General features: G+C 36.2%; 5 protein-coding genes across 8 annotated transcripts in view; 3 read left to right on the forward strand and 2 right to left on the reverse strand.

Annotated features, from left to right (window-relative positions):
• Window positions 1–3,343, reverse strand: part of LOC129260095 (neuronal migration protein doublecortin-like) — a 5,696-nt gene extending 2,353 nt beyond the window's left edge. Inside the window, exons 1-2 of the mRNA XM_054898152.2 lie at window positions 3,233–3,343; window positions 1–2,064 (exon numbers count right to left, since the gene is read on the reverse strand). The exon at window positions 1–2,064 is cut by the window's left edge and continues 2,353 nt beyond it. Of these exons, the coding sequence (XP_054754127.1) occupies window positions 1,315–2,049 (735 nt within the window). The 5' untranslated portion in view covers window positions 2,050–2,064; window positions 3,233–3,343 and the 3' untranslated portion in view covers window positions 1–1,314. The remainder of the gene's footprint in view (window positions 2,065–3,232) is intronic.
• Window positions 3,344–8,613: 5,270 nt separating this feature from the next.
• On the reverse strand, window positions 8,614–53,149 carry LOC129261074 (uncharacterized). 3 transcript variants are annotated; one of them, XM_054899106.2, is made up of 7 exons: window positions 52,833–53,149; window positions 45,071–45,141; window positions 23,700–32,474; window positions 23,220–23,261; window positions 21,386–21,535; window positions 17,731–17,842; window positions 8,614–16,179 (listed from the first exon to the last, which is right to left on the reverse strand). In XM_054899106.2, the coding sequence occupies exons 3-7, from the start codon at window positions 32,424–32,426 to the stop codon at window positions 12,620–12,622; spliced, it is 12,591 nt and encodes a 4,196-aa protein (XP_054755081.2). In that variant the 5' UTR covers window positions 32,427–32,474; window positions 45,071–45,141; window positions 52,833–53,149; the 3' UTR covers window positions 8,614–12,619. The 3 variants fall into 3 exon arrangements, with proteins under 3 accessions (XP_054755081.2, XP_063955333.1, XP_063955334.1); XM_064099263.1 differs by lacking the exon at window positions 52,833–53,149 and adding an exon at window positions 52,492–52,817; XM_064099264.1 differs by lacking the exon at window positions 52,833–53,149 and adding an exon at window positions 50,511–51,135.
• A 3,553-nt stretch (window positions 53,150–56,702) lies between these two features.
• LOC129261073 (ganglioside GM2 activator-like) lies at window positions 56,703–81,078 on the forward strand. Its single transcript, XM_064099265.1, has 4 exons — window positions 56,703–57,080; window positions 63,936–64,130; window positions 66,727–66,882; window positions 75,725–81,078. Exons 1-4 carry the CDS (start codon window positions 56,919–56,921, stop codon window positions 75,875–75,877), a joined length of 666 nt encoding a protein of 221 aa, XP_063955335.1. The 5' UTR covers window positions 56,703–56,918; the 3' UTR covers window positions 75,878–81,078.
• An 11,763-nt stretch (window positions 81,079–92,841) lies between these two features.
• On the forward strand, window positions 92,842–124,457 carry LOC129261072 (coiled-coil domain-containing protein 22 homolog). 2 transcript variants are annotated; one of them, XM_064099266.1, is made up of 18 exons: window positions 92,985–93,136; window positions 97,025–97,196; window positions 99,235–99,367; window positions 100,436–100,563; window positions 105,489–105,573; window positions 107,158–107,327; window positions 107,759–107,962; window positions 109,021–109,086; window positions 109,943–110,062; window positions 111,720–111,839; window positions 114,374–114,490; window positions 115,103–115,204; window positions 117,033–117,140; window positions 118,499–118,594; window positions 119,117–119,176; window positions 119,655–119,729; window positions 120,362–120,494; window positions 123,536–124,457. In XM_064099266.1, exons 1-17 carry the CDS (start codon window positions 93,087–93,089, stop codon window positions 120,473–120,475), a joined length of 1,920 nt encoding a protein of 639 aa, XP_063955336.1. In that variant the 5' UTR covers window positions 92,985–93,086; the 3' UTR covers window positions 120,476–120,494; window positions 123,536–124,457. The 2 variants fall into 2 exon arrangements, with proteins under 2 accessions (XP_054755079.1, XP_063955336.1); XM_054899104.2 differs by lacking the exon at window positions 123,536–124,457 and having other exon boundaries at window positions 92,842–93,136; window positions 120,362–123,502.
• Window positions 124,458–138,698: 14,241 nt separating this feature from the next.
• LOC129260094 (putative defense protein 3) lies at window positions 138,699–143,941 on the forward strand. Its single transcript, XM_054898151.2, has 4 exons — window positions 138,699–138,902; window positions 140,635–140,857; window positions 141,761–141,825; window positions 142,470–143,941. The coding sequence occupies exons 1-4, from the start codon at window positions 138,701–138,703 to the stop codon at window positions 142,544–142,546; spliced, it is 567 nt and encodes a 188-aa protein (XP_054754126.2). The 5' UTR covers window positions 138,699–138,700; the 3' UTR covers window positions 142,547–143,941.
• The last annotated feature ends 238 nt before the right edge of the window (window positions 143,942–144,179 follow it).

Below are 144,179 nucleotides of genomic sequence, written 5' to 3' on the forward strand. Positions count from 1 at the left end.
TCATCTCCATCTATAAATATAGGCCCACATTTAGTTCAACAAGGAACCAGGACACAGATTGGACAATGGACATATTTCACGGGGTTATAAGTAAACATCTTATCACACATAACTGGGAAACAACTTTAACACAATGGTTAGACCTAACTTAATAAGTTAGAATATACACATAAAGGGGAAGCCCCCTGTAATTTGTAAGTTGGTTAGCTGGTATGTTTTTTTTCTCTCAATCAATGAAGTACAAGTTGACCAAGTTCTGTAAAATGCAATGTAAAAATAATTCTTTTTAAAATATATTCCAGTTTGAAACTCTGATCCCAGAAAAATTTGCAGTGTGTAATATCTCTGTGATAGGTTTGTATTATGTACAACCTTTTGAAATAAATGTTGTCAATGTCATCAATACCAAAGTAATTCATATCACATAGGTGATGTAGATTTAAATCAGTGATAGGTCAATACACCATCACGTAACCATAGCTCTGAGGATCGCATTTGTTATATTCTAGGTGTTGATGTCACCTCAACTGCGTTGTATTGTAAACTGCGGTGGGAAGGAGACAACGCTCGCTGCTTACAAGTTGTGTAATTAGGTAGTTGATGTACGCGCTAGTGTTTACGCATCAATTGCATGAAGCACGCTTGTTGTATTTTCACAAAAATTTTCTATTATGATGTAAATGGATCAGAGCTGCAGCAAGAATTTTTGGTTAATCATATACATGTACATGTAACCATATGACGAATGCAGTCTCTGATGGCGAATCTACATGGACTATATAATAACAGAAATTGCCTTGTCTATCTTTTTGATAAATAACATTTCAACTCCCCTACGAAGCTACATTTTTCCCTAGGGAGAATATTTTCCCTCAGCGCTGCACACGTAAAATATATCCCCTTGCTTGGGAAAAATATAACTCTATCGGGAATGAAATTTTATAAAGGTAGGCAATATCTGTATATTTTATGTCTGTACTTAAGCAAGTGGAAGAGTTTACCAAACACTGAAATTGTTTACAAATTTGATTATTCAAAATTTATGTTTAAGATCTGACACCAGTTGACCAGCCCCTTTTTGTTCCACTCTTATTAGAACAAGCTGAATAAGCATCCTCTTTTATTAAATACAGGTGAGTGTAAGGTAAATATATACTTAGCAGATAGTTAAATATAACAGATAATTGTCACTTGTCAGTAAAGCTACTGGAAGATTTTCACACACCATTTTCTCAAAACCATGTTGCAATGCAATAAATGAAATCACCATTATCATTTTCTTGCCCTCCCAAAGTAATTTGCACAGACTGTAAACTATAATCTTACCTGTCTTCCATCTAAGGTGTAAAGCTTGCGTACAGCACCAGAATCTAACTTGATAGCCTCAGTGATATCTGTTAGGACCTGCTCAAAGGAATGTGCCGTCTTCTTATTGAGCAAGATCCTGGCAGCTTTGCGGGGTTTTGCTCCACTCTTGATAACCGTAACAAGCCTTGGTTTAATAAAATCTCTCCCATCATCGATGAAACCGTCTGTTGTCCGTGGGAGAGGTGTATTACTGTCCCGCCCATCTTTCTCCTTCCTGGCTGATCCTACCTTCCATGCAGGATCATTGTTTCTTGAGTATTCCATACGCTTGAAGATATCCTGCGACGAACACACATAGCTTTCTTCTGGTCGAAGCATATCCAAGCTTGTGACTTTACGGGTGCCATCGATAGTAAAGACATGCCTTACTCCTTGCGGTAAGTGTGCCTTGTCAGAAAGAGTTCTTGTTAAATCCTCTAATAAAGCTTCAAATGTCCTGAAACGCTCTGGAGATACGGCATACACAATGCCTTTGAAAAATCTGTCCCCGTTTCTGTAGAAACGCACCTTTTTAGCTTTCTTGTCCGTTGTGCGTTTCTGGAGCGATGTCCTGATTAAAACACCATGTGCACTGTGAGCTGGACTTGGGATTCCATTGCGAGCTGAACGCAGACGTGATCTATCAGCAGAACTCCGGAAGTGTTCCTGGAATTCTGCTAAGGTAGGGGAACTATAAGCCATCTTATGATGCAATACCTGTATGGTGGAGAAAATAAATCAACTCAAATAAAAATTGGTTAACACAATAATCAGTGACATCGCATTTTGGACTGCAAAGCCCTATATACATGTACTTGCCAGATCTTACATGAATCTCAACAAAGTAGGCCAACATGAAATGATCTCTAAAAAAATGAGCTAATTCTGACACTGAACTATTGTTCTCTATTAAATCTCTCTTGATACATTATTCAATTTTCATAGATACCTAGATGTACATGATGTAGGCATGAATATAACAAAAATTCTTGGCAGAAATGTCAGAACCTACATACAATAACTGTAATAAAAAGATATATACTGACAGAGTAAAAATTAAAATCATTTAGGGTTGGTGGGATTAACGAAAAAAACATTGTATTCTACTAACAATTTAATACAAAAATCTGATATAGCAATCTGTCTTTTGAGAGTTATTTTATCTGCAAATGTTCCATATCTTTTAAGGAATATGTGCACATAGTTATGAGTTACGATAAAATCTCTGGGAGCGACCGAGATACTAATAGTACCTGGATTTCTTTGCAGAATCCAACTTTAAGTCTAACACTTAACTACATTATCAACTTTCTTTCTTAACTTATTTGTACAATTGTAGGTAACTATTAACTAATATTTATTCCAGTCATAAATTCGAGCATGAAGCGGCTAAATTACAATTGCCTTGTCTTCTCATTATAATACCCATAAAAGTGTTGATTATTAAGGCAAACCAGTTGAATTGTTCTTCTAGGAATACAATAATTGAATTAAAAGCTACACACTATCACAGATAAGACCAAAAACTTAGCTTTGACTTGATAGACAAATCAATGATTAACAAGCAATGAATGTGAAACAAGGTGAAGTAATATTGTCAGTTCATATCGAAAATCAATTAAACGTTCCATCCCCTTTCTAGATTACATGTGTAGTACAGATTGTACAGCTTCCCGGACAAAGGGCGTGCACCGTTCCCTAGCTACGCCCAACGCAGGGGTGTACCGGTGCACCCCATCGGCAGTGCCCATCGGTCACCGTTCGACAACTCGAGATGTTGCTTAAAAATCTAAATGTAAACACAAATTAATCGAGTTGCTTGTACCTCCAATATTACCTTCCTAGTCCAAAAATATCCCAGAGCACGCGAATAGGTTTCACTCACCTTTCCAGGCAGGAGAATCTAAAATATGGTTAAAATTGAGGAAAATATTTAACCCAGGTTTAGGTCCTTTTCCTGTCGTGTCTACAACTCAAGTACGCCACCGATGCTAATGACCCACCTGCTAGCTGCTCGATCCCGCGCGCGTGTGCGCTGCGATGCTGATAAGAAAGATGCAGTCCGGATGAGAAAAAGAGGTCAACAGTCAAAGGAAAAATCTATATTCAACTTGATAAGGATGGAATGATTGTCACACCCGACATCATGTAAAGAAAATAATGAACAAACAAAAACGATGATTACATCTTGACCGGACAGGCAGAAGTGGCCCCTGGGATGGGGGGGGGGGGGGGGGGTTAAAGCGATCGTCTCTTTGATTTTTTTTTTGGGGGGGGGGGGTGAATTGCACTAGTCAAGGGGGCCATGCCCCCACAAAATGTTTCACTAAGAAAAAAAAGAGAAAATGAAAGAAAATGAATGGGAAAAATAAATATAGGGCCTATAGGATATGATAGACCTATTATTCTTTGAATAGTATGTTAAAATCTATTTTAAAAAATCAATATTTTTTTGTCATAAAAGTCAACAGCTCTGCTCGCTCACATCTTTTTATATTCATGAATGCAAGATACATCTGTCATTAGCAGTTTGCGGCTACGGTCGGTTGAGGTCTCGGGGTAGAAGAATGGAGGGATTGTCAAAAGAATCGTGAAATTGAAACTTATGATACCATTGGACCTATAGTCGTTTTTTTTTTCATTTGAAAAACAATACGATCATCTTTGAGTAATCTTTCCCTGCTAGCGTCATCCGGCTGAACAGATCTGTGCTTCTTCTTGTCATCGATGATTAGAAACAAAATAGGTCCTAACTTGTTAGCAAAGGAAGTAAAAAGGAACAACATTACATAAGATCAGGGAACATTATTGAGGGAAATGAAGCATGTTTTGGGGAGGGAGGGAGGAGACAAGTTGAGGGGAGAAGGAAAGAGTTCTTAGCAATTATGCGTTAAAAATCTAAAAATTGACCGATTTTGAATAACAAAAAATATTCCACAGAAAATAAAAATAAAGGATTTCCAGGCCAAAATCGGGAGAATAACATTGATGTTAACTTTCCTTTCTTTCAAATTCGACGGATTCCGTTTATTCGGATATATCTTTGCTTTAATAATCCTGTTTCTTGAAACTTACGAAGTTTTCATTAGAATGAATGGTAGTTTCTTTTTAAATAATGAACAATGCCCTTCTTTTGCGAAGCGGTCATTCTATTTAGCAAAAATCGGTTTTCGGTTCTCGCGACGGCATGATTTTATCATTTAATTTCGTATATAGCAATCAAATTAGCACAATGTGCATTATAATTTACCTTTATAGGCGCAGTGCTCATGGGATTCCTTTATTTATTTATTTTTTAATTCTCTCTCTCCATTAGAGAATATTTTTTTCATTTTTCTGCAGCTTTCTTTTATTTTTGTTTCTTTTTTATTCGTATCATGCTCAGTTTTTGAATAATGGCCAACTTAAGAATTTATCTAATCTTATTTAATCCATCAGCATATAAAATGAAAGGAAAAAAATGATCTTCCATCTATTTATATAATGTGATTCATCTTACTTATATTCATCATAATTTCATTGTGGGTTAATTATTCTTGTTACATTCCAAATCTGTACAGCGAAGGGGGCAGTGAGGGTAACACAGATCTTTTCTTACTCAATAATTATATATATTTACACTTTTAATACATTCATCTCTTAGTTTGTATAATGCTTTATCATATATACTTATATGTCTTTTTGCACATTATCGGTTGTTCCCCATTCTTTCCCTTTATCCCCACTCTTATGCACCAGTTTATGCTTTCTTTGTATAAAACCTGTTTGACCCACCTCTCACTAATTCTCTTGTTATTCATCTCTTCCTCATACTCTCTATCACTGTTTTGTTCCAAATCCTGTTTGATGTTGCCTGACTCATTATCTCAATCCCTCTTAGCTTAAGGTCTTTCACTGGCCTTACTTACACTAACTTCCCTTTGCCAACTCCTTTTCTTTCATCCCCTTCTCTAACCTGATTGGTCATCACTACTCTCTAATGCCCTTTTTGTCTCCTTGTTTCTAGTGTTGCTGTTGAATGTCTATGGTCTATATTATGGTTGTTCCACTTTATTATGTTTGTCATTTTGCCTCCGACGAAGATTCTGCTAGGATCGAAAGCTTAGGCCCCTTTTGACTCTCAATAATTATGCTATAGACATGTCTGTGCAAACTCCCTTCTGAGCTAGAATTCTGAATAGACCCATAAACTTTGTTTTTGAAAACGAAAAGATAAAAAAACAGAGTAGATCACAATGTCAAAATTGCATTTTCGGCACATTCATAGATTTGTAAACACTTGTAACATTTTTTTTATATTCCCCTGCATTCTTAACTTGAATGACCCCTAGCTTCCAAAAAGAGAATTCCAATTGCTAGTTTAAAAGCTAGAAATGACGCTTCGATAGGCCTTATCACTGACTATTCAGAATGCTATAACTGGCTCATTTCGAAATTAAATGAAAAGAACTCACAAACCTTCGACATGCACCCTAAATCTTATATAAAAATAAAAATATTTAATGAAAATTTGCACGGCAAAACTGATCTACGCTAATTTAAATGCCAAACATATTGATTCAAATGAAAATTGCGTAAATTTCGGCGGGGAATCCTATATTTGCTCTAACTTGTATAGGCCTATTATTGTTTATTTGTCATATAATTACCTTCCAGAATTGCATAAGGGGCAGCCGAAAATAATTTATCTTTTGAACCCTGGTCCAAAACACAATTCTTTCTTATGGTTGAGTGAATGGCAATGTTATGTATATATTTATATATCAATTGAATCATATGAGTATTATAGACATTATACAGCTACACAGCCAAGAGATCTGTTTTATAGTTTTATAATTCCCTTTGCCTCACTCTTTTTTTTTATTATTTTTTTTTATAGATCAGTTCGAAAAATCATATAGGGAGTCACACCTGCCACCACAGGTGCCGCCCGTGATATTAATCATAAGGATACATGATTCACTCATTTGTCTATAGATTCGATTCAATAAAAGTGTTTTATTATTATACAAGACAAAGACAAAATGGCCCCACCATTTTTAAATCCGATTTGTTCAATCTAAAATGTTTGTAATATTGACGAAAAGTTGGATGCAAAGTTTGATTTCTAAAAAAAAATGTGATTAAACGAAAGTCCCCGGTTGGTCTCATCCCAGGGGGGGGGGGGGTTAATTCTAGTTCGACGACCGTTCATCTAACCATTTGGTCTAATTGCCTGTTGGTCCATTCACAATTTTGTCTAATTTCAAGTTTGGCTATACCCATTTGTCTAATATCCACGGTGTAAGAGGTGTAACAATTAATATTCTATAAGCTTTTCTTTGAAGCGTTTATAAACCAAACTTGATTTTGACAAACTGCCCCCATCCATCTGGGCATTAAGCTAAATGCCAGTTAGGCCAAATGAATATTAGACCAGGGAGTTGAAGGTTGAACCATGGAGGGTCCATGGTTGAAACAAATAGTTATTAGTTCATTTTCGTCGTACTGACCAAACAGGCAGCGGCTTCACAGGTCTTTAATCAATAGCGCCCTCAATGCTATTCTTGAGAAACATATGACAAGACTGCCAAAGTTCCCTTTTCAACTTTGTAATGTTGTGTTATCAACCAACATTCTACACGTCAGTTATCGCTTTTCCCACGTTTGATATTGTATGATAATATTAAGCCTCAGCGTTATGAACTTATTGCGTTCCATTACATTAAAAGATTCTTTGCTGCCATGGAGCTCACAAATGGGAAGGGGGCTGGGGTGACTTTTTTTTTTTTACTGAACATTATGTTCATATTTTGTTGGTGCACTTTCCTTTGACTTCAGTTTTCATCCATTTTACACCTCCCTTTAGGAATGAACTCGTTCATGAGGGAATGGGGTTGCTTGTTAAGACAGGCACTCACCCCGTCAATAAATGTATCACTTACCACCAAATATCTACATTCTACCACCACCTAGCATCCTCCTCCCCCTCATAATTATCTCAATCATCTTCATCACCACCAGCATAATTCAACACCATCATCATTCATTTTTATTACTATAATCATGTATTATCACCAATATCATTTTCACCCTTGTAATTAAAACAAAAGGGGAGGGGGTACTTCTGGCTGAAGAACAGAGTAGATAGAGTGAATTCAGACAAACAAAACAATGGAAATTTCATCACAATTGGATGAGTAAATCAGTATCAAAGTTATGGGGATTCAAAAATTTTCCATAATTTTAGTTGGGAAAAAGTTCTATTCATGAATATACAGAGCGAGCCGATACCTCCCCCATTTATTCTTTTGTATTTTAATGTGTGAAATGTAAAAATAGGGTTACCTGCTAGTTTACTGTGTAATATGATCACTGCTGAAAGTTATAATGTACAGGGAGACATGATTTTACATACGTCTATGAAAATATGATTTTATGTAATAAAATAAAATGAAAAGTAGAGACATGACATAAATCTAATCAGATCACCTGTTGCATTTTCAAGAGAGCATGCATCTGTTTTCACAACATATTGCAAAATTTTTAAATTTAACTCATTTCTTTTAAGATTTTGATGAAAATTTTCATCTTAATCTATTTATTTTAGATATCACTATTTTCAGCCTTTAACACCATCACACCCCAAACACATGTATTTTCTGGTTTCAGAACATGTTACTACATATCTCTGAACACTGAACAATTTACTGGACATTATAAGGTGGACACCATGCTCCTATAATAATAATATAAAAAAACATTAAAAAAATTGAAAAGGGTGTGTTTTTTTTTTACAGGCGATGCATATCATGAATAGGGTATCAAAAATTTGCAAAAAATAAGGAAAAAGGGTGGATAATCTAACAAGTATGTATTCAATGAGCATGAAAACAAACTAATTGAGGCAATATACCCTGCAAATCCTTTGGCAGCGTTTAAACTTTTGAAGACATAAACAAAGATTCTATTTTGTTTGCTCAGTTATTTGATATTAGTAAATTTGTTTTAAAGGGCAGTATACATGTATGCACATGTATTGCCAAAACATCTTTGGAAAAAGAAGGCTTAGTTGAAATGAAAAGGGTATATTTCCAAAATTTTATTTGAAAATACTTAATAAGGATAGGAAAACATGACAAAATACTTGTTTTTGCGTAAGGATGATTATTCATGTGGGTCCATTTTGAAAGTAAATAGTGTCCACCTCAAATGCCCCCCCCCCCTCCTTCTTGGCATGGACAGCGGGCAGCGCACTGATGAAGAAACAACCAAAAATCAAACAGATCATGTCGATCACCTTTTATTGTTGAAAACAACATTTACAATCTACTCCTTCATATAAATGTCTCTGTACAATATATTTACACTTGATGAGGAGCTAATACATAGATAAATATAGACAAAGGAAGGATGGCAGCTTCTGTTTCAGGATTGATTTACTTTTTACATGATGAATATGAAATGAAAATATGACAATTGTCTCAAATACATCAATACTCAATGATGGTTGCAAACACAAATGATCTGGTTATTTACTAAAAGACATTCATCCACCTTAAAACAACAAAAATCAGTAATTTCAACTTAATATTTGTAGAATTAGAAACAAATCCAATAAAGATTTATTTTACATGACACGATTTCTGGGAAGCACAGCGACTCAGTATCGACATACCATTAATAATATTAAGAGCTACTCACTGGCATACCTACTGGGGGGGGGGGGGAGAAGGGGAGGAAGAGAGAAGGACAGAGCACAGTCCCCCCTTCCCACATGGTCTTCCAGATAAACCAGTGGAACTACACATATGATACACAATTTATTATAAAAAAATAATTCAAAACTTCTCTCTATTGAACAGAACATGATGGTGTTTACAACAAACCAAATATCAAATTAATTATGTAGTACTGCTTGTTGACTAAGCAATGAACGAGAATACAATACATATATATACAGATTACAGAATTAATGTACAGATAGCATAAACCAAGTATCATTTACATGTATATCGTGTAACTTTGAAAGCATGATAAGCAATCTGATACAGCAGAAATTGAGTTTAAAGGCCCCATCACACTAAATCTGTTTCAGGTAAATGTGTACCTAACCATATCATATAACTCTCAGTACAATTGCATAGCAACAGCAGCAATGGTAATATTTTTATTAACCAGGGCCCAACAACATAAAAGTAAGCGATAATCGTACACTTGATTTTCATGATTGATTATAAATCGTAGTCAATGCAATCAATCGTAATAAAATATCCTATGATGATTTTAAGGCTTTGTGTTACGGGCACCAAGTACAGCTAATGATTGGCGTGATCTGTCTCTTTGGAATACAATAAGAAAAAAAAGAAGACTAATTTCCATCTGCTTGAATGATACATACACTGAACCAAGGTGTGGACCATATTGGGTGTACAAGGGGCCTTAACTAGAGGGTCCTGATACGTAACAAATACAATCAATCTTACAAATGACATTAAATAATTAATGTGTGGAAATGCTTTGTAATGAAACATGTAATGAGGATGGTAATTAATTGTAAGATTGATTGTAAGATTAATTGTATGGTTGATTGTATCTCAGGGTTCCTGTCTTTGATACTGTCAAAAATGTCCTTCAAAAAGCCCAAACACAACCATCAACACAATATAAACCTCTTCTTATATATGGCTTGAAAAAAAAAAATGCGGAACATAAAGATTTATGAGACAGGCCTCATGAATACTATTTCTAACGGACTATTCTATCAAACCTCTTCAACAAAATATGCATGTTATACAATAAAAGGTAAATAAACATTCTTCAATCGTACATCTTGAGGAACATAATCAAAACTAAAAGGAAATTTATGCCTCTGTAATTACACACCCATTTTCTGCAGGTTTTTTTCATTCTCAGATGGCCCATGTGACCTTTGAATCATCACTCCCATCTGGAATCAAATTTGAAGTTCACGACCCCTCAAAGGTCATTTGGTTATTGTGACAACAAGATGTATTTATTCATATGACCTCTGTGACCTTAGAGATTTTAATTTATGACCCCCCCTCCAATCTAGTCTGACCATCCCCGCTCCCATAAAGATTCCTGAACAAAGTCTGAAGTGAGAAATAGATGTCAATGTGCATACATCTCTGTGATCTTTGACCTTGATGCCCACCCCAAACAAACAAACAACTACTCGGATCCTTGTCACTCCTAAAAACATACTTGGACCAAGCTTGAAGTTGATCTTCAAAAGTTATTGTTAAAACGAAAATGGGAGGGATGGATGGCCCTAAAACAGAATTGCCTCTGGCAGCAATCTAGGCCTACTGGCAGTGGGCAGAAACCTGTCATCAAATAATAATTAGACCTCACTGCAAACAAAATGCACAAAATAATGATAATTTAAAACAATATTATTTCTCATACAAGTAAAATGAAAAATGCTCTCATTAGATATAGTCTGCAACTCTGTATTTGAATAGGTCAATATAAATATAGAAAATAAGACATTTTTTTAAATACAGATTTTTGGGGGTTTTACTTCATAGCTACAAAGGTAAATCAACACCTCTCAATTTGCTATTCTAATAGCTGTTAGAGCCATGTTAGAACTCCTACCAATGCAATGAATGGAGTTCTGAGAAAGCAACCACAAAGTAAATGAGAGCAGCATAATGCAATGTTACTTGGGTGAAAAAAAGTGGTTCACTTTTTTTTTAATATGAAAGATAAAATCAATTATAAATTTCAGCATAACTGTACCTCCACAGCAGAAGTACAAGTTGTGCCCTTATTGTGATATCGCTCCTTTGCATAATCATGAGAGAATAGGTCGACAATAGGAGTTTAGCTCATCCTTCATCCTTTAGTTGATATTTCTTTGATTTTGTAAATTCTAACTCATGGTGTGTACTATGTATTATGCAAGCCTATTGGGGAAAGGTAAGTGGTCTACCCACAGGAAAATTTAGGCCTCGCATAATAATAAACGATTGTGGCACATCCTGTATTATAACGCACACAAATTAGGATTGCAACTCTTGTACAAAGTAAATAAAAAGAATCGGATTGTCTGGCTGGGAGTACCATTGATGACATTCAATGTTTCTGTATTAGTCACAAGACCAGAATTGGTGTCCGTTTTCGACAACAGTTTGATACAAAAGATGTCACACAGGAACTCACAGAGATGTGAATTGAATCTTATAAATATGGGCTTGTATTTTAAAAATTGTACACTTTTCATCCTTACCATTCAAATATTGCAGCTAAAAATAGTTTTACTATAAAAATGGTGAGAATAACAACATGTGGTTTTTTATAAAGCTTGCAATCAGAGATGTTGGAACCAAATCTAGTCAACCATTCACAATGCACATCAGTAGCTTACAACAGAAGCCGCTAATACCTATCATCAATAAGACATTCTTCGAAACAAGACCAAGATGAGCAGACATCAATGAACTCAATGTTTCAGGCAATATGCCTTCATTAAAAAAAAGGTATTGCTGAATCATAATCGAGATGAAATAATCATGAAAAAGAAAATTACAAAAGGGAATTTCAAAGAAAGTTATGGTAAGTGTGTCCGTCAATTGACCCATTTGATTTATATCCTCACTTTGATGAAGCCATAATATAGATGTTATTTCACATATGGACAAAAATCTTTGAATAAGAATAAAGATGTAGAAAAGAACAAAAATAAGGGAATAAAAATAGATGATTAAAAAATGAAGATCACTATTCACAAATTGATATCATTCTCAATATACCAACAAGATGCCGTTTGGAAAAAAAGAAAAAAAGAAAAAAAATATGCCCTTTGGAGCTCAAACTTAATTATACGAAGAAGGTGAAAGGTGTGAATTTTAGCTCTGCGACAACCCCAAAATTAATCGATCATCTCATGGGGAATGCAGTTATGAACAACTCCTTTAATATGTAAACAAAGTGAAAGAAAATAGATTGGATGCAATTCAAAAGTGCAGATCATATACAAATTAGCATTCGACTAGTATGAAGACATTGTCAATTTGAGATCACCATGCAGGTTTTTCAGATTGGGATTAATTCAAACATGATCAATTAATTGCCATTTGTTGTTCAAAATTTCATTTCTCTTGACTTTAAAGTCTCATGCTTTTATTAAAGTGCAGTTTGCAGGTTTGAGTTAACTGCAAATGAAATAAGGGTTCAAGTTCCATGGGAATTTAAAAATTTTGGTTGGAAATGTTGCAGAGAAAACTAAACTAGATTCCATAATATTTTAAGATCACTTATCAATTCAGGGTTTCTTAGAAGCTTCTGTAATTATATACTCCATGACCCCAGGTTTTTCAAAGAGTTCATCTAGCTTCTCATCATCATAGTCACCCTTGAGAAGTACATTCAAGGTTCCATCTGAGTTCTTCTCAATGTCCAGGAATGAGATAGCTTCATCTAGGGTCAGATCATCTTTGAATGATGAAGATGGCTTTGGCTGTCCTCTGAGGGAAGATGGTTCAGCTCGAGAAGATATTTCCGGAGGTCTTGAGTTCGTTTCATCGGTGGAAGTTCCACCTTGGGACAGTGTCTTTGAGGGTAGAAGACCAGATTGAGTGGTGTCTTCATTCCGGTCACACATAGCGTCATCAATTTCATCATCAGAAGCAACGTCCATATCTAAGGAGAGGGGCGAGGATCGATCTCCTGCATCAAAAAGAGCCACATGGTCTTCATCATTCCCCATAGCAGCAAAGGATAAACAAGCTGCATCATCATCAGTCAGAGTATCCCCAACAGAGAAGCTTTCATAATTTTCTTCTCCATAAGGATTTGCATCATATAAGGGATTGGTGGAGTCCTCAGCACTAGAACTTTCCCCTTGCTTCTGGGTTGTTTGACCATTCTCAGTAATGGATAAACGTTTTGCCGATTCCTCAGCAGAGGTGATAGCTCTAGGATTTGCATCTTCTATGTTCCTCATGACATTGTTAGCAGATTGAAGAGCATTTTGGTCTGATGGACTGGCTTCAGGCTCCTCACTTCCTTGGCTTTCCTCCTGTGAAATACAAGTTCCATCTTTAACTATGTCAGCGAGATCTTGCTTTTTGTTCTCAGCCTCACTTTGTTGGCTTTCCTCCTGTGACATACCCGCTAAATCATCCTCAAGGTCAGCGAGATCTTTCTTGTTGCTTTCAGCCTCACTTTGTGGGTGTTTCTCCTGTGACATACCTGATCCACCTTTCACAATGTAAGTGAGTTCTTGCTCTTTGTTCTCAGCCTCATTTAGTTGCCTTTCTTCTTGTGATTTACCCGCTACATCTTTCTCCATGTCAGTGAGATCTTGCTTCTTGTTCTCAGAGCCATTGCTATGTTTGTCTTCCTCAGCAACATTATCATCTCCTTTCTCTGTTTTCATCTCATCCTTCTCGTCATCACTGCTCTCTTCATCATCCCCACTAGCTCCATCACTGACATCATCATCACTATCACTGTCCTCAGAATCAGAATCAATTGCGTCAATCAAATCTTCATTGTCTACGCGGGTTTTCACACTTGATATCAGATCAGCCAGGGCACCCGTTGTCCGTACTGAGCATGTTTTCTTCTGTGAGGTCATTGTTAAGTTCTTCTCTTCTGCTTGGAGCTGGTTGCTTGACACACCTTCTGAGCCTTTGGAGTATGAAGTGGAGGCTACATTTTCAAAGTCAACACAGTGTGAATTTACCTTTTCATGATGGCCTTCCTTCGAGGAAATGTCCCTTGATGCTGTTCTATGGTTTAGATTCCTAATTTCATCATCATCACTTTCTTCAGAAGATGATGAAGAGCTGGATATATCTACCATGACTTGGGTTTGTTGAGCATTGTTTTCCTTCTTTCCAGTTACTGTACACTTTCCTTCTTGAAATTGTGAACGTTTAACTGTCAAGGCTGCCACGGCAGAGGTACTTTCTTGATCATTTACTTCATCATCAGAACTAGATTCCTCACACAATAAGTCTTTTGTTTGTGGAGATTCTTGTTGCTTCAAAGATTGGCTTTCGTCATTCATTCCTGCAGGTTGAATGTTATTTGAGACAGCAGGTGTCAGGTTAAATGTAATTTTGGGGTTATTTTCTTTCTCATCGGCAATCAACTCATCACAGATCCTCTGTCGTGTAACTTCATTTTGCTTCTGTGATACATTTAAATAACTCCCTTCTTTAGGTTGTAAGCTCTTGGAAACTGCAGATGTAAGGACAGGTGTGCTTTCTTGATCTTCTTCATCATCAGAGGAATCAGAATCCAGTAAGTTCAAATGTTCATTAAGCTTCTCCAAAGACAGTTGTGCCTTTGCCTGATAGCTGCTTGAGGCAAGTCCAACAGATGAAGTGGGTTTTGTGTTGCTTTGATAGCTCATCTGATGGTTCGATGAGGAAACACCAATGGGTTTCATCATTTCAGCTGAACTCGGTATGCTATCTGTGGCACGAGCTGTAGAAGTCTGATCCCCTGGAGTCAGTGGTTTGCTGGAAAGTTTCTCTGGATCTCTCCTACCATCAGCTGAAGTAGAAGGTGAGACATCGGATTCAACTCTGGTGGGCCTCTGGGCTCCATTAGCCTTCTTTCCTTCAGAACCTATTGCACTGGTATCGCCTTTCAATCTGTTCATTATTTCATCTATAACATTCACTAGAGGAGCTTTGGGTGGTTTTTCACCCATTCCTCCTTCACTGCTGAAATTGGTTTTCTTGGAGGAGCTGTTCCCAGGTTTAGCGATTTGCGTGTACTGAGATTTTGTAGGAGTGGAAGAAAACTTCCCAGAATCTTTGCCTATTTTGGATAGCTCTTTGGTCTTAGCTGGGCCTTGACTTTCACCTTCTTTCAATAATTCTGAATTCTCCTGACTCTTTGATTTTTTCTTTGCAGTAGCCCCTTTTGACTGTTCAACAGTGATACCATTCTCTTCTGCTATGATTAGGAGATCATCATCATCAGAATCGTCACTTTCCACCAAACTGGGCTCTTTTCTGGGTGCCAATTCCTTGACATTTGGAGCTGATATTGGAACTGGAATCTTCTTACCAGTTAGTCCTGTATGTGACTCTGCTTCCATTCTATCTTCAAATTCGTCTTCTGAGGAAGAAGAATTATCCAGATCAACGACTGAGCAAACATTTGAGCTTTCCCTAGTTTCCAAAGATGAGCCCTTTTCCTTCCCCTTGTCATTAGTATCTTCTTCATCCTCACTAGCAGGGATGAAACCATCATCGCTATATTCCTCTTCCTCATCATAATCCATCAAATCCTCTTCAGGCTCAGCCTCATCGCTGCTTGACACGTAACACTCAATCGGTAAAGATTCTTCTTCACTGTCATCATCGTCCATGCCGTATAGTGAATATTTGTTTTGTATGCTCTGTAGGGAACCAGATGGCACAGAGCTGAGTGAACGTCCTTGATCCTTCTTTGCTTGTTCTTTGGTCTCGGAAGACTTCTTCAAATCTCCCACCGTAAGAGGAGAGTAACTCACACTCTTTTGCTTAGCTTTCAGGACCAGAGTCTCATCGGCTGGTACAGGTTTTTTCAAGGTTGATTTTTGTGTGCTACTGCTGGATTTCTTATCTGAGTGAAGTTTTTTCTTCTTGCTCTTTTTCCTCTTGGATACACTGACTTTGTTAGCACTACTATCAGTACTTGAATCCAATTTGGGGTATTTTACGGTTGGTGGTTTGGTCGTTTTCACTTTGCTTTCCTGTATTTTGCTTTCTGAAGACGTGGAAGTTTTGTGTTTGCTCAGATCAGACATAATTCGATCCATAGATTCTGCAAGCTTAGAGCCTTCAGGGAAAATAATCTGCCCACTACATCTTGCATGATCTGAACAAAAAAAAAACAGATAAAAAAAAAACCATGTTAATCAAATCTCATTTGTATCATAATGACATTATTAATGAAATAAAAATTTATATTTTAAACGTTATCTCCCACGAAGAAAGAATGCCACTCAATAATTCTATAATAATGGTAGCTTACAATATCTGCAACATGAATTCTAGCTTTCTCTGAAAATTCAATTCAACAGCCAAAACTTTGCTTGCTTATAGCTATGTACAATTCAGAAAAAAATTGTATTAACCCCATCTAGGCCAAGGTATTTTGGAAGATCATATGGGCGAAGGGGGGGGGGGGGACTTTCTACAAAATTCTGTATTAATTTATTTCATGCGAATAGCGATTACTTGATTATGCTAATTTATGCATAATTAGTATGCAACATCTTACTTTTTCCTCTAACTCCCTAAATAAACTCCAAATGTTCTAATTTCGGTGTAGAAACTCTCTGAGGTGTTCTTAGCAAAAAAAAATTTCGAAGGAAAATTATGCGTGCGTTGCACACGACACGAGCCTGAAACGCAAGCACAATGTCCCATCAGATGTGTCCCTTAAAAAGTGCAAGCCCTAGATACTCTATGTTGCAATCTGGGCATATCTGAGGGGTCTTTCCTCCTCAAATTTAATCATATCAAATGGGTAAATCTGATATAATTTGCAAGTAAAAAATCAATAAGAACAAGGCTCATAAAATTTAGTCATTTCAGATTCTAATTCAATTTTAAGCCATCAAATTTATTGTTCACACCAGTGACTCTTCCAATCTCCATTCTTATCGGTGATGTAGTCAAATAAAGATGACAAAAATTGGTAGTGTCAGAGTCATTTATACCATAAATGCGCTTGTCTAGCTCAGCTGAGCCTGCAAGTGGGTGCTAGTGAGCAGTGCTCGCCTGCCTGGCAGGCCATGCCCGTCAAGGATGAGAGTGGCGGCCAGCTCAACCCCAGTACATGCACCACCGATGATGCGGCATAAAAAAATAAATCCTTTTACACCACCAAAACCTAGATAGGGTTAAGCTAGAGGCACACATTTGCATATTGGATAGCCGAGTTAGCTCACTCATTTAATGCTCAAATACAGACATACATGTAGGTTTTCCCAGAAATTAAAATACACAGTCCCACAAGTGCTTGTCTGTGTTGTGATCTTAAATGCTATTATTTTTTTTCAGAGAACAATATTATGATTTCAAAGAGTTAGGCTTATGTTAATCTACCAGATCTAGATCTACGATGATACAGGGGCAATTAACCTTGATTTTAAAGACTTTTGCATGGAATAATTATCTGCTACGACTATATTCTTTTAGCTTTGGCTTCATAGCAGGAAGCTGGTACACAGAACTAGCTTGGAACAGCCTTATGGGCTGTTGACAAGCTACTTGTCTAAACACATCAGATAGATTCACAGTTTGGAAACTGTCTGCTTTCCATCCAACAGGTCTAGTTATGTGTGCACATTTCAACGTGTGTTGCACTACCTGACTGTTGGGGATGCAGAATTCAAAGATCAAATTATATAATTTTACTTACGCAGCAGACTGCTATGTACATAGACCAGACGTCTCTGATGTTTCTTGACAAGCTCTTTTTCCTTTAGTAGCGCTTTCTCCTGCTCCGTCAGCCTCCCCACCTCTTCAACAGCCTGTATTTTATTCAAGGAAAACAAAAATAGAAATATTAGGATAGGAATTCACATCCCCTGCAGTGACACCACAAATATTACCGTTGAGTAACACTTTTTTTTCATATCGAAAGAAAATTTAAAAAATTATCTCAACTGCCACACGAAATGTAAAATTCAATTTGAAACCAAGGTTACTATAATATACTGAGAGCTATTTTGTCGTAGTACATGTGTGGTGTTACAAATCTGAAGGTGAACTTTTGATTAGTTTAAACTATTTATTGTCGATGCTATGTTAAAGGGGAATACCATCTGGACAGCACATTCTTTTTTTAACAGCAGAAGAAAAAGAGAAAAATATGATCAAGGTTGGATGAATATCTGAAAAGGTTGAATGGGTAATCAGGTCACATGCACACTGATCTCCTGCATCATGAATCATAAACTCCATGAATTGCCTATTTTTACCAAACAAGTGGAACGCCTCTGGCAGTCTCACAGTCTGCATTATGTGATTCAATATAGCAGCAGTGCTGACTTTGAAAACTATTGAATAAAACATTCATATAATAATAAAATACTAAGTTCATTGACCCCAAATGACCTTTGATCTTGATCATGTGACCAAAGACACTGCAAAACAATCGGTGATATTTAATTACTCTTACATGTCTATGTTTCATGTACTAGATCCATAAACTTTTAAAGCTATGGTGGCAATTCAATAGGCCTACCCCCCAACATGGCCAATGTTCATTGATCTTAATAAATATTTGAGGCCTGTTCCAAAAAGAGTTACTTTGCTATTATGGTAACTTTGCTATTATGGCAACTACCTTGGTTCTGATTGGCTGCTGAGCCCTGTTACCATGGTAGTTACCATAATTAGAAAGTTACAACAGTTGTGAGTCCTTTATGAAACAGGCCCTAGATCTTGGTCATGCGACTGCTGACTGTTATTATGTCAAGTTTCATAAACTAGATCCATAAACCTTTCAAGTTATGATGACAATTCCACAAATGCCCCCAATAAAGCCAAAGTTTGTTGACTCTAAATGATCTTTGACCTAGGTCATGTGACCCGAGACTCAGGCAGGATCTTCAGTGATACACCATTACCCTTATGTCCAAGTTTCACTAGATCCATAAACTTTCTAAGTTATGATGACATTTAAATAATTTAACCTTATTGTTGGAGCGCCGCCGCCGTTGGAAAAGCGGCGCCTATAGTCTCTCTCTGCTATGCAGGCCAGACAAAGATTGTTATCATTTTAACTGTATAACATTATTTATACCATAAACATTTATTTCATAACACTTGTAAAAAAGTTAGCTAGTTCATTCATCAAGAATCACAATAACTTGCAATTTATGATTCACAACCAATGAGGGTGCAGCAAATACCTCGGTCACATTTGCTCCACGACTGCTGTACGGCGAGTCGAAAACAGGCGTTCTATTCATTTCAATTCCAAACCACCTTTATGTAGCTATTACAACAAGTGGAGTGCCTCTGGCAATCTCACCTGCATTATGCAATTCAATATAGCAACAGTGCTGACTTTGAAAACTACTATGAAATAATTATTCACAAAAAACACCAATCATATAAAGATACAATACTATGTTTATTGACCCTAATATGATATTTGACCTTGATCATGTGAGTGTGACCCAAGACTTGTCAGTGATACTTGATTACCCCTATGTCCACATTTCATAAACTATATCCAAAACTTTGAAAGTTATGACAGCAATTTAATAATTACCTCCAACATGGCCAAATTTCATTGACCTTAAATGACCTTTGACTTTGGTCATGTGACCTGAAACTTGCACGAGATGTTCAGTGATACTTGATTACTCTTATGTCCAAGTTTTATGAACAAGATCAATACGCTTACAGAAATATGATGGTAATTCAACAAATACCCCCAACTTGGTCAAAGTTCATTGACCCTAAATGACCTTTGACCTTGGTCATACACTTGGTTACCCTTATGGCCAAGTTTCATGAACTAGGTCCATATAATTTAGAAGTTATGACGAAATTTCATAAACTTAAAGGTAAATGCCAGTTGTGGTAACGATCTCAGAGTGACTTTTTACAGAATCCAATATAATGACCACCGAAGTGTCTGTTTGTATGAATAAAAAATATGTTCCAAAGGATTCTGGAAGAAATTGTGTAATTGCTGAGAAATAAGCAAAATAAGAGCGGAATTTGGGCACTTCCGTCGGGTCTTTATTCCAGCAATAATAATATACTGTCCCACGTGTGCCTATCTGTGTTGGCGATCTTCAGTGTGATCGTTTTTCAGCTTAGATTTTATGATTTCACAGAGTTCAATTTATGTAACTGTACCAGATCTAGATCCACGAAGATATAGTAATACTTAACCTAGGTTTTACAGACTTTCTCACGAAATCAGTGTTTACTGCTACTACTATCATTTAGCTTTAACCTTCGGTTAAGGTTTGATGTTGACGCCGCCGCCATCGTCGGAAAAGGGGCGCCTACAGTCTCACTCTGCTAGACAAAAATGTTAAAAAAGGCTGTTTTTGGCTCGCCATGCGGCTGCCGCAGAGCAAATGTGAACGAGGTATAACAATCTCTTTTTCATAGACCTTATGACATAACTATCTCAGAGGATGTAGGAATACACGTGAATAGACTTTTAAGTACAATCAAAACCATTTTCCATTTTTTTTAGACAAGGCAAAAGCGATTTTGTGTCTCGCCCAAATTTGTACTTATTCTGTTTTGTTTTCAGGATATTTGGAATGTTATTTGAACATCAATAGATATCCATTCAACAAATCTATTAGACAAGGCAAAAGCGATTTTGTGTCTCACCCACTTATGAAAATAACCAGAAATATCGTGATTTGCGAGGGCACGTAACAGAATTGTATCGAAACTTCATTGTGAAATGACTGGGATGGAATAACACTTGTCATAAGAGTCTTGCACGTAAACTTTAATGTTGACCTGAAAATGACCTTTGAACTTACCATGTGACCTCCGACTGCAGCATAACATGCAGGTCCCCCAAGTCCATCTACCATCCAAGTTTGGTTGAAAAGTGACTGACGGTTGCGGAGTTAGGTGTCATGAGAGTCTTGCATGTAAACTTTAACGTGGACCTGAAAATGACCTTTGACCTTACCATGTGACCTCCGACTGCAGCATAACATGCAGGTCCCCCAAGTCCATCTACCATCCAAGTTTGGTTGAAAAGTGACATATGGTTGTGGAGTTATGTGTCATAAGGTTTGTGACGGACGGACAACATTTGGATCCCTAAGTCGCGCCTTCACCTCTGGTGGGCGAGACAAAAATTACATTTCATTTTTTTCAACCATACAATGTGAGGAAGCTGCTGTCATATGATGTCACAAATAAATAAATAAGATTCTGATCACTTTTTAAATATTTGATGGATTTTCCTCAAACCTTCACCAATTTTTAAAATCATTTTTCCTGCTACATTTTTTGTCAGTGTAAACTTTCCCTTTCAGGGTTTTCAATGCTTGTTGAAATTAACGTACACTGTATACCTGATTCAAGATGTGTATCTTTGGAGGCATTTTGTTTACATCTGAAGAGGATCCATGCAAAGCAGTGTTGAGCTGTTGGAATGTCTTCCGGAGATCGTCCCTTCGTTTACGCTCCAAGCGATTGTGATGATATGTGCGATTACCATCCGTCTGTGGATTTAATGAAGATGAATACAATTAAACTGCTATTTTATCTTATTTATGACCTCATTAAAAGCACATCTTGATACAAACAGATTAGAAATACATGTAGTTGGGAAGGGGGTAAATTAAAAAGCACAAAAGGCTCATATGAATAGCCCAAGTTGATTTCACTTCAACTATTTAATATACATGATACACAATACTTACAAATATAAGATAGGGCAAGAAAAAAGGAGAGCTAGTGAATTAAAACAAATTCTTAAAAGAAAGGGGTTGGTATATACATGTGTAGTAAATATTTGCAACAGCGTACATGATTTAAAATTATAATCCGGGCTGAAAATATTTAAATTTGATCTAAATGCAGTAAAATTCACAGCGCAAAAAAGGGATGATAAATCTGATAAAAAAAGTTTATTGAATTTTAAAGTTAAGCATTATTTTGTGAAAACGTTTAAAATAAACACACGACATCATGAATATGCAATAAGTGAGCTAAGGAGGTCATGACCACATTGTTTTCTTATGTTATGTCATAAAGTAATATTTCTTATTTTCATTCATGTGTTTATATGTCTTCTTATAATACAGTAAGAAGCAGCAATATCTTTCACATTAAATAAGTTGTCATCCAATTTTGTTAAATTCTTGTGGAAAAATATTTGAATAGAAAAATTATAATAATAAAAACAAACAAACAAAAGAATAAGTGGGGATATGGCATCATCAGCTAGTTCATTGCATGTTCATGAAGCAATGCATAGAATTGTTAAACTGAAATAATGAAAAACTTTAAAATGTGACAACTTTGTTATTCTTTGTCAGATTCCGATAAATCTTCATTGCTTTGTTTGTTTGATTTTCTATATCTGTTCAAGTCAATTTATTTTCAGCCTGGAGTACCCCTTCAACACTGAGAATTCATAGATATTGATTTCAGTTCAGAGTCTTGATGCTTAAGTGTACATTCTTTTGTTATATCAAAATTGAATAAACAATCAATGTAAATTTACCCAATATAAAGGACTCCAACTAACTAGGAGTGAATGAATACTATTTCAGAAACTCACATATAAACTCACTATTAATACAATTCATATGTCATGATTTGAACACGATCTGAAAATGTTCAAATTTATGATTTATGTCTGCAGTAATTGCAGAAAGATCAAATTAATCATTCAAGTTCAATATTGGTCACAGACATTACTTATAAAAAGTTAATTATGTAGCCAAGATTAGTAGTTGGTGGAAGCATTTATAATTTTACGACTATAAGACAAACAAAGCGGTGCAAACTTTCCTCAAATTGGATAACATATCAAAGTTTCTGATTAACTTTGACTCCTAAATTGCAATTTTGACTGTTTTTTTTACTTACTGTGTGATTGCAAAAACATATCAAATGTAAACAAAGATGTTCAGAAGTGAATTCACTTGCTCTGGTGATGAAAAGAGGAATTAATACCCCCTTTTTCACATAAGTACAATATAGTACTTTACGTGCTTAACTGCAAATTTGTCTATACCAATCATCTGGCTTCATCAGAAATTGTACGGCACTAGAAAAAAATATCAAACCATAGTCATTTTATTTGATATCTGAATTCAGAATTATATATTATTGAAACAAAAATAATTCATTAAAAACAGGATACAAGTACAAATATGGCTATTACAGATAACTTACAAGTTCACTTGTTTTCTCTTCCTCCTTCGACGATTCCTTTTTCTGTATAGAAAAACAAAAAAACAAGTTGTGAGTGTGTCATGAAACAGTTATGATGCGAAGGATATACATGTAAACTATTAAAGGGATATGTTTTATTGAAGAAACATAACATCCAAAAAGTATACATGTGTGTGCATATGTTTTACTTGTTTACTTAAAAGCCCTTTTCAAGCATGGTACGAGCTGAAGATTTCAGGGTGTCTTTACCATTGTGATTTACAATATCTAAATTTGTAAAGTATGTGCTCATAGAGCTATTTATATAGAAATAACGGAATTATCGAGAGAGGATGCTACTGTACATGCCAAATTTGAGCTAAAACAATCCCAGTTTATAATTCTAAGAGCTGAAAAAAAAACCATGATATTGGAACGCTAGGAGATACTGCAGTACAATTCACAACAATGACCATTAACCAAAAGCTTTTAAAGACTCACCTTGTCGGTATTATCCCTGTAAGAAACCATGTACAACTCAGAAGGACGAACTGGAGTTTTTCTCTTGGACTTCTTCTTCTTCTTGCGATTTTCATTGGTACTTGATGAATGTTGCAGATTGGCTTTTGAAGGGCCATAAGTCCATGATTTTGATTGTACATGTCTTGGAGAGCCAAATCTATGTCCAATCGACAGTTTCAATGATAGTTTACTAGGTGAATGGGGTTTGATTTTCATGGGTGTTGTGTGTTTGACTTTCTTTGGTGGCGGGCATCTCTTCTGCTCCTCTTGCAATTTACTGGATAGTCTTGACGTTATTTCCCGAAGAGAGGAATATGGGTTTAAGTTTGGAATAGAGGGCTTGACACCAAGAACAGTTTCCACATCGATATCATCATCATCTGTATTGACCACATCTACTTCTGTCCCTGATAGAAAAGAATCTGTGTTATCGCTGTCCTTTACTGGGATTGGTGATGTATTTTGACTGTTTTCTGGAATGTCATCAGACACTGGAGACATGCATGGCGGTGATGGGCATACAGGGGATGAACACATTGGAGTAGTGCAGTTCTCATTACTGGTAGCTACAAATTTGATATTCAACATTGGTGACTTCTTTGGATGAACATCTGTGCTTTTAATTGGGGTAGTTACCGTTGGGACATTCTTAGACAATAATTGCTCAGGTTCAGAAGGGGCTGATACCTTGGAGTCCATTGGCACATCCGAATCTTGAACTTCCGGTGAAGCTGCAGTTAATTTCTGGTTGGGAATCGAGTCTACTGCAACTGAATTTTCTTGTTCATTTTCAATAACAGGAAGGATCACTGCATCAGAGTTTGTCCTTGTGCTTTGGGCATTCTTTTGTAGCGAGTCAGTACTGACAATATCTTTTGTATGTGAAAAGCTACTTGCACTTTTAATGTCACTTTCATGAGGAAGATCATCTAGGCTAGTAGTTGCTGATAAGTTTGCTGGATTATCTTCTCTAGATTCCTGCACATGTTTCTTGGGTGAAGGAACACCTGTTATCAAGTCATCATTTGGTGTATCCTCTAGAATGCTTTCATCTATTCTAAGGGATGCAACAGATGAACTATCATCATCATCTGCAGGTAACTCGTAGGGAGCCGAGACTTTCTCATCAATTTCCAAAGGTCCAAAATTATCCTCTTCACTAAACCTCGCAAAGTGCTCAATATCAAGTGTCCCTTCTGCATCCTCAGAATTCATCCTCCCTTCTACATCAGTTCCATCACTTCTTCTTGCGTCTTGTGAAGTAGCCCTTGGTGGCTCAGACAATCCAGAAGAAATGAATTCGCTTCCTTTTTTACTTGGACCGTCACATACTATCTTCTCATTCACCAAAATACTGTCAACATTCTTTGAAGCTTCTTTGCACAGATCATCTTGCATACTAGTACACGATGAAACCTGATTACTTGGACTGATGTTTCCCAGAAGACCTGTGGTTTCACACAAATAATTCTTATCCTCAGAGTTTGATGTTTCACCTTCTTTGATATTCTTCTCTGCAACAGAATGTACACCATCAGATGTTGCTTCTTGATTCAACCCTTTACCTCTTGAGGAGCCTGAATCCTCATGGTCATTTGGAAAGCTTGCCTTTTCACACTTAGGTGATTTCTTTGCAGGAACATCTGGTAAAGGTGATGTCAAGGGTCGTTTGAGAGTTCTCTGTGGCAATGAACTCCATGGGGATCTTTTAACCTTCTTTCTTTGAAGAACAACCTTCACACCTTCTTTCTCAGTAGTGAACCAAGGGCCCTTTATTCCTTTGTAACTTTGATATTCCAATGGTCTCGGCAACTTGGGATTATGCAACCAATCGGGAGCATTATTTTTTATCTTGACAGGACTCAAGCTCTCGTCAACCCCATCAACAGAAGTTCTTTTCACAATCTCTGACAACTTATCAAACTCTGGTAGTGATGAAGATAATTTCATAGAATTTTCTACTGTACTGTCAGGCATGGCAGATATTTTTCCTTGTGTAATGGAAGTAGCTGATTCTTCTACTGGGTTAGATTCATGTCCTCCAGGTGTAATTTTGCTCTTTTCTGGCATTACTCCTCTAAATTTGGAAATAGCATCTTTTCCATTTTGGGCTTCCTTGATATTCATCTTCTCTGTAGACAGAACCTTGTCATGTGGCTTTTCCAAATCTGGATCAATTGATCTCACTGGGCTAGGTCCAACAGTTTCAGGTGTTGAGTTATTTTGGGGTGACCTTAGTTTACACACATTGGAAGTGGCATCTTTCAGCTTTTTGCCTTCCTTTTCATTTGTCTCTGTTGTGACAGGAACATTTTCACATTTCTTTTTCAACTCTGGACCAGTCAATCTAATTGGGCTCGATTCATGGATTTTGGGTGTTATGTTACATTTGGAAGGCAGTATTTCAGCAATACTGGAAGTGACATCTGTCACATTTCGGGCATCCCCTACACTTGTCTTTGCTGTGACCAGAACAGTTTTGTGTGAATTTTTCAAGACTGGATGGGCAGATGTAATGGCCTTTGAATCACTTCCATCAGCATTGTTTGGACCATCTGTGCTCTTGACCAATGAATTTTTGCTTTCATTTACATCTCCAGTATGACGTCCAGACTCACATTTAACGAGGTGGAAACGAGCCCATTGATTTCCTTTTATCAAGAGTTTCAGCTCAAGGTCCCCTGACAATAGAACACGATTAGTTCGTGCTTGTGATTTAAAAATCTTGTTGATTCCTTGCTTTGCTTCATGCTCAATTTTATCTGTCCATTCAAACTCTGGGTCAGTCATCATCATGATATACATTGATTTATCCAACATGAAGAATGTCTTGCTTATCAACATCTGACTTTCTTTTGACATTGTCCCAATTGGCTTGCTGGTTGAGAAGACTTCTTTTTTCTCATTGCTTGCAGATTCAGAGGGTGAACATAGGGCTAAGTTCTTGTGAAGAGGAGCCTGTTTATCCACATTGAAAGCTGCATCCTGTTTAGTGGAAGAATTCTGCAATGGGACACAGGTCCTTGCTTTATCTTTTGCATTTACTGAACAATTTTTAGCTGGTACTGCTTGCTGGGCTGCATTAATATGAACAATAGACTCTGCCTTCTTAAATGAGCCTGAAACCTTATGCCCTTGAGATTGATCTGGAAGATTGGATATTCGGAAGATTCCAGGGTGAATTTCTGATATTGACGCTTGAGAAACATTTGAATTCCCATCTCGGACTGCTTTGGCTACATTTGAAGTTTTTTCCTCTATCCCTGATTTTAGCACTATCCCAGATGGTGTCCAATGGAGCTGTACAGGCAAAACGGGCTTCTGCTGTCCAGAAGTGATCTTGGTGGACGAATTGCTCAGAATATTTGGGACATGTTTTTCTTTAAATTGCATTGTGGCTTTCACCTGCGGTATAGGTAATTGATCAGAGGTTGTTGATGTACCACCTTGTGCATTTGTTAGCTTCGACTGTGGAGCACTAGATGTTGATGTTTCCTTCCAAACTTTAAATGGTACACAAGTGGCTGGTAATAGTATTCGATTTCCATTTGGCAGCGCCACCAGGTTCATTAGCTTTCCATTCAGCAAGTATTGTTGAGATAATTGTAAGTATGTTGCTGACCCTTTAGGAGTTGTCTCAGTAGCAGGGATGTATGACACGTTGCTCTTTGCTTCAACGGTTTTATTGGCTTTGTCTGCAACTTCCTTCAGTAGTGCGCTCTTGGAATTAAGCTGATTTGATTGATTCTGATTCACTTCAGAGATCTGCATCCTCTGATGTGGGTTCTGGTTACCCATATTTGAACTGTTCAAAGCCATTTGGGAAGCATCATCTAAGTCAGAAGATCTTTTCTTTATCGAGTTGGTGATTCCTAGTTGCCTCCTCTTCCATTTAACCCACTTTTCAGGCTTATCAGTGACAAAATATCTAGTCCTGGCACAAGTGCTCATCATGTTTCTTTTCTCAAACTCTGGTAGATGATCAAGAAGTTGTAGCTTTTTTGTTTCTACTGCTGCACTTTCAGTATCACCAACCCTCCAAAACTTGTAGGAATCATCATAAAACAGCATGTCACAAGATAATGATGGAGGCCGTCGTGTTCTTGTACCAGTCACACACATTGATGGGTTTTTTTTGCACATGCAATTGAACATGCAATCCACTTTGCGGCAATGATTACTCAATTCTCGCACAGTTCTGGAATTATTTAGACACTCACATATGCATCCAAGTCGACAGTATTCCCCACATTTTTTCACCACTTTTGTCCCAGACTGAACTTGAGCTTCTTCTCTTGTTAGTTCTTTGCATTCAGTGTTACTTTCATGTGGAAGAGGTTCATGTTGTGCACTACATGTAAATGATGGATTCATCTCCAAGATGGGCTGTTGAATTTCATTTGCTGAATTTTGACTTTCATCACTTTCTTCTGGCTCCTGTTTAATCTTTTTAGTGCTAGGCATGTCTTCCTCAGATTGCCGTTTGACAGCAACCTTTCCAGACACAGAAAGTACATTTCTGACTTCAAGGAACCCTTTAGATTTCTCGCCAACCATATTTGAATCTTGATACTTCTTTTCAAATAATGGTCTTGAAAATGATTTTCCATAGTTTTCAAAGGGAAGCTTGGGAAGTTTTCTTACTAGGTCATCTGGCCCAGTTCCAAACACAAATCCATCCTTTGATCTGTGCTTACTTTTATGTTTGTGTTTCTCCTTCTCCTTGTTTTTCTTCTTCTTCTTATCTTTGCGCTCATGGTGTGAATCTTTGCGAGTCAGGTTGGTGTAATTTTTAGAAGCAACATACAATGGTTTTTGTCTCTTCAGTGCCATGTCCAGTGTTTTCACAGAATGATTCTGCCTACATGGTACTTTGAAGACTACTTTGGCACTATTGACAGATATTGTAGAGGGGGAGATGAGAGGCTTTATCTTACTGTCAACTCCTTGCAGGAGATCTTCAAGAGCATCACTAACAAATGCAGATTTCTTTGAAGCATTAGGTTTCTCAAATGGTTTGAACGGGAGACTTTCCTCTTCAGGAAGCCTTGTTCTGGGTGGCGACTTGTCTCCAACCGGCTGAATGTGTTCCTCTATAGGATCAACAGCTGCAGGAACATCACTTTTTGTGGCAGCTAAGGATGACGGCAAATGTAGCTGCTGAACATTGACTGGAATGTGCGAAGTAGGACTCTTCAAAGGCACTGTGCTTTCTCTAGGTTTAGTGGACAAGGCTAGAGGACTCTGTTCAATCTTTGACGGTGATGTGCTGTTTGCTTTGGCTTTGGTAACAAGTTTCAATTTCAAAGATGGCTTCTCAGATGTTGCAGGTAATTCCTTTTGACAAATTGCCCACTCCTGATGCATAGGTTTACTTCTTTTTATCTGTGCCTCTCTGTGTGACCTCTCCGCACTCTGGACTTTGCTGATTGTTTTCTGGAGACCAGGAAAATGTCCATGCTTAAGTCCAACAACCTTCACTTTATCAGAGGGCTTTTCTTTATGCTCTGTCTCGGATTTGTCTCCTTTACTATTCCGTACATGCAGGTTTGAATAATATTGCGAGTGTCTTGATCCTGAGAGCTTGATGGAATTGGAATTACTACCTATTCCTCTAAAATTTGATGCCTGTTCCGACTCTGACTTTGATCTATGTCTTTTCTTATGCTTTACTCTTTTGTGTGTTCGATCAAGTTCTTCATTTCTCACTTCAACTACAAGGCCATTTTTCCTGACTTTTTCCAGAGCAACTCCTTTTCTGCTGAGAACAGGGTGGACTATTTCCGTAAGACCTTTGCGTTCCATGGACCACAATAAATCCTTTTCTAGTGCCTGGATCTTTGCTTCAATTGGGCTGAGTTTCTTCCTCTTTTTCATCTTAACATTTTTCACAACTGGATACACAAATTTCTTTGCAGGAACTTTGTTTGATTGAGTAGACTTCTTCTGCACTTTCAATTTCACTGCCTTGGAATATGTCACAAGGTCATCCCTAGATTTGAATGCTAAAAATGGTATATCATCCACGACATCTTCCTCTGGTGTAGGCAGGCTTGCAGACGGTAGTGATAACTCTATTTCACCAACTGATGATTGATTCACTTCTAGACAGAATTCTGGAGGTTGACTAACCCCACGGTCTTCATCATCTTGCTGTTTTCCTGTATCAGGTTCTGTGACTGCACTGAGCATGAGAGGACTAGGTAACTGTTCATTAGACAATGAAGGGTGACTGTGATCATTTGATTTCTCAACACAAGAAGTACTGACTGGTGAGTTGAGCAACACATTACTTATCAAACTTACAGGCTCCACATCAGTTGCTTTGTTATTATATTCAGTGCTGGCAGAATCATCTGCAGGATGATTGGTCCTTAATGACTGATTCTTTTCACCTGAACAACTGTCAGACTGCACTAGGGAGTTTTGAGAAATATCAGAATGAACAGAGGTGCTGTAGGGATTTCTATCAAATTGAAGCTTTACAATGTTTGTAGGTGGCATAGGCCTCTTTGCACTACTAAAGAGACTAAAGATATTCCTGGCCGATTCAGTTGAATTTTCGTGGTCAGATTCTTTACTTTGAATGAGGGAATCGGTACTACTTTCTTCTTCAAGTGCTTTGGGGTGTAAGTTTGATGGCTTCTTTTCTTCAGCTTGCACATTTGAATTGTTGCTTGCTTCATTCTGCAGGGTTGATGCTTCTTTCTCTTCAGCTTGTACATTTGACAGCTCTCTTTGGAAAGCTTGCCCATGTGTATTTGAATTGCTATTTGCTTCAAGTTGTACATTAGATGGATCTCTTTCTTCAGCTGGTACATTTGTTAGTTCACTTTTTTCAATCTGCAAGTTTGATGGTTCTTTTCCTTCAACTTGTGCATTTGTCAGCTCCTTTTCTTCCGCTTGCACATTTAATTCATTACTTTCTTCAATCAGCACACTTGATGGCTCTTCTCTTTCAGCTTGCACATTGGAATTGTTAGTTGCTTCAAGCTGCAAGTTTGGTTGTTCACTTTGCTCAATCTGTAAGTTTAAATCACTACTTGTTTCATGTTCTTTGTTTAAATCCTCAGTTGATTCCATCAGCACATTTGAATATGATTCACCATGAAAAGTACTGCATTCTAACAAGCTATCCAATTCCTGCAGAAGATGATGTGTGTTGGGTTGAGCTTGTAACTTTGGAGGGCCTTCCTCAAAACCCTCATTTCTGGAAATATAATTCTTATTTTTGTAAGTGTCTCTGGTTGCCTCTAAGGTTTTCTCACTTGCACTTTTTGATAAATCATTAGACTTTTCCCCATCATGAAATCCCTCTACAGATCTTGCACCATTCTCAATAAAAGACAGAGCCGAACTGTTCAGTGAAGTACTTGTTGATAGTAAACTATCGTCAAGACCAGTTGAACAGCTATCACTGAATGAACTGCTTAGGTCAACATTATGAAAGTCACTACTTGTTTCTGCGTCTGATTGTAAACTCCAAACACGTAGGACATGACTTTCCTCTTCATCTCCTACCCCACTACTCCTCTCATTTTGTGGTGAATTACGTTGCACTTGCTCATCAATAAATAAACAATCACTTTCATCACGTTCACTTGACACATTACTTGTAGTATTCCTGTGTTCGATTTCAGGAGGTAATGTAAGAGTGGGCATAGGCAACTCCTCGCTTGATCCATCCTTATCTTTGGTGGCACTATATACATATGCATCCTTCTCTACTAATGAACAGTCCTTATCTTGATTTGGTATCAGAGAGACCAGCTCACTATCATTAGAATGTGCACTTTCTCTTCTGTTGTCGGCTTTACTGATATCACTCTCCTCAACACTAGAATGTTTTACTGTCACAGCGTTTTCGATTCTATCTCTAGTTCTTGTTCTTTCTGTCAGGCGAATTATGTTTGTATTTTGTTCATGATTCCGTCTGCTCTCTGGCCTTTGGATTCTGATATCTGGAGGTTCATTTCCTGGCAAGTCTGCAGTTCTATGACCTATCCTACTGTTAGGTTGCTTTGTTGCTTCCTTACTAGGATCATGTTGAGTGTTTTCACTATAAAGATCCTGGCAAGAAGAATCACTAGGCCTTCTAGCTAGTTGAGCAAAGAGATTCCTTGAGGCATGTTTAAGTGGTTTCATTTTGGACAAGAGATTGAAAGAAGGTGGACTGGTCTTCTTGGTTGTGTCTCCTTCAGATGACTCTCTCTTTGTGATCCTTCCATCTTGTGACAAAACTTTTTTAGCACCACGCACTTTTTTGTCATCTCTGTGACAACCATTGGTGACAGAACCAATTTGACATTGATCATCACTATCCACATTCTCTTTAACTTTCGGAGCTGAGAAGAGTGACCACAGGCTTCTCTGGTCTGGATTTTTCTTATCACTGCCTGCAACATTTCTTGAATGCCCGGATCTGCTGTTGATGTCACAGTTCGAAGCTGCATCTGGGATTCTCTCCTTGTCTTTGGTGATAACCATTGGAGTGAGAAGATCGTCATTGGTTTTCCGGTGCACTCTTGCACTGAGAGACCACCCAGAGCTCTTCCATGTTGTCGGAGATGCCTTCACTGGGATATGATTAGACCTTAACTCTGGCTTCAGTGCTTGTCGTATTCTTGACTGCTCCTTACTGGCTATGTTTGGTTTACCACTGTGGGTGGATTTCCTTGCATTGCTCTTAATCTTTATGGATTCCATAATGTTCTCACCCGCATGCTATTCTCCAAGACCATGCTTATTAGAGATCTGCAAAAGGAAAAAAAAATTAAAAAGACAAAAAAGTTACAGAATCTCTCAACAGATAGGGAGTTTCAAATATTCAAAGAGCTCTGATAACTAGTAACCAAAGGCATTTGAAAGGAGGAGGGGGAGGTAGGATTGCAACGGGTTGGAACGGGTTCCGGAAATTTCCATAAAAAATTTCCATAAAAAATTTCAGGAATTTTAATTTTTTCACATAAACTTATCAATTGTGTTTTTAAATACAAAATTTTGAAATGATATCCTGATATATTCTTTTCATTTGTATAATCTATTTTTCATTCTTTAAATTGCCCAGGATTAATATTCATCAGACTACATACATTACGCCTACATGTAGATGAAAATGTATCCGTATATATCCATAAAGTGAAACATGACTGAACACAATTTACAAAATGAAGCTTCTTATCAATTCAACATGAAAAATATCAAACATCGCATTAATACATTATTTTTCATTTTTCCTGTAAATGTCAAGGGTTTATAGTACCCGTCTTCCATTTACCATACATGTACATAACAACCAGTTACTAGCACATTGCCCCAACATGTAGTATGCAGGTACAGACCCTTATTGAAACTTTGATTTACAAGTGGGTCTTCACACAAGGCTAGCACAAATGGGCATTTTCACGGTAACTGACATTACACGGCACAATGTTTTCACACCTTTCATTGTGTGTATCTCTAAAACAACAAATGATGGGAGTTTGCTTTTGATAGAGTTAATAAAGTGAACCTTGCTGTATACTCTGATACTAAGTTTTCCTATGTAACCACATTTTTTAACGCATCAGCAGGCAAAAATGTGTCGGTAACTGACATTACGCAAAAGGACATGCAATTTCAGGGTGTTCATTAAAATTGAAATATATCATATCCCTGAGTAGATAGAGTAATAATTTGAATATGTAAATATACCTCCGTTACTAGGTTAAGATGTGTCAAAATATTAAACAATTCGTTTTTGTCTTTTGGGGGCTATGATAATTTTTCCACAACCATGCTGGTAACTAGTGCCTACTGGTAACTGACATTACACTTAATTTGCCATAGAGATATGTATGGAAGTCAAATGTGTGGAATCATTGCATTATATCTTCTGTGCAGGGCTTCACATGAAAGTGAGCTTGATGTGGAAGTATACCCGAGTTCTAGGAACATTTCAATGAAAAAACTTTTTCTTTAAATTCTTAATTCCTTTCTTTGATTTGAACATTTTTATCATTACTTGTCGGTAACTGACAATACACATTAACATAACCAGTGCTATATGATTTTCAAAGGCATAATTTTCTTGGTACTTATATATGTAAGGCTTTTTAAAATCATGAAAGTTTCATAATACATTTTTAATTATCAAAAGATAAGAAATGCATGTTTTACTTACGGTACTCAGGGGGGGGGGGTGGGGTCATAGCAGCTATATGTTTTCCTATAGTAATTTAATATTGCATTGACTGTACACATGGATTTTTCTGACTACCGGTATACACCCATAATATATTCATCAGTTTTATATTGACTTTTTAAACCTTTTCCTTCTCCAACCTCTCCCTCCCCTCAAAAAAGGAAAAATGAATAAGGGTCTCCTCCCCTAGGCTACACGTACCCCTCCCCCGAATCTCATGCAGCCATGTAGTTTTATTGATTTCTATTCTAGTCAGTGCAAGCAATGCTTGTTCATATCTGTCGGATTTCAATTGTTTTAAAGATTACTTGGGTGCTTCAAATGAGATCTCTTTATTTTGGAAACCCATAATGGAAGAGGAAGTTAAAGATATTTTATGTACTTTAGATGCTTCAAAATCTCATGGGTATGATAATTTGCCAGTTAGATTGATCAAGGATGCAGCACCTTTCATTGCTTCTCCGTTGACTTATATTTTCAATTTATCATTAGAATTGGGCAAATTCCCAGATGCCCTAAAGGTAGCAAAAGTGACCCCCCTGTATAAAAAGGGTTCGAAGGATGACCCAGGCGATTATAGACCCATTTCAGTTTTACCAGTTATTGCAAAAATCTTTGAAAAATTAGTTAATATGCGTCTCATGGCCTTTCTGGAGTCCAGTGATATTTTGTATAGACATCAGTATGGCTTTCGTAAGAGATATAGTACGAAATTATCAGTAATAAATTTGGTAAACACATTATTGAAGGCGATTGATAAAGGTGAAATAACCATAGGTATATTTATAGATTTCAAAAAGGCGTTTGACACAATCAATCATAACATACTCTACGAAAAATTAAAGCATTATGGAATAAGAGGTATTGTATTGCAGTGGTTCCAGAATTACTTAATGGACCGATCGCAGGTTTTATGTTACAAAGATGAAATGTCCATATAACATGTGGTGTTCCCCAAGGATCAGTCCTGGGGCCAACACTCTTTTTATTATATATTAATGACTTACCAAGATCAACTGATTTTTTCCAGTTTAGACTTTTTGCAGATGATTCAAATATTTTCCATACTTTCCCCAAATGTCAAAAAGATATTGATATGAACTATGTAAGTAAGAAATTAAAAGAGGTGCATAGTTGGTGTATACTTAATAAATTAACCATAAATTTGAAGAAAACTAATTATATGATAATAAAAGGACCAAGACGATCTATTGAAATTGAAGGTGTATTAACTTTATGTGAAACAGTTATAGAAAAAGTACATGTGGCATCTTTTGTAGGAATTCAAATCGATGAATCTTTGTTGTGGAAAAACCAGATCCAATGTATTGATAAATGCATTAGGCGGAAAATTGGTTTGCTTTTTAAATTACGTTACTATGTACCACGGCATGTTCTAATGCTTTCGTATAAATGTTTTATACAACAACACATATCTTTTGGAATTGAAGTTTGGGGAAGTAGCTACAGGAGCCACCTAAATCGTATATATTTGGCGCAGAAAATGGCTATGAGAGCAATTACATTTTCTCCACTTAGAACAAGCTCTACGCCACTATTCGTCAGTCTGGGGGTATTAGGTGTTTATGACTTGCATAAACTTGCAGTATCAACATTTGTTTATGATTTACACAAGGAACATTTACCACATTCTGTAAAGCAATACTTTGAGATGTTAACCCTTTAGCACCTGAACCGCCCGAGACCGCCCTTCCTATTACACACTGAACCGCCCTTAACCGTCCGTACGTTTTCTTTGCGCTATAGTATCTCTTGTCTATGATTTACCGTGGTAACATTGCGTGTGCATACCGTATAGGTTGGCTGCTACATAGATCTGCATAGAAAAGTGTATGCTCCTATTGAGTATAATAGAGAAAAACCGATTGACATGCATCGGTGTGTAGCAAGTTCCAGACTGTTGCGCATTCGATCTCAGCAAAGATGGCTGCGTCCATGTCTCGGAAAACCACTTACTTCGCCGAAGAAGCTCGGGCCTTGCTATATGTTCATCAAAACGTTGGATATCACACAGAGTGACATCTAGATGTGAGTTGGAATAAATTTTTGACATATTTGATCCAAGATTTGGCGAAAACTTTAGTATTCTGTCAGTGATACTTTACATTTTTTTGAAGGCGTGGGACTGGGGCGGCTGAAACCCGAACTTTTGTTTTTTTTTCTTCTCGCTCTGCAAACGATTGTCAAAGGTCAATATTCGTACATCTGATTGAACTTTGCCATGTACCATTCTATTCAACAGGTCCTATGCTACAAAATAAATATAACTTGTAATGAACAAAAGTAAATTTATAAAAAAATATTTCAATTTGTTTGGAACAATGCCTACTTATTACCAGTTTTATTGTTTCCTCCAGTGAGTAATTGCCATTATGCGTAGGAATCTGTAGGTGCTAAAGGGTTAAATCATAGTTACAAAACCAGAGGCAGAGAACATTCCATGCTAAGACTCCCCAAATGTAACACTACACATGGCACTTTTTCTATATCTTTTATTGGAGCAAAGTTTTGGAATAGTTTGCCCCAGAGTATACGAGAGAAAAGAACACGGTTTTCATTTCGTAAAAATCTGAAAAATTACTTGATTAATGAAGTTTGATGATTGATATGAGTTTGGAAAAAAATAAAATAAAACAAAGTTGTTTTAGAAGTAGATACATTGAACTTTGATCCTTTTGGGAAACCATTCTCGACTAGCACTTGTGCTAACTTTTGGTTCTCCCTTTAACAGCATTTCATTTGGTACAAAATCACCCATACCATTTTTTATAATTTATGTTCATGCATACAATCAATTTTTATGGTGATTTGCTTCTTGCCAGGTGAAACTGCATCAAGACAAAACACATGATTTTACTCTTTTGTATTATATGCTGATATCACATGTGGTATTATATTGTGTTTTTATTTAGACTATGATTATGTTATGTTATGAATTGCATTTATATGATTCATGTTATATAACACATTCTTGTAAATATGTATTACACATATATTCATTCATGTAAATATGTTAATGTTGTTAATAAATTCAACTCAACTCAATTCTCTTCATAATTTGTTTAATCATTTTCTTTGCTTATTTCTTTTTTAAGCTGTCAACAAAAAATAAACTCCAGCTTCTAAACTGAAACGGAACTATTTGTAAATTAGAAAAAAAAAACCACAGTTTTAGTAGATCCATGCAACATTGATCAGAACTGTCAAATTTCACTTTTCATCTATACTTGTTAACCAAAAATAAAATTGTATCACACATCCACACTACTAACAGGTATAAAAACCAGGAATTTACTTTTAGCAAGGCAATGCTCAAAAGAATCCTAGAAACTAAAAAAGGGACCCTGGAAATCCCCTTCATCACAATGTTAAGCTTAAAAAATGTTGCAGCTTTAGGCAATAGGTTGGGAAAAGTACCCCCTACCCCCCCCCCCCCCCGAAAACCAAACAAAAAATTGTCTGATACAAACAATTAGGTACTTGTGCATGTACAAAACAATTTCATAGTAATTTTTTTTGCACGAAGGGAATGCAACTTCCTTCATAATTTCATATAGTATTCCTTGTGAACTACAGGATACCTTTTAAAAGTCAATAGCAAGCTCCTTCTAGTGTGACTTTTAAAGTGAAAGACTTAAAGGTAAATGCCAGTTTTGGTAACGATCTCAAAATTACTTTTTACAGAATCCTATATAATGACCACCCAAGTGTCTGTTTGTATGAATGAAAAATATGTGCCAAAGGATTCTGGAAGAAATTGTGTAATTGCTGAGAAATAAGCAAAATAAGCGCGAATTCGGGCACTTCCGTCGGGCCTTTATTCCAGCAATAATAATATACTGTCCCACGTGTGCCTATCTGTGTTGGCGATCTTCAGTGTGATCGTTTTTCAGCTTAGATTTTATGATTTCACAGAGTTCAGTTTATGTAACTACTGTACCAGATCTAGATCCACGATGATATAGTAATATTTAACCTTGGTTTTACAGACTTTCTCACGAAATCAGTGTTTACTGCAACTACTATCATTTAGCTTTAAATAACAAGTATATAATATTTCTTCACCATAAAATTGACCACATATTTGCATTTCAATATTGGTAAGTTTTATCATGGTAACTGACATTACATCTCGGTAACTGACATTACATATTATATTTAATGGTACCCTATGGCTTCATTGTTTAATATTTGGTAATCTTTAATTTTGGTGTAGAAGGGAGGGGTGTTACCTAGAGAGGAAATCTACCAAGTTTCATATAATATATCCTCTTTTCCAGGAAATGAGTAAAAAAAAGTTCATGTTTTCGGTAACTGACATTACATACCATATCACATACTTCATCAATGTTTTTTTATCAGATGAATGAATTACTGGTGTTTCTTTCTGTCGGATTTTAAAAAGTGTTATAATAGCAAGCTAAATCACAGGCGAAAACATCATGATCAAACCTGTTCTTTAAAAATCTGTCAAAACAAAATATGTATCAATATACTATTTTCAACACTAATTTGTATCCATACTTTGGCAGCCATTTTGAAATAAAAAATGGCTGCCAGAGTCGGAAAAAAAATTTGTCTCAGAAACTTCAGGTCTTGTTTTATTAAAAAACATAAAGCATTTGACATGAATATCAACTTGATTTTTTTGCCTGTGTCCATCTGTGGTGAAAATGCCCAAATGCAACTTTCTGTTGAACAAGAGGGACCTTCTGTACTCAAGAAATTAGCAGGGGCCTTTATAGGCTGCATATTCAGACCACATTCCTCAAGAGAATGGTTTTCACAGCAGACTAACACCCCAGCAGCTACATGTATGGCACTGGCTTGAGTCTTTGTTAGATAGAAAAACTCATTTCATTTCCAGGAACCAAATATACTGCTTATTTCCGAGATGCCCCCTCCATCCCTCCCCCAATTTCAAAATAATAATGATAATAATAGCCAATTTTTATAAAGCGCTTTTCCCAGAATGGCTCAAAGCGCGTTACAGCATATTATTACCCCGGTCATTGGATTCATTTCAATCCCGCACGATAAGTGCACAATTTCCACTCCCTTGGGAGCATTCCTTGCATTCATCGCAGCCTCATTATGGCGCTGGCAAAATCAAACATACAATATCTTTCGCATCCAACCGGGTACCCATTTAGCACCTGGGTCGAGAGTGGCAAAGGACGCTAGACCGCGGTGAGATTCGAACACACGACCCTCTGTTTACAAGGCGAGAGTCAGAACCACTACACCACGGCTCTTCCAAAAAGGGGGAAAGAAATAACAACATAATGGAAGAACTCTGGCAGTCTTCCTGCACTATGAAATTTGTATGTAGGCCTATAGCGGCAGTGCTGACTTTGAAAACAACCAAGACAAACAAAATTCACAAAGGGAGAATGTACCATTAAGCCACTAATACAGTAAATCGACTTTTACATGGAATTCATTAAAATTCTGCCTCGTCTTCGGTAACTGTTTTATTTGGCTTGAAAATTACTGACAAAGCACAATTAATTTAATAGCATGCATCCGCCAGAGTACAATATCAGAATATTGTTACTTTTTGAAAATTCCTGAAAATTGCCACAAAATTCCTGTTTATTCCCATGGAAAGTTTCCCCCGCAAAAATTCACAGCAATTTTGCAACCCTGAGAGGGGGCCATCTTTAATCAACTCCTGCAAACTTTGTTAAGGGAAATAATTTTCATGTATTCAGAAAATTACTCCTGCATCATGGAACATTTGCTTTTATAATACAAAGTGTACATCAGTAGTTTGTCAAAATTTGATGTTAAGGTGGAATGCCTTGGTAGTACGATTCAGTGTAAAAATTACAGGGATTAAAATGGCAAAGAACAAATGGGAATGGAAAAATGGGGGAGGCAAAATGGCAGGAGTAAACATGTACATGTAAAGCTGGATAGGTAAAGTGGCAAAGGGGCCATATTTTGTTTCAATTTACTTAACAGGCGGAATCTACCAAAATTTGCTCATATTTGGTACATGTATGTACTGTAGGGTGACCTAAAAAAAGTCAAAGATTTCATTTTTGGCGCTGTGCGCCTTACAGTTTGTGCGCTATGACATGCCCCTTTTTTGCATTTTAGGTCAAAATGGGCAAAGGCCGTCATTTTCTAAAGGCACTTGTGCGGTACGGGTACCCGTAGTCCAAATTTTATGCAAGTAGCATCATTTGAGAAGTTAATAAGATGACTGTATGTAAATTATAACACATTACTTTTTACAAACATGTAGAAGTGTTTGAATACTTGTACATCAACCTTTTGACCTTGAATTTAACATGTGTCATTATTTTGGCCGAAATTCCGCAAAGTCTGCATACATGTACATTTATATCAAATACGTCTCAACAAAATATCTAAAAAATCAGAAGATATTATTTCTTGTTTGGTTTCTACATGTAGCTTTTCTGAAAGCTTGTGTACTTGATGCTTCCAGAAAATAGTACAGTCCCACACATAAGAAAATAAGTGTTGGATATTGCTATTAAAACTATCAACATGGAAAAACCTGGGTTACTGTGATTACATGTATGTATTGTACAAGTGGAATGCCTCTGGCAGTTGTAAACAACCTATAATAATGGGATATCGGTGGATTATTGAATTTTTGTGTGAATTTCAGCTGTATTTTCAAGGTCATTGTTATGTAAGAACAATTAATTAATACTATATCTTCCAAGTACACATTATGGACTGCCAATACTGCAAATATCCATATGATCAGGCATTCAGTCTGTGAGAAAATCAATTTTGGAATGTGTTGTAAAGCTCACATGTGTTGTGAATATGCTAATGTTAGGGCATTTATAGCTATTTTTAGATCAATGTCAAGGTCAAAAGATAAAAATATGACTTTATGTATTATTTGGAGCCTATAATAGGACCAGAAAGGAACATGATTTGCAATTATCAGCTTCAAGTCACCATTAGTATTGAAATGACACACAAGTGAAAGTGGGTGTGAACACATTTTAACGCCCTATCATTACGGAAAATTGACCGATTTATTGTTTTTGATGATTTTCATCTGTGTTTTTCAAGGTCATTGCAAATAAGACATACTATTTGTGATGCATATCCTTTTAGTACTAATTACAGACTACCATTACAGACAATACCTGTGATTGCTCCCTTTTCATTTTTGATTTATCCCAATTTGAAATGTGCTGAAAACTTGTATGTGTCGTTTTACATCGATTTTGGGGTGTTTACGATCATTTTCGAATGCGTAAACCAGCTATTAAACATTCCGGTCACAAAAATTTTTAAGTATCCCATGAAAATATACATGCAGGTAAGTGTCTATCAGTATACAGAAATTGGGGTCGCACCTGGATGGGACGAGGGGTGATTCTTGGTCTTGAACTTGGCAACTTTTAGAAAAAATCCAACTTTGAGGGCGCCCTACAAGAAATCAACGCGCATGGTAGGGCCAATTTTTTGTAGGTCTCTTGAGCAAGTCATAGTCTTCAAATATGCATAATATTGGGTTCTAAGCTAATTGAATTTGGAAGTTATGAGCCTCAAAACATGCACCCCAAAACATTGACTTGGACGCTTAACACCATTTTCGGCGACCTTGTGCGCAATAACGGCTGGTCAGATCCACGTCATATTATATTGTGTGTGTTAAGACTATGAAGTTCTTCCAATTTACAGAAAATTAGAACACTACATCATCAAACTTGGCTCCAGCAGTCAATCAAAAATAGCTAATTTTATTTAAACTTTATTGTTTGGCCATGCATTGGTTGCTAAGGGAGGCCATATCTTAGCAACCTTTTGACCTTGGGGCAAAATATTTCATTTTTTTCCGTCAGACACTTGGGGGAACATTTGGTGCGAGTTTAAAGAAAATGATTTGACGTGGATTGACCCATCAAATAATTCACAAAAAACACCATTCATATAATGATACAATACTACGTTCATTGACAATAAATGACATTTGACCTTGATCATGCAACCTTGTTGATAGTGTTTAATCCTTTAGAAGTTAAGTCTTATTTTAAGTATTATTGTACCATTTTGGGTGCGTTCACAATTCCTTTGCCTGTGTCACTTTTTCTTTTCCTTTCCCACCCCCCCTCTCTCTCTCCCACTCTCCGTTTCCTTTCTCTGTCACTTTCATTCAGCTTTCTTAATTCTCTTTTCCCGTCATTTCCACTCATTTTCAGTTACAAGTAACTAAATTTATTTATATATTTTATCAACTGCATGCTACACCCCTTTATAATTATGAGTATTTTATTATTGTTTAGTTATTTATATTGTAAATCAACCATTGGAATCGGGACAGGAGGCGTCAAGCCACAGTAATTAAGTTAACTTTTTCTGTCCCTGGCGTTCCAATGATTGATATTTCTTATTTTGTATTGTTTACACTGAAATGTATTTTTGTATATCATTTGCCGAATGAATAATAATAAAAAATAATAAGACTTGTCAGTGATACTTGATTACCCCTATATCCACATTTTATAAACTAAATCTATAAACTTTGAAAGTTATGACAGCAATCTAATAATTACCTCCAAAATGGCCAAAGTTCAATGACCTTAAATGACATTTGACTTTGGTCATGTGACCTGAAACTCACATGAGAAGTTCAATGATACTTGATTACTCTATGTCCAAGTTTTATGAACTAGATCCATACACTTTCAGAGTTATGATGGTTATTCAACAAATACCCCCAACATGGCCAAAGTCCATTGACCTTTGACCTTGGTCATGTGTCCTGAAACTCTCACAGGATGTTCAGTGATACTGGATTACTCTTATGTCCAAGTTTTATGAACTAGACCAATACACTTACAGAGTTATGATGGTACCGTAAGTAACGTTCTATTAACCGCACCTTTTTCTCGGCGGGATAGAAGCAAAAGTCGGGGGTGCGGTTTATCCACGGTGACCAGACCGTCGTAACCCCTACCAAACATGTAAGACGTCTACCAGTTCACAACACATCGAGTGGCCGGGCGTAGCCGGCCAGGGCAATGTCGTTTAGAGGGGTATGAGCCGCGGGTAATGAGAAGCGATTATTACGATCTTATCAAATATTGTCCATAACAAACGCACCCACCTTCATGACACTAATTTCAACTTTATTCTCGGTTCAAAGCAGCGAAGTTCCCTTTCAAAGAGACGCCAAGCATACACGGTAATATTTTGTCACAGCTGAGCGAGCGCGAGAGTTGAGTGAGCTGAGCTAGCTTGCGTTGTATTGTGGTTATAGTGCGACTTAAGCTGGCGCTATTCATTTTAACCCTCGATCCCCTCGAAAGTCCCGTTTCGCGCCAGCTTATTTTTTCTTTCCCGTTTGCTTTTCATACGATACCATGTACACCACGCACGAGAGAGACGGCACGAAGCCTTAAAAACAACTGTAAAAAATGCCAATTTCTTTGTTTCTTGAACCTTCCTGTAATCCCGTATCCAAAATTCATGCTTAGACATCGAATGCTAGACAAATTCTGAAAGTGATTGTGAGTTTGTGATGCAAGAAATGTGAATGTTTCTTCCTCCTATGCCAGAAAAGACACAGATCATTATTTGATAAGATGTACTGGTACTGGTACCGTATCGTAGTTTGCAATGTACAAAAACAGCAGTGCTGTGTGTGTGTACACTATGACTGTGAGGTGAGTGAGTGTGTAAGTGGCCAATATTGTTGGGACCTTTCTTTCTTGCTAACATTTGTAGATGAATTGATCAAGAACAGCAGATTTCCGCATACCGGTAATCTCTTTGGATACTTTAAAATCTTTAACTAAGTTTTTGTTTCTACGTAAATGTGAGAAGTTTTTTTTTTTTTTTTTTGAACGTCCAAAGTTGGGGGTGCGGTTTACAGTCCGTTGCTTACGGTATTTCAACAAATACCCCTACATTGCCAAAGGTCATTTACCTTAAATGACCTTTGACTTTGGTCATGTGACCTGAAACTTGCACAGGATGTTCAGTGATACTTGATTACTCTTATGTGCAAGTTACTATGAACTAGACTAATAAACTATCGAAGTTATGATGGTAATTCAACAAATACCCCCAACTTGGCCAAAGTTTATTGACCTTAAATGACCTTTGACCTTGATCATGTGACCCGAAACTCGCACAGGATGTGCAGTGATACTTTATTACTCTTACGTCTAAGTTTCATGAATCAGGTCCATAAACTTTTTAAGTTATGATGGTAATTCAACAAATACCCCCAATTTGGCCAAAGTTCATTGACCCTAAATGACCTTTGACGTTGGTCATGTGACTCAAAACTCAGGCAGGATGTTTAGCAATACTTGATTAACCTTATGTTCAAGTTTCATGAACTAGGTCCATATATTTTCTAAGTTATGACATTTTAAAAACTTAACCTTAGGTTAAGATTTTGATGTTGATTCCCCAACATGGTCTATTAAAGTTCATTGACCCTAAAAAGTAAATGACCTTTGACCTTGGTCATGTGACTCAAAACTCAGGCAGGATGTTCAGTAATACTTGATTAACCTTATGGCCAAGTTTCATGAACTACATGTACATGTAGGTCCATATACTTTTTAAGTTATGCTGTCATTTAAAAAACTTAACCTTCGGTTAAGATATTGGTGTTGACGCCGCCGCCACCACCGTCGGAAAAGTGGCGCCTATAGTCTCACTCTGCTTTGCAGGCGAGACAAAAATACACCTCCTACATGTACATATAAGCTATAAAATGTCTTTATTGAATGAATGTCTGGTTTTTTTAAATCTAGTTACTGTACAAGCCAATATATTCTGGCTGGGGTGACATTCATAAAATACATTACATGTATACATGTACATGTTCTTTTTTGTAGTTTACATGTAGTACTTGCATGCTGCAACAATCAAAGCATGTGCAGTTCCATTGAAAATTGTTTTGTATGCTCAATATTGCTCTTCAAAACATATCACTTCATATCCAATGAGAATGTTGTGTTTAAATCATTGAATGAAAAATACATCTAGGGTGTTAAATTGATCAAAACAAAGATAAAAAGTGAATTGTTTATCACAGTAGTAATCACAGAGCTACAAGAATTCCATCTTGTGGTGCATTGTGATACAGCAACTGTAAATGCATTCAACATATAAACACAGGAATACTTACTAGTGATGTATCTCCTACATGTATGCCTTCACAAGTCTCTTTACACCCACATGTATTGTACAGTATGATACCTGGGGAAAATTGGAAAATAAAACTTTCTTAAAATGAAGCTCCTAGAATGCTAATTTTTGGTGTACATGTAAATATTCTTTGTAGCATTCCTAACAATTGTGTTTGAAAAAAAAATTGGGTTTGAAAATCAATTTCGTTTGTATTAGTTTCTTGCATGTTTTATTTACCGTTTTGTTTTTCTTCATTTGTTTGTGCTTTTTGGCCAAATTCATAGCAGAATCTTTTCAAATCACAACAATTAAAAAAAAAATCAATGTCAGCTTTCATAAGAAAGAAGAAAACTGCATTTGCATCGAATTTGTACATAAAATCCCAAATATTTTGGAGCAATTTGGGGTGTGACATGCACTTTGGAACTCTACCTGGGCCGCACAAACTTTGTCTCAAAAGATGCGCAAGACTTGGCGGTATCAAGTTAGCAAGTAGCACAGTGAAAAAAAAATGTGCGGCAGAATAGATATTGAGGGGGGGGGGGGGGAGGTTGGTTCAATTTTCACCCCCCCCCCCATTTTATGGTTTAAGGGATGCTCCAGTCTGAAGATATTTAAATTTCAATAAATAGAGTAAAATCACAGAGCAAATTGCTGATAATTTGACCAGAATTGGATAACAAATAATGAAGTTAGGCCTATTGAATTTTAAATATTCATTACATGGGCTGATGATGTCATATCCCCACTTGTTCTTTATTTCAATATATGCAATTAGATTTATTTAAATCTTTTCTACCAAGAACTAAAACAATTGGATTGACAACTGAAAGTGCAATAGTTATTTATTGATGCAACATGAATATTCATGATGACTGTTTTCACAAAATATTGCTCCATGTAAACTTTAAAATTCAATAACTTTGTAAGTTATTATCAGAATTTGAAGAAAATTTTCAGCATTTTGCTCTGTGAATTGTACTCTATTTATTTAGATATTCTCAGCCCGGTATGTTGTGGAAGTGCTATGAAGTGAAAACTGATAAGAGCACTGCAACAAGGAACATGGTAATGATAATTGATATAAATTAATTAACACATACATACATTTACTTGATCATTCAAAAGACTTCTTTATTCTTTCTTCTGTATGTACACAAATCAGAGATTAAGATCGATACAAACAAGTACACATGATGTACATGTATGCATGTCACCCTGAATTCCGAGAATACCTACAACACATGTACATGTAATACACCAGCATGCAGTATGTAAACATGTACGCCTCCATGTACATGGCTACAGGTATAGAGGCCAATTTCTGATATTTTTCCCCCGACTTGACTGCATGATTTTTTTCAGGCCCATGTACATGCGATCCACATGTATGCAGTCATACATGTCATATTTTGCTCTCTTTTCCATAATTGGAAGAACTAAGAGAGCAGGATAACTGTAGGCCTATTGTTCATATACATGTACTTGTCATCTACATTAGCGTGGACGTGTCCATCAACAACATTTTGCTGACTCAACCATTCAGATTCAGATACATACATGTAGTTAGCAATACTGATCAATGCATTTATAGTATCCTGGTAAATTGTTCCTTTAAATCATTTACATGTACATGAAAACTCGTACATGGTGCAGATAATGAGCATGCCACTGTTACACAAGTCTGAGCCCTTAACACATAAGGGCCTATAACGTTTCTAGCACTGGTGATAAAGAGATGAATAGGGAAACAGACAAATTGACATTTCAACTGAATAGCAGTCTTCAGAATGTGTACATGTACATATACCTACATGTACATCATGTACATGTAGCTAACTGCATCTCAAATGTAAACCATCATCAAAAGATGGCATTTCTATCTGCATGCTTGATACAATGAATCAATGATTCTGAGCCAGTGCAGAAAACTGACAATCAATGGTCCCACAAATCCTTTTTTGTGTACTGTTGGCCCAGAGAAATGGTCATGGTCCCATGCACCCATTTCTGTGTAAATTTCCAACTGTACACTTTGGGTAATTTTAACCACTTGACTGCGGAACGACCATGGACATGTAATTATCACATGCTTGCAAGGCTACATTCAGTGCAAACTACATACATGTACCTGCTCTTCCAATTGTCTTTTCAAAGCATTGTACAACCGACTGGTCAACTACAACATGTATTGTAGCATCTTAGGGTGTGTTTATGCTTCCATTGCGAGGACAGAATCAGCGTTTTCAAACGTCGATTCAAAACGCCGATCGTAAACGTGGTTCTGGGAGTGCTGTTTATGCTTCACTTTTCAGAGGCGAAATCACGAACTCCAGCTGGCTTCGCATCGTAATTTTCGTTGAGCAGAAAAGCGAGGCTAAATTGGGCGCGCCCTTTTTCGAAAGTTTTTTTTTCCGAGAGTTGTTATGGGGAAGGTACGTTGACTGTTATTCAAACATCAAACAATTTCCGATATTTTAGTCATTGCATGGAGCTACTTGACATAGCCATATATTTTCCACCATGGTGAGGATAATATTGAGAAAAAATAAAGAATATTAAAGTATACATTATAAAATACTGCAACATATATTTGTTTATGGGCATCTGGCGATGTCTCCTTATTATAACTCATGTCCCTCAACATTCATCGTGATGACAAATACTAGTGATAGTACTTAAATCAATTATCACACATGCAAATATAACAAGGGAGATGAGAGGTAATTCCGTGGAGGTAACATGCGACCATGGAGCAATGCGACTGTATTTGCCTGCGGATTTTCATCTCACCGGAAGCATGCACCAAATGACGTCATTCAAGCCAGATTCTGGTCAAACGACGTTTATAAACGCACCTTTTTGTGAGTTTACGATCGGCGTTTTGAAACAGCGTTTATATGAAAGTAAGCATGGACGCAACCGTGTTTTGGACTAATCACGTTTGGAAACGCTGATTCTGGCCTGAAAAGTGGAAGCATAAACACGGCCTTAAATAGTCTAGTAGTAGTTGCATACATGTATATCCAGATTATATAAGCCAGTCACTTTAAGTAGGACTTTGTCTATTAAAGGAAATTAGATGACTTCATTACTATTGAAATATGGACAACGGATGGCACTATTCAACAAGCAAAAATAAATACACTGTAGATACAATGTAATGTAAACATTGGTGTATCATACAAATTCCTGTACTTTAGTTTGTTATCGAAATTCAGTCACATTAACCCATAAAGTGCTAGGATTTCAGTAACAGCTCTGTGTATGCTCACTAAGATTGAAAGGCGGCAAAACAGCATCTGCTACTGCGATATCAATGATGAGACTGTATTAACCCTAGTGCTGCAAGTCAGGCGGCATGTTCGGGTTCGGTTCGGCAGGACTCTGCAATTTTTTCTGAACTTTGGTTCGGTTCGTCAATGAATGCCAAATTAAATTATTAACATATAAAACAAAGGATCGCCAACCCTCAGCCAGATTATCACATCAAAGATCTGTCATATATTTATAATGAATTTTGTTTCTAAAAAAGAATGGTTATAAAAGTTGTTGCATTATAACTTTCTTTGATTTATTTTTTTCTTTAAAGGGGAATGAAACCTTTGGAATGAGTAGGCTTTTGTCGAAACAGAAAAATCAAAGTTACAGATCAACGAAAGTTTTAGAAAAATCGGACAATGAGAAAGTTATGAGCATTTGAATATTGCAATCACTAATGCTATGGAGATCCTCCTATTGGCAATGCGACAAGGATGTGTGATGTCACCTGTGAACAACTTTCCCTTTGATGGACTATAAAATACCCAAAAAATGTCTCTTTTTCCTTTTTCTTATGGTGATACAAACTCTTTATCCATGATGTATTCTTTAAAAATATGTATTACCTGCCCTCCTGTAGAAAGAACACATGATCTACTGATAAATGTGATAAAAGAGGCAATTTAAGTGAAATATATACTAAAGTAATGGGGGGAGTTGTTCACAGGTGACATCACACATCTTTGCCGCATTGCCAATGTGAGGATCTCCATATCATTAGTGATCGCAAGATTCAAATGCTCATAACCTTCTCATTATTTGTCCAATTTTTCTTAAAATATTGTTGATCTGTTTCTTTGATTTTTCTGTTTTCACACAAGCTATCTTGTTCTGAAGGTTTCATTCTCCTAAACAAAAATAAAGAGTGATTTCTACTTTTTAGTTTCATTTTTAAAATAAATAAAAATACCAAAGAAAAAATATTGAAAACAAGAGAATGAGGACAGAAACAGAATTTCAAAGAACAGAACATTTTTTTTCATGATTATGATCGATTACAATGTCATTGCAAACGCAGCTTCTCCGATTGGAAAGTGTTGATTGGGAATGTCGAAACAGTAGACAAACAACCTCCACTCAACTGTTATTATCCTTGTAAAATTCATATTCCAAAGAATAGGAAATGTTTTAGGAAGTCCATATTTTAAGAAAAGTGTAAAATCTGGTCAATCAATAAAAATATAAAATATCAGTCCATTCTTAGTCCTGAAAAGATCGATGCTACGTGACTTCAAACACATTTCCAACACGAAAATGAGTACATGGGACTGTAATATTTTAGTGTTGTGAAATCACTCGGCATTGATCTTTAGAACCAAGACGAAACCGATAATTTATCATTTTATTTTCAGTAATTGACCAGATTAAATCACTTTTTAGAAAATATTGACAATGGAAAAACATTTCAAATTTTGAATATGAATTTTACCAGTATTTAATAGCAGCCGAGAGCAGGTTGTTTGGACTTCCTGTTTCAATTTTCCTTATCAACCATTTCCGGAACGCAATCAGGGAACATGCGTTGAATTGCTTTGAATTTTTATCTTTTCTGTTTTTTCTACCCTCATCTCTTGTTTATTTATTTTTGTTGATATTAATAATATGGACATTTCAGAAGGTGAAATATATTTACCATTACTTAGTCACAAAGAAGGAATTCATGTCATCTTTTTCTTTTGTTATTGAACACGATTATGAACGATTACAATCACAATCGATTACGGCAGCATATAATTCAACTTCACTTTTTATACCAAGTTTAGCTTCAAATGTCCCATCATTTTATGAAGAAAAAATATATTCATGTTTATAAAAAATTCTGAAGTTGATAAATGTGTAACAATTCAATCAAAGACGAGACGGAAGCTTTCATAGTGGATCTTAAAAAGTATTTTGTGTCGAGTTCTTATTGTGCACAATCACTAACCAATAAAAATGTTATTTATTTTATACTTGGGAGTAACTGCCGTTAAATGTTATTTAATAATACTTGGAAAAAATGAATGAGCCTAACTTTTTTGTAACCGAACCACCGAACCAGGTCTCTGTGTTTGGTTCGGGAGTGCCAAGTTCGGCAAACTTCTGTTCAGCAGTTCAGCTACAGCACTAATACCCACCTCATAGGAGAATGTACCCTCTATACGAATACGGATGGAAGGAAAAGGTTCCTCTCCAATCTTCCTCTCTATAAAGTTCTCCAGTGTTGAAAGCGGCAGCAGCTATTACAAATACTGATACTTCTTGAATTGGACACTATAAAGTATAATGCAAATAGCAGGCCTAAAGTACCTGTTGCTTCAGCTCCCCAACTTCAATACTACTCTCTTCATTTCTTGCTTGAGCTTGTCTTTGATGGTGAATATTAAAGAACTAGACAGTCTTGTGATATGTTCCACAGCCTAGCTATCTTGTCTTTCATAAATGTATCTATAGTATATCAAACCACCTTTTTCTGCATATCCACTGGATCCCGCAGTTCTCCAGGACTGGAGGAAATCAACAGAAGTAGCTTTGATCTCGATGTCATTATTCAACTACCTTCCCCCAGTCCAACTAATTAGCTACCTGTACAGTTTGATATGAGTGAAGTCCGAGAGTGAGAGTATGAATGGCAATGTCAAGATTTGGCACAAATATTCACTGCTGAATGATACGCGTCGTATAAGCTAAAACAACAACGACGACGAGATCAAATATATGGCTATTCCACTCCCAATGTGGCTGAAATTTACATGATTGCCTATTGGAGAGTGGTTCCTTCAGGAGACTGAGGAGAGTAAATCTAGGCATAAATTAGCCAAAAATTATATTCCTAAAATAATAGGTAAGCTACAAAAAATTTTGAGGGGAATAAAATATGTAAAGGCATATTCTTATGTCTAAGTTGGCGTATGCTCAATTATTTTCCTGGGGGATGACGAGGAAATTTTTTTGAAGAAACTCAAAAGGCTCAAAAGAAAGGGAATGAAGCAATCAAACTGGTAATGGGAGCACTTTTGGCTTTTCTTACTAAGGTGAAATGGAAGGATTTTATGCACACTTTCGGTAAATTTTGAGAACAATTTCAGTATAAAAACATAGGTCCTAGCCTAGGTTACAGAATTTCTAATTGGCAAAGTTCTGCTCCCATCCCCAGCTGTGTAAGGCCATCCCTAGGTTCCAAGTCCAGATATGAAAAATATCCCCAAAATATCAAGATTTTTTGTTTCTCGCTGCCTGTAGCATTAACCCTTACGGTGTAGAAGTCATAATTATAATTCAACTGCCTAGACTTAAGAAGTTCTCTTCCTATTGAAAATAGTAAAAGACAAAAGGCATACAGTACATTTGAAGAGTACCCCCATAGGCGGCGGAAGCGGGGGGGGGGGACATGTCCCCCCTAAATTTGAGGTGGGGGGACGATCCCCCCCTAAAATTTTAGTTGATAACCTTTTTTTTTTGGCTTGTCAAATTTTTTTGCTGGTCCCCCATAATTTTTGGGGCTTCAGCCGCCATTGAGTACCCCCCCCAAAAAAAAGGTAAATGCAGACCTATAGCAATTTCAGATCCAGGCGCATTTCATTCAACTTCAAGTTGACTTGCTTTTGCAAAAAATGACCATGTACTACATCCAATTAGATACAGTTACATCCAACATGTACCTAGACTAGCCAAGTCTGACAATTCATTAAAAAAAGTTTAGAGAGGACTCGAGGCTGGATCTAACTGAAATTGATTGCAAGATTGGCATCATCAATATCATATGGCCTGGCAAAACATTATTTTTTTGCTTCCTGTAAAGTACAGACTGCCGTTGGCATATTATCGTACTAGTACTACTACTAGTTTATGTGCTTGTGTCATTTTTATTCATTCACATTTGAAGCCGCAACCAGAGAAAGCCGTATTATCTGCATTATAAGATCTGCCGTTTGAGGAACTGCAATAATTGGAATTCTCTGCCTGAGTCAGTTGTAAGTGCAACTACTAGTCTGAATCAGTTCAAATCAGGACTTGAAAAATTTGGCACAACCATCCTCTGATTGAAGTAACTCTAGGCCTACTTTATCAAAGTCTATAGTAAAGATAAGAAAATCAACAAGGGGCACATTGCTTTACCGTACGTCTCAACATCCAAGTAAATTCAAGTAAGTAATAAGGGCAACTAAATCATGAATGTACTATCGACCTCGAAATCTGCATGCCGTGCCGGACCCTGCGGAGCATGCTGCCATGCCGGGTGCGGGCCGTACACGGCCTACGGTTGAGGCAATACCGTACTGGTTACTGGCTGCGGCCATACACCACGTGCTTTCACGCACGTAGCCCGCACGTAGTTCCTACTGTGATATGGCGCATTGAAAGTGAAATCAATTTGGAACGTATTATGCGAATATAAATAGTCGGGAGATAATAATCAAACGAAAGACTGTAAGAAGGAAAATAAATCACGAGCATACCCTAGGATGTGCAGGTAGACTCGCGAGTTAACTGCGACAACTAAGTTCCGTCGTTTCGTGATACTGTGATGTGATTTTCAACTCACTTCCCTCTCCGTACATTCGCCATATTGCGATACTCGACTTTCGACTTGCATTGCATTGTGGGATATATAGGCATAATTTTTGGCGGCAAAATATCCACGATTTCAATATGCCACGTGGTTGCCCGTGGTTGATGGTGTGAAACCGCAATATATCGTTCAAACGAGAGTTAGCGCTGTGTGAATTTTCGCATGTATCTGACAAATCACGAATTGGGTAATTGCGGCCGAATTGCGGGCCTATATTCCCCTATATTGGACCCTGTCTATAGCTGAGCAATCGACCTAATATATCGGTGGCTACATATTCAACCAACCCACTGGGCAATTTGTTACCGATTACCAATTTTACCGGTTATTACCGGTAATATCACCCGGAAATTTGAGTAACACCAAATATTACCGTTATTACCATGTTATTACCGAAATTATAATTCCTGTTGATACCTGTTACTGTTATCACCCTGATGAAACCTACATTTACCTAGTTACAACAGGGTGATGAGGGGTAATAAGGGTAATGTTGAATGACTTTGATTGGTTATAACATTGCAAACTTATAGTAATAAGAGCAATCTTACAGCAATCCCAGCGAAATTTTCAAAGTCCAAAAAATTACTGTTATCACCCTGATGAAACCAACATTTTACCCAGTTACAAACAGGTTGATAAGGGGTAATGGGTAATGTTGAAACGCTTCCATTCCCAGACAGCAAAGTATCTGGATCACATACGGTTTTTATCTGGGATATCTGGGTCCCATATGGGCCCACATGGAACCCAGATGAAAACATATACTTGAACCCACATGGTGCCCAGATAGGACTCAGATGGAAACGAGACCTCCAACAGGCCCATGCGGAACCCATTAATATTGGGTAAATGGAGTAATATCAGATGGTAATATCAGGAAAATGCTGGGAATATTAGTTATACTCATGAATATTCATTACTACAATAAATGGCCAAAATTTTAGCTAATATAGCTGTAATAATTAATGTGTTTATGTTTATGCAATTATTCCACCCAGAAAATTTTCAGAAAAATGTGTAGTTTATATATCATATTAGTCATAATCATGACATTAATTTTAGAAAAATGTTTTAGGGTTGAATAATTGTTAACCATAATTTGTCAAGTGTTGTAAACTCGCTCAATATATAGAAGTAAATGACAGGGTTTGGTGGATAGGTGTAGGATAGGATTAGGATTAGGATGTATAGGATTTTAGGATAGGATAAGATGATATGGCTTAGAGTATGGAGTTGTAAAAATGTGCTTCAATGACCCTAATGACACTAATTGTTTTTTTAATGAGCCGACATTAATTGGGTAATATTGGGTAAACAGAGTAATATGAGGTGGTGATATCATTAAAATGCTGGAAATAGTAGTTACATCATACTGAGAAATATTGGGTAAATGGAGTAATATCAGGTCCAGGTAATAAGAGGGAAGGAATTGGTCTACTATTTCCCTGTTATTACCCACTGTTGTTACCGTAGTAATATCCATGTTATTACCTGTTACAACCCGGGTAATGTCAGGTAAAATGCCCAGTGGGAACATATGTAGTCTGCAGCCGGTCTGCAGGCAAGGGTCCTGGGGAGTGTTTCATCAACATTTTCATCAGACAATTAAGTTGTCAGATCTGACATCTTTCTCTGATGTTGATTGGCTGAGAGGTACTGTTACTATCAGTGGCGTAACTAAGGGGGGGGGGGCATGGGGGGCACGTGCCCCCCCCCCCCCCCCCCAATCGGCTAGCAAAAAAAAAAAAAAAAAAAAAAAAAACGGGGAAAAGGAGAAAAAGAGGGAAAAAGGAAGAGAAACGTAGTGGGGAAAGAAAAAATTATTGAAAGAAATGTTATATTGTATTATGTTATATATTACATAAGAAGCATTTTTCGTAACTTTATGAAACATTATTTGCTTCATTGTGTCTAGCTTCATTGCTCGCATAGACTGTTTAACGAGATATACTGTATAATGATGTTGTACTAAAACCTCCCGTTTTCAAATCAATATACAGCAAAAATATTTCCTCGCAATTCGAGTTATTATTGTTTTATGTAGTGACATATTCTTCTTTTTCATGACTACTTAAAGTGATTGCCCTATTTTAAGGTCTTAATATAAAACATTTCCTGTCCGTGCTAAGTTCGCATTAATTAGTGGATTGGTGGGATTTCTGCTCTTCATGAACTCCTAAAATCGGTCCCTAAAATGTCAATTTTTCTGATCTGAATATCACAAATTTTCAGCTCGCGCTTCGCGCTCGCATCATTTATTTAGTGAAATACGTAGGGTCGTAGTGAATTCCTACAAACAAGCCTTAAAATGCCCTTCTTCAGGTCTGAATTTCCTAAATTTTCAGCTCGCGCTTTGCGCTCGCAGCATTTGATTTGTGAAATGCGTATGGAATCATGATTACAATTAATGACTTCAAAAATTGCTTCATGTGTTTAGATGTAATTCTAACAAAATCAGCAAGCGCTTGGCACTAGCATTAGATGATATGGTGAGATATTTATACTCTTAATGGATTCTAAAATATAGTCCTTAAAATTTCCCTGTTTAGGGTCAATATATACAAAAAATTTAGCTCGCGCTTCGTGCTCGCATTGTTCGTTTACCGAGACAGTTATGTATCATGATTACAAAAAAATTGCTTATAATGTCCCTTTTTAGCTCTGAATATCAAAAATTTTCAGCTCGCGCTTCGCGCTCGCATCATTTAATCATTGAGATACATATCCGTTAATGGCACTGCATGTCCTTAAAATATCTCTATTTTAGGTCAGTATACCTGACAACTGAGCGCGCTTCACGCGCTCCCTAAGTGACTCGAAATTTTTGCTGGTGCCCCCCCCCCCCCCAATGCCGTGACCCACGGTATACGCCACTGGTTACTATGGTAAATGTCGGATAAAATGGGACTTGTCGGATAAAACGTCCGACAAGTCCTTTCATGAAACGCCCCCCAGATTGAAACTTTGATCAACTACTATATAGGCATATAGCCTAGAAGAAAGAAATAGAACGATAGGAGAAAGAGTTGCAGCAAAGAAATACATGAGAAAGGGAAAAGGAAAAAAACAAAGAATATTAGAAAATAAGAATTAGGCCTAACCATCGGAGACATTTTCAAAAATTTGATTGAAGAAAAATAAGAATTAAAACAAAAAAGGCTAGCTAAGAATCTATAGAAGAACATATGAATGAAAGGTTAAAACAAAATTGTACATTAATTCATAATTGATAGAAGAAATTAACATTAAAGAAAATGAATTGATTAAAACTAACAGATAAAGAAGAGGAATTATAACATAAAAGGCCTACTAAAGAATTGAAAGAAAATATATGAAAAAATATAACAAAAAGAAATAAATAAGAATTAATAAAAGAAAATATAAAAGAATTAAAAGAAAACACATAAGAATTAAAAAAATAAAACAATTAAGAAATAGCTAGGCTATAGGGCCTAGGCCTATTTGATATAAGAAAAGATAAAATAAAAATAAAAAAATATACATATAGGAATTGAAAAAATAAAGAAGAATTAAACAAAGGAAGAAATATAAGAATAAGAAAAATTAAAAGAAGAAATACATAAGATTTGAGAGAAAAGAGAATAAAAGAATTAAAATATTGAAATAGGCCTATATACTGATAGAAGATAATAAAATTAGAACAATGAAATATATATTATATATATATATATATATATATATATATATGTAATATATATTTGTTTTAATACATACATACATACATAGAACCACCAGAAGACCAAAAGACACAATTGGAGTTGTTCAGGTGGAACCGCGAGGTGGAGTTGTTGGAAAAAGGCATGCTATGCGCTGCGCATGTACGATCCGAACGTACCCGGTACCGGCAAGTACAGTACCGGTACCGGCGGCCATTTACGCGTACAGTGCCGGCGACTAATTTAACGGATCTAGATTTCCGCGTTTAAATTTAAATACGACAAACTACATCATGTATAAAAATATGAAATTAATTGTCATATTCATGACATTGGTCGTAGGCTTGCCTTTTATTTCTGCATTTAACCAGGAAAAGGAAGCCTTCATCGCTCTTATGAAACTACTCGAGTTGCCACAAATACCGGAGAGGTATGTTTCTCCCATGGACGCAGAGGTAAGCAAGCAACTCTAATTCACCGACCCACGCGCGCCCGAGACCCCGGACCCGGCGGCCCGCCGCTGCACCAAATACCGGTAGATCTGGGTCAGTGGTAACCCAGAGAGCTCCCGCCCGCACAGCGGGCGGGAGCCCAGAAGCTTACCGTGTATTTTACCATTGTCACCGGACTAGGGTGATTTATGGTCTAAATATTTCTCCAAATGAATTGTGAAAACAGAAAGTATACAATTACCACGATTATATGGATGAAGGTCTAACGAGTGGCAGATTCCTGACATCTGGGCACAGTCTGGAACCTCAAAAAAACGAAAAGTTCTCTCCTTCTACCCAGTCTCGATCGGCCATTTTGTTACGATTTTTAACAAAAATGGCCGATCGAGACGGGGTAGAAGGAGAGAACTTTTCGTTTTTTTGAGGTTCCAGACTGTGCCCAGATGTCAGGAATCTGCCACTCGTTAGACCTTCATCCATATAATCGTGGTAATTGTATACTTTCCGTTTTCACAATTCATTTGGAGAAATATTTAGACCATAAATCACCCTAGTCCGGTGACAATGGTAAAATACACGGTAAGCTTCTGGGCTCCCGCCCGCTGCGCGGGCGGGAGCTCTCTGGGTTAGGTCAGTGGTTGTGATGTGCTACTGCTAGGACTAGGCCGCTTTGTTTCCACGACTTGAGATTGATGTTGTTTTAGGGGACACTCATATATAGGTGCCAGGTAAAAATGGCAGAAGTAAACATGGCAGGGGTAAATAAACTGCAGTGTAAATAATGGCAGTGGTAAAAATGGCAGAGGTAAAAATAATGCCATATGGCAGAGGTAATATTAATGGCAGAGCCTGAGGTAAAACTAAATATACCGGTACCTCGGGCAATGTTCGTGCATGACGTGCAGGCTCCACTCCACTTCCCTACCGCTACACTACGCTTCACCTACCCGAACATCGGGACAGTATTGGCCCCCTACAGTGCCCCAGCGGCAAGCAGTGAATGGCCCGCTACAGCTTGGAGTTTTTCAATAAACACTGACTCACTCACTGACTGACTGGAGCAACACAACGACGACTTTCCAGTGGACAAAATCGGTCTTTACAGTTCACATTTCAATAAAAACGGGCAAAGTAACACAGTTCTGGTTCACTTTTGGTCTGAAGTTGTCGAAAACAGAAATCGGATATATATCATTTGTAAGCAACGACCCTGGAAACGGGCCTGAGAAACGGGAAAGAGGATCATGACACTTTTTTAGGGGTCATATTCTGGCGACAACTTGTTTAGGGGCCAAAATTTGCAAATGAAGCCCGCGAAAACTTGTTTAGGGGGTTATCTTGCGCACAGAGAAAAACTTGTTTAGGGGGTGTCTGGAAATAATGTGGTCACGCATGTGTACAGAATTAAATATGACTGCCCCCGGGTGGTATAGAGGTATAAATGACTAAGTTAAAAAAAACTGGCAGAGGCAAAAGTGACAGAGGTAAAGATCATGATGCTATAGTATACATCAACAAGGAAAAGACAGAACATTTTCAGTTAATATCATATCAGTCATAATTATTGGCCTTGAATGGACTCCTATCAACGAAGTGAGTATTATGAACTGATAAGATATTATTTCGATTTTTTTCAGCATTTTACATGTAGATCTATACTTTATCGTTGATATGATAAAACTAAAACATTTTCATGCCAAATTGATTTCAATTAGTGAGTGATGAAAGGATTTATCTTGGCCAGTTCGTATAGTAGAACTGCACTTCATCACATACATACCAAACAAATTTTAATGTAAACACCAATGTCCGCTACAAATAACAAAACGTTCTGTAATAAAAGTAACTTTCATATTTCAACATAATTGATCCGAATAGATATTGATATGATACGTGCGTACATGTAGTTTAATATAAATGAATAATAGCAATTAGTGTTCACTTTTTCAGAGCAATACCTCATTGAAGCTAGTCCAAGTAGATGTCAGGTTCCTATATTAGTATCTATGGTAACAGTTACCGTATGAATTTGGAAATGTGTAGCAAAGCAGGGATTTATAAATTCATAGGTGTTTCTCGGGTACCATTCTATCGACCTGTTAACCCTGACAAATGGTTTACTGTAAAAATAACAAAAAGAAGTGAAGGTTTGGGAAACCCCATCAAAGATTTAGAAAATTATTAGAAGTTTGAGTCTTTGATCTGTGACATCATATACGAGCAGCTGCCCCGTATTCTATGCACCAAAATGTATACTTTTTAATCAGTGGTTCATGATTGCTAAAAAAATCTATCAGGAGCGGATGTGAAATGATTTGTATGTTGATATACTCCCTATCTAGGCTGGGGTATTTTGGGAGTTCATATGGGGGGGGGGGGGGCATCCGAGGCCCCTCCCCCTTGAGATCTCGGCCGTCTACTGCACGATCGCGCCAAAAATTGGCACGCGGGTTGTCTGGGACATAATCTACAAAATTGTATAGTAATTTATTTCATGCGAATCGCTATTACCGGGTGAGTGATTATGCTAATTTATGTGTAATTAGTATGCGAAATCATACTTTTTCCTCTAACTCCCTACATAAAGCTCCAAATGTTCTAAATTTTGGTACAGAAACTCTTTGTGGTGTTCTTATCAAGTGTACATGAACAAAATTGCGATATCAAATCATTTTTTATGTATTCTATTGTGTTTTGCAAAACCAGCAAAACTAAAAATAATCATACATTTATGATTTTTGGTTGAAAACACAATTTGCATTGACTTAGTTCACAAAATCATGTTTTTGAGCAATTTTTGGTCTGACATGCACTTACATAATGTTGCGTAATTTCGAAACCACGTACCCGGGTGACGCAAAATTGGTCTCAAAAGTTGCGCAAGACTTGAAAGTAAAAAGTCAGCGAGCAGCGTGGTCAAAAAATTTCGCACGGCGAAAATATTGCACGAATCGTTAAGGGGGGCCTCCGAGCCCCCCCCCCGGCCTTGATAGGGTTAAGGTACAATAAATACCATTTTATTTTTTAAAGGAAATGACATTTCATTGATATTTTCTATTACACCATATATGGGAAAAACTGCTCGCAAATGACGTTACCATTAAAATATAAAATTCTAATAGCTTTTTGAATCTTTGATTTAATTATTTTCTGCTATTTTTACGATAAACTTTATGTCAGGGTGAATTCCCCTTTAGTGAATTAAGTACAGTACTTGGGTTTCAAAGTGTGCTTCAAATTTGAATATTAGAAGAGCGATTTGACATGAGAAGGCCGTGCATGTAAGTCCAGGAAAAAAATAAATACCAACTCAAGTGTTATCAATTTGGTGCAGAAGATTTAAAGTATGATAAAGATATTACCCTTTCTATTAGTACATTATAATTCCTATTTTCATCTCAGAACCTTTCTTATTTAATCTACTGTTCATTGAGGTGCTTTTGGATTTTTTGGCATGGGGGTTTAAGATTGGCCATTTGTGGGCGCGTCGTGGCCTAGTGGTTCTGACTCTCGCCTTTCAAACAGAGGGTCGTGGGATCGAATCCTAGCCATGGCGTGTTTTCCTTCAGCCAGAAATTTATCCACACTGCTGCACTCAACCCAGGTGAGGTAAATGGGTACCAAGCATTTTCTTCTTGAGGAAAAAATCTGTTCCAAAGGCAAAGTTTCGCATATTTTTCATCACGCTGTTCCGGCTGCATTGATCCACTCCAATGAGCTGCATTTTTGGTGAAAAGCGGCCTGCAGAGCTCAATCACAACGCTGTCCGTCCAACAATCGCCTCTGCGCGATCAAGTGCCCCTGGCCACTGGCGGATCTAGGGGAGGGGCAAAACCGGCCCATGCCCCCCTTTTGAGAGGCACAATTAGAATTTTAATGTAAAAATGCCGTTAAAACAGAAGTGTGCACCCCCTCTTTTCAAAGTGAAGACTTTTTTTTTCCTTTTGCTTGTCAAATTATTTTCTTGAGAAAATGTGCCCCCCCCCTTTTGGAAAATCCTGGATCCGCCCCTGCACCTGGCGGCCATACCGCCAGACTAGCAGCATGCACGTATTAAAGCCCACTCTCCTCTTCGGAGACCGTCCTTTTTAAAATAAGCCCATTCCAAAGCCCCTGTTTTTTGTCTCGCCCACTGCACATACCTACCCTTTTGTGGTCGAGTGCCCCCCCCCCCCCCCCCGGGTAAATTAGCTAAGCTAAGTTATACGGCGTGTATCGTTCAGCAGTGAATGTTTACGCAAATATTGAATTTGAAAGGGCTTTGACCTCATTTGTATATAAATGTAGGCACCCGCCCTAGATCTATGTGGTAATTGGCGCTAAGGCAGTTTCGAACCGGCTGACCCCGGGTGGAGGGGGGCACTCACATCCTACCCTTTTCATTGGTAGTAGTGCAGACTTTGGGGAGGTGCCGCTTTGATGACTCCCTTTTTCAGACCTAATTCTATTGTCTAGACTAGTAGATACTCCGAATTACAAAAGTTCCGTTCAGAAGTCGCCGCGCTCGCAAGACCCCTGTCAGTCATTACAAATCATCTCATGCTCACCTCAGTTCCCCAGCCCTGCCAAAATTGTCAAGCGCGGGCACCGCATGCGACCCCTATTTTACAGGGTTTCGTGAGGCACACCCCATCAAAAAATAATTTTAGTGCCCTTCCCCCTTTAGTGCCCTTCCCCCTCAGGCCGGGTGGCCGACGTCCGACTTCAAGAGAATTTCCCCACACCCATGGTCCATGACACTGTATTGTCTGTATAGACTCGATAGCAAGTCTCTCATTCACATTTCAAGTTTTCAACTTACTTTTTGATTCAAGGTCAAATTTTTGTTTTGTAATATGGTATCTTTTGAGTGTTCTAGCGATGCACATATTTTAGTCTGCATCAATTGCCGGTCAATTACTGGACTGATATATCCACTGTTTCGGAGGAGTTTTTAAAAACATTTTCTGATTTTATTTGTCCTCCTACACAGACGGATGTCTGCCATTGGGCTCGTAATGGTGGAGGTTCAACCGCTGCTTAAGGACGTTCCACAGTTAAAGTGAAATCCATGTCATTTTCACCAAACTTTGCACATAGATACTTTAGAACCTTAATATTCGAAATATGCAAAAATTAACATATGTCCATGTGCTTGATTTTTTGCTATAGAACTTCAAAGTTCACCCAAATTGATGTTCTTAAGAATTGCGCATTTAGACCGCCCAAGATTACTACAATGAGTTTAAACCTGTATTACTCAGTCAAAATACATGAAAAAGTCATCAAATTTCGCAAGAGAGTTAATAATTGTATCGTTAGAATGGAGAATATATTTATAGTGCTATTTGTTTGCAATTTTAAGTTTAACAGCACTGTCAGTTCTTAAAAATGACGTAAAAGATAACAAAATCCCAATCTAAAAAATGTGAAATTTCAGTAACAAACTACAAAAGTACAATAAATGCTGCACTTTATTCAAAATCCATGTCATTTTCACCAAAATTTGTAGAGTTGTAGAGGAAGGTATACCTAAGAGGAACAAACATTAAAAAATAGGGGTTCATGTGCTTGTTTTTAAACTATCAGTATTTTTATTAGAGCAAATGTGTTTTTTAAAACACCAAAAATGCGCCGAATGCTTTGTATCTATGTGAAGAAAAAATCAAAACCACTCTACCATTTATTCAAACTCGGGGTAATATTCGTAATTCTTGGCAGCACTGCAGAGTAAAGTATTTTGAAATTGTAGAGAATCTTTTTTTGAATGGTCCATGGAATAATTCCATTTTTTAGCTTCATGAAATAACGCATCGGATCTGCAGTTAAAGTGCAGAAGATGAGAAAAATCAGCACATACCCGCAGCTAATTAATCACCTGTTCATCCATTGTGACGTCAGCGCGCAGAGTGTTAACTATGCGCAGATCATAATGCGCACAAACATAACTGTGGAACGTCCTTACATACAGCGTCTATGGAGAAAAGTAGGTTACTGCTTTAACCCTAAAAGGACTGGGCTATTTGAGATGTATTGAGGAATGGGGGGGGGCATGATAGCCCCCCTTATGATCTCGGCCGCCGTTCGCGCGATCGCGCCAAAATTTGGCACGCACTTTCTTTACCACATAAACTACAAGCTGGTATAACAAATTCTGAAAATAATTATTTTTTATTTATTATGAATAAAATATGCAAATTTATTCATGAAAAACATTATTTGCATATTTATCACCCAATGACACTTCCAATTTTCTTCTTTTTTTGCAGAGGTCATCTTTGTAATCTAATTTTAAGGTTTCCACAGAGAAAAATTGCGAAAGTCATTTTTTTCCTTATGTATTTCTTTGTTTTTAGAATTTCTTATGTATTTTTTTTTTTTTTTTTTTTTTTTTTTTTTTCAGTGGAAATTATTACAGACCATTTAACGATTAAAGTAAACCCTAAATTAATTAAGCGACAAATTAGAACAAAATTTAATCACCCTTTTATGAATTTAATCTCCCATAGACTTTGTACACAAAGTATAAAAATGAGCCATTTTCGGCATGACATTGTCTTGTAAAAAGTCATGTGACGTCACAATGCTATACCCGTATGTTGCGAATTTGGTCTCAAAGTTGCGTGAGACTTCAAAGAAAAAAGTCTTAAAATTTTGCGGCGCAATTTTTTTGCGTTTCGGAAATAACATGTGCAGCGTCGAGAGGGGCCATCATGCCCCCCCCCCCCCCCCCCCCCCCGTCCTTTTAGGGTTAATTCCCCCTTTTGATGGGTGAAAAGGTGAAGTTTGTCCATCGATCTGTACCGTATTCAATAAAATTTGATTGGCATCTCTGATGAAATTGATTAAGCATTCCTCTTTTTTTTCTGTTTTTCACAGTTGTTACCTTTTGAGCAACCCATGGTGACATCATTCAGCTGGAAGTCTTGTGGTCCCAATGACCCCATCACAGCTGAAGTAGTTCTCTCACCAGATCCTCTTGTTATCCCTGGTAATGTCACGGTAGAAGCCAAAGCAACTCTTAAGGTTGATGTAGTTTCCCCAGTCAAGGTTTCTCTATCCATTAAGAAGAAGGTATGTACATGTATCTTATTCTCTTGTATTCTCAATATTGGTTATATTCCTTTTCATAGACATGACAGGTTGATTGGACAAAATTTCATGGGGCTTGGGGCGATTTTTCACCCAAAGTGCTCAAAGGAGCCCTGGAAAATTATTTTAAAAATAGCCCCCAAATTTACCCTTCACTGCAATGTGCAATGGTGCAGATTTAGGCAATCAGTTGTGAAAAGTTGCCCTTTAAATAACAAAAATAATTTTTGGCTTGCAGGTTGACCCAAGAGAGACAGAAAATCTAATATTATCTCATCTGACTACATTGTATTAGTGTAATCTCTTGTGATCAGAAGAACATGCACATGTCAGTTACATGTATAAGGGAGGGGTGTGCTTTCAAAGCATTTTTTTCTTCATATTTGTATGTTTTATTAAATCATAAAATCATAATCAAGGTAAAATTACAATATTTACAACTTATTAAAGGACAAGTCCACCCCAACAAAAAGTTGATTCAAATAAAAAGAGAAAAATCCAACAAGCATAACACTGAAAATTTCATCAAAATCAGATGTAAAATAAAAAAGTTATGACATTTTAAAGTTTCGCTTAATTTCACAAAACAGTTGTATTCACATCCTTGTCGGTATGCAAATGAGGAGACTGATGACATCACTCACTCACTATTTCTATTGTATTTTATTATGTGAAATATGAAATATTCAAATTTTCTCCCTGTTGTTGTATGAAACAATGATTAATTCCTCCCTGAACATGTGCAATTAGCATTGTTTAATACTATATGGATCAATCAAGTTGGTCCTTATTGTCAAATCCGTAAAAAATGAAATATTGTATAATTCAAACAATAAAAAACAAAAGAAATAGTGAGTGAGTGACATCATCGACTCTCTCATTTGCATATCACTGAGTTACGCATAGAACTGTTTTGTGAAAAATAAGCATCATTTTAAAATGTCATAACTTTCTTAGTTTCCATCCGATTTTGATGAAATTTTCAGCATTGTTCTTGTTGATTTTTCTCTATTTATTCAAATAAACTATTTTCTGGGGTGGACTTGACCTTTAAAACAGATCAGAGTACATAGATATTATGTACATATCAGATCTGATCTGTTTTTATAAGTTGTAAATTAAACAAAAGGCAATAAAAACAAAAAAATAAAGCTTTCAAAGCATATTGAGAAAAAAAAAGGGTATGTTTCTAGAACATGGGAGAAGAGATTGATCTACAGTCTCTTCTCCCATATTGATTTAGATTTTCTTGTGATCTGGTTCTAATTCCTTGATATAAAGGGAATTTATACATACTGGAAGCATGTGAAAAATGTTTGTTTGAAAAATTGTTGTCGTGTTTGTAGAGTGATATGATTCAGAGCCCCTCCTTTACAGGGATTTCCATTTTTATTACTTTACCATGCCCTGTACATGTTGGTGTTGAAAATATTAAGTTTTTAAGAAAAAAAACAACTGAAGAATCTGATGTAGAAAAAAGTTTAAAAGCAATAAACTGTACAGAAGATGAAATGAAATGACATGATTCGTCTGTTGCCGACTCGTCCACTCATCACATGGTCTACCTTTATTAATAGTCTAATGCCATTCCGGCCATCAACATTTCGTCTTGCAACCAGTTGGTGTAATACCCATTTTCTTTTGATACATTTCGCCAAATTAACACATACCGGGTAGTCAAATTAGACCAAATGGTATATGGGAGAAATGGTTATTGGACCAACTGGTTATTAGACGAAATGGTGAGTGGAACTGAAGAAATGTCAATTACATACATGTACAGATAGTGGAAGAACTGATGGTAGACCAAATGATAGACGAGTTGGTAATTGGACGAAATGGCAATGGACCAATCAGAGATAAACCCATGAAACCATATTTTCATATCTTGATAATGTTGGCTGAAATGGTATGAAATCAAATAAATGATGTGATTATCTTTGACTTTCTCAGGTCTTAGTATGCTTGTGTTCATAAATAACGTACATACATGTAGGCTGAAATGAACTGAGACAAATTAAAATGATGCTTGATACTGTCAGATCATAGTATGCCATAAAACCATTCTGTAAGTGTATATTGTTGGCTTAATGTCTTGATATGATTATGTTTTATTATATTTCAGGTCATAGTATGCTCTTAAACCATGATACTGTATGATAGTGATGTTTTGATTGATTGATTGATAACGAATTTATTTCATTCCAAAATTTCAACAAGGTAACAAAGTAAAGCAAAATATAATATATTAACATAATGAAATGAAATAGAAACCTTCTGAAAAGCAAATAACATTGCATTGATAATGTTGGTTTGAAATGAAATGAACTAGAATTACATGATCATGTTTATTTCAGGTCATAGTACATAAATCATTCATTACATGTACAAGGGTGTATGTTGAAGATTTCAAGGTAACACTCCATAATTTTCTTGTGATGAGAATATTTGAGATTGAAGTTTAATATTTTGTTGTGACATGATTGTTTGATTGTGTCAGTTCATGGTAATGTGCCATTATGTAGGTTGATAAGAAATGAGTGAAATGAAAGATGAAATGATTGTTTGATTCTGTCAGGTCTTAGTATGGATACCCATCCCTTGCATTGATAATGTTGGTTCCTGTACCTATGATGATATCTGTGAAATGTTGAATACAACTTTCCCACCAAGTCAACCGTGTCCTGAGCCTTTTGCTTCATCTGGATTACCATGTCATTGTCCTTTCAGTGCTGTAAGTATTAGCTTTTTATCCTTTCATCCTTAACTCTCCCTTTTTTGCATACTGTCAGACTTTCTGATCTCATTTCATTGTATTTATTGTCTCGCCTGCATAGCAGAGTGAGACTCCTGCGCCGCTTTTCCGACAGCGGCGGCGTCGTCAACATTGAAACCTTAACCAAGGTTAAGTTTTTGAAATGTCATCATAACTTCAAAAGTATATGGACCTAGTTCATAAAACGTAGACATAAGGGTTATAGTGTATCACTGAGGATCCTGCCTGTGTTTCAGGTCACATGATTAAGGTCAAGGGTCACTTACGGTTAACAAACTTTGGCCATGTTAGGGTTATTTGAGTAATTGTCATCATAACTTTAAAAGTTTATGGATCTAGTTCATGAAACTTGGATATAAGAGCAACCATGTATCCCTGAATATCATGTGTGAGTTTCAGGTCACATGACCAAGGTCAAAGGTCACTTAGGGTCAACAAACTTTGGCCATGTTAGGGTTATTTGAGGAATTGTCATCATAACTTTGAAATTTTATGGATCTAGTTCATGAAACGTGGACATAAGAGCAGCAGTGTATCCCTGAATACCCTGTATGCATTTCAGGAACATGGCCAAGATCAAAGGTCATTTAAAGGTCAACGAACTCTGGCCGTGTTGGGAGTATGTGTTGAATTGGCATAACTAAGGAAGTTAAATGGATCTAGCTCATGAAACATAGACATAAGGATAAATAATCAAGTATGAAAGATTGTTTTGCACATGTCTTAGGTCACATGATCATGGTCAAAGGTCATTTGGGGTCAATGGGCATAATATTTTATTATCATATTAGTGTTTTCTTCTGTGAATGATATTCATTAGCTATTTTCAAAGGAAGCGCTGCTCCTATATTGCATTGCGTAATGCAGGCGAGACTGCCAGAGGCGTTCCACTTGTACCCTTTATTTTGCCTTCTCTCTCCCCTCTGTCTCCATCTCTCCCTCTCTCTCTCTTCATGTTCATTTATTTTTCTTTACTATAAATCATTCCCCGTATTATCTACTCTTTTTCTCCTCAATATCCTTGCACATTATTAAAGGAATTATCTTTTACTACTTTAAAGCCACTTTTTCCTTTTAATGCCAATATCATGATCTGTCTTATCTATAAAATCTTTAACTTATTTTTATTCCTTTGCATTTGTATGTTCTCTTGGTTTATGATATTCAGTGAGTGCGCTCCATAGCTATTGTAGACTGTGATTGAGATGGGAAAATAAATGTAGATCTACATGTATCTATCAAGTATTACGGATAAGTACTAAATACTGAAAGTACTGAAATGTACCAAGTACTGAAAAAATGAGAAGAATACTGATGAATGCAAAATACTGATATCTAAACTTTCAGTTTTATGTGTTGAACTGATTTCCTCACGAAAATACTTTCAGCTTTAAAAGTACTGAAATTTTGTTAGGTTGGCAGCTCGGTAAATGGTGTTTGTATTTTTTAATATTGTGTATTGCCATCCTCATATTTGAGGCATTTCTTAAGGTCCAAAATTGAATTCAATGGCACATCACTTCCAATGTTTCACATTTACCGTCCATGTTATGTACTCCGTATACTACCATACTTTGGTAAAAGGAAGCAAGTTTTACAAAAGTATCATTTGTTGTAAATGATTAATGTGTGTTAATCATTTACATAGGCATCAATGCAATTTATCAGCATATTTCTTCAATATCTTTCCATATAACGATCATTTCTTCCCCAAATTTTGCCTGAACATGCAACATACAAAGGGTGTTTCAGAAACAGCAATAACTCAAATTTGTGTCACGTGCTTCCTTTTGCCAAAGTCCGGCAGTATAGTCAGTGAAGCCTGAAGGATAAATGTCTAAATCTGCAGATTCTGTTCTCTCTTTGGTAGGCCTATTATTATTACTTCATTTGGCATTTAACAATACAATGTAGGATAAGGAGAGTCACATGGATGCCCGGATTGGAAAAAGATTAACTAAATAAATATAACCTGAAGGTCATCCTTTCCAATCCATGTGACTTTACAAATATAACGTACATGTAGTACAGAATAGTAAGACACAATTATAGTTGTTGAAGATTATATCACGATAGAATCAAACATAGAATGAACACTTTAAGAAAAAAAGAAAAAGAAAAGAATGAAAGTGTTACCCTGGGTTAGTCTACCCTGGGTACAGTAGGGCTTACAGCAACAATAAAAAAAAGCTGTAATTTATGTACCCAGACTGACACAATCAGGATGAAGAGGGCGCTGTGCAATAAAATAATCAGGGGGGTGAAACTCCGCTTCTGCATCCGGTCAGAATTGGGGAAAATTTTGGATGGTCAAAAGTGCACACTGCTCCCATTTTTCGTATACAAGCCTGTGGACACCGCCACTGTTTTGGTACACCAGCGAAATGAAGGCGTGGTCATGGAACGTCCTTCGCGCATAGCGTAAAAATATGTAAATTAGTATTTTGTCACTAATTAGCATAATGCGCGACCTGATATAATATCGTTGGTGTCTGTGATTACATCATGTCAGATCATTCGTTTTTTTCCTCAGATTTTTATTATTCATCTATTTTAATGATCTATTTGTTATTGCCTGTTACGATTATTACTGCATCTTTGCTTCGTTTTAGCTGCAAATGGCCAGGATCTTTGCTAAAAAATATTACAGAGGAGGTTCCCAAAGAAAATGTTGCCATATACGATGACATCTCTTTATGTTTCTGGAGCCCTTTAATTTATTGCAGAAAACGAAATGAACCTTTTTTCATAATATGAACAAAGATAATAACAAATCAAATTCTTTTCCATAATTGTAGTCTCCAATATAAGTCCTATTGTGAATAGCAGTCCTCAGAGCACTTAATTTTAAATGGTGACTTCTATGTCAAACATCAATAATCAATAATTTTAGGGGGGAGGGGGTTCTCAAAATTAAATACCGTAGGCAAGAGAGCAAACCGATCATAGGCTATAGGGTATTTCTTTTTAATTTTCAACTGAAAATGAATCTGGTGTAATTTTCATATGGAAAGAAAAAATACATTTTATACGAAGGTTTAAAAAATTTGGAGAAATAATTAGCCCCCCCCCCCCCGTTATGAACAGTAAGGTCTTATAATTGATTCTTTCAAAACGAACTGAACTTTCACCCCCCCCCCCCCCATCTCTCTCTCTTTCTGTCTGTCTGTCTCTCAGAAACTGACATAACTATATGCATACAAGCAAATAATTCTCCTGTCATTTTACTTTCTTTCCCACTCTTATCCTTATTTCTCTTGAATAATATTTTAATTGACTGTTGTTTGATCTCATGTAACAGTGTCATCATCACATTTCAGTACAGTGCAACATCTTGTGCCATTTGTGCATAACAGCTCAGAAGCAATATATCATCACACTTAATTGATAAATGAAAATTACCAAGATAAAAAAATTCAATTCAAAATTAACATGTTTATTAAGGAATCCATTTTCTAAAACATTGACATTAACATAAAAATAATAATTAGCGTCTACCAAGCATTAAATTGTATTTTAAAAATGAAGGCAATGCATAGCTAAAAAGGGCTGTTACTGGGTGGGGGTAGTATGGGGTGGGTATATAAATGTACAAAAATAGGATTAAGTACATTTTTCTACATTGTACAATGTTTGTCAAAATTTCATTCAAAGGATCTCGATGAGCCTATAGTTAATATTCCATAAAAGAGCATAAAAATCTTTGATATTCGTTTATTTTTTACACAAAAGTTTGTCACTCAAAAAAATTGGTAAATTCCTTTCAAATTTGCTGACAAGAAATAGTCTACTGCATGTGAGAGCACTCCTCATAAGGGGGGGGGGGGGGACACAATGCCAGAATCTACCTAAAGAGTGCCTTCCCCAATCAATACGTTTAAAGCGAATCATTAACAAAATTTGATTTGTCTACTGTCACTGTGGTTAGAATTCAATCTATTTTTGAAATATAGTCTATTTATATATTATTGCAGTGGTAACCCATTTCACATTTTTTTAAAATGAAGATAACAATAAATACAACTTAATAACCCTACATAATTTATGAAGACTTGCAGTGGCGTACCGTGGGTCACGGCATTGGGGGACACCAGCAAAAATTTTGAGTCACTTAGTGAGCGCGCGAAGCACGCTCAGTTGCCAGGTATATTGACCTAATAGAGACATTTTTAAGGACAGTGCCATTAAACGGATATGTATCTCACTGGTCAAATAATGCGAGCGCGAAGCGCAAGCTCAAAATTTTTGATATTCAGACCTAAAAAGGGACATTCTAATAAAAGTTTTAATCATGATACGTACCTGTCTCGCTAAGCAATGCGAGCGCAAAGCGCAAGCTGAAATTTTTGTATATATATTGAGCCCAAACAGAGATTTTAAGGACTATATTTTAGGAATCCATTAAGAGTATACATATTTCATCATAGTCATCTAATGCGAGTGCCAAGCGCTTGCTGATTTTGTTAGAATACATCTAAACACATGAAGCACTTGCAGTCGTTTTAATCATGATTATTAACATACGCATCTCACTAATTGAATATTGCAAGCGCAAAGTGCGAGCTGAAAATTTAGGAAATTCAGACCTGAAGAGGGGCATTTTAAGGCTTGTTTGAAGGAATTCACGAATATTATATGTATTTCACTAACCAAATGATGCGAGCGCAAAGCGCGAGCTGAAAATGTTTGATATTCAGATCAGAAAAGGGGACATTTTAAGAACTGAAGCCAAGACATATCTCACCAATCCACTAATGTGAACGTAAGCACAGACAGGAAATATTTTATATTAAGACCTTAAAATGGGGCAATCACTTTAAGTAGTCATGAAAAAGAAGCATACTATTTTACATAAAACAATAATAACTCGAAGTGCGAGGAAATATATTTGGTATATATTGACTTGAAAACGGGAGGTTTCAGTACAACAGGATTATATATCTTGTTAAACAGACAGTGCGCGCACCAGGAACAATGAAGACATAGGCCATGAGCAAATTATGTTTCATAAAGTTATGAAAAAAATGTTTCTTATGTAATATAACATAATTATAATATAAACTTATAATATAACATTATAATGAACAATAATTTCTTCTTTGCCACTACATTTCTCTTCCTCTCCTTCTTTTTCTCCTTTTCCCCGTTTTTTTGTGTCAGCTGATGGGGGGGGGGGGCACGTGCCCCCTTCCATAATTACGCCACTGAAGACTTGTAATCATGGTAACTTTGCCCCCAGCCTGTTTTAGGTAACATTAAAACCTTAATTTCTTGCTCAGCCCTTTTACCATAATTGTCATAATGACAGGATTGCAATTTAGTAATAACTTGTTTATGAAATGAGGTCCAGGAGTGATACTAAAATTATTTCTTAATCTTCTGATCACCTTTATTATCATTTAGCTATGCATGATTTTTATTTCAAATTACAATATTTTTTGTCTTACAACCCTATGTATGTCACTAAAAGAAGACCTATTCTAATATTGAATAGGCCTTTAAACTGGAAAATAATATTATTTTCATGAAAACTACTAAGAAATAGAAGTATAAAATATCAATAAAAGGTGATACATTTGCCCGTTGGAAAAATATTTCTTACTTGTATTGTGTGAAATTTTGTACCAAAACTTGTATACTTCAATGTCATTGCCCGGTGATGCAGGGGCCGCGGAAGCGGGGGTGGGGGGGGGGGTGGGGGGGTTTGGTTCGGGCTTCAGCCCCCCACTTTTTTCCAAACCATGTACAAAAACGTAAAAATTACCATATGATTCTGATTTTTTGCATGGTCAGCCCCCCACTTTGAAAACCATTCCGAGGCCCCTGTGATGAACCTGAACTTGTACCGCACTCTTTCTACAGATGTGTAGTTTAAGTAACATTCAATGCTTTATAAAATATATTTATTTCAAATTAATTCATTTTTAATGTGTTATTGCAATGAAGTAACTACTTTTTATTAACTTGGCCTTCATATCTCTTCTTGGCACTTATGTTGTGATACCAGTACTTAAACAGCTTGAGAAGTGGGAAACCTGCATGGTAAAAAAGAGAAAAGAACAAAATAAGCTGTAAATTATTCTTACTCATCTAGTCCAGTTTATTAAAAAAAAAGATGTTAACTCTATTTTAATACTCTTCAGTGATAAAACAAGTTTAGCACATGCAGGCAGTCACTTTCGTCCCACATCCAGATGAATTCATATATCAATATAAGTATCTACAGTATGTTTTGAAAATAAAGAGTGCAAATTAATTCAAATATTTATCAGAATTTTGTGATAACTGTTTATATCTTGGTTTTTTATGCAAATGCATGTATAGACAGGATATATGGATAATTAGTATGCAGTGTTGAAAATAGAAATACTGGTGAATCTGAATTCAAACAACTATTAACTCACAATGGAACTTTAACATTACATGATATTGCATCATGTTTCAGCACAATTGGCCATAGCCCACCCCCTCCAAAAAGGGGGAATATTTATTTATTTGGTTTTTTTTTTTTTTTGGGGGGGGTGATGAGCTTAGATACAGCCTGTATATTATCAAAACAGTAAGCATACCTTGCGAATCGGCATGGTTCTCAATTTTGTACTTCTGACTAGGTGTGAACTGCTAAGAACTTGATCCTATTGGATCTGCAATTGACAATTTAAATTTGAGAGTTTTAGAGATAAATAAAATTACTCTTCTTAAACAATATTTTTGAAATTTCCAGCTGCCCATATTCCAGGTCTATGTATGAATATTCCAAACTAGAACAAAAAAGTTATCTGGACCCGAAACTTAATTCTCTATCACATAGAGGCATAGGCCTACCTCACTCTGTTTATAAAAGTAAAATGATTCCAACCACATATTTCTACAGCTGTATATAGCTGAATCTAGATCGGGTCTATGCTGGGCCTGTATAACTTAAGAATCACATCACATCTGAATGAAGTAAACACTAAGAACGTTTTCAAATTACCACCCCAGGCCAGGCCCAGGGTATCCTGTTCAAATAGACTTGATTTAGGTCTAGGGTAGGCTACGCCATTTCATTCAAATCTAAGACTAAGTAACACTTAACACTAAAAAATAACAATGCTAAGTCAATCGTATTTCAACACTGATTAGTCTGAAGTAAAACGTTCCTGAATAAAAGAAACTGCTGAGAATTATACTTATTCATATGAAGATGAAATAGCGGGGACGGACTAGGCCTAAACTTCAACTTTCAAGCTTGAAGTTTGGGCCTAGTACGTCCCCGCTATTTTCATACCCCATGACTACATCGACAATCTCGCTAGCCGGCTAGCACCGGCGATATCAAAGGCCGGATCCCGCTCTGACCATATCCCTACATTGACCTAAATTTGGATAGGCCTAAAATCGACAGTTTGTCGTTACTAAGAAACAGGAGGTCGGAAACAAGTCCACATCTACCCCTGATAATTGTCTAATCACAATAAAACTGAAATACATGTTTACTTTGGACCTACATGAAGCATTCCGATGAATGTCTAGATCTACGACAAACTATAGACGCCTAGATATAGTATTTTTGAGAAACTCAATGATCACACTTAGTTGGAAGTCGGGCAAAAGAAATATTGAAATTTAGGTTTACATAGTACGTAATACAGATTACAGGATGAGCCCTGAACCCCGGCAAACACATTACAATTTGCAAATGAGATCAAAACATGAAAATGAGCCTAACTTACTTTTATTCCTATGGAATGTCATTAGAATAGTATTGATGTTCCCTCCAAAATTTTCTGCTCCAATGAAGTTCAATCAGAAACCATGATTTCGAACATCAATTCTATAAACAGATAATTAGTCTAGCTATCTCGTTTCAGAAACTTGACATTCGCAGAGTCCAAAAGAACGACACTTTGCACAGATATCGTAGGGAATTGTGGGGTGGAAAAAATGTTTAATGCATGAGTACATGAATAAAACATTAGCTTTTTATCCAATCATACAAGTGCATTATGCGTATTTTGACGTCATTCTCATGAATAAAACATTGACCCTCCAAAATCAACCTTCAAATTGTCCGCCGGCAGCCATGTTGGCTATGTACAAAACCTATGGGAAATAAAAACGCGCAGAAAGAGTTCCCTCTCTAGCTCCCTTCGGGAGCTTACGTATACGTAAGATTGTATCTCTGTGAAAATAATTATTATGTACAAATATTGGCATGTGACAAAAATTTAGAAAAAAACGTAATTATATTTGATGTTTTGATAGACCTTATTGGCTGAGAAGCCAACATTATAGTTTGAAACAGTACATTACCCCTCGCAATATATGACCAAAAACAAGAATTATAAATGACACTGTCTCTTCTATGTATTCCTTTTAAATCGTTCAACCTTCAGCTCGTTCGAATCCTTAAAGAAGGGCCATTATGATCTGTTTTTCCATATTTTAATGCAGTATATTCTTTTTCCTTCAGAGGGCCCTAACAAAATACAATGGTTAAAAAAATACAAAAAAATAAATTATATTCCATTCAATATTCATTGCACATTCTCACCCCTGCATTTTAAAATTTATTCTGTCGAACACAAATTATATTATACCGGTACCTGACAGCCTGGGGCATCTACACTGTACATGTATCAACACCATTTCATGGATACATGAATCCAATGGATGATAATGAAATTTTAATCTTACAGTTTTTATATGCTCCCTGTCTCACTACTACCACCAACACTGAGGATCGTGCTCTTACATCATTTAAGTATTTTTTACTTTACAAAAAATTGATTTTTTTTTATTTTTATACCATCTATAGGGTGATTACAACTTGCCTGCAACTCAAGTTGAAGTAGATGATACTGGGATACCGTCTTGGCTGAGCTCCGGTGATTATCAGGTCAAGGCTGTTGCTCAGGATAGCAGTGGAAAGGAGCTAGCTTGTTTCACCGCAACTTTGACCCTCAAATAAAGAAATTTGCTTCCTAAGGAGGATACTTCTGGAGTAAGGCATTCATCTTCTAACCTTAGTATTAGTGTCAGTAACCAGATTGAATAACAAAAAATTTATGTTAAGATATACGTTCAATGCAAACTATTCATTTTACTCAAAATTTATTTAAACTCAGTCGAAATATAATCATGTATTGATAAAAATCTAAGAAAAAATCTGACTTCATATATTTTGGCACTTCATACTTTCATAGTTTTTTCATGTAAAGTCATTCATATGAATTCATGAGCAGCTTCATGAACCATCCCTAGAATACATGCAAAGTCTTTCAACATATCCTGGTCATGATTTGTGTCTATTCTCCTGGCTCAAAACCATCAATAAAATGAAGAATTTTTAAAAGGGTAGTTCGCCTCTAAAATAAATTTAAGAGTTGAATTGTAAAGTTGAAATTTTAAATTGAAAGTTTCAATTCAAATAGAGAAGGAAGCAGGAGGCAAATTGAAAGGATCAGAGTTGGGGAGTGTTAAAACACCTTTATAATTCAGTAATAACACTGACTTTTGAGAGTTTGGTCAATTGGACACAATTGAATTAGTAGCTGTGATTATTATCATGCAAGATTGTCTTCCAAAATCCCTGCTATTGAAATTCAATTAAATGTTGTACTCTGTATTATCATTAATACATGTTGGATATATACTAGTCTACATGTACATGGTCATATAGAAAAAAAAGTGCAATTTGCTACATTGCATGTCTCTGCAAAACCTGTTATGTACTTTGCAGTAAAATTTGTGTTAATTGCATTTGTACACTTTAAAACATTTTTTTTTAATGACTGAAACCACTTTGGCTTTGCAAAGTTTGCATATTCCAGTTCCAATTTATTTTTTTACTTTACATTTATGACCATTTTTTTATGAACCCATTCTCAGATCTTTTTAATTTTTGTTACCATTCTACATTCCTTCTCCAATATTATGTAAATGTATGTGTATCTCATAACAGCAGTGAAGGTAATTTTTGTCTCACCTGCATAGCAGAGTGAGACTATAGGCGCCGCTTTTCCGACGGCGACGGCGGCGGCGGCGTCAACACCAAATCTTAACCTGAGGTTAAGTTTTTGAAATGACAGCATAACTTAGAAAGTATATGGACCTAGTTCATGAAACTTGGCCATAAGGTTAATCAAGTATTACTTAACATCCTGCCTGAGTTTCATGTCACATGACCAAGGTCAAAGGTCATTTAGGGTCAATGAACTTAGACCATGTTGGGGGAATCAACATCAAAATCTTAACCTAAGGTTAAGTTTTTGAAATGTCATCATAACTTAGAAAATATATGGACCTAGTTCATGAAACTTATACATAAGGTTAATCAAGTATCACTGAACATCCTGCATGAGTTTCACGTCACATGACCAAGGTCAAAGGTCATTTAGGGTCAATGAACTTTGGCCGAATTGGGGGTATCTGTTGAATTACCATCATAACTTTGAAAGTTTATGGATCTGATTCATGAAACTTGGACATAATAGTAATCAAGTATTACTGAACATCCTGTGCAAGTTTCAGGTCACATGATCAAGGTCAAAGGTCATTTAGGGTCAATGAACTTTGGCCAAATTGGGGTATTTGTTGAATTACAGCCATAAATTTGAAAGTGTGTTGGTCTAGTTCATAAAACTTGGACATAATAGTAATCAAGTATCATTGAACATCCTGTGCGAGTTTCAGGTCACATGATCAAGGTCAAAGGTCATGTAAGGTCAAAGAACTTTGGCCACGTTGGGGGTATTTGTTGAATTGCCATCATATCTCTATAAGTGTATTGGTCTAGTTCATAAAACGTGGAAATAAGAGTAACCAAGTATCACTGAACATCTTGTGCGAGTTATAGTAGTTTTCAAAATCAGCACTGCTGCTATATTGAATCGCGTGATGCAGGTGAGACGGCCAGAGGCATTCCACTTGTTTAATAAATTATAGTATTTTGTAGTACATATTTTTGTATATTTTAGAAAATGTTTCACAATTAACATGACCTTTTAATACTATTGTACATGTAGAATCATATGCTATATATGCATGTAGACTATTGTTTGACTTGATGATGATGATTATATTATTTCAAGGGTAATTTTTTTCATGAGAGGGAGTTGAAGAATTTAATTAGCTTTTTTTTCAACTTGGCAATACTATTTTTCCATGGCTGCATTTTCCTTTAATTGTTAATTTCTCTGAAATAAATATGAATTTACTCATAGAATTTAGAAATTTGTCAATTTGCATGGAAAACTGACTTTTTACATTTTTGGTCCACATTGCCACATTTAGTGAATATTTTTATATTGATTTTTAAAGTGCAAATGTGAGATGCCGAGGATGGAATAAAATTGTACAGTGGGATGTATTTATGCTGGCCTGCCATCATTCCATCCCACACCTGTTTTTTTTTCTTAAAGATTGATTCTGATACATCTTAAGTTTTTCACCTGTCTCTGTTATGCAATAGAGTTCAATTTTTCATTGTGAAAATTGTGATGTTTTGTCCTTTTAATGGCAACATTTCTTAATATTGCTTAAAGCAAAAAGCCCTGAGTTGGTGAAAAATCATTAAGAAAATCAAATTTTGCCTTGGCCATCTCTCTCCTTCCTACTGGCACATAATGGTTGTGTATTAAAGAAGAAAGCAGTATTTGCAGAGTAATCACGATCTATATATAGTATACAAACTACACATGTTAGTATTGAGAGATATTGTCAACATTGTTAACAGTATTGTTATGTAACACAGATTTAATTGATTATACTGTTACAATAATCCATTGTTATTATTATTACTATTGAAGTCTTCTTAAACTATCTATGCAATATGTGTGCTGTAATTGAACAAAATGTTTGAAGTCCTCATTGCATGCTTGAGTGATATGAAAAAAAAAAAACATTGATAATAAATAATTGTATGTGAGTGTTAATGAATTATGTAGTAAGTCAAGTTCAAACATCATGAATTTTTTTCTTTTCTTATTTTCATTTTAATATCAAAATTGTCAATGATATTAGTGCTATACCAGGATTTCTTTAACAACAATCACATTTTGCCCTGCCTTCATATGTATTTGATAATCTCAACTTGCTTAGAAGTATTTTGCATTGCTAAATAAATTGAATTTAATAAACCAATATTCTTTTAGAGGAAATGATGCTAGGGATTACATGATGAAAATCCAGTCACCCTTTTTTTTTATATAAAGGGATAAATGCTGATAAATCAATCATGTTGAAATTCATTATATCTTCATGTTTCCCTGACACTTTCTCTAAATTGTGTTTTTAATTCTGTTGATTTAATATTCATCATTTTCATGTATTGAGTCATCCCTCCAAATTCATACTGAATAAGTACTAGTAATGACCAAAAGGAAAAGCAAGTTCTAATTATTTTGATTTATATATTTTGGATGAGGCTAAAGTAACATGTTACATGTATAATGATGAAATAATGGTTATGTATATAATATGTTGTTGTCCAATAGATAATTGTATGTAAACGCAACTGTGACAAAGACTTAACTGAAAAGATTATGTGATCAAAGGTTCTGGAAGTTAAATATGTAAAGTGTATATAATCATTTGTTCTTCTACATGGTATAATTAGTATTTGGCTCTAATTGTTATGACTATTGCAGTACTCATATTATTACAAAGCACAAAATATATTTTTTATATTTCATTGTAATTATTAATAGTTAGAAATGATGTGAATAACATTATGCATACTTGAATGACTTGACATGAGAATTGTTTGCATATCCTTTTATTCTGAATGAATTATATCAGTCAGTGTCATTGGGTTATTTTTCTAATTCATATTGTATAATTTGTTTTTAATGAATAAGATAATGTTTTAATGAAATTGTGATGCTAGGAAAATGTGGTAATTGTATAATTAACCAATACTCATCAATCCATTTAAAAAAGAATTAGGTGGGAGGCCTTGGAATTTATACAGACGTATGAAGTGGCGTACGAAGGGTGGTGGTTACAGGGGTTCAAACCCGCTCCCTAATTTTTTTTTTTACCAAAACCACCCCCTAAGAATTAAACACAAAAAAAGGCTGGAAAAAAATATGGTCATCAGAAGTAAGGGGGCTAATGTTAAGTGTACTTAATTACCATACCATGAGAGCGAAGTTGGCATGTTAAAAGCGTCTGCCTGTCGATCCAAAGATCGTGGGTTCGAGTCCCACCCGGGCGGATGACTGAAGCCAGTGCGTCGTGTGTAAATGTCTCTCCCCTGTTCCATAGATGCAGGCTATGTTACAGTGGAAAACACTCCGTCCCTCGGATGGGACATTAAATGGAGGCCCTGTGTAGAGGAGAGTCACCACCTCTGCACGTTAAGAACCCACTGCACTATCCATATACAAATGTAAGTGTAGGGGGAAACCCCGGTGTAGTGGTCCACCTGCACTCTCCCAATCAGTTATATCGGGAGGAGAGACCTGCAGGTCACAGTTATTCAGTTTGCTTTTTGCCTCCCAGGCACAGGTGATGCCAAACAAATAATGATAATAGTAGTATTAATAACTTTGTGCTGTTTCCAATATGACAAAGACTAAAAGTTTTCAATTTTTTCATATACCTCGTATTCCCTCGGGTCATTTCATGGGTCTATCACTTCATATTCATTTTATTATACTATACTCAGGAGCAATCTACAGTGTGTTACTGAAACCTGGAGAATATGAACTCAATGTATGTTAGAAACATAAACAATTCCTCTACATATCCATCACAAAATCTAGTGAATTGTTTATGAAAAAGGAAAATAGGCTTATTGCATTTGCTTTTTTATTTTGAGAAATGATAACAGCATTATGCAAATGTGCATTAATCATTCATAACTTATCACAATTTGCTATACTAGGTGCAATTAATACATATTATGTACTTTCCTCTTTCATATTAAGATTTCAATTCATTAGATTGTGAAAATAATTTCCAGTGTACAGGTAGTTCTTCCTCTTTCTTTTATAGAAGTTGTTAATGTAAACTGGCAAAATAATTCCCGTAGGCGCTTTATAAATTCTGTCAGAAGTGAGAGAGAAAAAAGGTGATTATAATACAGTGTCTATGAGATGTTGACCAATACTAATTTTATACATCACTATATTTTTATCAATAAATATTCCAACTTTCATACCATCACATTTGGATTCATGAACAGTCTTTTTGTCTTCAGATCGGCTCAGTGCACAAGCTCTTGTTATTTTTTATATATATTTTTTTGTTTCTTTCTCTTATAAATCAAGATTCTACATAATGGCAGAATAATGATGAGGAAAAGTAGTAGAAGTATTGTAGTCTTGTAGTAGTGGCGGTGGTGGTGGTGGTAGTAGTAGTAGTAGTAGCAGTAGTAGCAGTAGTAGTTTTATTGATTTATTCACTTCCTTTTTTTTTGGGGGGGGGGTATTGATTTAAAATCCATCCTTACGTCAAGCCAGAAAGAGTGAAAATGGAACACATATTAATGAAGTTACTGCTCGTATCTGAATCTGAATAGTTGGGTCAGCGAAATGTCGTTGGGAGTTTAAGAAAATCGTACAAATACTCCAAATTTTATCCTTTTGATGAGAAAATGGAGTTAATGGAATACAAGAAAGTCCATCTTCTGCGATAAAAGTGGTAACTTGAGGAGAAATATCACAAAATCAAGTCAGTTGTTGAGCGGGGCCGAGCCGAGCACCTACACAGTTAATACACGCGCGCCTATGGGAATCGCGAGCTGTCGAAAAACGCCTATAATTACACTAGAAAGTAATAGAAAGTGAAGAACATTACCATCAGACCATATCTCTAGAAAATGTTTACAAGAAATTTCGAAATGACGGAAAAATAAACGCAAATTTGTGAAAAAAAAATTCGTAATGGGTGGGACAACTCGGCCCGCGGTCCGAGATGTCCCGTGGTCCGAGTTGTCCCGACCCCGTTGGGAGACACATCCACGCTAACTTAGTGAAGAGAGTAGCACAACGTGTGTCGAATGACTTATTGAAGTTGTTTCAGTTTTACAGGGAGGGGTAATTTACAATCGAGGAGGGGAGGTTATTCCAGTCCTTTATCGTGCTAACAAAGAAGGAATCTTGAAAGACCCTGCCTTGTGATGAACCTGGAGGAATTTTTGGTTATTCCCCCTTGTATGTCTTGTGTTCCGTTGAACGAAATCATTTATCTTGATATTGACGAGTCCGGTGTTCATTTTGTATAGCATACAACGTCTTAGGTTTAATCACTTCCTTTTTTATTATGACATCACAAAATTAAAACGTCTGAAGACGACAAGAACACACTTGTCGAAACGTCGAGTTTGGGAGCCAACAGATATACTTGGTGTACCGTGAAACCCACGACACTCTTCTTTGCCGCCACGGAAACCTTCAGAAGTTACATCAAAACTACAACTTCATAAACTCTGTGATGTACTAGTACTTTCAGCAAACCTTCGTTGGTGTTTTTTTTTTGTTTTTATCAAAACCAAACTGGCATAGGCCCATTTATACCAGTTAAAACCTACTGAAATTCTCCAATCTGATTGGCTGATAGTATATTTGTTTATGAAAAAATTGTGCATTATATTATTACAAGTCTTTATGAAACGGGGCCCATGATGGGCTTCTCTTTTAAAATCTATTTAGCCATTAATACCACAAAATTCTGTTTAGTGAATCATAGATATAATACATGTATATCGTTATTTATTTATATATTTTTTTAATGGTTATGATGGCCATTTTGATTCGTATTGAAAAAAAATCAAGTAGTAGGTCCTACATTGGGACAACTTACAAGGACCATCAGTGGTCAATTATGTCCAAAAATCCTAGATGGCTTCCAAAAACTGAAGTCTCAATAAATGGCTGCTGATATACCTAGGAAATATGATGTTGGTGTCTAAACCTAGTCTGCAGGCACAGACCCTGATTGAAACTTTCATCAACAAGTGTGTCTCCACGCAAAGACTAGCACATACAAAACTTGCTGTTTCAATTCGCGAGAGGGTTAAGTACACAAAAGTCACAAGGCATGAGTAGGCTGCAATTCAAACCCTTTGCTCGAGTGAAGGGTTTGCCCAGCAGACTAGTCTAAGCCATGGTTTAAAGGGTCAAATAAAGTCATAAGGCCAAATTTTTACATGAGTGCTAAGTGTCCCTTCTTACTAAAAAAAAAAAGCATATGCGGATCCAGGGGGGCCCACCCACCCCCCCCCCCCCCCCCCCATTGGCGGAGCAAAAAAAAAAGGAAAAAAAAGGGGGGAAGAAAGAAAAAAAAAAAAGAAGAGGAAAATTAAGAGGAGTGAGACGAGTGAGTAAAATAATGTCAGGGGAAGACTTGGAAAATTATTTTAAAATATATATTTCATGTCACTTTATCAAATTTTCGCGCTCGCATAGCCTGTTCGATGAGAAAAATATCTTGCTCAATATAGGCTGTTATGCAGCTTAAAATATCAAGTTTTGAAGTCAACATACAAAACATATTTCAGCTCGGACATCGAGCTTTTATTATTTTGTTTGATTTACAAATTGATTTTTTGTAAAATGTCCGTTTTATGGTGTGAAATATCATTTGCAGCTTTTTGCGCTGTGCACTCGCATTATTTTATTTGCCAAGTATAGGCCTACATAATCGTCTTTGTTTATTCCATAAGATTCTTTATATATTAATTCTATAACAAACTACTTAAAATCCCCCTTTTATGACAGTTATCAAAAATTTCGTCTCGCGATTTGCGCTCGCATTTAATTGTTAAAAATATATCAACTCATAAATCCTATTCATGATAACAATATTGCGCTTATGAAGAGGAATGGGAAGATAGTCATTGTTTTCATATGACAAATTCCCTTAGGCCTAGAATGTCCAGTTCCTAGGTCCCCTGCATCATCTGCATGGCTGATATTATTTCAAGCTTTCAGCTTACGATAGCTGGCCTCTGCATTTAAATTTATTTGTTATTGTTTACATGAATTATTATTATGTCTATATCTAATTAACTACTATACAATTGTCACCTTTGTAATTTGATCATTATGTATGTTTGATGTTATATCATTGTTATAAATTTTTTAATTTTGATTTATTAACAAATGCAGAAATACCTGCTTAAACAAAAAAATGATAATAAAAATATCAGCTCGCGCTTCATTAAGTGCTATCCACATACACTTCACAATTTCTCTACACAGTGCAGTGCTTAAACTCACCCTTTTCTTACCGGAATACCAAATATTTTCCGCTCGCGCTTCACGCTTGCATTATTGATTTTCACGATAAGAAAATGAAATGTATTCAGAATGCCCAGATTCTGTCTAACTCTAAAACACGCGCGCACATTGAGATACGCAGCTTGATCTTTATTCAAAACGAGCTAAAATTGTCCAGTTTGCGCTCGCATTATTAATGTAGGAACTTCCTTTTTCATGATTTACAAAACATGAATAGAGTGTCCCATTTTTAGGTCTGAAATCTCTTTTTTTTTTCGCTTGCGCTTCGCGCTCGCATCAATTGATTAGTTTTATACCTATTGTGTTTATTTAAAAATGTGCTTAGAATGTCAATTTTTTAGGTCGGAATGTAAAAAAAAATTCAGCTCGCGCTTCGCACTCGCATTATCTAAAAGTTGAAATATGTATCGTCTTAATAGCTAACTGCAAATCGTTCTTAACAGGTCCCTTTTCGATCAAGTCAGAACCCATATTAAGAATTTCTGCTCGCGCTCGCAGTAATTATCTTGTTACATACGCATCTTGTTCAGGTTCACAAACATTGCCCAGAATATTCAATTTTCAGGACAAAATACATGAAATTCATGAAATTTTCAACTTGCGTTTCGCGCTCGCACTATTCAATTCAATTCGTATTTATTTTTCACTCATAAAAAGAAATCAACAAAGTACAAACATATAAACAGATAAGATAGATGACACGAATATACAATAAAATCCAGTAAAATCAGTGAGGGCAGTGGCAAGAAAGGACGAGCCTTATAAACGCCAACCCAAGATACTTAATGAAATAAATTGAAATAACACAATTATACTAAAAATTAAGAAAACAAAATACCGTACAGACCCTAGACAAAAGCAAAACTACGATACAAGAGCCTACAATATTAATGTAAATGATAATGATCCAGAAAAATGTCTTATATTTCTTTTTGAAAACATTTAGAGATTTACTGTTACGAATTTGGCAAGGAATGGAATTCCAAATGACAGGACCCTGATAAAATATTGATTGTTTATACAAAGAGGTTTTAAAAAATGGCAAGTGAAAGTTTGATGCATTCCTAGTCATATGCATGTGTATGGAACTATTTGTACATAAATATTTGCAACAGTGTCTTCGGTAAAACATTATTATGACAAGAGTACATGAAAATTGCAATGTTGAACTTAATAAATATATCTTCAAGTTTTAGTACTCTCAAATGACAAAATATTGGTTGAGTATGGGCAAGGTATGGGGCATGATTTATTATTCGTATTGCTCTTTTTTGTAAAAGAATTAATCTGTTGATATGACATTTGAAAGAATTTCCCCAGACTGGGTTGCAATAATTTAAATAAGGTAAAATTAAAGTATTATATAAAAGAATTAAAATCTCTCTAGGAAAGCTGCATAATTTGTATAATACACCAAATTTTTTTGCAATCTTGTTACAGATGACACCAACATGTTCATCCCAAGTAAGCTTATTATCAACAGTTACACCCAAGAATGTTAACGAACAAACCTCTTGAATCTGAATGTTGTTTAATTGAATATTTATATCAATATTATTTCTTTTTTTATTTGAAAAAAAAATCATAAAATGTGTTTTGGAGATATTCAAAGTTAACTTGTTTATTAAGAACCAGTTGAATATGTTGTGTAGTTCTTTATTGAATACATTTTGTAAAAAATCATGATTTTTATGGGACATGAACATGCTGGTGTCATCTGCAAATAAAATACATTTGATAACACTTGATACGTTAGGCAAGTCTTTGATATATAGAGTGAATAGAAGTGGTCCTAAAATAGACCCTTGGGGAACCCCACAAGTGATTTGTTGAAGTGAAGATTTATTGTTGGCAAGAGTGACACAGTGGCGTAACAGGCGGGGGGGGGGGGGCAGGGGGCAAGCTGCCCCCCCCCCCTGGCGGAGCTCACCGGGAAATAAAAAAAAACGGGGGAAAAAAGGGGGGGGAAGAAAGGGAAAGGGAAAGGAAAGAAAAAAGGGGAAAGGAGAAAGGGAAAAGAAAATTAAGAAAAAACATAAAAAAGGGAAAACGGAAAGATAACGGGAAAAGGAAGGAAAAAAGAACAAGTGAGTAAGAACAATTCGCCCCGATATACAAATACATTAGCATGATTAGTAAGACAGGGAAATAAATTAAAGATGACAAATAGGCAAACAAAAGCGGGAAATAAAGGCAGAATGGAATTAGCCAAAATCTAAATTGGAAAATGAAGAATAGGGACGAGATAACGTACACTACCGGGCTGCCGAGGATTGAGATAACGAGCGGGAAGAAAAATGGATGGTATATAGCATAATGTCGTATATGAAAGTCTATCATAAACTTGCTAAATCTCCAAAGGCTCTGTCCAAGAGTCCGAGACCCCGTGCAGTGGGGGCTCTTCATCTGTAACCTTTAATGGGTTCTATAACGGACCCCTATATGGACCCTTCCTGCGTTAAGCTTTACGTTGAAGCACTGGCGTACCGGGGGGTGGTTCCACAGCCAAGGGGGAAATAAAAGAAAATAAGGAGACAGCGAAATGAGATAAATGAAAAAAAATATATGACATGATATTTGCTATAAATGATGTAAAAATCTATCACATAATTAGAATTTCATTTTAACAGGCCATTTTTTTCTGGCTCGCTTCACTCGCTGGCGACTTTTTACAAATTTTCCCACATTTGCTATGGTGTGCCCCTCACAATATTTGGATGAAATTCATGAAATTTTCAACTTGCGTTTCGCGCTCGCACTATTCAATTCAATTCGTATTTATTTTTCACTCATAAAAAGAAATCAACAAAGTACAAACATATAAACAGATAAGATAGATGACACGAATATACAATAAAATCCAGTTAACATGAGTGAGGGCAGTGGCAAGAAAGGACGAGCCTTATAAACGCCAACCCAAGATACTTAATGAAATAAATTGAAATAACACAATTATACTAAAAATTAAGAAAACAAAATACCGTACAGACCCTAGACAAAAGCAAAACTACGATACAAGAGCCTACAATATTAATGTAAATGATAATGATCCAGAAAAATGTCTTATATTTCTTTTTGAAAACATTTAGAGATTTACTGTTACGAATTTGGCAAGGAATGGAATTCCAAATGACAGGACCCTGATCATGGGTGTCGATCACGGGGGGGATGGGGGGGATATATCCCCCCCAATATTTCAAGTGGGGGGGATGGCCTGTATTATCATCCCCCCAATAATTTAGGGTAGAAAAATTATAATAATGATGATGAAAAAATTAAAAGTTTGATCATGATAATTATAGTGATGATTATGTCATCAATCAGTTTGTTTCCTTCGCAATTTGTGTATATTGTTATTAATTAAAAACATTCTTTTTCAGGACTATTAAACAGATGGGTGGAGGTTCAGGATGAAAAAGAGTGAAAAGTTTTTGTATATGATATTTTTAACACATGACATAAAAGGACCCCAACGAAAAACAACTTTTGTTGATAGGGTGTTCCATCCCACCAGTGGTGAAAAAAATAATTTTAATACATCAATTAATTCAAAAGGGTGGACAATAAACGGGAGTAAAAGGGTGGCAAGATAAATCGTCTAAGGAATGACCATATAGCTATTACATACAGTAATAGCTCTATGGAATGACGGTAAGCCCGATGGCGCACGAGAAGCCACATAGTTTGTAATTTGTGCTAGTCTTAATTGGTCCGAATCTGCATGTTATCATCATGCATTAAGAAAAAAGATATTGCCAGTCGGGTTAGATTTAAGAGAGACATTGTATACACAGAGGCGTCGATTCGGGGGGGGGGGGGCGATCACCCCACCAATGAAAATATTTGGGGGGAACATATCGTTTTGCCACCTCCCAATAATTCCGCATGTGCAACTAAAAAATAAGATTGTAATGCTACACTGAAACCAGCAAGCGAGATTGAGATACCAACTCGATTTTGATTTAAAATCGTGCTCAAAATGTCTGCTTTTCAGATTGGAATATAAAATTTTTCAGCTCGCGCTTCGCGCTTGCATCATTTCTGTACCAAAACCCCATACATTTCATGATTAAATAGGTGAATAGAATGTCCCGCTTTCAGTTCTATACCTCAAAAGAATTCCCGCTTCGATTTGCAATAATCTTTTGATGGATATATATATCTTGTTCTTTATTAAAAGCGTCCATTAAACTGTCTTTTTTTTCCAGATCGAAATATCAAAATTTTCAGCTGGCGCTTTGCGCTCGCATCTATTGTTCTTCTAGATACCCATCTTAATCATTGGTACCAAAAATGCTTAGAATATCAAGCTTTCACGTCAGAATATAAAGAAATTTTTAGCTCGCTCTCTAGTGAGATTCATGTATTTATGCTCCTCATGAGTTACTACAAACAAACCTAAACAGGTACATTTTTCCTGTTTTCGTGTCATACTAAAAAAATTCAGCTCGCGCTTCGCGCTCGCATTGTTGGTGAGGGTAAGATATGTGTCTATTTCTCATGAGTCATATATATATGTATGCATATATATATATAATATAGGCCTAGTGTGTGGGTGAGTTTGTTCGTTTTGTATGATCGAGCGCCTTTGGAACGTTGATTCATGATTCCCCCCCCCCCCAATCTGAAAAATGGATCGACGCCCCTGTGTATACATCATGCTCAGTAAACAGATCACTATGCACATGGTCCAGACAATTTTTGTCATTTTTTTCTTTCGTATGAGTTTAGAATAGGCTTACTTGTAACACAAATTGAATTTTCAAAAAAAATTATATAAGTACAGTACACTACAACAATGAAGGAGTTTCCAAGAACACCATGCATATCAATTACTCCAAAATGTCCTAACTTGTGATTTTAGTGGGGGTAATGTTGAAATTGCCTGTTCCATGATATGAACGGGAAATTTTTGGATCTTGCCCCCCCTGGCCACCGACCCCTGTTACGCCGCTGGAGTGACATACTGTTTACGATTACAAAGATAACTATCAAATAACTTAAGAACATTACCACGAATTCCATAATGAAACAATTTACGTAATAGTATTATGTGATCCAACGTATCAAAAGCTTTGCTCAGGTCAAGGAAAAGACCTATCATTGTTTCCTTATTATCAAGAACATTTGCTACCTTGTGAATAAATTAAATCTTTTAATGCTGAAGCAGTGGAGTGATTTTTACTAAAGCCATATTGATTGTCATTTAAAATATTGCACTCAGAAATAAAATTTAATAAACGGTTGTATAAACATCTTTCAAAAACCTTTTATTTTTGTAATTAAAATGTCAAAATTTTTGCTCGCTCGCAACTTCTTATTGATTTTGCTCCATATGCCATATCGAGCCCCCTCAAAATTTTTGGCTCATTATGCCACTGAGACAATCCCTTCAAGAAACAAACAAAAATCAACTTTGAGCGGCTGATCGGGGAAAATATGGGTGGAAAAAATTTCGCCCCCCCCCCTATTGGCGGGAGCTGGATCCGCCCCTGAAAAGCCCCCTTACAAACATGTTCAGGCAAAGGACGTATCCCTGCCCCCAGTGGCGTACCTAGGATTTTCCACAGGGGGGGCAAAATCGGCCACCAAAAAATTTGACAAGCAAAAAAAAAAAAAAAAAAAAAGGTCTTCAAGCTCATCAGGGGGGAGGGGCAATAAAGGTCTTCAAGCTCGTCAGGGGGGGGCAAAAAGGGTCTTTTAAGCTCGTCAGGGGGGGCAGGTATATGTCTTTTGTATGGGTTGTGGCTCGTCAGGGGGGGCAGAGTGCCCCCTCTGCCCCCCCCCCCCCGTAGGTACGCTAGTGCCTGCCCCCCCTGACGAGCTTGAAGACCTTTATTGCCCCCCCTGACGAGCTTGAAGACCCTTTTTTTTTTTTTTTTTTTTTTTTTTTTTGCTTGTCAAATTTTTTTCTGGTACGAAATCCTTCATTTGTGATTGAAGATCTTTTTTTTTTTTTTTTTTTTGCTTGTCAAATTTTTTGGCGGACGGTTTTGCCCCCCCCCCCTGTAAAAAATCCCAGGTACGCCTCAATTTGAAAGTTCATCGAAAGACTGCTGAAATTTAAGACCACTGTAAGACCATTTTCCTGTAAGACCGGTTGTAAGACTGTTTTTTTTAGCCGTTTCAAAACGTTTTGGAGCCCATGAAGACCACGAAGACCACTGAAAGTGACTCATGTAAGACCTCAAAGACCATTTTAGGTTCATTGAGAGACCGCTGAAAGATCAACCAGAATTCATGGTCTTTCAAACGGTCTTTCAGCGGTCTTGTTCTCTGTGGAATGGGGGTTTAAGTGGATATGGATCTCAATGAATTAATGGTGCGAGCGCGAGGCGCGAGCTGATGTATTATTAGTGTTATTTTGATTTAGGACTGGTATATAAAGATATAATGTCATCATATATGAAAATGATGACTATCTTCCTATTCCTCTTCCTAAGCTCGAGATGAAATTTTGCCATGAAAATCAATAACACGAGCGCGAAGCGCGAGCTGTAAATATTTGATATTCCTATCTGAAAAGAGTCAATTATAAGCACTGTTGTGTAGGAAAATTGTGAAGTGGATGTGGATCGCACATACTAAATGATGCCAGCTGATATATTTTTTAAATTATTATTTTGACCTAAGACCGGGACATTCTAAGGACAATGTGTCATCAAAGTTATGAAAATAATGACTATATTCCTAAGCGCTACGTTAAACTTGTCGATATTCCCTTCTGCAAAAAATGGGACTCTTTAGTCATTATAGGAATTCATGAAAATGCTATTAAATCTTATTCATTAATCTATAAGCCTAATGAGAGCGCAAATTTTGTTGATATCAAGGCCTGAAAAGTGGACATTTTAAGCACTTTTGTAATTAAGAATACGATGTGTGGCTTAATATGTTTTTAACAATTAATGCGAGCGCAAATTGTGAGCCGAAAATTTTAATAAACTGCCAAGAAAGGGGATAAGTAGTTTGGTATAAAATTTATTTAGATATGTGTACATAACTTACAAAAGAAACTGCGAGCTCGCATGACCATGATGACGCTAGCTGATCCCGGGGGGGGGGGGGGGCGGGGCCACTTACATTGACGAGTGGATACCATGCGCGACCAAAAAAAAACACGTAAAAAGGATGTCTTTTTCAAGATAGGGCACGTTACGTACGTAACGTGATAAGGGTGTCAAAAACACAAATATAATGAAAAAAGGGTATCTATTTCGCTAGGAAAGCTACGTGTTTATGGTCAAATTTGCGGGGATGATAAAACAAATTTAAAATGTTGTATAAAGGATGTCCTTTTTGCCCCAACACTACGTATTTAGAGTCCCGATTTGCGCGAGGTGAGGAAGGTGGGGCCTTACTAAACCAAATGGTGTGTAAATTATTAGGTAAAACCGACGGACCCGTGACACAACTATAACATATCGCTGTATACTTGTTTAGGGGTTCATTTCAGGGAATACTTGCCAAGAGTATAGTTTTGTTTCCAATACTTATTAAGGGTAGGGTTTCAGACGTCCGTGTTAAGGGGTGCATTTTCAGAACATGGAAAATACGTGTTTAGGGTGCTTTTCGAGACCCCGTGGTCGCGCATGGTATCCACTCGTCAATTGAAGTGGCCCCCCCCCCCGGGTAGCTGATACATTTTGACAATCAGACCTGAAAAGAGATATTTTGAGAATTTTTATGGAATACACGAAGACAATAATGTATTGGCAAATCAAATAATGCAAGTGCGCAGCGCGAGCTAATTATCTTGATATTCATACCATAAAAGAGACATTTTACAGAGCACCTTTGAAAAATCAATTTGTAAATCAAACAAAATAATGAAAGCTCGATGGCCGAGCTGAAACCCCGGGGGGGGGGGGGGGCACTTCCATTCACGAGTGGATACCATGCGCGACCATGAGGTCTCGAAAAGCACCCTAAACACGTAATTTCCATATTCTGAAAATGCACCCCTTAACAAGTATTGGCGTGTGAAACCCTACCCTTAACAAGTATTGGAAACAAAACGATACTCTTGGCAAATATTCCCTGAAATGAACCCCTAAACAAGTACAGGAAGGTTTTATTTTTACGGATCCTTCGGTCGTCGGCTTTACCTTATTTGGTTTAGTTCGACCCCACACACCTCGCGCAAATCGGACTCTAAACACGAAGTGTTGGGGCAAAATGGACATCCTTTATAAAACATTTTGATTTTGTTTATCATTCCCGCAAATTTGACCCTAAACACGTAATTTTCCTAGCGAAATAGACACCCTTTTTTCATTATTTTTGTGTTTTTGACACCCTTATCACGTTACGTACGTAACGTGCCCTATCGTGAAAAGGACATCCTTATTACGTGTTTTTTTGGTCGCGCATGGTATCCACTCGTCAATGTAAGTGGCCCCCCCCGGGGCTGAAACTTGATATACTTAACGCTCAATAATATCAGCCTATATTGAGCAAGATGTGTATATTTTCGAAGCATAATGCGAGCGAAAATTTTATATAGTAACATATGAAAGTCTTTTTTGTCTAAGTCTTCCCCTCTTTTTTCTCCTCCCCTTTTGCTCCGCCAATAGGAGGGGGGGGGCCGGGGGGCGCTCGCTCCTCTGGATCCGCGTAGTATTGTTATAAATGCACATCTAGTTAATGCATACAGCATTTCCAATTATTTGAAAGCAGGATAAAAGAGCATTGTAGATTAAATGCCTTGCTCACGAGCATAGGTGCCGGGGGCTTGGGATTGAACCTCGGACTTTCCATATCATATATAGCCAAGCGCCTTCTTATTATGCGTCGGGCTTTATGAAACACCCACCGGATCAGGTGACCACAGGCACGTGACCACATCCTTCGTGTAGAAATACGTGACAGAACTTCACGGTTAGACTGTCTAAAAATTTGGTATTTCTTCCCTTTTCAGCCAATATTGTCATGGAGGAGGTGGATAATATTATCATACACACATTCAGAGAAATCGGATGGTAAGTGATCCTTAAATATTGCCGATCTTCGACTGATTTGATGTCCAGAGAGTGAGAGATGGATTTGTGTTTCTCAAATCTAACGTTAGGCCTCGGTCCTCGGGGGTGTGTACGATGCGGATCAGACGGAGGTCGGAGCGCCACACAGTCAGTGGGCCAGAATGAGTTGAAAGTGCGCCAAAATTATATTTTTACTTCAACATGTTGATTTAGGGAAATTTGGGGCGTAGAATCGACTGAACATAATTTAAAGCCGATATGACGTCACTTTGATACCAAATTTTGATTAGCTAGGTCCTACTTAAAATAAAAGTAAAACCACTCATTCAAGGAACAAGGTAGAACCAGTAGTACTTAGAGGCGCACGGCCAATATGGGAGACTCTCTCCAATAGGTGAGACAATCTCCCACATTGGAGACTTGCTTTGCAAAAGGACAAAAGAAACAACACCAACAAAAGCATGATTTTTTCCACCCAAAATTTTGTCTCACTGAGGTCAGAAGCCCATTTGTTTTGTGTGTGATTGACAACAAAAATCCTTATCAAAACAAAAGTAGACGGTGAATATTTAAAGTAGACGGTGAAAAGGGGTAATTTTTTATGAGGAATCTGCTTATCCCATTTTTATTTGCCGCCAAGGTAATCCTTTTGCAGCAAATGTAAACAAAGGAAATTGGACTCCAAAACTGGAGACTGTCTCTGAAATTGGATACCCAAATTCTTTACAAAAGTCTCTGATATTGGAGATAATCTCCCACATTGGAGACAGTCTCCAATATTGGCCGTGCGCCTCTACTGTAGAAAGCTGGCAGCCGTCTGTTTCGAGGAGTTTTTCAACATTTTTTTTTTTTTTTATTTCTCCTCGTACACAGGCGGCTCGCTATCGTGCAGCCACCATTAGGGGGGGAACAATGCAAAATCCCCCCGACGGGGCACATCGATTTTTATCTTTATTTCATAAAAATATTGAAAAAGAATTAAACCAAAATAGAGATTATTATTCCGTTTTGGCCTGAAATGCACCAAAACGGGGAAAAATAAATTTTAAAGGGGAAAAACAGTGACTTACTTCGGCTGTCACGCAACTTCACTTCCCCGTTTTATCCGAGCTTAAGTACATAAACATAGGGCCATTGAGTCCCCTGTACAGATCGCGCTAGAACTTCGGTCTCTGTATTTGGTGAGTGGAGCCAACGTAGTTCAGCGGAACAACCAACATAACAGAGACCGAAGCTTTTGGTCTACTTAAAACCTATCTTATCTGTGATTGTGAAATGACAAATTACGTTAAACAATTTGCAGTACCGCCAATATAAACTTTGTGTTATGTGTTACTTTGTGCTTGACCAGAGTGAATGTTGGTTTATGCTTCTCACATGCCTAAAAAGTGTGTATGAGATCCTGAAAATAATTTTATGGCATCAAAATGATTATTTATAGATTTAAAAAATACTTAAAAATCTGAAAAATATTAAACGTGCTTTATCAAGCGGTGTAGACTTGGGTTTAACGCAGAGTATATAACACCACAAATTTTTTACTATGAGGAGGGTTTTTGGCTGAAATTATTCTACAAGTAACTCTGGACATGCTGGAAGAGGGGCGGGTAGCCCTTATATGCGTTATCAACCTTTATTTTGTTTGCATTATGCCCGGACTTCATGTCATTTTCATGGAATGGAAGGGGAAGCGTCCTAGCCGTGCAAAAATGAACGGCAATTTGCACCCCACACGGTCCGCTGCGATGACTGCGCGGTATAAAAATGACCGTTTTTTAAAGAGGTACTGCTATTACTACTAACTACTACTACTACTACTACTAACTACTACTACTATACTACTACTATTACGGCTCTAACATGAAAACGGGCAGCTAAATTTGGTATCGACTTAAAGCTTTAGACATCTGGCAAAATGATGATGATAAAATTTAACCCGAAATCCACGGAAATCCAAAAGTTTTTAATGTAAATGCAAAAAAACATGGTTTATCCGTCTATTTCGAAGAATAATTATCCTATAAACCTCCTGAAACGTGTCTTTTATCTACTTTGAACCCTTTCACACGAAAAAAGAATATATCAGGATTATGTGGGTGCCATTTCAGATTCCTACATGAAAAACCTCCTGTGAAATGGCTTATTTTTCAAATAAGTTGTCATATACGCGCCATTTTGCAAAATGTCACATTTTACGATTTGAGATAGGAAATTAACAACCTTTATGCAAATTCCCGAATGGAATATTTTGCAAAAATGTATTCTTCAAAGTGTTGTCTTTCAGCCGGGCATGACAAAAATTAAAAATCTGAAATTGCCCAAAATGACTTTTGGCGCACTTTTGTTTCGCCCCGGCCCACTGTGCGCTGCGCCGACGGTATGCTGTGCTGTGGTATATACCTCCTCCCAATCACAATATCCCAAGCATTTTGGGGTGTGGGGGTGTTTGGACACTTTGGATTTGGAATTTTGGCATTATCCTGGTTTAAGTCACCACTCCATTCAATGCCGTTCATTTCGTCAGCGGCGGTGACTTCTTTCCTCTCCCATTGACTTTGTACACAACAAGCGCACACACACTGACACACAGGAGAAGAGAGGTGACTTATTTCAGGAACTGGAAAATTATCCTGTCTTTCTTTGGTGATTTGGTTAAGATATTTTCATATAAAACAATGACGTGGTTGTAGGTAGACTATATCATTTTGAAATGTGTGTAATCAAAGTGAGTTTGAGTAGGAATTTTGAGTTTAGAGTGAAATCTCATTTCCCCACGTACTAGATTGAAATAAAAAAATCTTGGCAAGTGAGCGTCCGGATAATAGAGAGATCCAGATAAGGGGAGGCCGGATAAGAGAGGTCGGACTGTATTTGATTTGTGACATCATATGCGAGCAGCATTCCTAAATACATAGCAAAAAATGAATGAAATGTCAATTTCTCAGAAAATTGAAATGGTTTTTATTGTACCTTTTGTATATCAGTTGATGAATAATTTCACATTCATTCATTAAAAGAAAACAAAGATAAGGTCATCAGGAGCCATTAAAAATGAACTTCATGCTTTTTATATTACATAACATATGGGGCAGCTGCTCGTTTATGATGTCACAAATCCAAAACTTAAAATTCTAATAACTTTCTTAATCTTGAACAGATTTTCCTCAAACTTTCGCCAATATTTTGTAATTTTTCTGCTATTTTTACAACATGCTTTTCTTTATGGTGAACTTCCCCTTTAAATACTGGTACAAAAAATTGATAAAACAAACTTATTAATTTTTACAAAATATACCAAATTGCTGTATAATGATTGTCAGGACACACAACCGGCCTGTCCGGACATGTAACAACTGGGTACTGTTGTTAGTGTTACGTGAAGAAGAAAAGAAATAGAATTGTGTCATTATTTAGATTTTGTCAGGCTTTGGTAACATGGACATGATGGATCAGCATTGTTGACTGAGAAATATCGCAAGTTACATAGCCCCCTACCTAGGTTACCTCTTGTATTTTATACTGTATTTTCCAAGACTAAAAAGAATTTTGTCAGACTACTCTCGATAGATATGATGGATCTAAATTATGTTTTCTTATCTTGTGGACAGAGGAATTTGTGTGCTGTTATTTAGTTTTGCTCATATTTTAGCTCTGACATCATGTGTGCTCATTCTTTACAAGAAAATTTCCAAGAAAAGTTTATTTTCAGAATACAGATTTTGTTTATTACTCTGAATCACTGAATCTTAAGAATACTTGTGTCAAGATAATTTTCAGAACATAGCCCCTGCTTGGTTCTCTGTAGAAACATGTCAGAAAAATGAACCTAGAATGCATTCAATTTCAAAGAAAATAATAATATTTGTTTATTTTCTCTTTATCATTCAGTGATCTTGATGAGGAGGTTGTGACCCTGCGTCAGTTTACACCTGAGCTTGTTGTTGAAGCATCAGTAAGATGTTTGAGATTGATAGACACCAATACAAACCTTCCTCATACATTACCTCCTGGAATGTCGGCTAGATTCAGGCTTGGTACTGACCTTGCGAATGCACTACAGGTATGCACCCATTGAAAACCAAGATCATCTTCAGACTTATGGCTCGTTTGCTATCAGCCAATATTGCATGATTTCAGTAGCTTTTTTCTAAGCTTGTAGATGTAACTTGCCAGTGAGGGCTTTGAACTCGGTCTCCTTATCTGTATAGACCTGTACGCACATTCTAAATTACAAATTTGTTTTTGCGACATTGATCTGGGGAGTGTTTCATCAACATTTTTGTCTGACAAGTTGTCAGATCTGACATCTTTCCTTGATTCTGATTGGCTGAGAGACACTGTTACTATGGTAACTGTCGGATAAAACAGGACTTGTCGGATAAAACGTCTGACAAGTCCTTTCATGAAACGCTCCCCAGGCAACATCTTTTTGTGATTAATAATGTGTTGTGTTCTTTACATAATGTCTTGCTTCTCACTTTTCTATGGATTTCCTTCACTATACCAAAAAAAAGAGACAAAAAAACAAAGACGTGCAACTATGGTAAATTTTCCATTATTGTGATTACTACTACTACTACTACTACTACTACTGCTACTACTACTACTGCTACTACTGCTACTACTGCTACTACTGCTACTACTGCTACTACTGCTACTTCTACTACTACTACTACTACTACAACTACTACCACTGGTGCTACTACTGCTACTACTGCTACTACTGCTACTACTGCTTCTACTGCTACTACTGCTACTACTGCTACTACTGCTTCTACTGCTTCTACTGCTTCTACTGCTTCTACTGCTTCTACTGCTTCTACTGCTTCTACTGCTTCTACTGCTTCTACTGCTTCTACTGCTTCTTCTGCTTCTTCTGCTTCTTCTGCTTCTTCTGCTTCTTCTGCTTATTCTGCTTCTTCTGCTTCTTCTGCTTCTTCTGCTTCTTCTGCTTCTTCTGCTTCTTCTTCTGCTTCTGCTTCTGCTTCTTCTGCTTCTTCTGCTTCTTCTGCTTCTGCTTCTGCTTCTTCTGCTTCTTCTGCTTCTTCTGCTTCTTCTTCTGCTTCTGCTTCTGCTTCTTCTGCTTCTACTGCTTCTTCTGCTTCTTCTGCTTCTTCTGCTTCTTCTGCTTCTGCTTCTGCTTCTTCTGCTTCTTCTGCTTCTTCTGCTTCTTCTGCTTCTTCTGCTTCTTCTTCTGCTTCTGCTTCTGCTTCTGCTTCTGCTTCTGCTTCTACTTCTACTTCTACTTCTACTTCTACTTCTACTTCTACTTCTACTTCTACTTCTACTTCTACTACTACTTCTACTTCTACTACTACTTCTACTACTACAACTACTACCACTGGTGCTGCTGCTAATATTAACAATAGTAGTACCGGTAGAAGTAGTAGTAATGATAATTTTGATTGCAATCGGCCGCTAAGCCGTTACCATGGTACTATGTAAATGATAATGTTACGATACAGTCATGTACCTTAAAAGCTTTGTGACCTGCTATAAAAAGGATAATTCAGAATAGAATGTAAATATCAGTTCATAATTTTAAAAATGTAAGCAATTCATAATAGAATAAAAAAGAGATGAAACTTACAAAGCTAAATATATAAAAATAACCACATTCTTTAGCAAATGAAGATGACTTTCAGTTTAGGAAGCAATCACAAAATGAGTTGACATGTAGCAGTTTCCAACAAAATAATGACCACCCAAGTGTTCTGTACAAATTGAAAAAAAAAGAAGCATTTTTTCACTTGACCAGTCCTTTCTCAAGCTTTAAGTGATGCATGTTTAATACCATTAGTGCGTATCTGTGTTAATATTTAGTGTGTAAGTAGTTACATGTAGCTTTCAGTGTAATATGCTTAATTGACAATGTCACAATAGCCATATCTTTTTATATGAAGTAGTGCCATCTTCAGTTATCAACTATGGAAATACTAGATGTACATGTATGTTTCCTTTGACAGGAAACTATTTACATCCTGTGCTTGATAAATTTATTATGATAACACTAACAAAATGGAAAGAATATCTTTGATGATCCTTCCTTTTATTTTTGTAATTTTATCATTGAATAAAAATACTGAATTTAATTTCAGTCTCTTGGTTTCCGTGGGGACATGGGTTACCAGACGTTCCTGTATCCCAACGAGGCTGATATCCGTCGGCTGATGATGTTCCTAGTTGAGAAGCTACCAAAGGAATCAGTAACTAGCACTGATGAGCCACAAGGTATGGAAACAAAACAAATGAATGATTGAAAAATATGAAACTATAACTACTCTAAAGCATCATACAGTAGTCTAGTTGTTCTGACTCTAAGCCTTTTAAACAGAGGGTCAAGGCGATAATTTCCTTCAGCTAGGGATTTATCCACATTGTGCTACACTCAACCCAGGTGAGGGAGATACGTGTAAATTAGGACCTGACAGGGGCCTGTTGCATAAAACTTTTTACCTGAGAATACTAATTTACCGGAGTTTTCTCAGGTAAAAAGTTTTATGCAACTGGCTGCAGGATTTATTCAAATAAGTATTTTTCCTTCATGGATGATCAATACATTTTAGTCATGAGGTTTCTAGACAATTTATAATTTTTGGACTTGAATGAAAGGAAATGAATAGAGTAATATCACAAGAGACTTTTCTGTGTGTGTGTGTGTGTGTGGGGGGGGGGGGGGTGGCGTTTCAGCATTGGGATATGTAGCTGTGGTGCATGATAAAATACACGTATCCATAGTTCAAATTTGGTGGGAATTGTTTGGTGGTGGTATAAGGTGTGACCACATGGACACATACTCAACCTTATACATTATACAGTATGCTTGTCAATTGACACAGGCCTATTTGCCCGATTTCAATGGGGCTAAATTTGGAATTTGTGATGTTATACTCTGGTCCACCAATTTATGTAACATTTGATGTGCACTGTAGAGGGTTTTCATCATCCAATACTGGAATATGGTCATACAAATCGTATTCCATACAAAATATTATTATTAAAAGTAGGATGATGCAGAGCATTGATTTCTCCCCCAAATACTGTCAGTTTAATTCAAGTGATGGTTTGATTTAGCGGTTACATTGTGTGGTTTCTTTCTTGAATTTGGAACTGGACAGTTATGAACCCCAAGTGGAAAGATTCAATTCACTCTCCAAAATGTAAAGATAAGAATAAATGTTACTGAAATGGAGACAAAATTCATTTTTCTTTTAAAGCCATATTCAAATAGTGGATGGGGGCAGTGATGGCTTGAAGTTTCAATGTGGAAGTATCTTGATTCATTGATTTATACTCAAGGAACTTCTGCTATGCTGAGCCGTCGGATATCATCAGAGATTGCACGTCAGTTACAGAGTCCTTGGGTCCCTCCGCCTTGTAAGAGACGTTCCATCCGATGGGTCGGACCAAAAGAATGGCATAAAGAGGTGAGATGGGTTCAACAAAATACACTGAAAATTAATAAAAATCATAGAACAATAAATTGTAAGATATGATATAATGATGTGTCAATTCTTACCGATCTTGCTGAGGTAACTTGGGGAAAGGAGTTGAAATCTTGTTTGATCAAATCCAAAAATCAAAATCAGACTTCCGAGATACACACACACGATGCGAAGAAATGCTTCGAAGTGGAGCGAACTACTCGAGATGGAAGCTCAACACACAAACGTGTGACGATATCGCGAACATGAACTAGCTTGCCAGAATCGTGAATCATGAAGCAGGGTGCGACATAAGCGCTTGCCCGATTGCCCGGGGCAAGTAAATGTTAGAGTCGGGCAAGTGTTTTGAAGCAAAGACAAAAACTGCTTGCCCGAATCGGGCAAGCAAAATTCTCCTATGGAAATTATATTTTAGAAAGATTCCCCATATTTCACCATCAAAATATAGAAAAGAATAAGAGACAAAAAAAAAAGCAATGTCATTAATTTCTTTTTTCGAATTGCAAAATTTGCGCCATTTTCTGCAATAAACACACAGCTCAGAGACGTACACACACACACACAGAATCAATGGCAGTCTAGCATACCTAGCTAGCTAGCGCCTATAGTCCACGCAGCCGATGTATGTAGTTAAATTTCTACTGAGTACGGTGCTGCACGAACCGAAGTTTGCTCTGGAAGAAATCTCCCACAGAACTGTCAAAATTCACATTTCTTACCAATGAAAATTCTTGTAGTGTCCATATTTCCTAAAAATTGGGGGTAGCTCTGTCATTTGTAAGCAGTAAAAGGAGAAATTTTCACTTCTGTTATGCTTCAAAAAGATCAGGTTTCGAATGATCGTCTGTATCGCACACACTGAAATACATTGTTTGACAGTCCCACATATGCATTTGTGTGTATGTTGATAAACATGGTTTCTTTCGCAACTATTTTTTTTAGCCAAGGAAATTGATAAATTTTCTTCTTTATTTATGACTGGATAGTTTGAGCTTTCTTCCTCTCTATTTTCTTTCTTTCTGCCTATCTTTCCTTTTTTTGAATCTCTCTTTATATATATTTCTTTAAATTTCCTTCCTTTTGTTCATTTTTGTCTCACCTGCATAGCAGAGTGAGACTATAGGCGCCGCTTTTCCGACGGCGGCGGCGGCGGCGGCGGCGTCAACACCAAATCTTAACCTGAGGTTAAGTTTTTGAAATGACAGCATAACTTAAAAAGTATATGGACCTAGTTCATGAAACTTGGCCATAAGGTTAATCAAGTATTACTGAACATCCTGCCTGAGTTTCATGTCACATGACCAAGGTCAAAGGTCATTTAGGGTCAATGAACTTAGACCATGTTGGGGGAATTAACATCAAAATCTTAACCTAAGGTTAAGTTTTTGAAATGTCATCATAACTTAGAAAATATATGGACCTAGTTCATGAAACTTATACATGTATAAGGTTAATCAAGTATCACTGAACATCCTGCATGAGTTTCACATCACATGACCAAGGTCAAAGGTCATTTAGGGTCAATGAACTTTGGCCGAATTGGGGGTATCTGTTGAATTACCATCATAACTTTGAAAGTTTATGGATCTGATTCATGAAACTTGGACATAATAGTAATCAAGTATTACTGAACATCCTGTGCAAGTTTCAGGTCACATGATCAAGGTCAAAGGTCATTTAGGGTCAATGAACTTTGGCCAAATTGGGGTATTTGTTGAATTACAGCCATAAATTTGAAAGTGTGTTGGTCTAGTTCATAAAACTTGGACATAATAGTAATCAAGTATCACTGAACATCCTGTGCGAGTTTCAGGTCACATGATCAAGGTCAAAGGTCATGTAAGGTCAAAGAACTTTGGCCACGTTGGGGGTATTTGTTGAATTGCCATCATATCTCTATAAGTGTATTGGTCTAGTTCATAAAACGTGGAAATAAGAGTAACCAAGTATCACTGAACATCTTGTGCGAGTTATAGTAGTTTTCAAAATCAGCACTGCTGCTATATTGAATCGCGTGATGCAGGTGAGACGGCCAGAGGCATTCCACTTGTTTCTGTTACTATAGCTGTCTTTCTTTTTGTCATTCATTCATTTCTTTCTTTCTTTTTTTTCTTTCTTCCTTCCATCCAACCTTTGTTTACCTATTTCTTTAATCCTTCCTTCTTTTTCCCCTTCCGTTCCTTCTTTCTTACTGTCTTCCTTCCGTCCATCAATTCTTTACCTTTTCTTCCTGTCTTTTCTCCTTCCTTACTTTCTTCATCCCTTTCATTCTTTCTTTTCTTTCTTTATTTCTTTCTTTCCTTCATTCCTTCCTTTCTTTTTGTCTTTCATTCTTTCTTTCACCTTTCTTTATTTCTGTCTTTCGTTCTTTTGATCTTTCTTTTTTTCCATCCATCCTTTCTTTTCTTCCTTATTTTTTCTTTCTTCCTTTGATCTCTTTCTTTCCTTCATTCCTTCCTTCACTTCTTTCTGTCTTTCGTTCTATCTTTTTTTTTCCTTCCATCTATCCTTATACCTTTCCTTTTTTCTTATCTTCCTTCTTTCCTTTCTCTCGTTTTCTTTCTTTCTCTTTTCCTTCCTTCCATCAATCCTTTATCTTTTCTTTTTCTCTTTTCTTTCTTCCTTTCTTCCTTTTTACCTTTTTTCCTTTTTACCTTTTTTCTTTCTTTTTCTTTTTTTATTCGTTCCTTTCTTTCTTTCCTTTCTCTTCCCCTCAGTTTTTTTTATATTTTTTTTCTTTCCTTCTTTATTTCTTTCGTTCTTTCTTTCTGATTTTCTTTTTTTGTCTTTTGTTCTTTTGATCTTTCTTTTTTTTCCATCCATCCTTTCTTTTCTTCCCTATTTTTTCTTTCTGCCTTCCTTCATCTCTTTCCTTCATTTCTTTCTGTCTTTCGTTGTATCTATCTTTTCTTTTTTTCTTCCTTCCATCTATCCTTATACCTTTTCTTTCTTCCTGTTTTCCTTCTTTACTTTCTCTCGTTTCCTTCCTTTCTGTTTACCTTTTTTCTTTCTTTTTTTTCCCTTTTATTCATTCCTTTCTTTCCTTCCTTTCTCTTCCTCTCATTTTTTTTCCCTATTTTTTTTCTTTCTTTTTTCTTTCCATCCTCCTTTCCCTTCTTTCTTCCTTTCTTTCTTTTCATCTTTCTCTTCCCCGCAACCATTCTCTCTCTCTTTCTTTCTTTATTTCTTACTATTCTTTTTTCCTTCCTTTATTTCTTCGTCCTTTCTGTCTTTCTTCTTACTTTTTTTTCTTTCATTCTCTCCCCCTCTCTTATTTTTTTTCTCTGGTTATTTTCAGTGATTTCCCCTTTTTTATTGTGTGTCCTAGTCCCCTCCAAAATATATGGAAAATATATGAGATTAGGAAATTAATTGAAGAGCATATTTACCATATATTTTGTCATGATGTTCAAGATAAAAATCATAAAAAAAAGAAATACAACTACAGGGTACATCAGTAGTCATGTTGAAAAATGTATTTTTAAAGCCGTCAGTGGTATGGTATGTAAAACTATAAGGCTATAACTTGTTTTGAAGCAATAAAACTTTGTTTTGAAGGATTTTTTCGGACAAGTGAAATCTATATTCGGGCAAGTATTTTCCAACTCTTTGAAAATTTACTTGCCCGGCTGGGCAAGTGCTTCAAAAAAGTTATGTAGCACCCTGATGAAGTCCTTAGTACAATAAAAGATTGCACTTTCCCGTTGTAATAATAATTTGTGGTATGATGTAGGTGAACACTGAACAAAAGATGCAAATTTCCAAAAAAAGCTGTAGGAATTACGCTCAGTAAAAGTTGATGTGAAATAGCGAAAATTGTATCCAAAATATCATCCAAAAAGTGACATGACCGCGACTGCGAGATGGAAAACTCAGGAGCACATGTGAAAAGTGAAGGTTTTGTTAAGTTTTTCCATGTGCGATTAAATGTCTGTGATTGGCTCCCCAAAACAATAAGAAAAAACTAAGAAAAACACTGTTGTTGGCTGTCTCCATGGATGAAATAAACGATGTAATGAAGAATGTCTAAAATGTATTTGCAAATGAATGAAGATAAAAGTCGCTACAAAATCTTGTAGGTTTATTACAGGGGTCATCTTTAAGAGGCTCAAACAATAGTCCGTCATCAACCACAAATTTAAATGCCCAAAGTTCCCTGATAGATACATGTAGGGTGGAAAGCGAAAATCAGAAATATGCTTTTATTTCAGCCTGTAAATTGCCAATTTGTCTACTGCCAACTCGTCCACTCCCCACACGGTCTACTTCCATTTAGTCTTAGCCATTCCGTATATCAACATATCATCTAACAACCATTTGGTCCACTTCGTCTAATCACCAGTTTGTCTATGATGACCATTTTATTTTCATTCATTTTGCCCAATTAACACTTAGTCCAATTAGACCAAATGGTATATGGAACTTAATGGGTATTGGTCCAATTTGTTAATATTAGATAAAATGGGGAGTGGACAAAACGCCAATTAGACCATGTGGATAGTGGGCGAACTGATGGTAGACCAAGTGATAGTAGACGAGTTGGCAGTAGACCATTTGAAATTAAACCATTTCAGCCTTGTCTATCATATTTTTGTGGGTTTTTTTTTAATGGGGGGGGGGGGGCGGGAGGGAGCATCCATGTTGTGTCGGTTTCAGGACTAATCAACTGGATCCCATTTCATAATGCATTGTTCTGGTAACAAATTCAGAATTTCTGTAACAAGTTTACTATCAGCCAATTAAATCAAATGATTTCAGTAGCTTTTAACTGTTATTGTAACAAGTTTTATGAATTTGACCCCCAGGTGAACCGTGAGCCTCTTCCAATCTGTACCACCAATACTTTCAAAGATAATCTAATACAAATCCACATTTTTCACTGTTCCATTCCTTGCTTTGATATCCAGGGTGCATTAGGAAGTCATGCCTTTAGGAGTGTTCCTCTTGCCATTCCCACTGGTCTAGCTGACCTTACAAAGCAGATTCCTAAAGGTTTGTCATAACATTTGAGTTTTGTTCATGTAGAGGACGATAGATTGAACATTTCTGTGTTCATGATTAGGGAGAAATTATATTTTTAATACTGTAAGTAACATGAATATTAACAATTCTAGACCAAATTTAAGTTCTTTTTTACTTATTATAAACTAATTGAATTAAGCTAAGCCTATGACAGGTTAAGTGATTTTTATTTTTTATGTGAGTTAGAGAGTTCAGTAAATTTCTGTATTTCATGTCAAATCAAATTGTACGATACAAATATACTATTGGTTTCAAAGACTCATTTCATGAATACTAAGAAATGAATGTGTATAGTTAGAATCAATAAATCAAAATGAAACTATAATTTCAACAGTCAGCAGATGTGTTTTATTTTGATTTATTCTGTTGATATTGCATAATTAGCATAATTTTAGAGGGAGCATATCATTGGCGGTCATCCGACCTGTCATATCACACATATGACAGTGCAAACCCATTTTAGAGAAAACCGACTTCAAAGTTTACTATTAGTTCCACACTTTGTTCCCCAGCCTTACAACATAATTATTGCAAGAAAAATACATGGTTGGAAAGACCAAGACAATTGCTTGACATTGGTTTCTTTATTTTTACACAAAACAAGAATCAGAGAAAATATCGCAAAGAGCTACATGCTTGTATTTTTAGTTTGAGCGATTTAGATTTTCCCTGTAAAAAACACAGGGGAAACAACAACCCTGACTGCAATTTCAATGCGCGTGATCAGTCAAAACGTTTTTACGTCCGAAGTTAATGCAGTGTCTTTACGACAGTTTGGCTGACCGCGTATTTGGATATTAAGTGCGGCAGCTGTTTTTTGATTTGCTACATTACACGTTTCCAATGGGATTTGCGCATTTTATCAACAATCTGTATGGCATCGCAGTGAAAATCCCCACTTATCTTAGAAACTAAAATGAATTGCTGTCTAGAAATTCAAGTATGTATAGAATAGGAATTTTACTTCCAATTTTTGCAAAAATCTCAAATTGATATTTTAAAACCAAAATTGACTGATACGACGGTTCGGATGAACGTCGATGATATACAGGTTTCCTGTGATATACAGGTTTCCTGCAAAACTTTTCTTGATTTAGTTTATAATACAGTAAATATTGCTTTTCATCTCTACATGTATAAGCATCTCTGTAATCTATATTATAATGTATCAGCCTCATTAGTCTCCTATGATTGGTTGGAAGTGTAACAATTTTTAAACCATGCCAACAAATATGAAATATGCACTGGGCATGATGACATGTTGCTGCTGTTTCCAATTTGATGTATGTAAATTTGTAGTGTATGCGAGATAGGATATATACATATCATAACACTGTAAACTACTACTATTATTATTATTGAACTATGGCAATTTGTTTGTGGAAAATCCAGACCATAGCCAATATTATCTGTCAAAATAATGTTTACACACAAAAGGAAATCACAAGGCTCTATTCCCATGTAAATAGGCAAGAATATATTTCTTTGCTCTGAGAAATAAAATTTTTATTCCAAGCAATTTTTTAATTTGATTTGAAATTTTTTTTTGTCAAGATATCATGAAGTATTACAACAACCACATGCCTTTAGTCAAGGATCAGCCGGCAAGAGATGAAGATTTAGCGCCCTCATTGCTGGAATTTAATGCAGCCTCTGTGACTGCTGCTCAAGAATGGGAAACAGAATGGAATACAACGGGTCTGCCATCAAGACTATCACAAGAAGTATGTTCATTTACAATATGGCAGAGAATTTCGGTGTTGCTATTTGATCATAAACCATGCCCATTCAGATGAGATGAATTACAGTATTCTGAGCTGTGCCCCAGATTGTTGTATTAATGATTGTTCTGTCAGCGTAGAGTTTAATAATGATTTTGTATTATGCATGTAAAGCATTACATATATCTCAATAGCTTCCGTTGTAACATTCTGAAACCAGTGCTCTTCAAAGCTAATTAAAACCAATAATTTCACTTGAAAATTTCAATTTAGTCGGTACTGATGCCTTTCATGAAAGGATCTTGTATTTTCTGTGCTTGCAGAAGAGAAAACAAAACAATAGGAGTATATTTTCATAGGCATTGTATGATCTCAAGTTTCTTCCAATGATCCTGACACTTTTAGTGGTTAATCCTTTGTTTCTGTTGTGACAGGACTATAAGGCCAGGAAGAGAGAACGTCTTCAGAAGAGGATGGTCAGTGAGGTCCGTCAAGGATTGCAGAAATCAGAGCAACTAGACCGTAAGTCAGCCACAGCGGATCTCATGCAGATGCTGGATCTCTTAGGTCAGAAGAGCGCCACCAAAGGGAGCAAGGGATCTCGCTTTACTCATACTGAAAAGTTACAGTTTGCACAGGTGAGACTAGGCCTGTATTCTGAACTCTTGTTTAACTTAGACAATGGTCTAACACTGCTAAAATTATGGGAGCCAAAAACTTAAAAAAAATCTGCTATACAATGTATATTTCTTATATTTACTATCTTGTTTCCCTTTGCTTTCACAATGAAGAAAATGTTTCAGTTATCATTCTGAAACAATTATAAATGATTTAAGTGTCATAAGAATTAATGAATTGAACATGTACTAATATAGATTTGTGTTCCAATTGGCTCTTCATAGTTCCAAACCACAACTTAAAGCCAGGGTTCAACCCATGTTCAGAATATGGCCTATGACCCCAATTCTGATATCCAGTTAAACTTATGCCATAGGCTAACTCTGTGCTAAAATTTTTGGAACTATGGTGCATAATAAACTAATTATACAGTCTTAAAGCATTCTTTTGAAAGAGCAGTAATTTCAGGATCACATTTCTTAGCCTGCAGTTCATCTCCATTTGTGTAATGCTTAGTTCACATTTATCTTGGTCTCACAATATTGGGTTTGATCATAATCATCAGGATTATGAATAATAATCAAATTTTGATTCACAATTCATTTTTTCTTTTTGAAATTTGCTCAATGTCATTTGAAAACAAAGACATGCATACTGAATTGTCAAGAAAACAGTGAATGTATGAATAAACATCATTTCTAGAAAATATTTTGAACAAACATGTATTTTAGATAAAGATGTTGCTGGCTTTTCACAGTTGCAATTGATCAGATCAATTGCAACTCTTTGTATTAGACGGGTCCCTGGAGGGTTTTTCACAAAGAGTTAAGTATGACTTAAAGTCATACTTAGTGTTGATGCACATATAATATGTACTGCGCAATCTCATCGATTAATAAACACTAGTGCATGTCCTCTAAAGCATGATTTGACCAATGTGGTGATGCCTTACAACAGCATGCAAGATGAACTCTAAGCCTAAGTCATACTTAACTGTTCGTGAAACAGCCCTGGTCCTAGAAAGTGTTACTTTCTAGGATATACCTATATGATTGATATTGTTATTTTTGTTGTTTAGGATGATGAAAAGACAGCAGCTCAGATTGGTATAGGTGAAGGAGGTCCTCGAGCTGATACAGAGGAGGTATGATCATTCCGTTTATTCCAAATATGACACATTTTCATTTACAAAATAGGATTGTATGAATGAATAATTATGAATGATTATGAATTAATTAGTGTTGCCCAGATCTTCTTCGCAGCTCCCACAACTATTTCATTATTTAAGTTTAAACCCCAATTCTCGCCATGCTCAAATTTACACATAAAGTTTTACATTAACCATTACCAAATAGCTTTAAGCTTGAAAAAAATCCCTGAATTGATATTATTTAAACAATTTGTATAAAATCAAAGCAGAAGTATAATTCCAGGAGAGCTCTCATGAAAATTTTCAGTGTCCACCTTTTCTCCTGAATTAAAAAGAGTTTTGTTTTTACATGGAAAAAATTTAAAATCCTTTGATCACAATAATGTTGATGCAAGTTCAAATGAGACCAATCACTCATGCTATTCATTAAGAATGACATCCTGGATCAAGTGATCAGTTCCTATAATTTCAGAGTGAACAATTTATTCTTTTTAAAAGGACCGGCTCCTTCTCTGTTTCAGAGGGGCCAGTCCTCAGGCTTTTGCCTGATTTTACACCCTGACAACTACCAGTAGGCCTACTCATTTCAGGCTTTTTATTGTACAGTGCATATGGGGCTTGTATGTGTTCTGGCTCAATGCTTTTGTCTGATGACCAAGTACTTCTGTTTTTAACAATAACCAAATCCTTTTCTTTTTTAAATGACTTCTTTTTTCTTGAATGACCAATTTCTTTATTTTTGAATTTGCCAATTTTTTGCTCTCTTTCTAAGCATGGTAAACTCCAACTTCTATTATGGAACAACAATTTTTCTGCTTTAAAATACAAATTTTCTCTCATTTTGATCTAGGAGTTGAGGCAGAAGAGAGAAGATGAACAGACAGACTTGAAGGATCAGTTGAATCGTCTCATGACACAGCTAGAAAGCCTTGAAACAGAGTCTAAACAGTTGAGTGCGAGTGTGCAACAGGTGAGAGCTCATAATAATAATAATAATATTTGTAGGGCGCTTTATACAGGTGTTTCAAAGTGCACAGGTGGGCTAATGTAAACAATGAATCAATTAATAATCGCTAGAGGGTATTCATTTGTCTCGCAATCTACTATGGTCAACAAGGAAATTCGTGATCACTCTCGCAAAAAGTGTTCACCAGCTTTCTAGGAAATTTGTGATCACTCTCGCAAAAAGTGTTCACTAGCTTACAAGTTCACGAGCTTTCGAGTGCCGCTGCAACTCTTTATCAAGTGACGAAAATTATCTGATACGGTAGTCTATTACAGCGAACCGACACATCCGCGGTGGCAGAACATGCTTGGGAGAAGCAACATCACCCAGATTGGAAGGGTGTACATTGCGTTGCCAAAGAAAGACATTGGTATACACGCAGGATTAAGGAGGCTATTAGTATACGTCTTTGTCCCAACAACTTTAACAGAGACAGCGGGATTGACATCCCCAATTTCTGGATGCGAACCATCTGACAGCACAATACCCCCTTACCTGGCACTGCACACCGACCCGACCGATCCCGGCCCCTGAGAGAGGGACCGCTCAGCTAGTCAACCCCCACCCACGGGTAACTAGCGAGCCCGCCAATTTTGTCTTATTTGCATATTGCCGACTCGCGGCGTATTTGCATATACCTCCGGCTTATTTGCATATACGCCCGACCAATCACATAACGGATCAGTGCCCACCTATTGTTCCCGCGTTCGTGCGTACGGTCCTGGGGTTTGGTAAATAAATAGACTACCGTATCAGATAATTTTCGTCACTTGATAAAGAGTTGCAGCGGCACTCGAAAGCTCGTGAACTTGTAAGCTAGTGAACACTTTTTGCGAGAGTGATCACGAATTTCCTAGAAAGCTAGTGAACACTTTTTGCGAGAGTGATCACGAATTTCCTTGTTGACCATAGTAGATTGCGAGACAAATGAATACCCTCTAGCGATTATTTCATTCCGCAATAATGAACCTATTTAGTATTAATGAATCAATTGATTGAAAAAGAAGAGATACAATGTGGGTGTTGAAATAAGATGAGTTTTAAGTGGAGATCTGAAACTTTTAAGAGAGAGAGCATTTTGATAAATGATGGATTTGCCATGACCGAGTATTCTTTTCAGAGCATTCTCTTTTGTACTTTTCAGAATTTGATCAGTAGTATCATTCATTAGGGGAAAGACTTCAATAATAATCAGGGCAGTGCATTCTAGAAAAAAAATTGATAATTATCAATGCTTTATCATATCTTGATCAGGAAATATGATTGACAGAAAAAAGTACAGACTAAAGTGCACTGTAATATCAGGAAAATTATTCTTTTATGTCTCTTCTTATTCTTTTTTTTATCATTTAGAGGTATTTATTCATCAAATCATATTTGTGAATTAATTGATACATGTATTAAAAATCATGTTTTCTTTTTCATGTTCTTTTTCATCATCAGAAACAGGATATTTTTTTAACGTGATGTTCCATAATTTTTTATTTGCGTTATGAACATGCCTTAACATTACCAAGTTTGAGATTTCATTGACAAGTTACAATTCTAGTGAATGAGATTGATTAAGGATCATATGCATACCTCGTTGACCTTTGACCTCAAATTTGACCTTTTTTGCCAGATGGAGGACCAGACGATTGAGAAGAAGAGAAGTAACTCTGAAAAGGAAGCTTCTTATAAGGTGAAGAAAAAGACCATCGACTTGCTTCCAAATGCAGAGACCAATATCAAACTATTACAGGTAAAGACTTATTATGCATTATGTTGGATACATTAATGTGAGTCTTTAGGTGTGTCTTCCTGGCAATGCCTCATGACATATTGCTGCGTACAATACCATGTTAAATAGGAAAGAATTGTGAAAAAAAAAACACCTATAAAGCAAGGATCCTCAACATCAAGCTGGATCTTTATCCCAGTTTTTGTCTCGCCCGCATAGACTATAGGCGCCGCTTTTCCGACGGCGACGGCGGCGGCGGCGGCGTCAACATCAAATCTTAACCTAAGGTTAAGTTTTTGAAATGACATCATAACTTAGAAAGTATATGGACCTAGTTCATGAAACTTGGACATAAGGTTAATCAAGTATTACTGAACATCCTGCCTGAGTTTCAGGTCACATGACCAAGGTCAAAGGTCATTTAGGGTCAATAAACTTAGACCATGTTGGGAAAATTATTTTCAAAATCTTAACCGAAGGTTAAGTTTTTGAAATGACATCATAACTTAGAAAGTATATGGACCTAGTTCATGAAACTCGGGCATAAGGTTAATCAAGTATAAGTGAACATCCTGCTCAAGTTTCAGGTCACGTGACCAAGGTCAAAGGTCATTTAGGGTCAATGAACTTTGGTCAAGTTGGGGGTATTTGTTGAATTACTATCATAACTTTGAAAATTTATGGATCTAGTCCATGAAACTTGGACATAAGGTTAATCAAGTATTAGTGAACATCCTGCTTGAGTTTCAGGTCACATGACCAAGGTCAAAGGTCATTTAGGGTCAATGAACTTTGGCCAAGTTGGGGGTATTTGTTGAATTACCATCATAACTTTGAAAATTTATGGATTTAGTTCATGAAACTTAGACATTAGGTTAATCAAGTAGCACTGAATATCCTGTGCGAGTTTCAGGTCACATGACCATGGTCAATGGTCATTTAAGGTCAATGAACTTTGGCCGTGTTGGGGGTATATGTTAAATTACCATCCTAACTCTGAAAGTTTATGGATCTAGTTCATAAAACTTGGACATAAGAGTAATCAAGTATCACTGAACATCCTGTAGGAGTTTCAGGTCACATGACCATGGTCAAAGGTCATTAAAGGTCAATGAACTTTGGCCGTGTTGGGGGTATTTGTTGAATTACCATCCTAACTTTGAAAGTTTATGGATAGAGTGAATGAAATGTGGACATGGGTGTAGTTGACAGTCTTAAGTCTCCGTTCAAATGTCATTTATGGTCAATGAACGTGGTATTATGTCATTATATGAATGATGTTTTTGTGAATGATTATTTTATAGTAGTTTTCAAAGTTAGCACTGCTGCTATTTTTAATTTTGTTTCATTTCTTTTTCTTCATTTTTTTGATGTTACAAAGATGTATACTCTACAGACCAATAAAAATGGATGTAGCTAAGCTGCCAAGATTCCTTTATTTTCTTCATTTTGTTGAACAGCTCCTGTATTTGTACAAAGAACCATTTAGATCCAGTGTAGTTGAAGATATAATGGCATATTTTTAGTGAGCTATTGTGCAGTCACTTGTCAGATATCTTTATAAATAGACCTATTGTTTTCATGTGCAGCTATTGTACGATTGCTGATTGTTTTTTTTAAACTGACCTGGGGCCCGTAACACAAAACTTAGCAATGATCGTAGAACATTTTTCTACGATTGATTCCATCGACTACAATGTACAATCAATCATGAAAATCAAGCGTACGATTAATCGCTAACCTTTGTGTTACGGTACCCAGATGTGACTTCTAAGTTATAAATCATTCTATGTTGACCTATACCAACTTTTCTGTATTTGAAGAATCTGATGAATAACTATCAATTCACCAACTATAGTAGTGGGTAATGAATCAAGATAACTATGATATCTCAATTTAATATCTTAAAGGGGGATGTTATCAGCATTCTATACTTTATACTTACTGTAGTACCTTTGTATAGAATTGTGGGAATCTTAGGAAGATTTTTGTAATTTCTCGAGTGTAATCCCTAGGAGAGAGAATATACAAGTTTACAGCACCTACGGCTTTTCAAAATAATTTGTTGCATGCACATATTTGACATATAGTTGATTATTACACAATGAAAACCTTTCCCTTTTATCCCCGTTTGTTCTTGTTCTTGTGGTTGTTATTGTTCTTCTTTTTCTTCTTCTAATATTTCTTCTTGTTGTTCATCTATCTTTTCCTCCTTTTACCGGTACTCAGCCTCTTCTACTTTTTTCTCCTCCTTCTTACTTTGTCCTCTTGCTTCTTTTTTTCTTCCCCTTCTACCAATCCTTCCCCTTTTCCTTCTTCTTTTTCCTCTTTTCATCTGTCATTTTTTTTGGTTATTTTAATTATTTTTGAAGATGGAACATAAGGTACATTATTAGAATAGAATTATTAGAAAAAAAGGTACATTATTTTTTCTTTCCTAGGTGTTGTTGAGAACGGTGTTCATAAGGAATTTTGCTAATCAATGGCTAAGAATGAAATATATAATCTCTTAATATTACTTAATATTATATTCTTTAATCTCCTTTCTTTTCTAGGGTGTTGTTGAGAAGAGTGCTAATCAGTTAGTGAGTTTAGCCAATCAATGGGAGGAGCACAGAGGTCCACTCATAGAGGAATACAGGAAAACCAAAGATGAGGTCTCCAATAAAGAGGTCAGTAATTTATTCAAGTAATGTCTTTCAGTTTTCTGCTAGAATACACAGTTTCAATGATTATAAGAAATGACGGGTACAAAATAGGTACACAATGTACCACTGAAATGTTTGTATTCTGCTTCCAACAAATGTGTGGAAGGAATATATTGAATTAATCTTGTTTCATTTATATGTTTTTGCATTTGCTTGATGAGATGCAGTACTATTATTTACCAAGATTTCATACTTAAGCTAAAAACTCAAGCATTGTATTTGTCAAATGACTGCTATTTCTACTTCTTCATTTCATATCTTTTGATGTACTTTTAAAAATTCAGTAAATGCTATACTTTGTGTTCTTAACTAGTAATAATTTTATTTGATGTACAATATGATTTAATGGTATTTATGTCCAGAGAATGAATTTATTCTAATCTTGTATATTAGAATTAGATTATGACCATGTTTTTTTCATTTATCTTTGTGACATTGATATCAGATAGTTCAACTAAAAGTAATAAAGACACTTATAAATTGCCAGATTGTCCCTATTGAAAATTGATATGAAATGATTAAAAGGAAAATCTTATGGAGTAAAATATATCAGTTTTGTTTGTTATTGATTGACAGTCTGAATCTGAAAAGAGATTAGAAGATATCCAAGCTTTGAGAGAAAAGATGAAGAAAGTTGCTGAGGAAACCAGAAGCAAGGAGGATATGCTTAAACAACTTGTAAGTAATGCCTTTGAAAGTGAGTGAAGCTTATTTAATTTAGAAAGAGAATGAAATCTGCCTAAAACTCTATGCATGATACTTTACTTTGTGTGATGTGTTCAATATTTTTGATAAGGTACAAAAATAGTTTAATTTCAATTTGATACAAACATTGAAAATTATACAAATAGGCGTTCAATACAACTTTTGCTTAATACATTGACATTGGTATTTAAAAGAAGGTATATTTTTTATTTGAAATTTTTTAATTCTAGTAAATCTATGTTTATAGATATTTGAAAAATCAACCCATTTGTTGTCTCACCTGCATAGCAGAGTGATACTACATGTATAGGCGCCGCTTTTCCGACAGCGGCGACGGCGTCAACACCAAATCTTAACCGAAGGTGAGGTTTTTTGAAAAATGACAGCATAACTTAGAAAGTATATGGACCTAGTTCATGAAACCTGGCCATAAGGTTAATCAAGTATTGTTAAACATCCTGCCTGAGTTTCATGTCACATGACCAAGGTCAAAGGTCATTTAGGGTCAATGAACTTAGACCATGTTGGGGGAATCAACATCAAAATCTTAACCTAAGGTTAAGTTTTTGAAATGTCATCATAACTTAGTTAGAAAATATATGGACCTAGTTCATGAAACTAGGACATAAGGTTAATCAAGTATTACTGAACATCCTGCATGAGTTTCACGTCACATGACCAAGGTCAAAGGTCATTTAGGGTCAATGAACTTTGGCCGAATTGGGGGTATCTGTTGAATTACCATCATAACTTTGAAAGTTTATGGATCTGATTCATGAAACTTGGACATAATAGTAATCAAGTATCACTGAACATCCTGTGCAAGTTTCATGTCACATGATTAGGGTCAATGAACTTTGGCCAAATTGGGGGTATTTGTTGAATTACCATCATAACTTTGAAAGTATATCGGTATAGTTCATAAAACTTGGACATAAGAGTAATCAAGTATCACTAAACATCCTGTGCCCATTTCTGGTCACATGACCAAGGTCAAAGGTCAATGGACATTGGCCATGTTGGGGGTATTTGTTGAATTACCGTCATAACTCTGTAAGTATATTGGTCAAGTTCATAAAACTTGGACATAAGAGTCGTCAAGTATCACTGAACATCTCATGCGAGTTTCAGGTAACATGACCAAAGTCAAAGGTCATTTAAGGTCTTTGAACTTTGGCCATTTCAGAGGTAATTATTAGATTGCTGTCATAACTTTCAAAGTTTATACATGTAGATATAGTGTATAAAATGTGGATATAGGGGTAATCAAGTATCATTGACAAGTTTTAGGTCACATGATCAAGGTCGAATATCAATGAACATAGTATTGTATCATAATATGAATGGTGTTTTTTGTGAATAATTATTTTATAGTAGTTTTCAAAGTCAGCACTGCTGCTATATTGAATCGCGTGATGCAGGTGAGACCGCCAGAGGCATTCCACTTGTTTTGAAATACTTAAATTGATTCATTCTCATATTGACAATAATCAATCTGCTATACACTTACCTTTATTCTGTTTATTCTGTGAAATATAATACTTGACATTAATAATCTTTTGTGGAAGATGATATATACTAGTATAACATAGCAGGATCATGCTCCAGTGTTATAGACTTCTTTAACAATTGATACCAAAATGCTAACATTTTTATATATATATATATTTTTAAGTCTTAGTGCAGTTTGTTTTTTGATGAATTTTACTTGGTCTATTTAGGTGTGTAACGCTTGCTTGAAGGCTCCCCATAGGTCGATGACTGTTCATACATTGTGTTATCATTATTGCTTTTCTTGCAGGTTGCTGAGTACGAGAGAATGGCCAAAGATGTCAATAGATCAGCTTACACTAGAAGAATCCTAGAAATCGTTGCCAATATTCATAAACAGAAAGACGACATCAATAAGGTATGGACTGAAAGAATTTCCTTCATAAGATATGGACAAAAGGCATTGCTCGTAAATATAGATTATATTCATTTTTGGCTGATTTGGTGTGAAAAACATTATCAGGGATGCCACTTTTCCGTATTTATACGGAATTCCGGCTTTTTTCCTGCTATCTGTCTTATTTCCGTATTTCCGACTTATCCTGTTTTCTGTGTATTAAAAAAAAAAACGGAAAGTCCTCCTTTTTTCCCCGTATCTCTCCCGATTGCGATGCATGTCGATCGACCGAGTGAGAGATATTTCCCCGAGATATTTGCTTTTATACAGTACATAATTTATAAACGCGCGGACTGCCTACTACGTTCATTGAGTTATGCTTTTATCAAGGCTTTCTGATTAGAATTATCGATATCCTGGCCAATCAATGCGAGCGACAAGTTCCGAACGCACGCACATAGACAAGCACAAATCAGCGGCACGAATCGCGGTATAATAGCGACTGGTAAATACGACTGTAAAGATGATGATGTCATCCAAGATGGCAACTTACGATGACCAACGAAGGAATCGAGGATGACTAAGTTTTGATCATCATTTGAAAGGAATTAGCGGTAGCTGCAGTCTAAGGTACGTTTTTCATGAATTTTATATATTTTCTCGTAAGTTTGGATGTAATTATTTTTTCATAATGTGACATTTGATGTACCAAAAACGATCCGAAAATCGGGTTTCCGCCGAATGTTAGATCTAACGTTACTGCTGCATGCTGATACGGAACTCAGGGAGCTCCGGCCCGAAAAGCGGGCCGGAGCTCCTTGGGTTACGTACGTATCAGCTAGCCCAGAGCTCCCTGGCCTTAGCTGATACGTTGTCTTAATGTATGGGCCAACAACTCTTCAGTCTATGTATTGGTGAGTGGAGCCAACGCGGTTCAGCTGAACAACCAAAATACAGAGACTGAAGCTTTTGGTCTAGCGTTCTATGAGAAACACACAACTAACTACCGTCAGTTTTTCAAACCTAATTGACTTCAAAGTCATCGATCACAACTAGGTAAGAAGCCACTTGGTCCTCCCCCTCCCCTAAATTTGAGGTGGGGGCAGACCCCCCTCCTAATTTTTTTTTTTTTTTTTTTTTTTTGCTTGTCCAATTTTTTACCTGTGACATGTGTCCATCCCAAAATTAAAGGTGGACCCCCCCAAAAAAAATTTTCTTGGACACTGTCCCGGCCCGCGATGAGTTTCAGTATTTTTGGAGGACACCTAGTGGCATCTCTGCATTATGCTAGTGACAATAAGATTCACAGGAACCGATGGAGAGGTTAATGAGTGGTGAACAATTTTTTTGGTTATTTGTAAAATTTTTCATCTTTCTAGGTACTCGGTGACACAAGAACACTACAGAAAGAAATCAATCAGGTATCTGGTAAACTGGACCGTACTTTCACTGTCACAGATGAACTCATTTTTAGGGTAAGTTCAATGGAGTCTAACACTTCTCTCTTTTCTTTGGCATCCATTTTGTCTTGTAATTAATCTTAGCAGGAAACTATGTAGCTGTGTCACTTGATCCTAGAACTCTTAACCCATTCCAATTAATTTGTTTTCAGTATTATTCACAATATTTCTTACACCATTTCCCAAGTTATGAAAATCCATAAAGAAGGTTATAATTTTATTTTCTTGCAAAGTTAAAATCTGGAGTGAAATTAGATTAATGATATGCAAATAATTTTTTATCAGTATAAATTTGCAATATGAATTGATATAAATGCAAAAATAATTATTTTTGGACTAAGGCTTGTAGTTAATGTTATAAGGAACGTGTTTGTCATATTTTGTCGTAGCCACTCTGACTGCTGGGAGCTTCATGGCCATCCCTAATCCTCAATACCTCTGAATTTCCTCAGTTCTTTTTCAGGGTTGATAAGTGAAAGATTACCTTCATAATGTAGTATTATACCTTCCTTTTTTTCATATCTTCATTTTATTTAGGATGCAAAAAAAGATGAAGCTGTTAGGAAAGCTTACAAATACCTTGCTGCATTGCATGAGGTAAGTCTAATTTGGCATCAAGCATATGATTAGAATAACGATGTTCAAGGGTGATTACCTATGCCATGTGCTATTCACTCTTCTCTTAAGAATTCTAAATATTTGATTTTGTTATCCTTAGTTAGTTTTAAATGTTTTTTTTTACTGCGTAAAATTCCCTGTAGTATTAGATAAGCTTGACCGATGATAATGGTAGTGTTTGATGTAAATTACACAATTGGTATTTGTTTTGTAGGTTATACTTGCATCCAGTCTGCTACATGTATATCATGGGCAATTCAGTGAAGTGATTTGTCTCTGTTTTCTAGAAGAAGATTATAATGCTCTCGAATTATTATGACTTGTGCAGTCTATGAAGTGAAGTAAAAATGAGAGTTTGATTTACAAAATGCCAATTATTCTATGGATTGCCCTCATGCAAAACATGAACCAGTAAAGATTTTATGCCTGTGCTTTCTTTTTTGTTAATCTCTTTTAGAATTTTGACCAACTAATAAAAACTTTGGAAGAGACTGGAAGCATCTTGAGAGAAATTAGAGAATTAGAAGATCAGGTATATAAGGGTTCCTTGTCTCTGTTCAAACGATTGTCTTCTATTCTTCCTTTCAATCAGGGGCTATATTTATTGTTCAGAAAGCTGATTGATGATATGATTCATTTATTAAATCGTGTGAGACAGCCAGGAGGCCATTTGACCATCAAGGCCTGCCCCCTTATTCCTGAGGAGAAATGTGTCCCTGTGTTTTCTTATGAATCAAACGATTATGTTAACAAAATAATCTAATATTGTGTCCTTGAAGAAAGTGCTTCATAAAAGGAAAGGAAAAGAAAGGATGGTAAAATAATAGTCTGGACAAATATTTTTTTTTTTTGTATATTCTCTTAGTTAAAAGAATTTGGATGGGTGTTAACATATTTCTTTCTTGATTTTTTGGTGATTTGTGATCTAATATATGTTTAATGTATTTATGTAAATATTTGAGACATGTTGAATTAAAAAAAAATGATTTGAATTAAAACTATCATTTCCAACTTTGAATGAAGAATTGGAATTCATTATGCAAGATGAGTGCATCTGAAAACGAGAAATTTTTCGAAGATGAATTTCAGATTAAGGTGGTGCAAAAATTGGAAAGATGCTTCAAATGAATGAAAGTAATCATGTTTTTGTATCTTGTCTTTCAGATCGACACAGAGAGCAGCAAGAAAACTGTGACCAATCTGGAGAAGATCACCGATGATTACAAACAGATGAAACAGGAAAATGCAGCCCTCATTGCCAAGTTAAAAGGAAAGTAAACTCAAGGAACTGAGAAAGGTCAGTCAGTTCTGAAGTGAAGAAATGGAGCGGATGTCTCTAAACCTTACACCATGTTTAATAAGTTGTTCCCACAGGCAGCTATGTTGGAAGACAAACAGTTAAAAAAAACCTGTGCATCAAACTGAACAATCATTTTTTGGGGGGTCTAATCACAGCCTTCCCATTGTTAAGTCCTCCACGATGGTCGCTTGTGACATCATGTGGGAACCCTCCATACTGGGCTCTGTCTCACAAAGACTTGCGATTGATCCGATCAACTACGACTATGGAAAGCCAGCAACGTCAACATCTAAAATGTATGTTTTTTCGCAATATTATCTACATATGATGTAATTCATACATTCATCATTTGTTTAAAATTCAGTTAACATTTGTTTGTATACAAAGGACATTTTTGTAATTTCCTGTAGAAAATAAAATATGACATTGATGGATTTCCATATAGTTGAGCTTGATTGGATCAATCATAACTCTTTGTAAGACAGGCCCCAGGGGTCCGTTGCAGAAAGAGTTGCGTTTAAACGCAAGTCAAAATATCAATCGCAAGTCCGAAATGCGTGCTGTTGATTGGTTGAAAATCAAGTTGCGCATGATTTTTAGAGTTGCGATTGATTGCAACTCTTTCTGCAACAGGCCCCTGGTCTGTATTAGAGTGGGTGTTTGTGAAAGTGGGGCCATGCTCATCTATACGCTATTCTACAGCAATTTGGACATGATCATTAGGCAGGGGAAATATTTAAAAAGTTCCCTGTATATGTTCATTCCAGACAGGGGAGTACTATTTCAGGCTCAATGATTTTTCTACCCAATACTTACCATAATGGTTCTTGAATGCAATGCATGATGGGACAGAAATCTAGTATGGCGTAAAACATAGTCCTCTTTGAAGTTGTCTCCAATATGGTCATTATTGGTCGATCAATATCATTCATAATCGTACCAAAGGTACATAAATCCTAAAATATATTCATTTTAATATAAATATTGTATAATCAAATGAATTGTTGAATTGATCGAAACAGTGATGAAAATGTGTTGAATAGCATAGTGTGTTAATAGTTAATATGCTGTTAGAATTTTGTCCCATGATGCATTGTGATGAAAGAACCATGAATGTACATATTTGAAACTAATTCCACTGTCAGCTCTCTCGTAATAATCCAATCTTCTGTTTATGGACAGTATATGCATGGCTGCTCAGAACTTCTGTTCTTTTTTAAACAGTATTTTAGAACCAGTTTGGCAAGCAGAATGCTTAGTATCTAGAAATTAGATCAAGATGGTCAGTAATAATATAAATTTGAAGTTAGCATGAGAATGATACATAACATGTTAAATTAGCAAAATCCTTCTGTTTTTGAAGTAAAAGTACACTTGATTAAGTAAAACCTGATCAGTGTAATCAATATTTGTAGCTTTCGAATATGTGTAGGTTTGTGATAGGAAGTGAGTCTGTTTTGATAAGACTAAAGGCAAGCTCATCTAGTATATGTTTGTATCAGTGTCTGAGATGTGTTTTAATCTACTGTTCCTACTACATTCCATGTGCTTTACTTTTTGCGACCATTGTCACACAATAAATAAAAACTGCATACCTATGTTTATTAGAATAGTGAAAATTTGTGATAAAATCATATCCAATATATATATGGGTAGCTAAATATAATCAATATCTATCCCTTTCTTACTCACTTTTTGTACTCAGTATTTTTATACACTATTTGACCCTTGATCACCAGACCATGAGATTTTTTGAAGAATTTGATCAAAAATTTTTGTAGATTATGCCACAAGTAACATGCATACCGATTTTCATCGCGATCATGTGGTCAGTGAGGCCGTTCTCATTACGATTTCTAAAACTATTTTACTGTTAACCGATTCAGGAAACCAGTTTGGAAGATCGCTTTGCTAGCGTTCCCACTTGATCATACGAAAGTGGTTTTCAAAATCACTTCACGTAAAGCAATCGCGCGAAATTCGAAACCGAGCATGGTGTGTCGTGTGGAGTAGCGCGCTCAAAATGTGCAAAGATCGTTTCCCGAAGAACAGTTGTGTCCACACTTACGCTAAAACCAGTTTAACAAGGCAAAGGGATCTTGAAAACTACATCACAAGGTGGTTTTCTGAACCGGTTTGGAAGATTGCTTCGACCGTTCTCACTACACGTTAAACTAATTTCCACTAAACTAGTTTTAAGAAGGTAGTGAGAACAGTGTCAATGGCCGAGGGCAGGGGGTGGGGGTGCTGAATCCCCCCCTGAAAGCTGGCACAAAATGTCAGGCAAATTGAACAAAATATTTTGTTTTTGTCTTGGAAATGTGGTGTGTTCTGCATGCTTCTGTGTATTAATGGGACAGATTGCTGCGCTAAGGATGACCAGTTTGAGAAATGTGTTGTGTTGCATCATATTTGAAAAAAAGATGATAATGCTAATTTTTGATATTTTTTGTCATTGGAGCTTATACCAAAAAATAAAAATAAACTCAAGATAATGGCCCATTTTCATGAACCCTGTTTTATAGAACTGATAACACATTTGAGGGATCAAAACTTGTTCTTGGCCTGTCAAATTACAGTCGGTTGTATGAGTGACATTCTTTTATGTTGTAGGGCATGTGACCTTGTCTTATGAGATTGATTCTTATTAATATCAACCTGAGATACATGTATATACCTGGATTGAGCAAGGAAAATCATTATTTTAGCACCAAGTAAATGAAGAAATGTGTTCTAGATTTGCATCATTAATGATATCATGTTTATACATTATGCATTCACATAAGATAAAAAATTATCATAGTAAGATTTTTTTTCAACTGAGACTTGAAGGTAGATGTATTTCATTCATACTGAGTTGGTATAATTAAGATAAGAGTACAAAAAGGGAAATTATAATGATGATGTGTAATAATAATTATGTGTATTAAAGATTATACAATTTTCATTACTGAAGAAAACTGGGAGATTTTATATACAGAATAAAATATATTTGATGCATACAATTGATTGTTATCTTGTTTTTTGTTGCTGTCTAGACATATCCCTTCAACATGTTAAAGGTGCATGGTCCTGGGATTCAAGATGGCGTTGTTGGACGGTGCTGTACGTTGCATGCAGCTATCAATCATCAGCCAATCGCGCAGCACATGCACAGTACAGTATACACAGCACTGCTTTTGACTACAAACATCTACTCCAGAACGAGACAGAGCCACCCTGCCAAGATCATCAAACAGCAGCCGAAGTGTACACAAACTAAGAATTGGGTATACAGACAATGGCATCTGCATTCAGCATCCTATCAGGTTGGAGTCAATGGGCAGCTAACGCTGTCCGCTGCTCGCATGTATGTCCAACAGCGCCCTCTTGAATCTTGGGAACATGCACCTTTAACTAATATACCCCATATGAATTATTTTTCAACTCCATAATTGGATAAATTGTGCAGGTTTCAGAAGTGAATTCACTGCAAGTTTTAAAGATCTGTGTCGAATAATAGCTTGTGTATATTTAAAAAAAAATCCAAGCACTGTTTACAGCAAATGTTATTTTAAAACTAGGCAATTTTCAACCTATTCAATCCTAAATCTATTTACTTTGCAAGAGGAAATCAATAATTCTATGAGAAGTGAATGAATTTACTTGTGAAAGCAAAACCTGTCTTTCTTGGAATTTCTAGATTTTAGGGATGCTTCACCTAAAGATCCTAGAATATTGTTCAAATTTCCTTCTATACTGACCCATGCACCTTGCATTATCAAGAAACGCTGGCTAGGACATTACTCTTACTAATAAAATGAAGTTTCAAAGGGATGATTCATTTTTTTCTCAGATGGTTCATTCATAAAAAAAATGGCACATAAAGGTAATAAAATAATGATGATGAAGTAACAATAAATAATTTTAATTACAGTGATTTAAATTCTTGGAAAAAAAAATACATTCCACGATATACAGAAAAAAATACATATATATATATATATATATATACATATATATAGGGGAAGGCGGGGTAAGTTGAGCATAGGGGCAAGTTGAGCCACCACCCCCAGGCCAATAATGAATGAGTCAGACATTATGGTGGTGTCATGTATTGATGACCCATTACATAACCCTTAACCCCACCACATTGTTTTCAACTTTAAAACAAAAAGTACTTTTTTAGAGGTGAAAATACAAATTTCAGCCAAAAAAGTAAAAAAGGGTGTGAAATAGATCATTGCTTTTTACACACACACATCTTTAAATATAGTAAAGAAATAAGAACAATATTGTTAGTCCAGGTATAGATTCTCATTCTTGTCATGGTCTTTTACAAGATAGATGCATAAAAAATGTGTGGATGTGAAAATATTGCATTAGATTCGGAATGGGGTAAGTTGTGCCAAACAACATGGGGCAAGTTGAGCCATGGTAATTCTTATGGTAATGTACAATACGAAAAACAAACAAACCTTAAAAAGCCATTGATATGCAGGCAGAAAGGAGCAAATTGCTCCTTTCTGCCTGCATATATATTTTGTACCCCATATATGGGGTAAGTTGAGCAATTTGACATCGTTTTTTCAAAGGTCACATTGACTTTAAATGTGGGGGTAGAAAGTTATATATAGGTGAAAAATATTTCCCAAGAATCAAATTTAAAGGCAAGGTACTTATTTCTACAATATTATTGGTCATATCAATTCTAACATGCAAAATGCAAAAAGTGTCACAACTTACCCCGCCTTCCCCTACATATGTATATACATTAATATACATATATATATATATATATATAGAGAGAGAGAGAGAGAGAGAAGGGGAACAGGGTGGGCTATGTGTAATTATAATGCACAAAATGAGTACATGATCATGATGATAGATAGCTCATAATAGAAAATGATGATGGTAATGATAATTAGAATAATATTGTTGATGACGATAATAAAGATCAGAATGATGATAATGATAATGATTATTATAATAGTAACAGTAAATTTGATAATGATAACAATGCCACAAATAAAATGCTTTTATCAAAAGTACAAAGTGTTTTATGCACAACTATTGAATGAGTGATTGGATTAGTGATTGCCGTATCTTGGTAAAATGAAAGTTTAGACTGTGACCCTTCCTGAATACATAATTTTCTTCCTCGTCCAATTTTGTGATGACTGTAATTCAGAGTAACACACTGTTAAGAGGAAAGCAGGGATGGCTTTATTTGAGGCCCTGACTTCTCAAACGGCCCACTAGGTTTTTGCCACAGACTTTGTAGACAGGGCTGGTTTAGCAATGATAAAATTTGACCTTGAGGTTGACCTTGACTCAATTCTTGGAGGAAGGAGAGGCCTACAGTGAAGACTTCCAGGGGATATCCTTTTGAAAAAAACCATTTTGAATAAAAGCCAAAAGGGACAGGGACATTTTATAAACCAATAAAGATTTAAAATTATGGTTGCTATTGATTTCTAACAACTTGTAATGATTAAATTCAAATGAGCATTACTGATACACCATCTTACTTTTTAACACTCTTCGTTTTTCGTTTTCCATTGTTGTCATTTGTTCGATCATGAAAATAATGTTACAATGTTTATACAACTTTAAACAAATTGATAAAAGGAATTTAAAATGGATAGAAATGAGACAGGAAAGAGAGAGAGATTGGGAGAAAAGTTAGACGAAATCAAATTTTATTCTTCAATAATAATTTCAGGTTGGCATATTGTTGGGGTTTCCCTGTGGAGGTCCCAGACCCACTGTTTTATATAGAAATTAAAGAGCACCTGGTTGTAGTACTTCCTGGCCTGTTAGCCTTTAGTGAGTAATTTCCTTGTTGACATAATGTTGTGTAATGTAACACATAAGCATTATTTCAACCCTGGGTGAGCTTCGTATACAGGCCTTGACAAACTCCCAGGTAAAGGCTAGACAACCGCACACTATGGTTTGCAGCAAAGTTGTTTGCAGAATGCTTTCATCATCAGGAAATGAATTGCAAGTTGATAATAGTCAAATGCTGTTCCCTTTTGCGCATCCACCCCTCTTTACAACCGTGCCTTTATTCGTGTTTTATTGTTGGTACCCTTTTGTTTGATACTCGCATGTCTGGGGAACAAAAGAGAGTTTTAAAGAGAGAGAGACAGACAGACAGAGAGAGGGGGTGGCAGAGAGAGAGGGAGAGAGACATAAAGGGGAAGGGAGGGAGAGAAGAAGAGGGATAGTGCCATAGAGGCAAGGGGCAAGATTCAGGTGCATCATACACAAAAACAAATAAAAAGATTCTAATTGATGTCGTGGGCCTACTGCGTGCTTTGATCTACAAAAAAATATTTCTAATATGATCTGTTAAAAATTGTAAAAAAAAACAACAAAAACCCCACCTAACCCTGTCATTGTTATTTGTACAGGCAAGGTATAGCAGGTGCATTTTGAGGGGGCGTGCCAAATTCATTAGCAGGAAAAGTTAGGAAAATAAAAATGGAGATAAAACTATAGAGTTTGTTCGGGGGAAGGAATACGGGGCACTTGGATTTGGAAAGGGTAGGGGTGTGTGCCTCCCAGATATGAAACCATACCCTTACGAACAGAAGTTGTCTATGGAATGAGGAGGTAGATGGCCCTCTTCAAATGGGGTTGCTTGTGAACTGGAATTTACCATGAAATGGGGGTCTTGAGAACAGGGGAGAACGGGTTGGTCAAATGAAAAAAAGTGTGAAAATTATATGCTTTGAAACAGCTGACAAGGCGTCCTGAAAGACTAAACATACCCATTTTGCCATACGTGAGTGCCCCAATTCAGAGTTTGTTGTCCATGACCCCGGGGGGGGGGGGGGGCCACTTACATTGACGAGTGGATACCATGCGCGACCAAAAAAACACGTAAAAAGGATGTCTTTTTCAAGATAGGGCACGTTACGTACGTAACGTGATAAGGGTGTCAAAAACACATAAATATTGAAAAAAGGGTATCTATTTCGCTCGGAAAATATACGTGTTTAGAGTCAAATATGCGGGGATGATAAAACAAAATCAAAATGTTGTATAAAGGATCATTGTCCTTTTTGCCCCAACACTACGTGTTTAGAGTCCGATTTGCGCGAGGTGTGATAGGTGCATGGGGCCGTACTAAACCAAAATAATGGTGTGTAAAGGTAAAACCGATGACCGACGGACCCGACATAACAATAAAATATCACTGTACTTGTTTAGGGGCTCAATTCTGGGAATACTTGCTAATAGTATTTGTTTCCAATACTTGTTAAGGGTAGGGTTTCACACGCCAATACTTGTTAAGGGGGGCATTTTCAGAATATAGAAAATACGTGTTTAGGGTGCTTTTCAAGACCCCGTGGACGCGCATGGTATCCACTCGTCAATGGAAGTGGCCCCCCCGGGTCCATGACTCATGAGCCATGGAGAGAATACTGAGTTCTTAATTGTTACTCAATTAGTTTCCTGCTACGTTATTCATTACTGCACGAAACGGTTTTCAGTTACAGTACATATGCAATTTCTTCTTCTTCTCCCCGATCGATATAACCAGTGAGTATGACAGTATTTAGTCATAATATAGCAAGTGCATCATTCAAAGTGGTCTTTTATTAATATTTTCTTTAGTTTGTTTGTATATATATGTTTTTTAAAATTTTTGCGCTCTTACTCTTCATAGTTCGAATACCAGCATGGCGTACTATATGGGATTGTTTTTCCCTTTTTTTGACATTCGAAGTTTTAAAGATATGTATTCTGTATAGTATCTAACTGAGGTGCAATGATGATGATGGTGAAGATTATAAAGGTATGAATATCAATAATGTTTAGAAGTATCATCTGTACAATGCTGTAAATGAACAACCCTGACAGTCCATGGGTGTCGATCGGTATTCTTGGTTTGGGGGATGATTGACACAAATGTTCTTGTGGATGGGGATTTTTCAACATTACCCCCACTAAAATCACAAGTTAGGACATTTGGGAGTGGTTGATATGCATGGTGTTCTTGGAAATTCCTTCATTGTTGCAGTGTACTGTCCTTACATAATTTTTTTGAAAATTCAATTTGTGTTACAAGTAAGCCTATTCTAAACTCATACGAAAGAAAAAATGACAAAAATTGTCTGGACCATGAACAGAGTGATCTGTTTATTGAGCATGATGTATACAACTTCTCTCTTAAATCTAACCCGACTGGCAATCTTTTTTCTTCTTAATGCTTGATGATAAAATGCAGATTCGGACAAATTAAGACTAGCACAAATTACAAACTGTGTGGCTTCTCGTGCGCCATCGGGCTTACCGTCATTCCTTTTAACGAATTTAACCCTAGATTTTAACATGTTTTAAATGCTTTATAAGTGCATGAAACAAAAACTAACATAAAAACAATCAAAACTCAACTGTCATGTTATGATATTTCTCCAACATTTTCTTGAACCGTCAGTGTGTAATATCAGCTGATATATGTGTTAAAATGAAATTTACGTGAGCTTTGCATCAATTTTAGCCTCAGATATGTCCGTGATATATTATCAGGATAATTTGCTCAAGAGCTTTTACATGTTTTATGACCAGAGCGTTTTGTTAGATATGCGCAAAGAGAAATTCTTGGTAGCTTGTTAATTTCGCGCATTGGAATTTGGTTACAATAACTTTTTATGACAGCGATGCCTGGCGATTTACTTATTTTACATAACAAAAATGAGTGATATTCGAAAGGGTTGTAGATTAAATGGGACAAACATCATGCACTTGGATGTGGGGAGGGGTAAATCTGAGAAAAGTTATTTGTACTTTTTCAAGATCTACCCCTCTGGGATTTACGTCCATGGGGTTTTCCCTGTTTATCTTGCCACCCTTTTACTCCCGTTTATTTTTCCACCCTTTTGAATTAATTGATTGATTAAAATTAATTTATTAACCACTGGTGGGATGGAACACCCTATCAACAAAAGTTGTTTTTCGTCGGGGTCCTTTTATGTCATGTGTTAAAAATATCATATACATAAACATTTCATTCTTTTTCATCTTGAACCTCCACCCATCTGTTTAAAAGTCCTGGAAAAGAATGTTTTTATTTAATAACAATACACACAAATTGCGAGGGAAACAAACTGATTGATGGCATACTATAATCATTACTATAATCATCATGATCAAACTTTTCATTTTTTCATCATCAATATTATAATTTTTCTACCCTAAATTATTGGGGGGGGGGGTGATAATATAGGCCATCCACCCCACTTGAAATATTGGGGGGGGGGGATATATCCCCCCATCCCCCCGTGATCGACACCCATGCCTGACACAGTATATTTTGCCTCGCAACATGATCATTAAGATAACAGGGGCAGATCGCGAAGCTCGCCAATTTTAGTTCACGTATGGTATTTAGACCTGAAAATTGATCATTCTGAGCAGTTTGTGTAATTATAAGCGAAATGTGCATCCAATAAAACAATGCGAGTGCGAGCTGAGATTTTTAATATAGGCCTACTGACCCGAAAGGGACATAATAGGGACTGTCTGCAAAGAGAAGAGGATACATATCTCACTGATCAAGTAATGGGAGCGAGCTGAAATTGTACAAACAATAGTCCTTCTGTCCCTGTTTGGGGTCAAAAATACAAAAAATTTCAGCTCGCGCTTCGACCTGACTGGAGATTTTAAGCACGTGTTTAATGGTGATGAGGGACCTAAGCAATTTTTTGTAATCATGATACGTATCTACCTCACTAACTACCAATGCGAGCGCAAAGCGCGAGCTGAAATTTTTTGTATTTTTGACCCCAAACAGGGACAGAAGGACTATTGTTTGTACAAATTCATGAAGAGCATACATAATATGCGAGCGCCAAGTGCTTGCTGATTTTGTTAGAATTACACCTAAACACACTAGCGTACATACGGGGGGGGGGGGGGGGGGGGGGGGCAGGGGGGCACTCTGCCCCCCCTGACGAGCCACAACCCATACAAAATACATATCACTGCCCCCCTGACGAGCTTGAAAGACCTTTTATGCCCCCCCCTGACGAGCTTTATTTTTATTTATTTATTGAAGACCTTTTTTTTTTTTTTTTTTTTTTTGCTTGTACATTTTTTTGGCGGCCGATTTTGCCCCCCCTGTGGAAAATCCTAGGTACGCCACTGCCTAAACACAAGCACTTATTGTAGTCATTGTAATCATGAACATGATACGTATCTCACGTACTAACCAAATATTGCAAGCGCGAACGGAAAGAGCTGAAAGTTTTTGAAATTCAGACCTGAAGAGGGGCAATATATTTTAAGGCTTTTTATAGAATTTCACTATAAGACCATGCGTACTTCACAGAGGCCGCGGAACGGTTTTCAAAGTGGAGGGGGGGGGGGGGAGCTGACCATGCAAAAAATCAAAATCATATGATCATTTTTACGTTTTTGTACACGGTTTTGGAAAAAAAGTAGGGGGGCTGAAGCTTCCGCGGCCCCTGCTTCACTTACCAAATGATGTGAGCGCGAAGCGCGAGCTGAGGTTTTTTTATAATTCACATGCACCAGAGGGGACGTTTTAAGGACTTTTTAGGAATTCATAAAGAGCAAACTTATCTCACCAATCCACTAATGCAAACGTAAGCACGTAGCCAGGATTTAATTTTGGAGGGGGCGGTAAGTGCACGCGAAGCGCGCTCCCTAGGGGGGAGGGTGCAGGGAGGGGGGAGGCTTTTGATATCTCATCAAATTCACATCAAAAGAAGGCGTCTCTTGCGTCTCTAGTACCCTTATCAACTCGAATTCAATTGAATTGCTGTGATTAAAAAACAAACTTGTTTTCAAAAGAAATTATGAGCTTGAAGATTTGAAATAAGATTCAAGAATTTGAAATAATTCCTCTTACCGCGCGACGCGCGGAAGATAAAACGTTTTATAAACATTGAAAACAGAAGTGGTATAAAATGCCTACCTTGGTGACATCAGATTTGATTTAAATTTCGTTAACTCAAGTCGCAAAACAGAGTAGAAGACGGGTATATATTATGCAGGGAGGAAATATTTGAAGGGCTCACTTGCAAGAGGGGTTAGGTCCATTTTTCATCAAATTTGATTTTTATGTCTCAATGCATACCAAAGAAAAGTTGAAATTCCTATTAAAAAGTGAACTAAAATGGCAAAAAAGAAAAATACTTTTTTTTCAAAAGGGGTTAGGTCCACACAGATTTTTTTTGGAAAAGAGTATCTTAAAAAATATGAAGACAGGTAGATTTCTTTTATACCCAATTATTTTGTTCTCATGATAGGGTATCATGAAAATTCAGTTTCGCATAAGAATATTGCAATATGGGAGAAGTAAAAAAATGATTTTTTTTTTTAGTGGACCTAACCCCTTTTGCAACTAAACTCTTTTGAAGAACTCATTTGTCAAAAGGGGTTAGGTCCATATTTCATAAATTGTATTGTTTTCTGTCTCTAAACCTCTAAATTTTTAGTCACTCTGATGATACCAAAGACAATTCGAAATTCAAATGAAAATATGAATGAAAGTGGCAAAGAAAAATCACTTTTTTAATCAAAAGAGATTGGATTTATTTCAGTTTGTTTGCAAAAGGTCCACAATGATAATTTTTTCAAAAATATATAGAAAAAAAATGAAGACAGGTAGATTTCTTTTATACCCAATTTTAAGTTCATATGATAGGGTAGTACATCATGGCAATTTAGTTTCTCATAAGAACAGAAGTGGTATAAAATGGCTACCTTGGTAATATCAGATTTTATTTAAATTTCGCTAACTCAAGTTAACTCAATTCTCAAAACAGAGTAGAAGACAAGTATATGCGGGAAGTAAATAGGCCTTATTCCTTCCCGTGAATGGCGTTGAAGCTCTGAATTTTAGAAATTTATCTGAAATTTTAACCTGTTATAATTTTGACATTTCTTAGACTATAACTCCATTAAGAAAAAAAAACGAGCTCAAAATGTGATAGGGATGATGCAAGCTAGAAGAGGGACTTAATTTTCCTTTTCCATGCTCGCGAAGCACGGAAACCTTTGTGATTTATTTTGGAAGAAAAAAAATGTGTAATTTCGCTCATATTAAGCGCTTCCTTTTGTTTGATTAAGAAACTTCAATGATATTAAAACAAGACAGGAGATGGATGTGTAGCGACATAGAATAAAGTTTCATATCGTACATACTTTTGCATATAGCACGGCACAAATTTAATGCCTCGATATACTTTGCCCAAAATCGCCTGCTGAAAAGCGAAAGAAATATCATTTGGGGAGTCGGGAAGGGACGGTAATGTCTACCCGCTCCAAACAGAAGAGCCGACATTTTGTGTCAATGCAATTAAAAAAAATACTTTTCATACTGTTGTATAATTAATAATTTCTGGCAACGATACGATTCCCACAGGAAGGGGAAAACAGAGTAGATAAAAAGGTGTGGGAAACAAAAGGGAAAGGTGATTTTGATATTTTCCCGCGCGGAGCGCGGAAGCAAATTTTAGTATGAAGAGAGGAGATCAACGTTTTTATTCTTTTGACAAAAAGAAAGAAAAACATCAAAGCTATACCTTTCTTCCCTTTTCTCCTTTCGCTTTTTCTTTTTCTCCTTTTCCTCTTTTTTTCTTTTTGGGGGCGTTTGGGGGGGGGGGGGGGGCGACCACCCCCACCGCCCCCTGGCTACGCGCCTAAAGCACGGACTGGAAATATTTTATATTCAGACCTTAAAATGGGGCAATCACTTTAAGTAGTCATGAAAAAGAAACATATGTCACTGCATAAAACAATAATAACTCGAAGTGCCAGGGAATATATTTGGTGTATATGGACTTGAAAACGCGATGTAATATTATAAATATAATTTCTTTTTCGTTCTCCTTCCTTTTTCTCTTTTACTCCTGTTTTTTTTCTGGGGGGAGCAGAATAAATTGTGCATATTGACTTGAAAATGATATAATTCAATCGAATCCAAAGGTCATTTGATATAGCGCCTTTTCCTTTCGGTTTCAAAGCGCTGCACACACACTATTCCATGTTTGGGCCACTAAAACAATAATCAAACCCCTCAGAATTTAATGCTCCATATTATCATCCTGGATGACTGTTACCTAACTCAACAGGCAAGGCAAACGCAAAGCGCGAGAGACATTGTTAAAATACAAGTTAATGACCTGATATGTTTTTTCTTTTTTTCCCCCTCAATTCACCTCCCCTTGTTTCATTCACATTGATTCTTCCTCTCATCTTTCTTCCTTTTCTCCTCTCTTTTCTCTCCCCCCCCCCTTTTCCCAATTTTTAAGTCGCCAATAACAATCTTCCATGTCCATCCATGGTATATTATTATGTGAACAAATTTCTTTTATACAAAAGAATTAAAAAAATCATTAATGTAAAGTTAATATAGATACACTTCACCGGATTTTTATTTGTGTGTTTGCTTGTCGGATTTGCATGGAAAGAAAAAAAAAATAACGTTTTTTAATTGGAAGCCTATCTGTGAGCTTGTCAAATTTTATGTATTCGGCAATTTTGCCAAGGTCATTTTTTGGCAACTTTTTGTAGCCAAAAAAGATTTTTTTAAATCCTGTGCCCCGTCAGATATCAATGAATACGAATACATGGTAGTAGAAGCATATTCGTAAAAAGTAGTTGTAATAGAGTTGTAGTAGTCATGGTAGTAGAAGTAACATTTATTTTAAAATCATTTAGTATAATTTCATTATGATATATAATAGTGATCAACGTCATCATCATAATTATGTTTCATTATCATTATTGATTTTGTTACTGTCATGAATATTATAGTTCAGCGTTATCATCATGATCATTATCATTATCACCATCACTTCTTTTTAAGGTTGGATGTCTGGGAGCTGCTGTGGCAGCTATCATAGTAATGCACTTATTTAGTGATATGTGTCTACAATATTTCCTGTTAATTTGAGCCTGATTCCTTTTATATTTCCTTGTATTAGTAATCAAGCTTTGTAATAGTTGCCTGTTCATTCTTCTATGGACCACGGTTTACCCGGTGCTATACACTTTGTATGTTTTTTATAACAATATTCTAAGGCCCGTATTCTGAAGTCGGGTTTAATTTAAATTTAAACAGTAGTGGTTCAGTGTATCAGCTCATTTGACTCCCATAACATTATCAACTGCCTGGGAAGGATAAGTATGACAGTTGTCTTCACCATTACAGAGAGCACAGTAAACATGAGAAGCATTCAATGTAAATTTTCATCGTAGATGACCGGTTATGAAACTATAATGAGAACAATAATACCTGAACATGTGACCAGCTATTGACCAATCAGATGGTGGTAGCTATATAAGACAACATTCATATATTGGAAATAGGGTATTCACCAAGAATGAGGAGACATATAATAATGATGTTAACATTCTAGATTTCTTAGCTTAGACTGAAGACCAATCCCAAAGTTCATTGAGAAAAAAATTGACTTCGATAGAGATTTTCAATCGAAGTTTGGATCTGTCCTTCATTACAATCAAAAGAATATTTATAAACTGGAAACCGAAAACTAGAAAACTTAATTCACAGATCAAACGTATAACCTTTCGAGTAACAACGAAAACAACATGAAAATAAAAGCTGATAATAGTAATGACATATCAATAAATGAAACCAATAGATAACAGATAAAACGATATTTTTGTCTGAAAAAAAATCGCTGGCAATTACACTTCAAAACAATATCGACTGAAAAGGAAATTGCAATATAAATTATTTACATTAACCATTTTAAAAGTTTCATTAATTAGAGCAGACCGGATAGTTGGTAGTCTGCTGTGCAAACTCTTCAAGAGAGTTAAAGGGGAATCCAACGCAAATAAAAACTTGTTTTTATAAGAAAAAGAAAAATCAGACAAGTTGATAGGTGAAAGTTTGAACAATATTGGACAAACAACAAGAAAGTTATGAATTTTTAAAAGTTGTAAATATTGGTAATCACTATACCCATGGAGACTTCAAATTGGCCGCATATGGGATGTCATAGTGATGTAAGGCAAGGACTACTCTTCCATGTACTCCAATACATATTATGGCTAAAATGTCATTTTTCCCAAAAGTCTTATTTCAAATTATATTTTTCTTTCATGATGACATAAAACAATATACTACCTGGGTTATATTTAGATTACTGCCCCAGGGGAATGGGTACTTAGAAGAAAACCACATATCCCTGATAATAAGGTACATGGCCTATGGGAAAGTTGTCCTTGCCCCTTGTCATAATTTACTTACCCAGTTGCCAATTTGAAATGTACATAGTATTAGTGATCTCCATTTTAAAGCAGCTATAACTTTCTTATTGCTTGTCCGATTTCTTTCAAACTTTCACCATTCTGTTTAATTTAATTTTCTCCTTCCCAACACATCATTCAATGGCCAAGGCTGGATTCCCCTTTAAGGGTTTGAATGTGCTTTGTGTAGGATAAGGCGGGTTAAGTTGTGACACTTTTTGCATTTTGCATGTTAGAATTGATATGAATATTAATATTATAGTATTAAGTACCTTGCCTTTAAATTTGATTCTTGGGAAATATTTTTCACCTATATATAACTTTCTACGCCCACAATGAAAGTCATTGTGACCTTTGAAAAAACGATGTCAAATGGCTCAACTTGCCCCATCTGTGGGGTTAAGTTGTGCCACCTTCTGGTGGTAAGTTGAGCTACAAAAACTATGTACAAAATGTATGCGGGACGAACCGGCATGTCAATTTTTTTAATTTAAAGTCTTTTTCACTTGCTAATTCTCTATAAATACTAACATTCTCTAAAAGTAAAAGAACTGTCATGTGAATTTGCTCCGTTCTGCCTGCATATCAATGGCTTTTTGAGGGTTTAAAAAAAAAATTTATTATACATTACCATAATAATTACCATGGGTCAACTTGCCCCATTTTGGCTGGCACAAATTACCCCAGTCCGAACTTAATGCGATATTTTCACATCCACACATTTGTTATGCATCCATCATGTAAAAGACTATGACAAGAATGGGAATCCATACCTGGACTAACAATATTGTTCTTATTTCTTTATTATATTTAAAGACGTGTGTGGGTAAAAAGCACTGATCTATTTCCCACCCTTTTTAAAACTTTTTTTGGCTGAAGTTTGTATTTTTTCTTCTAAAAAAGTACTTTTTGTTTCAAAGTTGAAAACAATGTGGTGGGGTTAATGGTTATGTAATGGGTCATCAATACATGACATCACCACAATGTCTGACTCATTCATTATTGGCCTGGGGTGGTGGCTCAACTTGCCCCTATGTTCAACTTACCCCGCCTTACCCTACTGAAGACCCTATATATCAGAAACAGCAAGTATATGCTATCTGCTAGTCTTTGCATGGAGACCCACCTGTTGATCAAAGTTTTAATTGGGGTCTGTGCCTGTAGACTAGGATATGGTTGGCAATGAAGTTTGGGTTCCTTCGCAGAAGAATTGCATAGCAAATAATTATGAACTAATTTTTGCAGACCTCACTTCCCTTTCTAACCATAAAATCAGCGACTGATTTCCTTTTCATTATAAATTCCTTGAATGGCATGATCAAGGTTTCGTTGTTTTTTCCACATGATGTACAAAATCAATTAAAGCATGTTAAAACACAAAATAATCGAAATAACAATAGGATTTATTAAGCATGTTTTTCTCGGTAAATTAATTTCCTCCTTCGTTTGACTATCGAAATACGCAATTTGCCGGATTTTTCGTTCAATATAAAATCAAATAACGATCTGAATCCGGAAACGAAACAAATATTTGTTTAAATCTTTGATGTGAAATAACACAAACAAGAGGGAGAGAAAAGGTCCATTGCCATTGCGATTTCCTGAAGCACATTCCTGCTCTGCATTCCAGTAAAAAAAAAATCGTTGCAAGCAAAATATAAATATCATCAGAGATGTATCGATGGGAAAGGAGGAGATGGGGTGGGTGCATTCTTTCCCAGGTACTGTAGTTATTGGATGGTGGTGGTGGTGGTGGTGGTGATGGCTTCTTGTATAGCGCTAATATCCGCCTCTGCTGGGCGTTCATTGCGCTTTCTAAAAAATAGGATGTCTTACGAAATCCAATGATAAAACAGTGGTTAGAATCATTATTTAGGCCAAATACTATCCTGTTATACAGGTGACAGATGGTTACCATGATACTAGTTAGTCTTCTCTCCATGATGCACGACAGATTAAAAAAACATAATAGAATATGTATTGTCAAATGCCCTTCATGAAAATAAACAAACAAGTCTCTATTGAAAATTGGTAATCAAAACAAAAGTTTCGTCTTGGAGTCTGAACAAACGACATTATTTGCAAATTTTCGTCAGCTCCAAAGCTTAAAGGTCAAGTCCACCTCAAGAAAATGTTGATTTGAATCAACAGAGAAAAATCAAACAAGCATAAAGCTGAAAATTTCATCAAAATCGGATGTAAAATAAGAAAGTTATGACATTTTAAAGTTTCGCTTATTTTTCTCAAAATAGTTATATGCACAATTTAGTCACAATTCATGAAAATGAGAGTATCGATGATGTCCCTCACTCACTATTTCTTTTTGTTTTTTATTGTTTGAATTATACAATATTTCAATTTTTTTAGATTTGACAATAAGGACCAACTTGACTGAACCATATAATGTTAAACAATGGTAATTCCACATGTTCAGGGAGAAATAAAACTTTGTTTCACAGGACAATAAGGAGAAAATTAGAATATCATATTTCATATAATAAAATACAAAAGAAAGAGTGAGTGATGTCATCAGTTCCCTCATTTGCATACCGACCGGGATGTGCATATAACTATTATGTGAAATTAAGTGAAACTTAAAAATGTCATAACTTTCTTATTTTACATCCGATTTTGATGAAATTTTCAGTGTTATGCTCGTTGTATTTTTCTCTTTTTATTCAAATCAATATTCTGTTGGGGGTGGACTTGTCCTTTAAGACGAAATGCTGTTCCGGTTTACAAAATTTCGACAAAGACCTTCGAGCTGTTCGTTGTCGTTTGGCGGGCATGTTCAATACATTCATTGTGTTCTTTATCAAAAACCTCTTAATATCATCATGATAAAGGCAAAAAAATAGTCCTACCCATACGCTTTATACGATCCTGAGTTGCCAAACGTGCTATTTTATATTATATTTTGTTGTTTTATTCAATATATTCCTTTTTTTGTCAGGTCCGAGATGTACTTTTGGTGTTTAGCATTTCTTGCTGTTGTTCATGTGGTCACAGCCTACCCATCCGGTGCCCCCGCGGGTACGTGTACTACCCTAACACCGGGTCATCGGGATAACAACAATACCATGATACAACCTCAAACTGGTCAAAGTCCCTACGTTATCACCATCGACAAAAAAATGTACTCCCCATCCGAAATGCTCAAAGGTAAGATGATTAGATTATCTTTTAAATTTATTTATCATTTATTCATTAATTGTCCTTGGGAATGTGGATAATTAAAATGAACAATTGCTTTAACATAATTTCGCATATTGTTAAATCGTTGTTACCTGATTTTATAACACTTTTTGCCACTATAATTGCACCAAAAGGACACTAACCACTAATTTGTTTATCTTTGCATAAAGTAATTCAAAACGATCGAAATTTAAAAGAGCTAAAACAGAACAGCCATAACTTTATGATACATAATTACATCCCCACTTTACTTTTTCTTATGTTATTACATGAAATCATAAATGTTTAATTTTTTCATACATGTGTAAATGATTTGTCTCCATGATGAAATAAGTTGCGGCAATAAATAACTAATGCACTTAATCAGTTTTCAATCCAGTTGTTTTAGTTCTTGATAGGAAGTTTTGAATAAACCTAATTTCATGTAATAAATTACAAAAGAACAAGTGGGGATATGACATCATCAGCCCACCTAATGAATATTCCTAAAGACATGCCTAGCACTGTTTCACCGGACTAATGCAAATCTTTAAAATTCAATAACTTGTCCGACTTTTGTTTAAAATCTCCAGCCTGGACCATCCCTTTAAACATTTACCAAACCGTGACTTCCACACAGTTTTCATCTTATATCTCTGAGGCCATAATGCATAATACTTGAGCATGTTCAATGTCAAAATAATTCTCCTGCAACGGAACACCGATTGAATAATTATATTGAAGATGCATTTTGTTTTTGTTCTTGCTCCGATTTCCTTGTTCAAATCCCCGACCATCCTAGGCGGGGGACCGCTTCTTGAAAGTTTTCAACACCGATGTGCTTCTCAGCCAATCAAATTAAAGGAAATTATACAAAATTAACGAAGCGCCTACAATATAGGCCTACAGAGAAAGTATAGTTGCGATTGATCGATTTTGCAAGTGATTAGAAGATGGGGGAGGGGGGAGTGTAGAAGACAGGAAGAAAGGGAAATGGAAAAGTGATGAAACTGATTCTTGGGAGAAAACCACGAATCCTTTATAATTAAATACATGGCCTATGGACAAGTTGTCCTTCCACTTGTCATAATTTACTTACACAGTTGCCAACTTGAAATCTACATAGTAACTTTTAGGGATCTCAATTTTGAAACAGTCATAACTTTCTTATTGCTTGTCTGATTGCTTTCAAACGTTCACCATGCTGTCTTACTTATTTTTCTCCTTTGCATACAACATTTAATGACCAATGTTGGATCCCCTTTAAGAATCACTTGTTCCGCCCTCCCGTCATACCCGATTGATTTAAAGTGCCATCATTCTACTAAAACACAAATGATGATCATCAGTCACTTTTTATTTGTACGTTTACGAATATATCTTATCCCATGATTACATTGTCAAGGATTGATTGGAGATCAAGCGCAGCATGACATGCACGGGTAACATGGGGGGGGGGGGGTGCTCCAAAGTTTATCGTGCCTTCCCTCTTACAAAAACTGGCGCCTTTGATGACAACTTCATTTTAGCATGTCAAGAGTATTTTTAGAGGCAATGCCGTCATTTGGGGGAGCGATAACATTTTGGTTGTCATAATAATATTAAAGCCTGAATAAAATATTCAATTGTCTGTACCTCCTTACTTATGAAAGAAAAAATGATGTAAAGTGTGTAATGATGTGACTGACTATGAACTGGTCATTTCTCTTTCATCCCATAGTCACAATCACGGGCCAGTCTTTCAAGGGAATTCTTCTCCAAGCTAGGCGATCGTCAGACAACACTGTGATTGGTACGTTCAGTGATCCACCAGCAAACACCAAACCGCTAGAGTGTACCAGCGCTGGAGACAGTATCACCCATTCATCAAGAGATGAGAAAAGCTCGGGAACACAATTCACATGGACCGCCCCAAGTAGTGATGTCGGTAACATCACTTTTATGTAAGTTAGTTTGGAGATCTCTGTAAATGGGTCCTTGATCATCTCTTATTTTTCTTCTTCTTCTTTTTGCTTTCTTATATTGCTTATTCTTCTCCTTCTGCTTCCTATTCCTTTGAGTTTATCCTCTTCCTCCTCCTCCTCCTCCTCCTTCTTCTTCTTCTTCTCAGTCTTCTCCGTCGTCGTCGTGTATAATTGGTGAAGTTGCTCGTAAATCAGAAGTACACATTTTCCAGGGAGCCGAACCCTATAAATGTAGGTCAAAGTATCTGCTGAATTTCTTCTCAAAGGGACTTAATTTCTTAAAATCTGCTAAACATAACAGAAAAAGGGACTTATTATAACCACTACTGTTATCATTATTATTATCATCATCATCATCACTATTATTATTATTATTGTTGTTGTTATCATTACTATTATTATTACTGTTATAATTATAATCATTGTTATTATTATCATCATTACTATTATCATTTTGTTATTAGCTATTTTATTTATTAACTTATCTCATTTTTATTGAATGATTTATTATCACTGTTTTTATTATTATTTTATTATTATTAATATTATTATCATTGTCATCGTCATCATTATTATTATAATTTTTTTTTTGGGGGGTGGGGGTTTATCTCAGTATATATACAAGCTAATGTTCTTTACAGCTTATTCATCCGATCATTAATTAATGTACTCATTCATCGATAAAATCTATTCAATTACATTATATATCGTTGTTAAACTTATTGATTTATTAAGTTAGGATATATCAACCGATTTATTTTTAAGCATTTACTTTTCCATAGTCTTACTTGCTTACTTTATTGATTGGTTGTGAGACTATGTTTGATTATTTGGTTGAGAATGATTGATCTAGTCTTTCATATTGCATGTCTTCCCATGTAGTGCGACTGTTGTTCAAGAGTACAATGTCTTTTGGACGAATCTTCTTTCTCAAGAGGTATATTCGGGTAAGCGTTGCTTTAGTTCATTCCACTCTTTCATGAGATTCGTGAGAAAAAATATGAACAGATTACTTTACTATTCATCAACCAAAATCGAGAGGCAATTCTGTTACGATTTATTTCAAATGTTTACATTCTGTGCGCAAAGTATTATTGAAAGAAGGAGTAAAACACATCGACTGTTTCTGCAATATCCTGGTAACTTTATTGTTTCATGATTGAACAAAGGTATTTCAAAAAATCTGCTTTGTTCGTCATTAACGTAGTAAAGTAAATATGGAGCGTGTAAGGAGCTAAGAATACAAGTTCAAGAGATTGAAGACTTTGATAAACCTGATGAATGTATAGGCCAGGGGCCGCGGAAGCGGGGGGCTGGAGGGATTCAGCCCCCCACTTTTTTTTCTTCTAAAAATGACCATATCATTGTGATTTTTGCATGGTCAGCCCCCCCCCCCCCCACTTTGAAAACCGTTCCGCGGCCCCTGTATATAGGCTACCTATCTTATTCCAGAAGCAACCTCTGAACACCAAAATAAATTAACTTGAATCTCTCATGCTATCTCCTTATTAACTGCATGTATCTAATTCTTGCCGTATTCAATACCGGAGCTTTTCATTTCTCTTTCTTTTTGGTTTGTTTAATTCAATAGGAGCGACAATGGTCAGCATTAATCCTGGATTGATCTTTACTCTAATCTGCATGATCTTTCTTGCTACAAGACAATGATTAGTAGTTACACTACGATGTTCTATGTTTGCCGATCAATAACATACCAAAACATAACTGTTTTTTTTAATTTCCGTATATAAAATGACAAATACAAAGTACATTACCTACAAAATACATAAGGCATGGAATGATAAGGTCTGAGATAAAATACATGCAGTAATAGTTAATGGTAAGGTTAAAAAAGCAAAATATACATCTGGTAGTCCATATTATCAGCTGCAATATTATATTGCTGCTGGTCGTCTATTGGACATGTTGGTTTACTTGAATAATGGCTATGATTATCACAATGTATAGGAAGTTGACCATCAAACATAATAACTAATATTTGAAAAAGAAACCGACAAATTCTACCCTTAAAAAGAAAGAGACAAATCATATTCATCGCCATAATTTCATCAATTTTTGGTCTATATGGCAGTATATAGGCCTACAATAGAAAAACCATGAAGTCTTGGTTAGCAAGTATAATAAAACCACCTACTGCAGATTTTTACAAGAATTATATGTAAGAAAAACGCTGTATATTGTTTTGTAACGTATTATTGGTAGGTTAATAAAGTTAGTTAAATTTTTCGGAGAATGTAGAAGGTATGTATACACCATGGAGGTCCGTCCGGCGCAAAGCCGTACGTGAACATGTGAAGAGAGAAATCTCCATCCGAATCTCCATCACCAATTAGTTAAGAGGGGGGCTATTTCAAATGCAAATAAGATGACAAACAACATTCCAGCTCTGTGGGTTGTATTGTTTTTTCTTTACGTTTATTTTATTCTTTAATGGCAATCCATAGGTTTATATTAAAGTGTAGCAACTAAATACGAAATGATTTTTGAAAAGAAACTGGTTCTTTATCAGGTTTATATATTTTTTTACCGGGCTACGTAATCATTCTAACTATTATGTACGATGCAAGTGAATCTGAATCTTTACGATTTGCACGACATGATCGAGTTGTTCAAATGGTTCTTATTTTATCAACTATATTTAGGTGTGATGGAAATAACTTGAAGCATGTTAATTGAAAATCTGAATTCTGAAACTCATAGTGAACATAGTGGTCCATTTCAAAGCTTTGAACTGGTTCCACACTCTTAAAAAAGATAAAGTGCTAAATGAGCATAAGATGTTGATCCATCAATTGCAATGAATGCTTAGCAACTTTATATAGTAGGGAAGTTTTAAATGGACTGCTCCCCAAGAGATGGAGAGAGTGTAATTGTTCATCATAGAGTGTATAGATCATCGATGTATCACAGACCAACTCCACTCATTATTACATTGATTTTAATTAGCGAGCATAAAATGATGCTCTAGTAACAGAGAAATGAAGTTAAAAATAAATCATCATAATGAAATTGTAAGCAACAAATAAAAATAAATAAACACAATTTTCAGTTTTGCAATGTTTATTGAAACGGTGAAAATGCAGTATGGTGGATAGCATGAAAATCCACGAGTCGATGATGTAGGTATTCGATTGCTTTCCTTGTATGATTTACAATAAATGTATGCTGTGTTTGTCTGTGGATTGGCTTGCCTTCTTGCATGGTGAATTTCAAGGAATGCGAATTTCACATTAAGACTGAGGGCAATTCCAAAAGATTCTCGTATGAGATTATTTTCTCA

The sequence above is a fragment of the Lytechinus pictus genome, chromosome 5, assembly GCF_037042905.1.
Source record: "Lytechinus pictus isolate F3 Inbred chromosome 5, Lp3.0, whole genome shotgun sequence".
Taxonomy (NCBI): Eukaryota; Metazoa; Echinodermata; class Echinoidea; order Temnopleuroida; family Toxopneustidae; genus Lytechinus; species Lytechinus pictus.

Bases quoted from the DNA above. Each gene is read 5' to 3' on its own strand.
- LOC129261074 (XM_054899106.2), bottom strand. From the start codon at position 32,426: ATGGAATCCATAAAGATTAAGAGCAATGCAAGGAAATCCACCCACAGT. The intron at 21,536-23,219 runs GTAAGTTATCTG...TTAAATCCACAG, and splicing joins AAGAGAAAACAAGTGAACTT to ACGGATGGTAATCGCACATA. The intron at 17,843-21,385 runs GTATACAGTGTA...AATAAAATACAG, and splicing joins AGATACACATCTTGAATCAG to GCTGTTGAAGAGGTGGGGAG.
- LOC129261073 (XM_064099265.1), top strand. From the start codon at position 56,919: ATGTATAAAAATATGAAATTAATTGTCATATTCATGACATTGGTCGTA. The intron at 57,081-63,935 runs GTAAGCAAGCAA...TGTTTTTCACAG, and splicing joins TTTCTCCCATGGACGCAGAG to TTGTTACCTTTTGAGCAACC. The intron at 64,131-66,726 runs GTATGTACATGT...TGATTCTGTCAG, and splicing joins CTCTATCCATTAAGAAGAAG to GTCTTAGTATGGATACCCAT.
- LOC129261072 (XM_054899104.2), top strand. From the start codon at position 93,087: ATGGAGGAGGTGGATAATATTATCATACACACATTCAGAGAAATCGGA. The intron at 93,137-97,024 runs GTAAGTGATCCT...TTTATCATTCAG, and splicing joins ACATTCAGAGAAATCGGATG to TGATCTTGATGAGGAGGTTG. The intron at 111,840-114,373 runs GTAAAGACTTAT...TTTCTTTTCTAG, and splicing joins CCAATATCAAACTATTACAG to GGTGTTGTTGAGAAGAGTGC.
- LOC129260094 (XM_054898151.2), top strand. From the start codon at position 138,701: ATGTACTTTTGGTGTTTAGCATTTCTTGCTGTTGTTCATGTGGTCACA. The intron at 140,858-141,760 runs GTAAGTTAGTTT...CTTCCCATGTAG, and splicing joins GTCGGTAACATCACTTTTAT to TGCGACTGTTGTTCAAGAGT. The intron at 141,826-142,469 runs GTAAGCGTTGCT...TTAATTCAATAG, and splicing joins TTCTCAAGAGGTATATTCGG to GAGCGACAATGGTCAGCATT.